The 144,179-nt window shown below is 40.0% G+C and overlaps 5 protein-coding genes across 12 annotated transcripts; 3 read left to right on the top strand and 2 right to left on the bottom strand.

Annotated features, from left to right (window-relative positions):
• The first annotated feature begins 13,317 nt into the window (after window positions 1–13,317).
• znf451 (zinc finger protein 451) lies at window positions 13,318–40,763 on the top strand. 3 transcript variants are annotated; one of them, XM_077223967.1, is made up of 14 exons: window positions 13,324–13,447; window positions 13,704–13,791; window positions 13,906–13,989; window positions 24,617–24,730; window positions 27,251–27,362; window positions 27,463–27,610; window positions 27,904–28,030; window positions 33,002–33,161; window positions 33,374–33,521; window positions 35,308–36,758; window positions 39,897–39,986; window positions 40,114–40,191; window positions 40,327–40,358; window positions 40,604–40,763. In XM_077223967.1, exons 2-13 carry the CDS (start codon window positions 13,738–13,740, stop codon window positions 40,338–40,340), a joined length of 2,580 nt encoding a protein of 859 aa, XP_077080082.1. In that variant the 5' UTR covers window positions 13,324–13,447; window positions 13,704–13,737; the 3' UTR covers window positions 40,341–40,358; window positions 40,604–40,763. The 3 variants fall into 3 exon arrangements, with proteins under 3 accessions (XP_077080065.1, XP_077080075.1, XP_077080082.1); XM_077223950.1 differs by lacking the exon at window positions 40,327–40,358 and having other exon boundaries at window positions 13,318–13,447; XM_077223960.1 differs by lacking the exon at window positions 40,327–40,358 and having other exon boundaries at window positions 13,318–13,419.
• Window positions 40,764–41,367: 604 nt separating this feature from the next.
• On the top strand, window positions 41,368–45,680 carry bag2 (BCL2 associated athanogene 2). The gene is made up of 3 exons (XM_077223978.1): window positions 41,368–41,614; window positions 43,505–43,614; window positions 43,686–45,680. The coding sequence occupies exons 1-3, from the start codon at window positions 41,499–41,501 to the stop codon at window positions 44,078–44,080; spliced, it is 621 nt and encodes a 206-aa protein (XP_077080093.1). The 5' UTR covers window positions 41,368–41,498; the 3' UTR covers window positions 44,081–45,680.
• A 1,750-nt stretch (window positions 45,681–47,430) lies between these two features.
• On the bottom strand, window positions 47,431–74,616 carry rab23 (RAB23, member RAS oncogene family). The gene is made up of 7 exons (XM_077223989.1): window positions 74,168–74,616; window positions 64,579–64,798; window positions 55,309–55,394; window positions 55,070–55,226; window positions 54,536–54,618; window positions 54,369–54,461; window positions 47,431–53,893 (listed from the first exon to the last, which is right to left on the bottom strand). Exons 2-7 carry the CDS (start codon window positions 64,731–64,733, stop codon window positions 53,754–53,756), a joined length of 714 nt encoding a protein of 237 aa, XP_077080104.1. The 5' UTR covers window positions 64,734–64,798; window positions 74,168–74,616; the 3' UTR covers window positions 47,431–53,753.
• Window positions 74,617–77,294: 2,678 nt separating this feature from the next.
• ifngr1l (interferon gamma receptor 1-like) lies at window positions 77,295–90,958 on the bottom strand. Its single transcript, XM_077224100.1, has 7 exons — window positions 90,561–90,958; window positions 83,870–83,987; window positions 83,449–83,630; window positions 82,088–82,221; window positions 81,829–82,000; window positions 80,437–80,558; window positions 77,295–79,194 (listed from the first exon to the last, which is right to left on the bottom strand). The coding sequence occupies exons 1-7, from the start codon at window positions 90,628–90,630 to the stop codon at window positions 78,871–78,873; spliced, it is 1,122 nt and encodes a 373-aa protein (XP_077080215.1). The 5' UTR covers window positions 90,631–90,958; the 3' UTR covers window positions 77,295–78,870.
• Window positions 90,959–117,391: 26,433 nt separating this feature from the next.
• On the top strand, window positions 117,392–124,038 carry LOC143732695 (uncharacterized). 6 transcript variants are annotated; one of them, XM_077224012.1, is made up of 6 exons: window positions 117,392–117,706; window positions 117,863–117,931; window positions 118,062–118,391; window positions 119,461–119,628; window positions 119,920–120,103; window positions 121,578–124,038. In XM_077224012.1, exons 5-6 carry the CDS (start codon window positions 120,056–120,058, stop codon window positions 122,193–122,195), a joined length of 666 nt encoding a protein of 221 aa, XP_077080127.1. In that variant the 5' UTR covers window positions 117,392–117,706; window positions 117,863–117,931; window positions 118,062–118,391; window positions 119,461–119,628; window positions 119,920–120,055; the 3' UTR covers window positions 122,196–124,038. The 6 variants fall into 6 exon arrangements, 4 of the variants coding, with proteins under 4 accessions (XP_077080127.1, XP_077080118.1, XP_077080135.1 ...); XM_077224003.1 differs by lacking the exon at window positions 117,863–117,931 and having other exon boundaries at window positions 118,133–118,391; XM_077224020.1 differs by lacking the exons at window positions 117,863–117,931; window positions 119,920–120,103 and having other exon boundaries at window positions 118,133–118,391.
• Window positions 124,039–144,179: the final 20,141 nt, after the last annotated feature.

The following is a 144,179-nucleotide window of genomic DNA, read 5'->3' on the forward strand; positions in this document are numbered from 1 at the left end:
GATCTGATAGGATTCAGAAACATGGCTTTTCCTATCACTGCTACGCTGATGACACACAACTCTACCTCTCATTCATGACGATCTGACGGTTGCTGCTCGCATCGCAACCAGCCTGACAGACATTTCTGGCTGGATGAAGGATCACCACTTTCAACTAAACCTTTCAAGGACAGCTTGTGGTCCCGGCCAACCCAACACTTGATCACAACTTCTCCATTCAGCTAGGCTCGTCATCAGGGCCGGAGTGGGGCCACTTTTCAGCCCGGGAGTTTCAGGCCCAAGACCGGCCCACTTTTTCCATCGAGGAAATTGGATAAATGAAGCAACTGTTCAGCTCTTATTATTGTGTAGTTTTTATTAATACCATGGTTCAACAATAATGTAAAGGTTAAATAATAACTCACTTAAGCTGAGAAGTTAACAAAAAATATCATGGTTATTATCATTTTTCTGCATGGGTTTCAAATTGTGGTAATTTACTCCTTTACTACACCCACTTCTGAAGAAACAATACATTTTGGTTTATAATGTACCGTCATATACTGCTCTTTCTTAAAATTACAGAGGGATTAATGGATATCTACTTTTGTTATCCTGTAAATCAGAATATACTGTCAATAGCCCTAAAAAAATGATTTTCACCATGTTTTATGGAATAAAATGTTATATAAATCAGGCTACGAATAATATATTTACAAATCCCTCAGTAACTGTCTTCATAATATAACTAAGTACAAGACTGGAAAGTGTGGTGTATATAGGTGCCACTGAAGTGGAGATTTCAGACTTTCAGAGTATGAAAGAAAGGTCATTTTGAGAAAATGGGCTTTAAAGATTTAGCATCAGCCAATAAGATTGCGCATTCAGAGTTAAATCCCCCCTTTTACTTTCACGATTGGTTGCTGATGAAAAGGAAATGACCATATTTGGATCCGACAGCATTGTAAAGGAGAGAGAGAGCTTTCTAACTGCGTGTGTCATGACAGGGGCAGACAGCCATCGCGGAGCAGCGGGAGGATTTAGATCGCCAACTTTTGATGAATTTATGTTTTGACGCAAACAGACAAAGTGTTGTAAGATAAAGACCTAAATGTGTATTTCAGACTTTTTTTCACCACAAGTCTGAAAGAACAGACTTCTTTCCTGACCCGTACAGTTACGGTAGGGCCGGCCCAGCTATCGGTAGCCTATACTACCTGAGAAAACGTTTTGAAAAAGACGGGCTATGGACCCAACCAAATCTATTTGGAAGAGGAGGGGAGAACGTCTCTGGTTACTTGCGTAACCTATGTTCTCTGAATAGGGAACGAGACGCTGCGGAAAGCGCAGTGGGATATCCTCTGGATGTGCCGATTGCCTGAAGCCCTATAGAATCACGCCAATTCATTGGCTGACGCGCCATCCTCTCCTCAGATTTCTCTGCCGAAAAGAAGAACTGTCGGCAGCGCGAGGAGCTTGGCAGCGAACGCAGCGTCTGGTTCCCTATTCAGAGATCATAGGTTACACAAGTAACCAGAGACGTTCTCTTTCATAGGTTAACTCAACGCTGCGGAAAGCGCAGTGAGAACGAAATACCAAACTCGCCAAGCTTAAGCGCTGCCATAACTGGTAACAGACCAAATAATAATAACCATGACCGGTTCAAGCAGATAGAACCTGGGAACCTGGAGTCATGTCAAGATCTAAATTATAGAACCTCACAAAGGTGTGCGGAGAGGACCAACCTGCCGCCACACAAATGTCTTCCAAGAGGGCCCCTCTAAAAAGAGCTTGAGAGGAAGCCACACTTCTGGTGGAATGTGCTCTGATGCTAAGAGGTGAAGGCAAACCACGCACCTCGTAAGCCAGCGAAATAGCATCCGTTACCCAGTGGGAAATCCTCTGCTTTGATGCCGCAAGCCCGCGGCGGCCAGCACCAAAACACACCAAGAGCTGGTTAGATTTCCTCCAACCGCCTGAGCGATCTACATTCAACTTCAAAGAACGGACCGGGCAGAGCAGGTTAAGTTTCCTTTCTTCCTCAGAGGCAAAAGGAGGAGGGTGGAAAGCGTTAAGGTTAACAACCTGAGAGCGGAACGCCGTGGAAAGAACCTAGGGTACATACCCCGACCTTGGCCTCAAGGTAACCCTAACCAGGCCAGGAGCGAAGTCCAAGCATGACTCACTAATAGAGAGAGCCTGCAAATCCCCCATCCGCTTTAGTGAAGATAAAGCCAACAAAAAAGCAACCTTAAGAGTCAGAATCCGCTCAGGGGCTGACTCCAAGGGCTCGAAGGGAGCCTCTGTCAAACCCTCCAGGACGACTGACAGGTCCCACGAGGGAACACCAGGGGGGCGAGCCGGTTTCAGGCGCCTCACCCCACGCATGAAGGCCGAAACTAACCTCAGTTTCCCCAAGGGAATCTCATCTGATTCTCTATTAGCGGCAATAGCTGCGACATATACTCTGAGAGTGGTAGCAGCCGCTCCGGAAGCAAACTTTTCCTCCAGGAATTCCAGCACTGAGCCTACTGGGCAGCCAACTGGGTCCCTATCATGTGCTAAGCACCATGCCTCGAATACCCTCCACTTGGAGAAATACAGCATCCTCGTAGAAGGGGCTCTAGCACTCGCAATGGTCTCCTGAACGTCGGTTGGGAGATCAAAGCTTAAAGTTAACGGCCTCTGATAGGCCAGACGTACAGCTTCCAAATGTCGGGGCGAGAATGCCATATCCTGCCCTGAAGCTGGGAAAGCAGGTCCTCCCTGACCGGGATCTCCCAGGGGGAGGATACCAACAGAGGGATCAGCTCTGAAAACCATGGCTGGGACGGCCAGAATGGGGCTACCAGAAGGAGGCGGACTCCGCTCTCTCTCACTCTGGACAGAACCGCGTGGATCAGCTTGATGGGCGGGAAGGCATAGAGTTTCTGCATCGGCCAAGGGTGGGCGAATGCATCTATCCCCAACGGAGCTGGAGGGCTCAGGGAGAACCAAAGCGGGCATTGGGACGACTCCTGAGATGCAAAGAGGTCCACTTCCGCTTTTCCGAACCTCTCCCAGATCAGGGCCACCGTCTGGTGGTTCAACATCCATTCCCCAGACCTGAGCTTCTGCCTCGACAGGAAATCTGCTGCGAGGTTCAGAATCCCTGGGACATGAACTGCTCTCAGAGAGAGGAACTTGTCCTGGGACCACAGAAGAATGTGACGCGCATGCCTGTCTAGGGTGCACGAACGTGAACCCCCCTGTCTGTTTACATGGGACACTACTGCCATATTGTCCGTTCTGACAATGACATGGTGCCCTTCGAGGAAAGGGAGAAAGTGGCAAAGAGCCAGGAAGACAGCCCTCAGCTCCAAGCTGTTTATGTGCCACAAGAGGGTCTCGCCAGTCCAAACCCCACACGCTGGCCTGCCCTCGAAAACCGCTCCCCAGCCGGTCAGAGAGGCATCCGTCGTAACCATTTGACGACGGAATACCGCACCCATACCGACTCCTTTCTGAAGGAAGAGGGGGTCGCGCCAGATTGACAGGGCGTGAAAGCAACTGCGCGACACCTTCAATAGGCCAAGGGCTGGCCCCGTGGGCCGAGCCCCTGAGAGCTTCATCCACCACAGAAAAGGTCTCATGTGGAGTAGCCCTAGAGGTAGCACAGGGGAGGCCACGGCCATAAGGCCCAGAAGTCTGCGGCAGGTGCTCACGGAAACATGCTGGCCTAGCGCAAAGCGGGACAGACATGTCTCCAGACTGGAAATCCGTGCAGGAGCCCATGTGTACCCCCAAGAAAACCGTGCTCTGAACTGGAGTAAGAACGCTCTTCTCCGCATTCAACCTCAAACCGAGAGACTGAATATGACGGAGGACAATGTCCCTGTGTCACCAACTCTCTGGAGTGGGCTAAAAGGAGCCAATCGTCCAGGTAGTTGAGTATATGGATGCCCTGGAGCCGCAACGGGGCCAGAGCAGCATCCATACACTTTGTGAACGTCCTTGGCGCTAGAGCGAGGCCAAAGGGGAGGACCCTGTACTGGTACGCTTTCTCTCCAAAGGCAAACCTGAGAAACTTCCTGTGTCGCCGTAAGACCTGGATGTGGAAATAAGCATCCTTGAGGTCTACTGTCACGAACCAGTGCCCCAGCCGGATATGAGATATGATGGCCTTCAGCGTCAACATTTTGAATTTCCGGGACCAGGAAGTAATGGCTGTAGAAGCCCTGCTCAACTTCACCTGAAGGAATCTCTTCTATCGCCCCCTTCAGCAGAAGGGATGAAATCTCCTGCTGTAGTACAGAAGCCTGAGCGGCGCTGTCGACTACAGTAGGAAAGACCCCGTTGAAGCAGGGGGGGTTGCGACAAAACTGAAGCGTGTAGCCGAGCCGAACTGTGCGAAGGATCCAAGGCGATACCCCTGGTAAACGCTCCCATTCTTGAACGAAATGTGATAGAGGGAGAGGAGTGTTGCAGTGCAGGGGACATACCTGAGATAGGGTGTCGCGCTGTCCATGGGGAGGCGTGGTTGACCGTGGAGGAGAGCGCTTGGCATCCTGACACGTACTGGGGGGTACCACCACCTGGATAGAAGTAACTGGGTCCGCCTGCTTCAGAGGAAAACGAACTGTGCCTCCGAGGAAGCGATTGGCGGGTATAACGTGCGCCGGGAGCGAGGGGAGAAAGCAAGACGCGTCTCCTTCCTCCTGCTCCGGACTGGGTGAAGAGAGTGAAACAGGACCTGCACTTCGAAACACACTGGGTGGCGAAGGTGACAGGGTTGGAGGAGGAGAGCCGGTTGGAGGAGGGCAGAAACGCTTGCGCGGTCTGTCCCAACCTCGTAGATCTGGTGCGGCTCTCCTCCTTCTGACCTGCGGGTCAGGAACGGCTCGAGGAGGCTGGAGCGGCCGATTTGTTGGACCGCTTCAGCTGAAGGCGCTTGTGAGGGCGCTGGCGGGGAAACGGATGACCTCGGGCTCCCCAGACCGTAGTTGGTGGGGGATGAGCCGGGTCATTCCTTCTAGTAGGGAATTCAACCCTATGAGCAGAGCGTTCTCGGGTCTGAGAAGGGGGAGGGTTGGAGTCTCTTGGCTCTCTAGATCTCCTGGGCATAAACTGCCTGAGCGCGGCCGACTGAGACTTAGCGGCACGGAACTTCTCAACCACCGTGTTGACCGCTTCCCCGAAAAGACCTGAGTGGGAGATAGGGGCGTCCAGAAGAAAACTCTTATCCTTTTCTCGGATCTCCGTGAGATTCAACCAGAGGTGGCGCTCTGCGGCAACCGAGCCCGCCATAGAGCGACCTACAGCCCGAGCAGTGTGTTTGGTGGCTCTTAGGGCCAGATCTGTGGCTTTGCGAAGCTCTTTGACAGCTTCGGGCGTCAGTCCCTCTCCTTCGTCCATGTCCTTAAGGACGTCCGCTTGGTAGGCTTGAAGGATGGCCATGGTATGCAGGGCAATGCCTGCTTGACCAGCCGCCATGTAAGACTTCCCAATAAGGGAGGAAGTAGTCCTACAAGCCTTGGAAGGAAGGAGGGGACGCGACTTCCAGGACGGTGCAGACGACGGGGCGAGGTGGTTAGCCAGCGTGTCCTCGACCGCTGGAATAACGGAATAACCCTGCTCCACAAAACCCACAAGGTTGGTGAAGTCAGCGGCTGCCGCATTAGTTAGGCGTGCGGAGAAAGGCTGCTTCCAGGATCTGGAGATCTCGTGATGCAGATCGCTGGAAAAGGGCAGCTTTCTTCGCTCTGGCCTAGAATTAGGGCCACTAAGGAATCTCTCGTCGAGTTTGGACGATTGAGACTCGCGGGGCTCAACAGGCCAGTCTATAGAGAGCTTCTCTGTAGCGCGCGAAAGCACGTCAATAAGCTCAGTGTAGGCCGGAGTAGGCCGCGCGTCCTGGCCGCTAGGCGGGATAACGTCATCAGTCAAAGCAGGCCCGAAATCCTCGGAGTCGGAAGCTGCAGTGTAAATCACGTCATCCAGACCGAAAGAAACCGATTCGCGGGCTCCCGGGCTGGGGCATAAATAATCATGCGCGAATTCAACCGCACCACGTGCGTGCTCGGGGGAGGGAGGGAGAGAAAGGGCGAGGCCCGTCTGCTCGTACTCAATATCCTCAAGCTCAACATCCGAGCCCCAGGCCTTGGATCCACAAGAGGCCTCAGCGGTCTCGGGAGCGCGACGGGGGGAAACGAATGACTCCTTCTCAAAAAACGCGAGTCTAGAGCGGAGGGTTTTGAGAAGGAGATTGTCACAAAATTTACATTTTGACAATCCTAATACAGCCTCACGCGCATGCGAAAAACCCATACATTTAACACACTTACTGTGAGGGTCGTCGTTCGAAATGAAACGAACGCATGGCGGAGAACAGCGTCGATAATCCATCACACTTCACTGTAAGGAGAACAGAGTTCCACTTATGCCAGTCGCTGAAGTGTTGAGACGAAAGCTGTAGTTGAATTAGAAAAATTCGGGCTCAGAAAAACCGAACGAAGGGAAAGATGTGACCGCTTCGTGAAGGCAGAGAAATCTGAGGAGAGGATGGCGCGCGCGCGTTCGTCATGCTACGACGTAAGAGCGTCGGGGCGGAGCCAGCTTGCGCGAGCGCCATCAGCCAATGAATTGGCGTGATTCTATAGGGCTTCAGGCAATCGGCACATCCAGAGGATATCCCACTGCGCTTTCCGCAGCGTTGAGTGAACCTATGAAAGAGAACTCCCTTACATGGTACAACCCATGCAGAGGCTGCGAGCTGCGGTGTTAGAATGCGTTCGTGTAGCCTTTAAGAGAAGATAGACAACGTGAAAAATGTAAAAAAATTAAAATAAAAATAAAAATTCCTCGACCGGCCCAAAAGTGAAGCGGGAATTCTCCCGATTCTCCCGATTACCCACTCCGGGCCTGCTCGTCATCCATAACTCCATCAAGGTCAGCCAGGAACCAGGGTTGTAATTGATGATCAATTGAACTTCACAGAGCACATTGCTAGAACCCGGTCCTGCAGATTTGCCTTGTACAACATAAGGAGGATCAGGACCGTCCTTACAGGGCATGCTACACAACTCCTTGTCCAAAAGCTTGTTTTATCCAAACTGGACTATTGTAATGCTCTCCTGGCTGGTCTTCCAGCTTGCACTGTCAAACCTCTGCAACTGATCCAGATGCTGCAGCCAGAGTGGTCTGAAACGAGCCGAAGAGACACACGTCACTCCTCTCCTCACAAAATTGCACTGGTTGTCAGTTGCCACTCGCATCAAATTTAAGTCACTGACGTTTGCCTACAGAACAACAACTGGCTCTGCTCCCCTATACTCAAAACCGGCACAACGTCATAGAATGTCTCTGAACAGATTCACGCCCACATTTAGTGGAAAATAAACTAGACTTCCCATAGACTTTTCCCATAAAACAGCGTCCGTACACAGCCGGCAGTCGTGAATAACTTAATAAATCACTAAGATTAAACATGTCAAGTAATTATATGTCCACACTGCCTGTCATAGAGCGTGAAAGATCAACAAACTTAATTTGGTAAATTTAAAAACATGTCCCTTCATTCTCCCAGTGTCAAATTGGTGTAACAACCCAACCCAGTGGCCAGAGGTGTCTTACCCGGACATTTACTCGTAGTCGTACCTCATCGAGGAAGCCTGGTGAATGATTTTACTTCGTTTTTGAAAGTAAATATCTTTAAATATATATATATTATGTCATATAATATACATTATAATATATCTTATAATATATATAACCCCACTGGGTTGGGTTGTTACACCAATTTAACGCTGGGAGAATGAAGGGACATGTTTTTAAATTGACCAAATTAAGTTTGTTGATGTATCTTTCACGCTCTATGGCAGGCAGTGTGGACATAGCTATAATTACTTGACATGTTCAATCTTAGTGATTTATTAAGTTATTAACGCCTGTCGGCTGTGTACGGACGCTGTTTTGTGATGCTATTTTGTATTGAAGTCTATGGGAAGTTTAGTTTGTTTTCCCCTAAAAAGGGGAACATGCCTCTGTAAGCAATTGCATAGACCTTAAAACCAATCAGATCGATCGTCATCTTGTAAAGCCCGCCTCAACGTTTGTGATTGGTGCCTCGATTTGGAAAGATTGGAAATGAGCTTGAATGGGCTCTTCGCCAGACTAACTTGCAGAGCAAATCTAAATTTGCCGGAAGTTCGTCAGGCTTTTCCCTGGCTACCGGTTTGTTCCCTGCAGGAGGAATGATCGGCCCAACTCAATAAATGTATACATGTGGTAATGTTATAGGAATGTTATATTTATGTATGTTATATTTGTGCATTTTAACTGTACATATGTTTCAGTACTTTTATGGGCCCCAGGAAGACTAGCAACCACATTGTGGAAGCTAATGGGGATCCAAATAAATAAATAAATAAATAAATAATAATACTAACACTTTCTCTTCTATTCTATTTACATTTTAAAAAATGCGTTAGATTAAACTGAGAAGGATCATAGCACTTGCATATTGTTGTCCTACTGTTAGTTTCACTGCTTCTATTGTTCTCATAAATCACTTTGAATAAAAGCATCTGCTAAATGAATAAATGTAAATGTAATTGTATATGTCTATATGCCTATACTTGCCTGTGTGATGTCACAGATCCTGAAATATCCAAACGAGATGTTTTTGGTGCTTGATTAAATAAATGCTTTGTTTATAATGAGGAGGATGTTTTAAGCTCTGAAACTTGTACGATGTTTTAATGGCACAAAGACCTCTAATATGTCAAAAGATCAAGCAAATTTGATTTGCCATGTCATGACCCCTTTAAGAAAATAAATAAGGTACATTTTGAGTTCATGTTTATTAAGCATATCCCTGCTCACTTTTGGAGAGGGTACAATCAAACAGTCAAAACAATTTTTTTAATGAAAAGTAACTACTAGACCTATTAGAAAATATACTTTTTAACGTATTACTAATGCTAATACCCAGCTAACAGGGAACGTTCCCATAACTTTCACTAACATTATGTAAAAGATATGTAAATGTTAGTAAAAAAAAACATTCAGAAATAACGTTTTTCATAACCTAATGGGAATGTTAGCAAAACATATTTTCGTTGGCTGGTAATGATGTCTGAGGTTATGTTGGGTAATGTCACTCTTTATTTTAGTGTTCTATATTTACAGGTCAGTGTATAATACAGTCACATGCTGTGAGTTAATGTCTTATAAGTCAGCATATACCTACTGGTTTGCGTGTGGGCGTGAGTTGCACGGAGTGGTAAAACTCAGGCTGGACTCTCTTCCTCACCCTCCTCTTCCTCACGCACGCGCTCGAGTCAGGCTCGCTCTCGACCAGAGGCTTCTCATCAGACACACGCGCGCGCGCGCTTCTCCTCGCATGACGTGGACTGTGACGACATGCCTGTCAAACAATGACCATAATATCACTGCATATCAACTCTGAGTATTGCTAATTCTAAAAATTATTGCATTTTATTTCCATATCCTAAAATGTTAACATTTCTCTCTAATTTAAAAAAAATATATATTTACTTCTTGGTAACATGACATGTTTAGGCCTATATATAAAAAGTAGCATATAATTATTTATCGGTCACACATGCGCAATGCGCATTTCACGCAGTTGCTCAGGATACAATTTCTCCATCAAGATGAAAGTGACTAGATATCTATCAAACAAAAGGGAACATTTCATGACAATCTCATTATTTTTTGAACGATTTGCTCTACTTTTCTGCTTTCTATGACCTTGACAGATGGAGTGAGAAAGAGATTTACCTCAGAGCGAAAATGATGCGGCCGGAAACCAGCTTCTAGAACAAATGGGAATGATTGAAACAAACCCCACATGCATTCAGTCTCATTGTGTCTTAGAGATGCTCTTCAAATAACTTTGTCTGGTCTTGAAATAAAGCACACTTTATTAAGTACACAACAACAACAACAACAAAAGATGAAAAATAAAGGCTCGCGCGCACTCGCATGCCAAACTCGCGCGCATCGACGACAGTCTCTTTTTAAACCCATACAAAGCGAAGAATGAATGTAAATGTCTAATAAATACTGAGGTTGTGAGTGCAGCATGCATGTTATCGCAATGACATGCTATAGAAACACGTATATTAGGGTGGACATATAATGCGACGCGACTACTCACCACGACTCCTTGAACGCCTCGTTAGCACAGATTTTATGGGAATTTTCTCATTACGGAGCTTCCGATGCCAGCAACAGAGAAACAGAATCGTGGCGACAGTTCCTAGCAAAAGCAATAACAGCAATAATACACATTGAATACTTAAGGGTCTCAATAAGACCAAAAAAGCCGCAGCAATCATTGCGATGTAGGACAGCCACTCCTACACGTATAGCTTCCTCTCCTCATGTAGCTAAATACTATGATAGGCTATTTCATGCTGTGATGCCTCACTTGTAGGTCCCCGACATATAATCTATCTCATGGTGTCTGTACTTCAGTAATGGACCACAACAAGCCATGACTCAGCAGGAACCGCTGTTTTTACAGCTCATGCAGGGCATCATCAGCATCAGCATCTGAGCTCAGCAAAGCTCAATACAGCGCCTCTGCGACGTGTACTTCACCAGCATCTGCATGCACCTTCAAATGCCCACGTGATGTGTCTTCTATAAACTCTTAAAAATAAAGGGTCTGTATTGGCACGAGGTTCCATATAGAATCTTTAACACCCATGGAACCGTTCCACAAAAAAAAAATGTTCGAAATTTGGGATTTTTAAATCGGCTAGTGGATTTTTAGTTAAGGATTTTTTTGTGACTTTTTAAAATGTTCTTCAAACTAAGAAAAATTGGCCTTTTAAAGGTGTCATGTATTTTTTTTTAAAAAATTATTTCAATATGTTCCTTAAGGTATGCACTTATATAATGTAAATACAGTTTTTCCACACCACACACATATATATATATATGTGCAGAAAATTCTGACCCTTTGTCTGAAATGATCCGTTTTAATGCGCGGCTCCTTTAAGCAGGGCCGGATTATCCATAGATGGGATTGGGCGAGTGAGGCATTCAGGGCCGGATTATCCAATAGGCAATATGACGCTCGTATGATATTAGTGGAGTAATGTAGGGAATAGTGTATTTCAAATCTGAACACCAGTGGGCTATACAGTGTGATGATGTATAACTATTGGTCGATGTCTTTCTCTGGAGGCGGACATATGCAAATGTATTTGCCTGTGTGATGTCACAAACATCCAAATGACTCGTTTTTGGGGCTTGATTAAATAAATGCTTTGTTTATAATGAGGAGGATGTTTTAAGCTCTGAAACTTGCAGGATGTTTTAATGGCACAAAGACCTCTAATATGTCAAAAAATCAAGCAAATTTGATTTGCCATGTCATGACCCCTTTAAGAACTGTTGACTGAAAGGTTATTTGAGGACCCAAAATGTTTTTTCTATTGCATCACTGTAAAAAATAAAATAAAAATAAAACTTTATTTGACAAACATGATCCATTTGAATAAAATTAGCTTTGGTGTTTATGCATGTATATTTTGTATTTATTTATTTATGATTATTATTTATGTATTTTTCCTTATTTTCTTGATGTTTGGGTTTGTTGATGTTTGCAATGTGTAAAATTTAAAAATTCAATAAAGATACAGTATGTTCTACAAAAATTGGCTTTGTGGTGAATTCTTTCATTCAGCTTCATGTGGTCTTCATTAACACGTTCATTACTAGGACATCTTGAACTATTTTTATTTTTAGGGAATTACTCTACAGCAGACAGGTGATTTATCAAAGCCATCAGGATCAGATTTAATGGCAGTGCACATTAAAGGAATATGCCTATAGGTGCCAGTGATTTGCACTCAGTGATTTGTGGGTCTTAAGCAATTCCAGGGGCCCGGCACCAACTATACACCCCTTTACCTCTGTAACATAATAATCAGCAATATTATTGATTTGGCTGCACAGACACTTTTGGATGAGAACTGAGCTGAACGATGACATCACTGTTTTCTGCAGAGCTGCTTTATAATTTCATTTCATATTTAATGATCTTTACACACTTATTGAACTGAACTGAATCAGCTGAACAATGAAAATTTTGTCATTTTAGAGCCATTTAACAGCATAGCTGAACTATGTTTGCATCATTGAATCATAATTTTCCTGCTATAAAGCTCCTTTGAAACAATCTGTATTGGATTAATGGGCTATATGAATAAAAGAGACTTGATATACGTATTTGCTGTCTATTTCTAAAAACACTCAACCTTTTTTTCTACATTTGTAAATAAACTGCCAAATCTTTATCTAATTTAATCTTTAAATGTTTTTTTTTTTTCTCAGTATGGAATACAATAATGAATAATAATTAATTACTGTTGGAAACATTAATGTAAGAAATACGGTGAAGATGTTTCAAACATTACAGCAGCATTTTGTAACGGTATAGTTTTATAACATTTTAATGTCATGCTCCTTTATAAATGGATTCATAGGCCTACTTGTTAAAAAAATCATGTCCAACTCCAAAATATTTTACTGTAAAAATAAGCTATATTTTTGCCCTTGAGTAATATAATATTCATTTTCACTGTCCGGGGTAAATACCTATTAATTAAAAAATTAAAAATGATTTGTGTTGTCTTTTAAAATATATATTTTCTTTGTGAACCATAAATGACCGTACAGTTAACTTTTTCTTTTTTCTATTAAAATCACTAACAGTTTTATAACATTACATTACAGTAGGCCTATATATCAATAATAGGCTTAGCAGTTTTCCATTTATTGTTTTTAATAAAAATAATTAAAGTCCCCATGTAGTCAAAGATTTTATCCCTAAAAACGCATCTTTGATCACCAAAATTACATATTTAAACGCTGTTTCCTTGAAAAAAAATTCTTCATACCTTAAAATAGCTTGACTGTAACTCGACATCCTTGCCTCATTTAGTACTGAATATGTAAATGAGCCCCGCCTCCACTCACTCACAGCAGCTCAGAGATCCACTCGATGACGATCACACGTTGATCTGATTGGTTACAATGTAGTTTGAACACCAGCGATTTGAGACTGTCTTTGGTTCACTGCAGTTTTAAGGAGAAAATGATCCACAATGCTGTCGACCTATGAATTTACACATGGTTTGTCTTAAAGCATATTAAAACACCACATAGACACAAACACCATTTAAACCATGATTTTTGCCACAGGGAAACTTGGAAAAAATGGCACAATAGTTTCAATGTTACATTTTTATTATATTTTTATTATTATTAAAATATAAACAATAACACGCGTTCACATGGACGTTGGATGACTTTTATTTTGACGTCGTTTCTTCCTGTGACGTCATGACGCTCATTTCCTATCTGCTCTTCTCAGTTTAAGTAATGTTTTGCTAACTTTGAGAAGAGCCAGCATTAGAAACGGTAATTTGGTCTTTACAGTGAATTGTTTGTAAGTATTATCGCTGCAGAACTTATTGTTTAGTGAGACTTTCTCCCATTCTCCTGTCGACGAGTAACGTTAACGTTAACGTCAGTTAGTTGAGATTCATGCAAGCTGTTTGCAGGATTGAGAACTCGTTTTCCAATACTATATACTTTCAAGGACGTAGATGAATTCAGTGCTAGATACAATATTAAGACGTACGCAGTAATGTTTGCATGCAGCACTGAAAAGGCATGTTGTATTGCTGTGTTTTGATTCGCAGTGATTGATGTAATGCTCCAGCGAGCACAGATGTGATGTCTGCCTCTACAGTCATTGAAGATGTGGAGGATGATGTGGAGTTTGTGTCTGTAAGTGTCACTGCCTTGATTTCTAATTTGAGTTATTAGGACAGTTGTGTGGATCTGGGTCTTCTCACTTGAGTGTGTATAGTACAGCACACTGATTTCAGCATGGTGTTTCAGGAGGGCCCTCTCAGACCAGTGCTGGAGTGCATAGACCTGCTGAGTGAAGGAGAGGATGAAGGAGGCATTTCAGCCGCAGACACCGTGAGTTTCTTCACACGCCGACTAGAATATAAGAGTTAAAGGTGTTGAAAGGTTGTTCATCATTTGAGCACCGCCATGTTGTTCCACAACACAAAAAACACATTCAGCAGAATGTCCAGGCTGCTCTTTTCCATCATGTTTCGTACAGCCGGTCTTCTGAAGCCATACGATATCTTTGTGTGAGGAACAGGCTGAGATTTAAGTCATTATTTTCTGTTTTGTATTGTAGATTTGTGGTGCTTTTGTAACTTAAAGACCCACTGAAGTCCCTTGGAATGCGCAGCATTATTCAATGCGCTGACGTAATTTCCACTGAAACAGGAAGATAGGGCGGGGCATATCGAACAGCTCCTCCCCTTTTTTTAAACGGCTAATAGCGTTTAGTTTATATCACAGCTCAGAGCCGTTGAGTTCTTTAAAGCCGCAGTTTCCTCCTAATCTCCTCCATATCTCTTTATAATACTGTGCAGAACTCAAACGGGTCTGATACGTTTTCTGTTCTGTGTCGACTCGATCACATGATCCGCTCTGTTTCTCTGGACCGGAGCTGCAGCAGTTCATGTGACACTAACGTGAAACCAGACTTAATTCGTGCCAATGGAAAGCATATTTACACAGTCTGAATCGTTCCCTATTTCCTATATAGTGCACTATGTGATATTCACCAAGTAGAAAATAGTAAATATGTGAACAAGTGACTGATTTCAGCCGCAGCTTCAGCGTCTGTTTATAATATAGGGGGCGGAGCTTCTGATTCTATAGAGCATTTGATTGGACAGGAAATCTAATGAATGGCTGAAGTGTAGAGTGATGTCATCGAAATCATTGATCCATATTGGCAGCAGACGAGAGAGACTGTAAGGTTTGAGCGCTTATATCTTCAAAATTGCAAATTTTGTCATTGTTTTGGGGCACACTAGCTTATAGATAACAGTAAGACTAAAGCCCGGGACACACATAACCGACGCCAAAGAACTAGCGCTGATGAAAGTCGACTGTGTTGTCGCCTCGTGCTGCACTTGAACACAGCGAGAGAACTACAGCCGACTGTCAGCTAGCATGCGCGTTCTGCGTCTGCGTGTGAATGAGACAACTGTCTATTTCTGCAGATATATTCGTCATGCAAAAAGGGAACCCTGACACTGCAGATAAACACACCATAAAAAAAGCAATGCGTGCTTACCGTATTGAATATCAATCCTGCTAAACCTTAATTGCACTCCGCTCATGTTAATATTGAAATATTTCCTAAGGAACACTTAGGTAAGATGACGTAACATAAGAACAGCCTTCTATCTGTACCGTTTTGACTTCTTTGCTCGCTGTTTTGCTATTATCCTCATGCACTGACTCGTTCACTAAGCTGAACAGCCAATCAGAGTTCTCTCTTTCAACCCTGACGGCGTCAGACTAGAGCCAACGGTGAGGAACACACCGGGAAAACTACGTCGGCCGACGCTCAAAAACAGTCCGACGTGCCCAGCGGCCGATCGTCGGCTTGGTGTGTCCCGGGCTTAATATATCGTCGCTGTCCGATGAAAACCGCGTATATCCATTTTGCCGATTTTGAGATTTTTCGACGGATAGATTGTCCAGGTTCATTTACGTATACAGTAAGCTCAACGTTATCTAAATGACCAATGAAAAGTTGTGAAATCATGTCATCTGATTTTTACGTATATCCATTTGGTGTCAAAGCTGTCAATCACGCCGCGTATCTCCCACCCTGTGGAGGCATCTCGCCGGACTCGTGAAGTTTCATCTTAAGCGTCTCTGGAAGCTCCGCATTGGATAGCCGAATAACACTGTGAGGTAAAGTATCAGCAAACGTTTGTTTTTGAAAACTGTTCACAAGTTTATTAGATCTTCACAAAATTACGGTAGGACTGTGCAAACAAAGTATCAGTCTAGCATTGCCATGTCAGTGTATTGATTCATTGTCCCTTCATAGTTTGCAAGAGACAACTGAGCGTATTTAATAAACTGAGCGTATTTAATAAACTGAGCGTATTTAATAAACTGAGCGTATTTAATAAACTGAGCGTATTTAATAAACTGAGCGTATTTAATTAACTGAGACGTAGGCTATTAGGGGTGTCGAAATTAATCGTTTCTACGATGTATCGCGATGCAGACGAGGACGATTCGGTATCGGTTCAGTAATAGACCATAACTGGTTATACTGACGCTTTTCTTGCGTCATTTGTCGCGTGTGTGCTTTTTCGCGGTAGCATACAATGGCAGAGGAGGCGAAACGCGAGTGCGAGTAATTAAAAATGCTCCGAATAATTTAAAAGCCTACATCTATTCTGGGCACATTTCGGCTCTAATGAACAACGTGGTAGGCACGACCTGGAGAAGACACGCGCTGTGCGCGGTTATGTCTCGCACACATAGAGCGGATTTCAGTATCCGAACCCGATGGTCAAATTACAATTATTCTGTGTTGTTACGCGTGATTATAAATGGATGATCGTTACCTTCAACAGCGGGCTCGGCGGCGGTTGATGCGCGCATCTCTATGGTAACATTATACACTGATGAATGAGCGCTGCTTTTAAATGAACATTTCTTTACAACAAAATTGATTTGACACAATTTCATTTACTAAATGGCATAAACAGGCTTTACTCCCTTGAAACTTAAACTGGAATGTCACTGTTTCTGTCAGTGCGACTTCCCGAACAGGCGAACACGTGCGCGCACGCACACTTCACTTTTGGAGTAAAAATTTAAATTGCAGTTGCAGTGCACCGCGATGCATCGCGATATCGAATTGAACTGAATCGATGACATGATAATCGTAATCGAACCGAACCGTGAGACCAGTGTAGGTTCACACCCCTATAGGCTATTTAATAAACTGAGTAGTGTTGTCAAAAATATCGATATTTCGATAAATATCGATACTGAAATATCTGAACGGTACCAATACTAATTTCCCGAAGTATCGATACACCAATACTAGCCGAGCAGTCACTTTCACTTCTCTCCAAAGGCGCGTTGACAAACCCCACACGTGACGCACTCGTCTCATTCGCTCTGGTTAAATAGCAAAAGTGAATGGAAAGATGGCGAGTGCGGCGTCCCCGCGACCGGCTTTGGTTGATTGATAAAGAACACCGCGAGCGGGCATGTCGGAGTCGGAGAATGGCGTGGACAGGACACGCGCTACACACCGCGAGCGGGCATGTCGGAGAATAGCGCGGACACGCGCTTCACACTGCGAGCGGGCTGCGGGCACCCAAAAGATTGTTTGACTATCAATAACCCTCTCATCACTCATTTTGTAAAATTATTTTATAGATGAAAACAGACTTAAGGAATTGGCTCCAGGGGTACCATTTAGCAGCATATGCTCAGCATCAGGGGTGTTTGTTTTTTGGACAGACCTGCACCACTGCTAAAAACATCCTAAAACACTGTAACTCTTCTCATTTTAACTTTTCTGAAACATTAACCAAGATGGCCTAGTATTGTTGTTGATACGAGTCTGTGTTTCGTTTTTTCACTGTAATTCTTAAAGTTAACATAATCTGACTGAGGAATCGTAGACAAGTAAATATTGTAACTGTGGTCAGATGTAAATTAACTTGTGTCTGTTTAACTTTATTCAAAAATTATTATTTAATTCTGCAATTTGCCTTCATTAGCGATTATCATCAATTTGATTACACATATACTAATTAAACTAAACTGAGCTAGACAATGGCATCTCTGAATTCAATAATGAAATGCCTTTAACTGAAAATTGAACGTTTAACCTTATTATTATACATTACTGACACTCTATCCTCCAATTTGATACAGTTAAGTGCTTCGACACAATCTGTATTATTAAAAGCAATATATAAATAAAGGTAACTTGACTAGATGCTGATCCAGTGAGCATTGTTTCCGCGTGTGATGCACACACGTTTGCGTTTAAATCTGTTCATTAAATTAAGTTAATGTATTAACCAGCATTTATGACCGATGACCAATGCATTTGTTACAGTATATTTTAATCTTTGATAACAGTAGGTAATAAAAACACAACGGATCATGTTAGCTCTGGTCCAATGAAAAAATATTAACAGATAGAACTCAGGACATTTTTGTTCATTGTCATGTTCTAGACTTGTAATATTTAGCTTTAAATAAAAAAAGACCCCCTTAATATTGTGGCAGTTTTTTTCTCTGTGGTATCGTAAATGGTATCGAATATCGATATTTTTCAAGGTATCGTATCGAAGTTAGAAATTCTAGTATCGTGACAACACTAAAACTGAGCATAGCCTATTCATCTGTCAATATGAAACGCGACTTGGTCATTCTAATTAATGATCGGAAGAACGCTTATCGACCACCCTTACTGTAAAATATGCACGTATGTTTCAATTTAAACTCGATTTTGGTCAAATGTGGATTATATCATTACACTGGCAAGAATATGGTTACATTTAAAGATGCCGTACCAAGTATGCAACGCTACGTTCAACTGCTTTTGAAATTACGGTGTTTTTTTTCACTTCCTGAAAAGTAACCGTTTTGGACATACGTGAGTTTCATCGGGCAGCGACGATATTCATACTAAAAGCCAAAAAAGTCACTTTTGATTTCATGGGGACTTTAAAGGTCCCATATTGTACAACTTTCTGAAGTTTTATTTTAGGTTTTGATGTCATTAAAAATATATATTTGCGGTATAAGTACCAAAAACCATCTCAATATATGTTTACAGCTCCTTTCTCTGGAGCTCTGCCAAGAACAGGTCGATTTTGGCCTGTCTACTTAATATTCATGAGCCTCTCTTCTGATTGGCCTGTTGTTTTCTGAGTGACCCACCATTGGTGGGGGTGGAGACTGAAGGCGGAGACTGAGTAGGTCTGACATCACATTTATACCGAACTCACAACGGCTCGTGAAAAGGCACAGCTACTTTATGCAGGCTTTGTTCATTTGTCTGTGGATCGACTGTTTTGAAACTTATATGGTAGTTTAATAGCCCCTAAACCTCTGTTATCATTAAAAAACCCAGGAAATTTCAGTTTTGACAATATGGGACCTTTAAAGCTGGCATGAAACGCCAGTTGCGATAATCTTTTTCTTCTGTATATTCTCTATATTGTGACGTACAGTAAATCTGCGTGAAATGGCTTTTGGAACAAGGTAGGGCGGGCTTGGTTGTATCTGTGGGGAATTGATCGGATGGTTGTGGTTTGCTATTGGTGGATCTCATGTGAGTGACAGGTTGCCCCGCCCTCAACATATATTATATGTGTTGCTTTGCAGGCAGGTAGATTTCCAGGAACAAGATTGAGCACCTGTGCCTATATACAGGGCTGGGTAGGTTACTTTTTTTGGTAGTTAAATTGTAGTTGTAGTTACTGATACTGAGTGACATCTGAATCAATCTGAGTTAACTTTATTGGCCAAGTATGCAAAACACTCAAGGAATTTGTCACTGGTATAAGGCGTCCCACACGTATATGCAATGTATGCAATGTATTATAATAGTTGCAACGACCAAATACAGTGCTTAGCAGACAACAACACGGCAACAAAAAGTATTAAACATAATAACAGTGCACTTAATTGTGGTACTACACAAGAGAGAGAAAATAGAAATAACATGAGTGTAGAAATTAAAGCTGCCGGAAAAAAGCTATTCTAAAATCTGGCAGTTTTTTGTTACGCCTTGCAGATGGTAGAAGTCTGAAAAGTCTTATGTATGTATGTAAGATGTAAATTTTATGTTATCAGACTACTTTTAGATTACTTTTGACTGAACTCATTTATCACATTGATTTGAATAGGATGATCTTGTACCATATTGATAAAAATATACAAAGAGAAAGAAAATATATTCAGATTTTTGTTATTAAAAAAATTTAGTGCATTAAAAATTACGTTACGTAAGGGTTTTGTGAGTTTAATGAAAAGCTTTTAATTAAAATCATGACATTTTTAAATGAAAATAAGTAATTTTAAAATTAAAAAATAAATAAAACGCTTACTAAAAAGATTTTTTTTTTAAATTGTTATACTTTTAAATGTTTTTTCCTTGAAAAAAAATTCCTCATGCCCTAAAATAGCTTTAATGTAACTCGACACCCTTGCCTCATTTACCTATAACAATGCCTCAAATGAGCCCCGCCTCCACTCACTCACTCAGCTCAGAGATCCACTCGTTGACGATCACACGTTGATCTGATTGGTTACAAGGTAGTTTGTGATGTCAGAAACACCAGCGATTTCAAAGCGTGTTTTTGAGACTGTCTTTGGTTCACTGCAGTTTTAAGGAGAAAATACTCAGCAATGCTGTCGACTTATGAATTTACACATGGTTTGTCTTAAAGCATATTAAAAACACCACATAGACATATAAACAACATTAAAAGCTTGATTTTCACCACAGGGGGACTTTAAAATTTTGGGGTGTGCTAAATAAATATATCGGGTCAACAGTGGCGGCTGCTGGTCTTTCAAAGAGGGGAAGCTGTATGAATGAATGAACAAACGATCTAAAAAAAAAGATATTAAACTCGACGGAGGAAATGTGGGAATTAGGTTAAACTGAAACAAGGAATGTGGTGTATAATTGTGTGAAATGTATGATGAAAATTGGCTAGCAATTTCGCCAAGCAAATACCAAGAAATAGGTTGCAGCAGTTTGTCTTTCGACTACACTTGCAAAATCTGCGATGGGACTGATCTCGAACAGCTTCATCAGCGACTTTTTAATAGTACAAAATCACTGTCAATCAAAAGGAGATGCAGTCTTTGGACGGACCCGCCAATCATCACGCAGAAGCCCGGAGTCCAGCCCCGCCCACTCCTCCACCACCCCAGACCCGCCAAACATCACGCAGAAGCCCGGAGTCCAGCGCCGTCCACTCCCCCACCACCCCAGACCCGCCAATCATCACGCAGAAGCCCGGAGTCCAGCCCCGCCCACTCCTCCATCACCCCAGACCCGCCAATCATCACGCAGAAGCCCGGAGTCCAGCCCCGCCCACTCCTCCACCACCCCAGACCCGCCAATCATCACGCCGAAGCCCAGAGTCCAGCCCCGCCCACTCCTCCACCACCCCAGACCCGCCAATCATCACGCAGAAGCCCGGAGTCCAGCCCCGCCCACTCTTCCACCACTCCAGACCCGCCAATCATCACGCAGAAGCCCGGAGTCCAGCCCCGCCCACTCCTCCACCTCCCCACACCCGCCAATCATCACGCAGAAGCCCGGAGTCCAGCCCCGCCCACTCCTCCACCACCCCAGACCCGCCAATCATCACGCAGAAGTCCGGAGTCCAGCCCCGCCCACTCTTCCACCACCCCAGACCCGCCAATCATCACGCAGAAGCCCGGAGTCCAGCCCCACCCACTCCTCCACCACCCCAGACCCGCCAATCATCACGCAGAAGCCCGGAGTCAGCCCCACCCACTCCTCCATCACCCCAGAGACTGAGCGTCCGTGGGCGGGGCATAATCGCAATGACTTCCGGCGGCAAGAGCGACAGTGACCGTTGCCGACAGAATGTGGGCGTGTCAAGTGACACGAGATACGCGACAAAAGTTCAGAAATTTCAACTATATGCAAATGAGAAGCGATTTTCGCGAGTGACAACCAATAGGAAATAAGACCTTCAGTGGAGCTTACGTCACCGTCTCGAGTGCAGGCAAGAAGAGTTCGAGGACGATTTCACTGTTTTATATGATTTGACTGTAACCACATACATTGATATAATAAAATGATGCATGGAAAAGAAACTGTCGACAGTCTCAGTGAGTTTAATTCATACATTTATAGTTCGAGTGGTGTAATTTTATGATACAAGTTTAGCACTGCTGCAGTTCATTTTACAGTTTCGCCTGCATTATGTTGACTATTAGGGACAATAAAATTGATTTGTCAAATTCGAATAACGTTTTATTAATTTATGACAGTATGAGTGAGTTTAATTTGTTGATTGATCGATCGTTAATCTAGTAAATGATTTAATCCACTTAACACTGCTGTGGTAATATAAAAACACTCTCTGAACAGCATACTGTTACTTTTAACTAGTCAAATTAAAATTGTATAGTTGTATATATCACTTGTGATGGTATTTTGTATAGATTTGGCCAGAAGTGCAGTCTACTACTAACATTAGAGCGACAGCACTACGAACCCCCACAAGCGACTCGCAGTACAGAGCCTTGCGACATAGTCAAGTCAAGTCATCCTCATTTATATAGCGCTTTTAACAATGTAGATTGTTTCAGCAGCTTTACAGAGATAAACATATACTTTAAGGTAACAGAGATTGGTTTGGTTTTATAGTGGTTCTTGAAAAATGTTTTTTCCAGCTAAAGTTAGTTTTGATTGATTCACTTCCGTCTAAATGATCATTTGTTATTAAATTAGGGGCCGCTAAGACGACACCGTTCTCTCTAAACAGACTTTAATCGTGAACCTGTGATAGACGCTGATGGCGTTCACATACGCATTAACAATTGATTCTATAGTTATGTGCGTTTGAATATATGTGCGCAGGTTTGTAATTCCTTATAAACCATGCCTAAACAAACTACTTGTCTTGTCTATAAATTTTGATGCAGAATTTTATTTTATCTTATCACTTTGGGTAGGTACGCGAACCGAAAAATTCCACAACGCTTTATCTGTAGAGTGGTATAGGGATCCTCCATAGGGAGAGGCTAGTTGGCACTTCAGCACTGCATTGTCATCAGGTCCAGGCGAAAGTCCTTCGTCAGATCTGGAAACGGCCTGGATCCGGCAGGCTGCGGGAAAACATCGGGATAAACAAAGACACCAAAATTAGCGTAGATGCCATTCTTCTTATGATGTAACGAGTACATCAGGATTTAAGGGAAGTGTTCCCAGTTCCGGCTGACCTAATCTAAGCAGCCTAATATTGAATTATAGAAGTCTATAGAGTGTTATGTGAATGCTAGGTCAAAGAGATGTGTTTTTAGTCTAGCTTTGAACTGACAGACTGTGTCTGCTTCCCGGACAATGTTAGGAAGATTGTTCCAAAGTTTTGGTGCTAAATAGGAAAAGGATCTACCGCCAGCAGTCGATTTATATATTCTAGGTATTATCAACTGGCCGGAGTTTTGAGATCGCAATAGACGTGAAGGACTATAATGCGTTAAGAGCTCGCTCAAGTACTGGGGAGCTAAACCATTTAGTGCTTTGTAAGTAATCAGCAATATTTTAAAATTTATACGATGTTTAATAGGGAGCCAATGCAGTGTTGACATACAGTGACAAAGTCTTTGGCGGTGTGAACGGGGTTTAAAGAAATCCCCACTGCAGGTCAAAGATCTTCAGCTGACATAAAAAAGTTGGGGAATCTCTGCATTGCATGTAAATATGAAATAACGTGAATTTGTGCATTTTAATGTATCTGAAAGACAAAAGCCTTCCAAAGAATGTAATAAATGACTGTTTAAATGGCTGTTTTTTATATTGTAAAATGTAATTTATTCCTGTGATCAAAGCTGAATTTTCAGCTTCATTACTGCAGTCTTCAGGGGCGGGACGGTGGCTCGGGGGTTCGGTTCGAGCCTCTCTGTGTGGAGTTTGCATGTTCTCCCGTGTCAGCGTGGGTTTCCTCCAGGTGCTCCGGCTTCTCCCACACTAAAGACACCAAAGACATGCAGGTTAGGTGGATTGGACATGCCAAATTGGCCATAGGAGTGTGTGTGAGTGTGCGTCAGGAAGGGCATCCGGCGTCAAACATGTGCTGAATCCATTTTGTGTGTGTGTGTGTGTGTGTGTGTGTGTGTGTGTGGATAATTATGATGAAGCAAACCCTGCAAATATAAACTAAGTCTAGGAAAATATAGATTACTCCAGTCTTCAGTGTCACGTGATCCTTCTATTTCTATTATGAAGAATTTTGAAAAATTCTATTATCTATCATTCTAATATGCTAATTTCATATTATTATCAGTGAAAACAGTGAACATTTTGATACTTTGATGAATGGGAAGTTCCTCCGAAGAACAGTATTTATTTGAAATGGAATTTATTTAAATAATGTTCTTTACTGTGTAATGCATCCTCATCCAATGTACAGTCAAACCAACATTTATTCAGACACCTTCAACATTTCTCACATTATCACAGTTTATTCGCTATAGTTTAGAAAATGGTAATAAAATATTGACAAGAACTCAGTTGATATTTCACTGGTTTTGTCCGTCCTTCTGTTAGACTGTCTCACACGTGAATTACGTTGAATATCTGTCAGCTGTTAAATTTAACTACACAATTAGATAATACCAATTTAGCTCAACCAGTTACCAAGCAATGCTTCATGTACTTCAGTCTGTGGTGTAAAAGATTGCATTAGCAATTAAAGAAAAAACACTTCAGCAAAACATGATCAGCTCAAAGTGTCTGAATAATTTTTGGCCCCATATTTTTATTAATGTTACTGGTAGTCACTGTATGAAGAACTTTTGGTTATAATATGTCACAGTTTACTGTATTTTGCTCTCCTCACTTACATAAATGAACTATAGTGTCCTGCACACACTAGTAAAAGAATATCAAAAATGATATCTGGTGTCTTAATAACTTTAGTTTTGACTGTATTTCTTTTAAAGAAGTGTTTTGTGTGTTGCTCAGATTGAGGATCATGTGGACCGTCAGCGAGCTCACGCTGTGTCCACGCTGGACCGACTGGCTCGACAGGTCGCTGTGGAGAAGCAGGAGAGGGCTGACAAGTGCAAAGCGTTCAAGGTTTGCCTCTTCTCTTCCCTAATGGAGTTGAAATAAAAAAAATGCAGTTGTTGTATATACAGGTCCTTCTCAAAAAATTAGCATATTGTGATAAAGTTCATTATTTTCCATAATGTAATGTTAAAAAATTAAACTTTTCATATTTTAGATTCATTGCACACCAACTGAAATATTTCAGTTATTGTTTTAATACTGATGATTTAGGCATACAGCTCATGAAAACCCAAAATTCCTATCTAAAAAAATTAGCATATTTCATCCGACCAATAGAATAAGTGTTTTTAATACAAAAAAGTCAACCTTCAAATAATTATGTTCGGTTATGCACTCAATACTTGGTCGGGAATCCTTTTGCAGAAATGACTGCTTCAATGCGGCGTGGCATGGAGGCAATCAGCCTGTGGCACTGCTGAGGTGTTATGGAGGCCCAGGATGCTTCAATAGCGGCCTTAAGCTCATCCAGAGTGTTGGGTCTCGCGTCTCTCAACTTTCTCTTCACAATATCCCACAGATTCTCTATGGGGTTCAGGTCAGGAGAGTTGGCAGGCCAATTGAGCACAGTAATACCATGGTCAGTAAACCATTTACCAGTGGTTTTGGCACTGTGAGCAGGTGCCAGGTCGTGCTGAAAAATGAAATCTTCATCTCCATAAAGCTTTTCAGCAGATGGAAGCATGAAGTGCTCCAAAATCTCCTGATAGCCAGCTGCATTGGCCCTGCCCTTGATAAAACACAGTGGACCAACACCAGCAGCTGACATGGCACCCCAGACCATCACTGATGGACCCCAGTCTTCCTCCAGACTCTGGCACCTTGATTTCCGAATGACATGCAAAATTTGCTTTCATCTGAAAAAAGTACTTTGGACCACTGAGCAACAGTCCAGTGCTGCTTCTCTGTAGCCCAGGTCAGGCGCTTCTGCCGCTGTTTCTGGTTCAAAAGTGGCTTGACCTGGGGAATGCGGCACCTGTAGCCCATTTCCTGCACACGCCTGTGCACGGTGGCTCTGGATGTTTCTACTCCAGACTCAGTCCACTGTTTCCGCAGGTCCCCCAAGGTCTGGAATCGGTCCTTCTCCACAATCTTCCTCAGGGTCCGGTCACCTCTTCTCGTTGTGCAGAGTTTTTTGCCACACTTTTTCCTTCCCACAGACTTCCCACTGAGGTGCCTTGATACAGCACTCTGGGAACAGCCTATTTGTTCAGAAATTTCTTTCTGTTTTACCCTCTTGCTTGAGGGTGTCAATGATGGCCTTCTGGACAGCAGTCAGGTCGGCAGTCTTACCCATGATTGCGGTTTTGAGTAATGAAACAGGCTGGGAGTTTTTAAAAGCCTCAGGAATCTTTTGCAGGTGTTTAGAGTTAATTAGTTGATTCAGATGATTAGGTTAATAGCTCGTTTAGAGACCCTTTTCATGATATCCTAATTTTTTGAGATAGGAATTTTGGGTTTTCATGAGCTGTTTGCCAAAATCATTAGTATTAAAACAATAAAAGACCTGAAATATTTCAGTTGGTGTGCAATGAATCTAAAATATGAAAGTTTAATTTTTTATCATTACATTATGGAAAATAATGAACTTTATCACAATATGCTAATTTTTTGAGAAGGACCTGTACTATCACTTGACATTGAGTGAGCATATGCTTCTGTAGAAGCCACAACTTTCTACTTTCTCAAAGTACTTATTTGCATATTAATATATAAATTAATCTTTTATAATAATCTGTAGGTATATTGTTTGTATTTATCAACAGGTAAAAGTTTTAATTTATTAAACGTGTTAAATTATAAAACACGAAGTGCTTTAGAAAATAATGCAGTGAAATTAAAACATTTTAATATGCAATTTTTATATATATATATGCATGCATGCATATACACGTGTGTATATATATGCATGCCTAAATAATATAATTTTATATTTTACCATCATATTTTTTCTGATTATTTAATTTGCAATGCTTCATTGGAGCATTTATCACATCTGAATTTTTTTGTTGTTGCTTTAAATCAGTTTATAATGTTGTGATTCATCTCAGAGCAGGTTGGTTGGGTTTGTTACTTAAACAAGTTTTGAACAATTATATTTAATGCTTTGAAGACAATGAATTGTGAAAACATCTGAGATAAATGTGTAACCATATGCGATTTAAATGTTTAACGGTGTTCATTTTTGAAACTTTTTAATGCACTTATTCAGTAATGCCATTAAAACCTTTAAATTCTGTTCTGAGTGATTTATACATTTATAAATTAAAACCAGGTCGAAAAGGGTGAACTGTTTAACAAAACCAAGTTGCATCACTTATATCATTTTCAAATACTTCTTTGCCTCAAATTGAAGTTTCCAATATAAAGTAAAATTATACATGTAATTGTTTTATGGCTTGTAATTCTTTTTTCTTTTTCTTTTTTTTGTAATGCCAATGGAGATTGGGATTAAATTGGGAAAAGTGCCTCTGAAACCCAGACCACGAATGAGATTCTCACAACAGTGTTTTGTGATCTGTACTGTAGGAGAAGATTATTTCACAGCAAGCACATGGACGACACGAGCTGGCGGTCAGCCGGAGCAATAATGACAGAGATAATGCCAAGCGTTGTGTGGACATTTGGCTGAAAATGCCAGGTCTGTAATGTTGTGAAACTCCAGCTAATATGAGTGTGTGTGTGTGTGTGTGTGTGTGTGAGAGTTTGGTTCTTGTGCTCATGTTGTCTGGGTTGCTCAGGATTACAGCCAGGAAGCATTAACTCCTGCCCACTGTGGAGACGCAGATCGGCTCCTGGTCCAGCGAGGGTTTCTCCACAAACCTGCCCGGTCATCAACTGCGGCAGAGTCTACGACAACGTGCCTTTGCTTGAGGGACATCTGAAACGGTTGCAAAATTGCTCAGATTTCTTATATTTACAGTTGAATTTAAAAAAAATGCACATTCACAACTTTCCTGTAGCTCAAACAGTAGAGCGTTGGCACTTGCAACGCTTGGGTCATGGGTTCGATTCCCAGGGAAAGCAAGAACTGATAAGAATTTAAATAAGAATGTAAATTAAAGCAAGTACCGATAAGAATCAAAATGTGTACCTTGAAATGCAATGTAAGTAGCTTTGGATAAAAGTGTCTTCCAAATGCATCAATGTAAATGTAATTTTTTTTTCACTTTTGTTGTTAGCTTTGATCATTCACCCTGTGACCCCACGGTCACCCTGAAAGGCAGCCCGTCTTCTGTCTACGCGTGTGTGGCCTGTGGACGCCACTTCAGCTCTAAAGAGTCATGGACAGAACACCTGGAGTCAAAGGTTTTCATTTTTATTAATATTTTCAGCTTTCATGATTTTATTGATGTTAAAATACATTTTTTTCAAAGTTAACATGTTAATGCATCAACTTAAACTAAATATTAGGGGTGCTCCGATCAGGATTTTTGGGGCCAATCACCGATTACTGGAAGCTGTATCTACCGATACCGATCACAGGGTCTATTTGGAGCCTTCTATTTACCATCTAGCATTATTTATTAAACTACATTTAACAACAATGTACATCAAGTATTACAATTAAGAGAACACAACGTGTCATGAATTGACACCTGTGTATTTATTTGTCCAGCATATTAACTTAGCAGCCCGTGCTTGGTTATTGGGAACAGCGTAGGAGTTGACAAATACAACTTTCCTGTAGAATATAAAATAAAAGATAAAAGACAGAACATCTGAGTCTTTAAATTTAGCTTTAGACTACTTTAAACTAAAAACTGCAACAAAAAAAGCTATAGCCAAAATAATGTTTTGAGTCGGCCAGCCATCAGTTTTTCTAATACACTTAAAGGACCACAGTTAGTAAAGTGCACAGCAACAAAAAATACAATTAACTAACAACTTCCATATCTGTCTCTATCTATAACTTTGCTTTTTTAAATATATTTTTTGAGGATGCTCAGTCAGATTTTGTGGCCAATTAGAGAGGGAGAGTGAGGTAGAGAAAGAGAGAGGGGGGATTAGATTAATTTCTCTCCCAAAGCTTAGGCCTACTTCTTAAGCATCCATTTTTTTGGTAAATTTTGGTAAAGAACCTTTGCAAAATGATTTTAAACAGATTAAGAAAGCCAGCACTACTGGTCACATCTATGGTTAGATTGATTTGTTTAGATCCAGTGAAGTCGTGTCCCACCACTTTTTCTCAGGATGGATATTGTCCCCCACCACTTTTTGAAACATTGAGGCACGGATGTACCTAATACAAATAAATAAAACTTCTCCAGTTAACTAGCAGAGCATTCATTTAGTTTGCTATTAAATAAGAGATCTAGCGCTAAAATGTGTTGTTTTTGAAATCCAGCTGAGCGCTTGTTGCCGCGGCGATCGGTGTCATGGATACAGTGTCTCTTGTGGCTCACGCGGTCTTCACTCGGGCACGCGCTTCAATCTATCGCCGTTGCAGAGACTGAAATCACAAAATAAAATGCACACAAATGTGTCCCGTCTTGATATACTGTAAACACTGATGAACATATTCAGTTTTGATGGGAGAAAAAAAACTATACGAGTGCGGATTAGAACCCGTAACCTCTGACACGCTTGGCAAAAGATCTAACGTTACCACTAGACCATTCAAGAACTTGCGGATCGATGGATTTATTTACGGCTTGAACAGAGAGGCTGCACAGTTTGACAAGCGGCCAAGCATGGTACCCACATTACACATTGCTAATGAATTGTCTTTTTCACACAGCTTGTAGAATTGCCAAACCAGTGAAGCCATTTTTACCAGGGCGTAAAAAATTGTCTCGCAAGTTTTGAGCCATCTGATCTGGCTTTTCTGGATCGGCCTTTATAGACCGATGACTTCAGTGTTTGCGCAGCGACACGGATCGAATCGCGGAATCCAGCAACAAATGTAACTTATACTGTAAAGCGGAACGTCACGCAATTTGGCCATTTTTGAATGAATAAATCAAAAGTAATGATACAATGAATCAAATCTCGATATGTACTAAGTGTCTACGAATAATAAAGCTCAAAAAGACTGTTATTGAAATAAACTCTGAATGTGCTGCGTGTTTCTGTGAATGAGCGCTCAATGTGTGCTCTACTACACACTGACGCGCGCGTGACACTCGTGGTGTTTTCAGCGTCTATGAGGAGGACATGCACACATTTGAACTTCATTACAGAGCTTTTATGAGAGTCACTTCACAAGAATTTTACCATTTCATTTGATAAAACTATCGTCATTCATTCGTATCATATACACACTCACAAACTTTAAAGTCTTCATGACAACCTGTCAAAATCAAAGTTTTGTATAACTTGAAGAAAATATAACAGAAATATATTACTACTGCACAGTAGAGTATACTTCAAGTAGGCATAATAATAATAATAATAATAATAATAATAATAATAATAATAGTTTATGAAAACACACAGAAGCTCAAATGTCTTTAATTTACAACCCACCAAAATAAAAGTTTGTAGAGATAAATAAAGTAACTCGAGGGAATTATGAAAGAAATTGCATAGTAAGATGTACTTTTTAAAATAATAATAATCAAATGTATTAAAACTGAATTTTAAAGGAATATCACACAAGTTTTTAAAAAGTAATTTTTTATTTGTGCTTATAATGTTTGTCTTTTATTTGTCAGCTGATAAAACCTGTGCTTCAGGGGGGGTGAGGGGGATGGAGGGGGGCGATGGGGTACGGGGGGCTTGGGCTGGTATATCACAGTATACTCACTACAAAAAACTAGACTACACCACTGGGTACGCCTATAATAAGTGTTTATATACGGACTATTTTATCCCGGGGTCGTCTCGGCTGCGGAGTAGCCCAGTGCCTGCGTGACTCGCCATAGATATTAACGGAGAGAAGTTCCGTCTACAATGTTCTTCCGCAAGACACGTGCCGTTCATTTATTGACGAACGTAGACGTCACGCGCATTGCACACTGATGGTGAAACGCGCCAATTACGAATTCACGAATTAAGGCATATAAAAATGATAAAAATGGTCTCACGAAACACAGAGCCCCTTCCTCCAACGTCTTTTCAGCGGTTATATTTTCCTCTGTCGAGCGATTACTCTCATGATCGCTCGACAGAGGAAAAGGAAATTATTATAAAATGCAGAAGGTAAGGAGTGTGAGATTTCTGCTTTTTGTTACAACTATAAACTTTGACAATGAAAAATCTGTATCAGTTTATTATAATACTCTAATCTTTTAAAATGTAATGCATACATTTGAATGTTTAATGATTTTTAAAAGATAGAAAGATGATAATAGACAGATAGACAGATAGATAGATAGATAGATAGATAGATAGATAGATAGATAGATAGATAGATAGATAGATAGATAGAATATGATTCAAATGTAAACAGATAGATTGTATATAATTCAAATGTAAAATGCTTAAAATTACAGATTAAAATTACTGTCCAAAATCCATGAAAATCCTGAAATTTGGCAATGATAATTAATATATTACAGGTATTTCTGCTGCAACCCAGAAAGCTTTTGCTAGCCTTGGTCCATTACAACCACTATTCATCAGCATGCATTGTTAATCCCATGGCATGTAGCAAAAAAAAAAAAAAAAAAAAGGTGCAACCAAATCATATGCTGTTGCGACCAAATGAGAAAGTTGGTAGCACCAGTGCAACCAGTGGAAAAGTTAGTCTGGAGCCCTGCTTTATTCTACACTGCTCTTTCCTTCCTTGTAAAAACGGTCGGATGGTTTCCGGGTTCTGTGAAGCCAGTCCCTCAAAAATATGCAATGGGCTCAGATTGGTTAGCTGGCCCAGTGTGTTGTGATTCGCTAACCGCCTAGTGCACATTTTCAGGAAACGTCACGCCCCTTACCTTTACTGGTAGCCTAGTTTGTGCTTTGGTGTATTATAAACAATGGCGTCCATACCAATAAAACCATACCAATTTGACCCCGAATCAGACCCAGAGAATGTTAATGAAGATGATCGAGCAGAACCTGTTCAAGAACGACGGTTAAACGACGTTTCAGAAAGGTTTGTTTTTTGTTGTCTCATTACCCTTTAGATACGTTGTTATTTAATTGTACTAATTATTATAGTATTACAAAAAAATAAGCTTCATAAACAAGAATTTCATATAAGCGTTCTAACAAATTATACTACAGTCCTCAAAGGGATTTTTTGGAGTAAAGACTGCGGATCTATAGTGATCTTTTCTGTATGCCACCGTTACTTTTGTATTTTTAGATCGATTGCAGCCAAATATCTGTCACCAGAACTATAAACCCAAAACGAACACTTAACATTGACTTTAACGTTACTACAGTAAGTTAGCCAAATCAAACACAGAACCATGTTTAGCATGCCTGTAGATAAGCAAGCGATAAACAATACATAAAAGCTCTAATCAAATAATAATTTACACTAATTCCAAGTTCGTTGTTGAGATTAAAAAAAAGTTTGTAACGTTAGGTGTTTGTCGAATAACGTTAAGTGTGAATGAGCATTTAACAAACTGGTTTGCAGAGCCAAACAGCGTTGTCATTTGTTTACTTCCTTGCTACAACGTACAATTAACAATACGAACTATTGCAGGAAAACACATCGACGAAAAATAAATCATACTTGCAGGTTGTGGCCCGTAAACAACAGCTTCTGTTCTTAAAACTGCTCCATTTTTCAGGACAAGCCGATGTGCGAATCCTACATTGAACTCGCCAAGATTGTGGAAGCTTTCCTCCGTAAAATGTGCAGCACAGAGAGCGAGATCTTGGTAATAATTAAACATTGATCCCTAACTCCCTCGTCCCTAGGAAGGCTGAACAAAGTGGACCTGCAACCGGAATGAAAATAACAGCAGCATTTCGCAGGCATCGTGACAACATCTCCAAAACAGCAATATAAAATGGCCTCGCCCCGCTTAAGTATTCTCGGAGGAGGGGTTTATGTAAATATTGGGGTTTACTGACGTCAGCAACTCTGGAGGAATGTCTTGTAGTCCAAAACCGGCTGTTTGCTGTAGTCCTTAGAAATTGAATTTTTTAAAAGCAAATATCTCCCTTTGCTTTGAACTTTGAGCGCTGTAACTTTGCAGATGTTGTTTATGCTCAAACAGCAACATTACACACTAGCTAAAGTTAGATTTAAAAGATCTAGGACAAATGTGTTGTGCAGTATTACCTGTTTAATATTTTTACTTAATTGTTCTTTATAATGGAAATGATAAGAAGAAGTGGCATAAAGTTTGCTTTGTCTCTTGTGCTTGATGTCATCTGTAGGTGTCCTCCTCTGACGCTAATGGCCACAGCCGTTCCCAGACCTATCAGCTGATCGTGTGCTTTGCATGTCCCGCCTGTTACCTCCTCTTCAACATCAGGGACGAATGCCTTCAGCACATGTCTGCAAAAAACCACTTCACTCAGTCCATCTCTCTCTGTGGTATGTGCTCTTCAACAGTCAAAACTACACATGCATCATGATGTTTCCAGGACTGGACAAGATAGCTAAAAAAAATACATCTTGACATTTTTCTCCTGTATCTTTGATCAATTCCTGTTTGTTCAGAAATATCGGCATTCAGGTTTCTGATCAAGTTTTATCATATTTTGAACATTTTATTTAACCTTGCATTTCATGTTTTTGTCCTCCAGAGGCAAAACCATCAGCCGCGCCCGTGCCAGTTCCACGGTACGCCAAGAACCGGTTAATCGCTCTATGTAAGGATATCAGCTTCAACGTCAAGTGCACAGTCTGCTCGAAGGTGCTCGCCTCGCATATGGAGGCCAGAGCACACTTCAAGTGAGTTTATATTGGTGCTTTCTTGGATTTAAAAGTGCTCCAATTTAACAACTACAGAATTAAAATTTCCTGATAATTTACTCATCCCCACGTCATCCAATATGTTCATGTCTTTCTTCAGTCGAAAAGAAATTAAGGTTTTTGAGTAAAACATTCCAGTATTTTTCTCCATATAGTGACTTCAATGGGGTCAAAAAGTTTGAAGGTCCAAATGTGAGTTTCAGTGCAGCTTCAAAGTCTAGACACGATCCCAGCCGAGGAATAAGAGTCTGATCTAGACAAACCATCGGACATTTTATAAAAAAAATTAACATTTATATAGTTTTTAACCACAAATGCTCATCTTGCACTAGCTGTGATGAGACACACATTACGTAATCACGTTGAAAGGTCACGCGTGACGTAGGAGGAAGTACTGACCCACTGTTTACAAAGCGAACGTGCAAAGACGAAGTCAAACGCCATTTACAAAAAAGATCAAAAAATAAAAGGTAAAACTGATGTCGGATGATTTTGAAGTTGGAGCAGAAAATGAGATGAATGAGTTTTTCCACTACTCTACATTTCTGAAACACATGTTTCCGGAACACATGTGACCTTTCAACACGATTGCATAATGTGTGAAGTCGTGGACATGCAAGACGAGCATTTGTGGTTAAAAACTATATAAATGTTTTTTTTTTTTTTTTTTTTTTTTTTTTAGAGAATAACTGATGGTTTGTCTAGATAAGACTCTTACTGTACGTTCACACCGCTGCCGACTTGAGCTTCCAAAGCTACCGGAAGTCATTCATTTTCAATGGAAGCTGGCTTCTCTCAGCTGCAAGGAGCGTCAAATCCATCGGTGTCGCGTTTTGAGCGTCAATCAGAAAGTTGAAAGCAGCTCAAGTAGAAGTACCTTTATGGTAATGACTTTGACGCGGTTCAGCGGCAAGCAGCGGCAAAACGCCAGCAACCAATCGGAAAATTACGTTCTTCGCGCTGGCTGATTCCGGAGAAACACATGATGTAAACTTTCGTTCCTACCAAAACATTAGTTCCGAGAAAACGGTGGAGAAGCTAATAATCGCCATTGCTGGGTTTCCTATCATTTATATGACGTTGTTTGCTTATAGGGACCAGTTACAAAAGAACGAGGCATGGGATAAAATAGTTGGGATAGTTTACATTTTTGTTCTTAAAGTTAAACTTATTTTAACCTGAATGACGCGTTTTTTAAACCGCTGTGACATGCGCGAGACGCGGCAAAAGACACAAAGCTCGAGCACACAGTCTACCGCGTGTTTACATAGTTAAATAGAAAAGCAGTGAAGTGGAATGCAAATACACCAATCTCATGTGACATTTCATGTTGTGACACTTCTCTTCTCCCTGCTACGTCAGAGCGACCAAAGCGTCAACAAGCTTTCCCGTACTTTTTGACAAGCGTCCTTGACAGGGCGGCCAGAGCTTCGCTCAAGTCGGCGGCGGTGTGAACGTAGTTATTCCTCGGCTGGGATTGTTTCCAGACTTTGAAGCTGCACTGAAACTCACATTTGGACCTTCAACCCGTTTGACCCCATTGAAGTCACTATATGGAGAAAATCCTGGAATGTTTTCCTCAAAAAACATAATTTCTTTTCGACTGAAGAAATAAAGAAAGACAAAAACATCTTGACGGGGATGACGTGGGGTTGAGTAAATTATCATGAAATTAATTCTGAAGTGAACAAATCCTTTAAGTGCATCGTTGAGATTCAGGTTTTGTTGTGCACTAACAACTCTATGCTTCTTGTTTGTTTCCCAGTGTGCAATGCAGACATGGCTGCGCTATTGCCACTGCTGATCAAAGCGTGGCTGACATCATGAGGAAGATGGCGGTGATGGGTCAATGCTCCTCATGCCTCAAACCTTTTCTTAGCGAAGCTCAGATGGAGGAGCACAAAGAGCTCATGAAACACGAGGTGGAGCGAGTCGGCAACATGACCAGAGCCCTCCTTTACTACAGCAACTACTGTGAAATCAGAAACGCTCAGAAGGGAGCCACAGAAAACGATACAAATGGGCCTTTAGCCAAGCGAAAAAGACCGGCTAGCTTAGATTCCCACGCCAAACCAGGAAAACGGTTTCAGCTCGCCTGGTTCTGTGAATGCGGTCTACGCTTCACAGAGGAGGAAACTGCAAGAAAACACATCCAAGCGGCAAATCAGATCTTCCATAAATGCGCTGTCTGTGGAAAGCTAATGGGAGAATCGTCTATAGCGCGCTTGCATATGAGCCGGTTCCACGGTGGCGCTCATTTATCCAACTTTCTTTTCCACTGCAGAAAGTGCAAAGTGGAAATGCCAAGGATGGAAGACATCATGGCCCATATTGGTGTGAGCCATAGAGGACACAACTATTACCAAGAAAGAGAGGACGCTTTAGACGACCGTGTCTCGTCTAGTATGTCCCCTAAACCGTCAACAAGTGCGGAAACCAAAATCCTCGGGCCAGCAAGTTCCTCTCGCGCGTCACCTCCGAAAGTCGAGTCTTGGCTCTGTCGGATGTGTGAGGATCTCTTCGACTCCGAGGCGTCGGTGCGAACACACTGCGGGGATTTGAGCAGCCACAGTTTCCAAAGGTTTGCTTGTGGCCACTGTCCACAGAAGTTTTTTAAAGAGTCAACTTTGCGACGCCATTGCGCCAACGAACACGGTGGCGCGATCGTCCTCCGCTACTTCTGTGGACTTTGCGAAAGCATGTTGTATGACACCGAGAACGAGTTTCAGGAGCACTACGACAGTCTGCATAGCCACGATTACTACCGCTTGGAAACTGCGGGGGATAATTCCCAGGCGAGCGCTGTTGAGAGTCCCATAGCGGGTGCGAGTCCTTCCCAACTTTGTCCTTGCATGGGCTCTGAGAAAAGCAAAGAGGAAAGGAAGGAAATTTTCACAAAGTGCATGAAACAGTTGGCCGTCGAAAATAAATGCAGATACTGCTGCCGCCAGTGCGACAAAAACACGACAGCCTACGCGGAGATGAAGACACACATCCTCCTACAACACAAGACCCAGGGCAGTGAGAAGCAGTTCGATGTTCTGTGCAACATTTGCTCACAGAGCCACAAAGATGTGCCCAATTTCCATTCACACTACCATAAGCATCACTGCCAGTCAGATCCTTGCGCTTGTTCCCGACCCAATGCCACAGATGATAAACCAGCCTTTACCGGCAGTGTTATAAACGCTGAGGAGATCTTCCCTCAGAGTAATGGTGAGGTTTATGGAGTATCAAGTTACTGGCTTGGTTTTTCCACCTTAAATGGTTAGTTCACTAATTTCCTGATAATTTACTCATCCCCCAAGTCATGCAAGATCTTCATGTCTTTCTTTCTTCAGTCAAAAAATAAGTTAAGGTTTTTGAGGAAAACATTCCAGGATTTTTCTTCTTCAATGGGGTCCAACGGGTTGAAGGTCCAAATGTGAGTTTCAGTGCAGCTCGACACGATCCCAGCCGAGGAATAAGAGTCTTATCTAGACAAACCAGCTGAGATTTTATAAAAAAAAATTTATACTTTTTAACCACTAATGCTTATCTTGAACATCCACTACTTGACGCTTTATGTAATCAAGTTGAAAGGTCAAACGTGACGTAGGCGGAAGTAATGACCCAGTGTTTACAAAGCGAACGTGCAAAGACCCAAGTCAAACGGCATTTACAAATTTGTTTTGAATTAAGCGTAAACAACGATGTCTGACGATTTTGAAATTGGAGGAGAAAATGAGACTTTTCCGGCTACGTCAGTTTACCTTTCCAACCTGATTATGCAATGCGTTCAAGACGAGCATTTGTGGTTAAAAAGTATATACAGGTCCTTCTCCAAAAATTAGCATATCGTGATAAAGTTCATTATTTTCCATAATGTAATGATAAAAATTAAACTTTCATATATTTTAGATTCATTGCACACCAACTGAAATAATTCAGGTCTTTTGTTGTTTTAATACTGATGATTTAGGCATACAGCTCATGAAAACCCAAAATTCCTATCTCAAAAAATCAGCATATTTCATCCGACCAATAAAGAAGTGTTTTTTTAATACACAAAAAGTCAACCTTCAAATAATTATGTTCAGTTATGCACTCAATACTTGGTCTGGAATCCTTTTGCAGAAATGACTGCTTTAATGCGGCGTGGCATGGAGGCGATCAGCCTGTGGCACTGCTGAGGTGTTATGGAGGCCCAGGGTGCTTCGATAGCGGCCTTAAGCTCATCCAGAGTGTCGGGTCTTGCGTCTCTCAACTTTCTCTTCACAATATCCCACAGATTCTCTATGGGGTTCAGGTCAGGAGAGTTGGCAGGCCAGTTGAGCACAGTAATACCATGGTCAGTAAACCATTTACCAGTGGTTTTGGCACTGTGAGCAGGTGCCAGGTCGTGCTGAAAAATGAAATCTTCATCTCCATAAAGCTTTTCAGCAGATGGAAGCATGAAGTGCTCCAAAATCTCCTGATAGCTAGCTGCATTTACCCTGCCCTTGATAAAGCACAGTGGACCAACACCAGCAGCTGACATGGCACCCCAGACCATCACTGATGGACCCCAGTCTTCCTCCAGACTCTGGCACCTTGATTTCCGAATGACATGCAAAATTTTCTTTCATCTGAAAAAAGTACTTTGGACCACTGAGCAACAGTCCAGTGCTGCTTCTCTGTAGCCCAGGTCAGGCGCTTCTGCCGCTGTTTCTGGTTCAAAAGTGGCTTGACCTGGGGAATGCGGCACCTGTAGCCCATTTCCTGCACACGCCTGTGCACGGTGGCTCTGGATGTTTCTACTCCAGACTCAGTCCACTGCTTCCGCAGGTCCCCCAAGGTCTGGAATCGGTCCTTCTCCACAATCTTCCTCAGGGTCCGGTCACCTCTTCTCATTGTGCAGAGTTTTTTGCCACACTTTTTCCTTCCCACAGACTTCCCACTGAGGTGCCTTGATACAGCACTCTGGGAACAGCCTATTTGTTCAGAAATTTCTTTCTGTTTTACCCTCTTGCTTGAGGGTGTCAATGATGGCCTTCTGGACAGCAGTCAGGTCGGCAGTCTTACCCATGATTGCGGTTTTGAGTAATGAAACAGGCTGGGAGTTTTTAAAAGCCTCAGGAATCTTTTGCAGGTGTTTAGAGTTAATTAGTTGATTCAGATGATTAGGTTAATAGCTCGTTTAGAGACCCTTTTCATGATATGCTAATTTTTTGAGATAGGAATTTTGGGTTTTCATGAGCTGTATGCCAAAATCATCAGTATTAAAACAATAAAAGACCTGAAATATTTCAGTTGGTGTGCAATGAATCTAAAATATATGAAAGTTTAATTTTTATCATTACATTATGGAAAATAATCAACTTTATCACAATATGCAAATTTTTTGGGAAGAATAAAAAAAAAAAAATTATATATAAAATGGCAGATGGTTTGTCTAGATCAGACTCTTATTCCTCGGCTGGGATCGTGTCGAGACTTTAAAGCTGCACTGAAACTCACATTTGGACCTTAAACCCGATGAACCCCATTGAAGTCACTATATGGAGAAAATCCTGGAATGTTTTCCTCAAAAACCTCAATTTCTTTTCGACTGAAGAAAGAAAGACATGAACATATTGGATGACGTGGGGGAGAGTAAATTATCAGGAAATTTTTATTCTGAAGTGTACTAAGCCAATAGAGCGCTGTCGTGATGACGTTTTTTAGGCCATCCCGTCGGTTTGCATCACCCGATTCCCTCAACAAAAACCCAATTGGATTTTCCATTGGCTTTTGGTTTATTGCAGAAAATACAACAAATGTTTATGATCCTTGCATGTTTTGTCTTCGCGATAATCTTCACAAACACAACTTTTGAATGTAGAAGAAAAAACTCAACGTAGACTGTAAACGAACAACACTGCTATCACATGACTTCAAAATCACCATTACTAAGCTCTTTCAGTGTTAACAAAAAAAAAAAAAAATAAAGAAATAAATTATTTCCAGAAAGTTTAGTTGGATTGGTGTGCAAAAGTGTGGTTGTGAACACATTGAGCCACTTGTTAGCAACCCTTTTCAAGACAAGTAAAAGCTTTTTAAAAAATCACAAGGTGGCATTACTGATGCATTTTATAATATGATAATATCTTGAGCTTGTGTTCACCACTGACCTTATTTCTGGCAAAACCCCCAAAAATCTATTGACTTAAGGATGATGAACCGGAAGTTTCTGGGTTTGGCCTACAAAAATACATCCTCCCTACAGCACAGCATTGAATTATAGATCAGTTATACCAGTCTGGACAAATTTGACTGTTTTTCATGATTTGAAAAAGAACGTGCAATGTGTAATCACAGTAAGAAAATGTGTTTGTTTTTGTTGTTGTTTTTCAGTGGAGTTTCAAGATTTGAAGAATGCCGTTACCTCAAGTGCTCTTGATGTTAAAAAAGAAGTGAGCGTTTCGCAAGATTTTGAAGATGACAGTAGGTCTTCACCTTTCTCTTCTCTGGTTTTTCGGTACTTCCATAATATTTCATTGTAGATTTGCAATGTTCATTTGATCTTAGTAGTGTTACATGGAAAACATGACCAATTTTTATTTCTCCTTAGATACATTTGATCATGACATGAAACTGGCTTTGGCCTTGAGTGCGGATGAGGCCATGAAATCAAAAGAGTTGGATATTGGTGGGTCATCATGATGAACATGAGTCTTTCTGTTACTAAAGATGTGTCGTTTCTGAACCGTGTGGAGGCGGTACTGTATTTCTGTAGAGTTGAGAGTTCACCGTTCATGCATTAATCAGATGTTTATTTTGCCAGCTTTGCATGCATGAAGAGTATTATCATTGTGGGTATGTTTCATTTTTATGGAACTCCGTCTCAGTGTGATATTTATTGTAATAGATGGGAGCACATATATGGTGCTGGGTTAGGGTGTAACCACACAGATGTTGAATTTTGTCACTGCATCTGTCATCATCATGTTAGTATGAGTAATCACTGGCTGGATGAATTATAAATCTGCATACAATTTGATCCGTAACAATATACAAAAACAATATAACTGATTTTTTCCCTCCATTTTCTAATTTTTCAGAAATGGAAGAAGCATTGAAAAGAAGCTTGCAGGAGTTTTGATAAGGAAGAGAAACGGATCTGTTTTCCCACGTCGTCCATGCACTGTAGCCAATAAACATGTATTTCTTTTCTTTCTGTTTTTTCTTTTAAGTTTAAATAAAGGAAAGTAATTAAATGGCGTTTGCCTGTTCCAGTCAGAGCAATATCTCATTGTGTCCTGGTTATTGTCTTTTCTCTGATGTCATCTTGACCCTTAAATGGATCCCACCCTCCTCTGAAATCCCAGAGGAGAACTCCTACACTCGTGTCTGAAGGAGTGAATTACCAGGGCAGTTCCAGCCCATGTTTGGAGATGTTACTCAAGAGTGCTGGAAACCGCTAGAAGGTGGTCGATAGCGCTGAGTCGTCGATTCAGTTCAGAGAATCGATTCCTTTGGGCGATTCATTCCAATAAACGGTTTCGAATTTAATTAAGCAAATTCTGCGTGGGTCATTATTTCATTTGAGTTGATGTTTTAATATTTAGTTGATTTTGTATTTTACTACTGTTTAAGTGTTATTTAATGATTTCTTATGTTAATTTTAATTTATAGAAATTAAGGAGCGCCACTTTGTCATCTGCAAAAGCATTACATTTCGGCGCTGTTACTCTCTGGATACTAGAGGTTGGATACACACATGTTTTGTGCCAGATTAATGTTTTACCTGCTCGAAAAAAACTTATATGTCTCTTTACAGTTGCAGTGATTTGCAAACTCTATAAGAATCGATTCTACTGAATCCGTCTAAGTGAACGATTCACTCGCTGACCGGACATCGCTATATTGCTCGGGTCGGGTGTGTTTCTCTGGTATATATATATCCTATAGGTCACTGCACCCGTTAAACATTCATTAACGCGACGAGCAGCAGATATGGCACAAGCTAAGATTAACGCTAAAATGAACGAAAAAGGCAAGTTCACCCGAACCATGTCAATGGCGGACCGGTCCGGACGCTTACTGGAAAATCTGGATCAGATTGAAATGAGGTGAGATTAGTGGATATTGACTCTTGGGATCGTTTCGGACGAGATCAAAAATTATCCATGAGGATTTGCTCAAATAACAGTGTTGTTTATTGCTGCAACTGAATAGTAACAGTTTTAAAACATTGCAAATACAACTTTTTATCGTAGCTACAAACATTTCTGTTTTCAACACGTAAGTTAATGCTACATGTGGAATTGTATGAAAAACATAGGTTTTGTGGAATGCAAAACAATATCGAGTCCGTCTGTAAACTTTAAGATCCCCACTTTAAATTAAATGTCTTTACTATATGTGCGACCATTTAAATAGGCTACATTTGACACAATGCACTCATGTTTTCACATTGTAACGTTACTTAGCTATATTAAAATACCTGCATGTCAATGTCACCTCTAAAGTGTGGCCAATATGAGATTTTCTGTGAGGACTGTTGTCACAAGGGCAGATCTATACGAAATAAAGTCAAAATTCAACAAACAATTTTTTTTTCTAGCAGTGATGTTGAGTTTAAAAACCTTAATAAAGAATGTTTATGAATTCTGTCCTCCAAACTTTAATACCATACAATTCTGGAATTTAAGTGAAGGTGGTTTTGAACTGACCTGATTTCAGGACTTTGCTGCCTCTTGGACATCATACAGTTTAGAAAATCAAACTCCATTTTTAAAAGATATTTTTGTGTAATCATGATATGGTGATGTAAAACATGAAAACAATAATTTTTATTACTCAAGTGAATAAATCTAACCATTTATTAAACAAAATCAATGAAATGGTAGATTAAAAATGTCCACTCTGTTAGAGACAAATAAACAATGATTCTATTATGAAAACTGCGTACATTCTCATAAAAAACTCAGATAATAAATTATCAGAATATATACATTTTATTTTCACTGTCACTGAATTATTTTTATGAAATTATTGTTAAAAAAACTGCTTAACAGGGTGGATAAACTGATAGGTTGGACAACATAGTAACAGGGTGGACAAGCGGTAAATTAAAACAATTCTCACATACACCCAGTTACAATATACTTTTCTTTGAATTTGATTTCGATAGGAAACAATTTGTTAAACATTTCCAAATAACTTGAAATACAACACTTCTTCAACTTTAAACATAAACTGATTTAACAAGGTGGACATTCTGATCTAAAATCAGCCACTGTCTGAGCAAAACAAGCTAACAGAAGATTTATCAAATAAACAATATCATGGTTTTTATCAAATATCAACAATATGTATTGGTTTAATGTTTCCTTAACAGTGGAAGTGATGAGGTTAACCACAATGAAATTTGACATAAAATTGATCAAAATAGTTAAGATAATCGAGGATCTCTCACACTTGCCCAAGTTGTTGACGACCGCTTTATGATATGATGTCATTTAGCTTTTCCAACTTTATAAGAGAGTGGACAATAACTCGTGGGACACGCTTAAAACCTTTATTATAATTGTTAAAATAAATGTAATAACTGAAAAAACTCTATACATTAGAGAGAATCATGACCGATTACCCAACAATGTGAAACAATGTTTGGGGACAAATCACGTAAGTGTTGTATTTATCATGAAAATGGGATACTACATAGGAAAAATGGTGGTTCAAAATGCTGTAAAACGTCTCAATTATTTAATTTTAATTAAATAAAGTTACAATCATTTTTCTTTAATCAACTTCAATATGCTTAGAGGTCAAATGGTGTTATTTATGACAAAGACAGCTTTAAAATGGCAATGGTTCAACATTTAAAGGCAGTGAGATCTTGATTTACTGGGGGACATAAAGGCACCGAATCCCACGAATGATGTTTTTCACTTTATCTGCTGGGTCGCTTTGTGTTTGGTAATGGAGAGAGTTGTATGTGGTGTAATGTGTCTCAGGGTGGAGGCTTTTCGCGAGGAAGCCACTGCTATGGAGCAGGAGAGAGAGAGCTTGATCGAGATGATCCAGTCCATACAGAACAGCCAGGAAATGAGGAACATTTGTGACGGTAAAGTGCTAAAGTGCTTTAGTGGCTTCTAATGGATGACGTATGAAAGCTGATTTGAACGTGTGTTTCAGGGGAACGGGAAGAGCTCTCTCTGACCGCCAGCAGACTCATGGGCAGGGCTTTAACAGTGCACGTGTCTGTGGACACCATCCGAAGCGGCCAGCAGGAAGAGGCCTTGAAGAACGCCGTAGCCATGATTGATGAGATCGCTGGTAAACTGCTGGAGGACATGCAGGCGTCTCGAAGAAGACTTCAGGCTCTCCACGCCGCGTGTGTGACCGACGCTCCTGCCGTGCCTGTGGACCAGAAGTTTCAGAGCGTCGTGATCAGCTGCGCTCTGGAGGACCAGAAGAAGATCAAGAGGCGTCTCGAGACCCTCATCAGGAACGTGGACAATGCCGAGAAAACCATTAAAGTTATGGATAACCAGACAGTTGATCATTCTAGTCTTGCCAACGGCAAATAAAGTGCATTAGTGCCTGCCCACTGTTTCAATGGCCTTGTTCCGGAACTATTCTTCCCATTCATTTTCCCCATAGGTAAAAAAATTTAAATAAATTTGTGTTCAGGTGCGTTCCAATAATGGATGCGTCCCAATAATGGATACGTTCCAATAATGGATGCGTCCCAATAATGGATACGTTCCAATAATGGATGCGTTCCACACCGTGCGTCCCAATAATGGATGCGTCCCAATAATGGATGCGTTCCACACCGTGCATCCCAATAATGGATGCGTCCCAATAATGGATGCGTTCCACACCGTGCGTCCCAATAATGGATGCGTCCAAATAATGGATGCGTTCCACACTGTGCGTCCCAATAATGGATGCGTCCAAATAATGGATGCGTTCCACACTGTGCGTCCCAATAATGGATGCGTTCCACACCGTGCATCCCAATAATGGATGCGTCCCAATAATGGATGCGTTCCACACCGTGCGTCCCAATAATGGATGCGTCACAATAATGGATGCATTCCAACTATTTTTCCCATTGTGTTTAAAAAGTAAGCATTCAGGTGCGTTCCAATAATGGATACGTTCCAATAATGGATGTGTTCCAATAATGAATGCGTTCAAATAACGGAAATGTTCCAATAATCTTCAGGTGCGTTCCAGTAATGACGCATTAAGTTGATGGCCAAACGAATCTTTATAAAAATTCACATTGTTGTTGCAGATATGATATAACACGTATAACATTACATAAACATTTTTTTATCATGTTAAATGTTGATTATTAGTCACTCAAACCCCTTTAATTAAACCTCTCTATTTAACCATTGGTCAATCACATCCGCCAATAGTGCACGTTGTCGTAGTATAGTAGTATTCATAGTATTGCTGCTTTGTAGTATAAATAGTGTGTTCACACTGAAAATTCAGAAATACCACGATGATGCACATAATAACTGAAATAACAAAGTGTGGAACGCTGGACACTCTTTGATCGCTGCGACTGATTAGTGGAATCTTCTGCACAGCATCATGGGTAATGTCGTTTTTTAACCACAAGTTAAGCTGTTAAAAACACGTTGTTTAAAAAATAAGTTAAAATAATAAAGACCGATTGCTTTAACGAAAGCACATACCATCGATTAACACAATCATAACTGTTTATAAGTGATCGTTAAAAATCAGTTATGGAGAAAATAAATGGAGATTTTACTTCCGGAACCCGAGATTGAGCAATCACGAGCATAGGAACATGTGCCTTTAACACACACACACACACACACACACACACACACACACACACACACACACACACACACACACACACACACACACACACACACACACACACACACACACACACACACACACACACACACACACACACACACACACACAGAGAGAGAGAGAGAGAGAGAGATATGTAAAGGTGTCATTACATTATTTACCACTGTTGGTCACATGCATATTTATTTTTTATTTACTTTTATTCATTTAAATTCATAAACCCTTTGTTATACAATTTGTAATACTAAATTATATGTTTGATATTGACCCCTGACCGTTTTTTCCTTATGTTTTTAACCAATAAGATTCAATGTGAATTCAGTCAGTGTTCAGAAGTGATTCTGTTCCAGCATTCCATCTAAAGCCTCGTGTGAATATTAGCTATTTCTCTGGTGTGTGTGTGTGTGTGTGTGTGTGTGTGTGTGTGTGTGTGTGTGTGTGTGTGTGTGTGTGTGTGTGTGTGTGTGTGTGTGTGTGTGTGTGTGTGTGTGTGTGTGTGTGTGTGTGTGTGTGTGTGTGTGTGTGTGTGTGTGTGTGTGCAGCTGCACGTGGTGTTCCTGCTAGTTCTCTACATTCTAATTAGAACGTTGGGCTCGCTGGAATCTCGCAGTTGAGCGTCAGGTTTGATCGTTCCAGCGCAGAATGAAACTACAGCCAGAGTCAAACTGCCTGAGTGAGATGATTCTTGATTTTGGATTTGTAATCGCTTTTTAAGGGCTATCAGGACCCGTTTAGCCTACACGACAGCATTTCCAACTAAAAATAGGAAACTTTCTATGTGTTTTGGACGTTCGTTTACACAACAACGGTGTTTTGTGTGGCATGAAAACGCAAACTTTTGAAAACGGGTTACAAAGTGCAAGGTTTTGAAAAGATACTGTTATCACATGCATATTACGTGTTGCGTCGCCATCTGTCCTGACAGACAGAATACAGAGATTTTAGTGGATTTCGTGGATCTGTGAACTGGATTGTTTAGACATCATTGTCTTCTGTACATGTACAAAGCAAAGGAAATGTTTCCGTTTTTAGTGATCGTTGTCATGTAAACAACCTTTAAAAATGAAAAATAATCTTTTAACAGATTTAACCATGATTCAAACACCTTGTGACCAATACATTGCAATGACATTTTCAGGTTTTTTTTAAACAATTGTATAGAGATTAGAGTCACAAACAACAGTTTCTGTCTGATTACAGTAAATATTTCGAAGCAACTCATAACTACAGTATTTCCATGATTTTTGTAAGCCTGCATAGAAATCACAATTCTAAAATTCTCATGAGGTTTATAACTTTAGCTTTATATTAAGCCAATTAACAATTTATTAAAACAATATTACTTAATTTTTTTATTAATGCCTTGCAATACAGTTAAAGTTTAAGACAACACAAGGTGGCTGCAACAGCTTTATGATAAGATACCCATGCATGTTCAATAAAACTTTAATTTTAATAAATAAAATATTTTAATAAATAAAATAAAAACATGGTTTATTAGTCTGAATAGGTGGTTTACAGTTGCCAATCAGTGTAGCAAATCAAGCAAACAGAATTTAGAGTCAGAAATATCCAAAGTTACACTAATGTTTACAAGTTTGGGGATTTTTTGTTTTGTTTTTGATGCTCACCAATGCTGCATTTATGTGATCAAAAACAATAATAATGTGAAATATTATTAAGACTTTAATTGTTTTCTACATGAATATATAAACTAATTTATTCATCATCTTCAGTGTCACGTGATCCTTCAGAGATCAGTATAATATGATGATTTGCTGCTCAGGACAAAAATATTATTATCAATATTAAAACTTGTGATGCTTTTTGTGGGAACCATTATTTTTTTTCCAGGATTCTTTGATGAACAGAAAGTTCAAAAGAACTGCATTTGATTAAAATAGAAACTTTTATAACATTACATACATCTTTACTGACACTTTTGATCAATTTAATGCATCCTTGATGAATAAAAGTATTCTTTTGTGGTGGACATTTGAATATTTATTTTATATAGTTAAATATTCACAACATTGTTTTGTAATCATGCAGAAAAAATGGTACAATTAAGTCAAAGGACTACAATAGATTCTTTATTTAGTCCATTTTTAACATCCACCCAACAACCCAAAAACAGAAGGGAGCGAAGGATCACGTGCGGATGAAGCCGTCAGGAATGATCCCAGCTGAGCTTTAAACCATACTGTGAAAACTATCACTGCAAATGACACTAAAACTATGCAGGTAGTGATGGGTGCTGGCATATTCTTAACATCTACTGGAAAGCCATGAATACATCAGTATAAAGAAGACTACAACAGAAAAGAAAACATTATTTTCAAAGCAGTTTTCATATTAGAAAAAAATTATAGTTGTATCCTCACTGAACATTTAAAGATAACCTATTAATAACATGATCAGGAATTACATCTGAGAAATAAAGTGCCTTTAGTCCACTGTAGTGTCGTCATGAACATCAGTAATGATCAGGTATAGCGCTGTAAACATGAACAAGTACCATGTTTCCACATTCAAACATAAATGCAAGACATGCGTTTCATGAATAAATACATTCAATCAAATGTTAAGCCACATGGAACAAGGGAGCAGAGGAGGAAAACTGACCCATGTGCTTTCAATCCATCACAGATTATAATGTAGAGAGATCATCCTGGGATTCACTTATTTAAACTGAAAACTCAGAGCGGGAATGTTGGCTTGATTGATGGACCCAAATGAAGTAAAACATTCGGCGCATAAGTTTCATTAACATCAATTCAACACTTGCACAGAAACGTTTCTTCTCCAATGATTTGCTGTGCGTTTGCATGGCTTTAGTGGTTAAGGCTTTGGGAGGCTCGTTTTAGTCACGGATCCTCCAGAAATCTCAATTATAGTTTCACTTACATGACACATAAACTTCTGGAACGGTTTCCTGTACGTATATAAAGCCTAAATACTGTATCAGTGCAATTTAGCCCAGATTAAACACGAGGAATCGGTGCTAATCTGGATAACCGATTCTAGAAACTTTAAAGTGAGTTTTTTACGTTTATTGTAATTTCATGGATCTGGGAGGATGTTGACAGAAACTCACTTATAATATGTGCATTTACTTTAATAACGAAGAATATGGATTCCAGTAATTGATGAGATAACAGACGTCATGTAGATGCGGTTTCATGAATAAGTGATATAATGATTGAGCTGTGAGAAGGGCTGGGCGATATAATGAATGTTCACACGTTACGACTGAATTAATGGCATTTAAACTTCAGCTGCAAGAACACCATTAGTGTGTGTGGTTGAACGACTGCAGATTTTTTTAAGTCGACAATTATGTGATTAAAGTCGTCGTTGACTAGTCGCTGATGACGTCATTAATGAAGAAATCAGCCTGAACCTGGACTGAGACTCGAACAGCACTGAACACAACGCTATCGCTCCTACATTACAGCTGATTTGATCAGTTCTTTTGTCTCAAAAGATTGAGCCACTGTAGTCACTTGAACGATGTCTTTAATAACTTTTCGGGGCCGGCAAGTGTCAATCCCTTAGAAGCCTATAGAGGAGTGATCCAGCTCTCAGATTTAATCAAAAATATCTTAATTTGTGTTCGGAAGATGAACGAAGGTCTTACAGGGTTGAAAAACATGAGGGAGAGTAAATACTGACAGAACTTTCATTTTTGGGTGAACTATCCCTTTAATCATCCAGATGATATAATCTTGTGGAGTGTGAGTGAGTGGATGTAAAATAGTCAACATTAGTGAGTGAGTGGATGTAAAATAGTCCACATTAGTGAGTGAGTGGATGTAAAATAGTCAACATTAGTGAGTGAGTGGATGTAAAATAGTCCACATTAGTGAGTGAGTGGATGTAAAGTAGTCCAAATTAGTGAGTGAGTGGATGTAAAGTAGTCCACATTAGTGAGTGAGTGAGTGGATGTAAAGTAGTCCACATTAGTGAGTGAGTGAGTGGATGTAAAGTAGTCCACATTAGTGAGTGAGTGGATGTAAAGTAGTCCACATTAGTGAGTGAGTGGATGTAAAGTAGTCCACATTAGTGAGTGAGTGAGTGGATGTAAAGTAGTCCACATTAGTGAGTGAGTGAGTGGATGTAAAGTAGTCCACATTAGTGAGTGAGTGGATGTAAAGTAGTCAACATTAGTGAGTGAGTGGATGTAAAATAGTCAACATTAGTGAGTGAGTGGATGTAAAGTAGTCCACATTAGTGAGTGAGTGGATGTAAAATAGTCAACATTAGTGAGTGAGTGAGTGGATGTAAAGTAGTCCACATTAGTGAGTGAGTGGATGTAAAGTAGTCCACATTAGTGAGTGAGTGGATGATGTAAAATAGTCAACATTAGTGAGTGAGTGGATGTAAAATAGTCAACATTAGTGAGTGAGTGGATGTAAAATAGTCAACATTAGTGAGTGAGTGGATGTAAAATAGTCAACATTAGTGAGTGATTGGATGTAAAATAGTCCACATTAGTGAGTGAGTGGATGTAAAGTAGTCAACATTAGTGAGTGAGTGGATGTAAAGTAGTCCACATTAGTGAGTGAGTGAGTGGATGTAAAGTAGTCCACATTAGTGAGTGAGTGAGTGAGTGGATGTAAAGTAGTCCACATTAGTGAGTGAGTGAGTGGATGTAAAGTAGTCCACATTAGTGAGTGAGTGAGTGGATGTAAAGTAGTCAACATTTGTGAGTGAGTGGATGTAAAATAGTCAACATTAGTGAGTGAGTGGATGTAAAATAGTCAACATTTGTGAGTGAGTGAGTGGATGTAAAGTAGTCCACATTAGTGAATGAGTGAGTGGATGTAAAGTAGTCCACATTAGTGAGTGAGTGAGTGGATGTAAAGTAGTCAACATTTGTGAGTGAGTGGATGTAAAATAGTCAACATTAGTGAGTGGATGTAAAGTAGTCCACATTAGTGAGTGAGTGGATGTAAAATAGTCAACATTAGTGAGTGAGTGGATGTAAAGTAGTCCACATTAGTGAGTGAGTGGATGTAAAGTAGTCAACATTAGTGAGTGATTGGATGTAAAATAGTCAACATTAGTGAGTGAGTGGATGTAAAGTAGTCCAAATTAGTGAGTGAGTGGATGTAAAGTAGTCCAAATTAGTGAGTGAGTGGATGTAAAGTAGTCAACATTAGTGAGTGAGTGAGTGAGTGGATGTAAAGTAGTCCACATTAGTGAGTGAGTGGATGTAAAGTAGTCCACATTAGTGAGTGAGTGGATGTAAAATAGTCAACATTAGTGAGTGAGTGGATGTAAAAATAGTCAACATTAGTGAGTGAGTGGATGTAAAGTAGTCCAAATTAGTGAGTGAGTGGATGTAAAGTAGTCCAAATTAGTGAGTGAGTGGATGTAAAGTAGTCAACATTAGTGAGTGAGTGAGTGAGTGGATGTAAAGTAGTCCACATGAGTGAGTGAGTGGATGTAAAGTAGTCCACATTAGTGAGTGAGTGGATGTAAAATAGTCAACATTAGTGAGTGAGTGGATGTAAAAATAGTCAACATTAGTGAGTGAGTGGATGTAAAGTAGTCCAAATTAGTGAGTGAGTGGATGTAAAGTAGTCAACATTAGTGAGTGAGTGAGTGAGTGGATGTAAAGTAGTCCACATTAGTGAGTGAGTGAGTGGATGTAAAGTAGTCAACATCAGTGAGTGAGTGAGTGAGTGGATGTAAAGTAGTCCACATTAGTGAGTGAGTGGATGTAAAGTAGTCCAAATTAGTGAGTGAGTGGATGTAAAGTAGTCAACATTAGTGAGTGAGTGAGTGAGTGGATGTAAAGTAGTCCACATTAGTGAGTGAGTGAGTGGATGTAAAGAAGTCAACATCAGTGAGTGAGTGAGTGAGTGGATGTAAAGTAGTCCACATTAGTGAGTGAGTGGATGTAAAGTAGTCCACATTAGTGAGTGAGTGGATGTAAAGTAGTCCACATTAGTGAGTGAGTGGATGTAAAGTAGTCCACATTAGTGAGTGAGTGGATGTAAAATAGTCAACATTTGTGAGTGAGTGGATGTAAAATAGTCAACATTTGTGAGTGAGTGGATGTAAAATAGTCAACATTAGTGAGTGAGTGGATGTAAAGTAGTCAACATTAGTGAGTGAGTGAGTGGATGTAAAATAGTCCACATTAGTGAGTGAGTGGATGTAAAGTAGTCCACATTAGTGAGTGAGTGAGCGGATGTAAAGTAGTCCACATTAGTGAGTGAGTGGATGTAAAGTAGTCAACATTAGTGAGTGAGTGGATGTAAAATAGTCAACATTTGTGAGTGAGTGAGTGGATGTAAAGTAGTCCACATTAGTGAGTGAGTGGATGTAAAATAGTCAACATTTGTGAGTGAGTGAGTGGATGTAAAGTAGTCAACATTAGTGAGTGAGTGAGTGGATGTAAAGTAGTCAACATTAGTGAGTGAGTGAGTGGATGTAAAATAGTCCACATTAGTGAGTGAGTGGATGTAAAATAGTCAACATTAGTGAGTGAGTGAGTGGATGTAAAGTAGTCCACATTAGTGAGTGAGTGAGTGGATGTAAAGTAGTCAACATTAGTGAGTGAGTGGATGTAAAATAGTCAACATTAGTGAGTGAGTGGATGTAAAGTAGTCCACATTAGTGAGTGAGTGGATGTAAAGTAGTCCACATTAGTGAGTGAGTGAGTGGATGTAAAGTAGTCCACATTAGTGAGTGAGTGGATGTAAAATAGTCAACATTAGTGAGTGAGTGAGTGGATGTAAAGTAGTCCACATTAGTGAGTGAGTGGATGACAAACTTATGGAGGAAGAGGTCACTGACCTCAAGGTAAATCTTTATATACTTCACGTTATTTTAATGAGATATATAAACCGTAAAATTGAAAACAAAAGCAATACTTTAATGTAATTATGGGCATTTTTGTAATTTTTTTCTCAAGTACTGGATATCTCGGTAAAACGATTAATGGATTAATTGGGCTGGGTTGTTCTGCTCGTCATGACGATAAAAGCATTTTAATTAAAACATACCGTAGATGAAAATTTGATAAGAAAATAAATTCTTGTTATTATTAATTATGCATCAATGTTTTTGAAAAAGAAACTCTATAAGAATATGATTATTTCCATTAACTCAATAGGTTAGAACTCAATAACTCATATTTAAGAATTCAAATCTTTTAGTAAAAAAATAGTACAACAATATATGTAAACAAATATTGATGTTTAGTTTTTGTTACATTGGCGCATATGAATGAAAATGATTAAAAATAATTTATAATATAATTGCAATTTTGTTCATTTAATTAAAAAAATGATTTTTACTGCATTTTAGTGTGAACATTTGGATGCATAAATGACTACAATGGCTTTTTGAAAAGAAAAACAGTTTTATGCCACTTCAAAGTAGATGCATATATATTAAGATGAATGTGAAATATCTCCATAGAGGCTTAATAATATCAATATATATTTTTAGTAGCTATATCGCCCAGCCCTAGCAGTGTATGATGATGTCGTATGCTTTAATATCTGAAGCGTTGCCAGCTGTCAGCAAATGAATAATAATAAAAAAGTTAAACTTCCTTATTCCAAAACAATATGTTTACATAATTCCATCTCTTGCATTTGGTATTGAGTTAGAATATGACAGAGTCTCAGAAGAGAATACTGATGCATATCAATGATGTTGATTTCATATGAAATAATATCTAAAAATCGGACTCGTTCAACCATTTACGAACGCTATTTACATTTCGTACAAGTAGAAACATTTTGGCACTGTGTTAAATGTCATGGATTTAAGTAAGTCATTACTTTACTACATTTCTCATACAAAAATACCTATAAGAACATATGGGTTGAACTTCTTGACACTGTTCATATAAGAAACAAATGAACATTACTTTTAAGGGAAGATTGCAAATGATGCATCTCCAACAATACGAACATATTGCACAAACGATGAACAGTCCAAATGCACAAATGGTGTGTTTCTTGTGTAATTAATCTCATTAGAGTATTACCCTGCTGTGTACCACATCAAATAATGCACATCTGTGAGAAAATAGATTCGCTTTTCATTTCAATTTTGAGCCACAATCATTGTTAAAATGAGAGGACGGGGCAGTGTCCAAAAGATTTTAAGACGCGTACAAAAATAGTTTAACACACCTCCAATTTACTGTCACTCACTTCTAGGACACGGTCAAGCCACTTCTGCGCCAGTAGAGCATATCGTGTCACATTTCCTCTGTGATTCTGATCGATGCTGCTATTGGCGCAGAAATTCAGCATGTAATGTAAAAACGAGTGTGTGAAGCAGTTGCAGCCAGCAGAACACTCACACACACTCATGCACAGGAGTCCGTGACGTACGATACACAGAATATGATCACAGGCCGCTCTACAGGAGTCTGCAGCCGCCGAACGGGTTTTTCGTTTTCTTCGTCCTCTGCTTGTTTGGTCGCAGGTTGATGACATCACGCCCGTTCTGATCGCTGGTGTTCGGGTTCGGATGAGTGCCGCCGGAAGTGTTAAAAACACCTGGGAAAAAAAAAAAGAGCAGGAAACTATATACAAATGCACGATCATGCTACACCTGAAGTTTCATAGACACTGGCACTGGTGTTTAAATATGCACAAAATAAAACCTATTAATTAAAGTAGGTGTCAAGGTGTGCTCGGTTAGCTTTGACCCAAGTCAAAATATAAATAAATAATTATATATATATATATATATATATATATCTTCTATTCACCAAGGATGTATTTATTTGATGAAAAATTCAAAATTCATTCAAACAGTATTATTGTGGAATATTATTACAATTGAAAATAAGTGTTTTATATGTGAATATATAGTAAAGTGTAATTTATTTCTGTGATCAAAGCTTAATTTTCAGCATCATTACTCCAGTCTTCAGTGTCACATGATCCTTCAGAAATCATTCTAAAATGATGAGATGATGTTCAAGAAACATTTATGATTATTATCAATGTTCATCAAGTTCAGTCTCACCTATTTTATTGCTGGATGTGTGAACAACCTCGCTGTCCTCCGCTGACTGTTGCTTGAGTCGATGCAGATATTTGTCAGCTAGATACTTAAAAACTACAACAAATAATTTGTGTTATTTTATAATAAAGCATAATCAGATTTGTGAGAGGAAAAGCTTCATCACTCACCTTCATTGACGTTGAGATCTTCCTTCACTGATGTGCGATAGAATCTCAGTTTCAGCCTCTTAGCCAGACCTTCAGCCTCTTCACTGAAACAACACACACACACACACACACACACACACACACACACACACACACACACACACACACACACACACACACACACACACACACACACACACACAGTTAGTGATGTCACTAACCAGGAGGAATGTTGTGTAGTCCCTACCAGCCATTTGTTGTAGTCCTTAAAAATAAATTTCTGTAAAAGAAAATATCTCCCTTTGATTTGAAATTTGAGTGTCGTAACTTTGCAGATGTTTTTTATGCTCAAACAGCAACATTACACACTAACTAAAGTTAGAAAAGTGAAATCATAATCAACCACCCCTTTAACTGGCTACTCTCTGCTGTCTCAGACGGCGACATCATCTCCTGTCGACCACCGTAACTTCTGTTGGGTGCAATTCGCAACCTCACCACTAGATGATGCTAAAATGACACAGTGCACCTTTAAAGAGCATCACTGACTCTTACTTCTTGATCACCGTGTCGTCCAGCAGATCGATCTTGTTCTGCACCAGGACCGTGGGAATGTCGCCCACCTCCATCTCCACCTTCTCCCTCCAGCTGCCGATGGCCTCGAACGAGTCTCTGTCGGTGGTGGAGAACACCAGCACACACGCCTGAGCTCCTGCGGGACCGATCACACGTCACACACACACACAAACACACACACACAACAGAGACAGCCCAGTATGGGAACACACTCTCACCTCTGTAATAGGCCTTGGTGATGGCGTCAAACTCCTCCTGTCCTGCCGTGTCCCACAACATCAATCTCACGTCCTCGTCGTTCACTCTGGAACACATGCAAACAACCTCAAAATTCATATATTCACAGGTCTAATAGCTACACTCTAAAAAACAGGGTTTAAAATGGGTTTTCACAGCAAAGCCTTAGAAAAACTACTTTGGGTTCCCAAAAGAACCTTTCAGTGAACAGTTATTAGGAAAAGAACCATTTTTTTCTAATATAAAGAGGTGTAACAATATATCGCAATACAAAAATGCAATATATGTATCGCAGATAGTAATTTTATGTATCGTGTACAATTCACACACAATAAAAATTACTATAGTGTGTGAAAAATAATTAAAGGGCCCCTATTATGGATTTTTGAAAATGACCTTTCATGTAACGTGTAACATAGCTCTAAAAGAATGAAAACATCCTGCAAAGTTTTAAATCTGAAAGTGCACCATATATAAAGTTATTGTCCTTCAAAAGTAAGAGTCGACTCTGAGTCAATGAAATGAATCGTTTTTCAAACGAGTCATAAGCCGCTTCGTTGTGATGTCAAGACATACATTAGCATGTTACCCGCCCACTTATTAGCCAGTTTTTTTCACTGCCCAAGGACGAGCATGTGAAGAATCAGTGGTTAAAGTTAATCTTTACCACGATACCACAGCAATATAATCCTAAACTTTTGCTGTGTTCCCTTTATTTTACTGACGACTTCTTCTCAAATCTCGGAGTTCGATGCAGGATTCGCAAACCGCTTGCTCTTGAAAGACGGTGTTCAAAATACTTAGTTTTGAGTTTTATATTGTGCATGTCTCCTGCTAACTGGTTAACTCACATTATTACTGTCTTAAGGCCGTTGCACACTGATTCCGAAATCTTCGTATGCGTTTTTTTCGTTTTCGTGATTCGGTGGCTCTGAATTGTCAAAACATCATTCAAACTGCTTGCTACGGATGCGAAAAACACAGAAAATCGAACCCAATCCGAATTTTTTTATGACGGATGAGAGTTTCGGAGGCAGTGTGTAAGCGTGATTGACATAACGTGAGGATAGAATTTTTTTTTTAACGTGCGAAAATTTCGGATGCGAATTTCGGACTCAGTGTGTAATGGCCTTTACTGAAATACTTCTGCTAATCAGTTATGGGCCACTATTACCTAAAACTGTGTCTATTAATGCAGATTGTGTTGTTCGCACTACTTTGAGGAAAGATTAAGCATGGAGCAAGATTTGTTTTACCAACGTTTATGTTACATCAGTCATTAACGCTAGAGCTCGGCTAATGTATTCAGGCCCGGACTGGCCATCGGGAGCACCGGGAGAATACCCGGTGGCCTGGCGACTAATTTGGCCTGCTGCCAGCCAGCGTTTCTTTATTTATTTTTTATTTATTATTTTATATTACTACCTTTACCAGTGATCATTTTCGAATTCGTCATTCAATACAATTATTATTAATAATAATAATAATAATAAATAAAATCACGAATCTGTTAAGTCTTGACTGGCAAGGCTAACTTACAATTCGACTTTACGCCTCAGCCAAACGGTTAAACAAAAAATGCGAGCAGCGCCCGATGATGGAGAGAAAACGGGTGGAGCAGAGAGGGAAAGGGGAAAGAAAGAGAAAGCACTCCAAAAATAAGCAGCAAAATGTTGCAAAATTACTGCCTGTTCAGGCCTTCAAGGTCAGTTTCATCTGTAAATACTGTCCTTTTTTCTTTGTTAACTCGTCTACATTCGTGGAGAAATCAAAACAAATGAGTGAAACAGCACACAGAAAACTCACAGAAGAAATGTACTGAGGTAAAAATTCGAATTGTTTTTTTATTTTATATATAACATATGATTTAGTTTAACATAACACAACTAAGGGAGCTGTTTTGCTGAATATTATCACGATTGAAAATGTTACATTGAATTTATTGTTCAATAAACAAGTAGCGTAGTTAATATTTAATATTAAGTTACTTACATTTTAGACACAAACAATATTAACTGTTTTTGTTCTATTTCACCGACGAAAATAGTTCCAAAGGAAAGCAACAGCAGCGCGGTATTTTGTTACTGAATGATTCAGCGTTTTGAACAAATCTTTTGTTGATTGACTCAATGACTCACTAATCAAGACGGTCACTTGCCGCCACCTATTGGCGGTTTAGATTAATGTTTAAATATTGCATTTTTTTATGTGTATATTCAAACATTTACTTAAAACATCAATCTCATAACAGCATTTATTGCAGTTGTAATTTTGCAGTGCAAATTATTTAATTTGATGGGTAACAGCCCTATAGTGTCTTATTATTATAACTGAATTTATTGATCAAATGTAAGAATTTACATGAAAGATGATGCAAACATTTAATAAGGTGATAAAAAATATTTGTATTAATAATTTTATTAAATTTATTGAATACATTTATTTAATTAAAAAGTCTTACACAACCTGCTGACCTTCTAAGCAAACATTTTTGTTTAACCTCTCTTCTGCAGTTTATATACATTTTTGAGTGAGAAGTAGAGAGGAAACAGCTGGACTTCTAGAGTAAATGCTTGCATAACGTTATGTGCAAACCCATTTGATATTAGGACTGCTTTACTTCTAGGTTGGTTGTTTATGTTTTTATGTTATGGTCATACTGTGAAATAAATGTAAAAACAGGGTTGTCCGTGTTTCTAAATTTTATTTGGGTGGATGGCCATGATGGGTGTAGGATTTCCCGGCCTGAAATTGTGTCCCAGTCCGGCCCTGCATACATGCACTGTTATTTATACAGTTTACACGTGTTCACCGCAATATATTCGAAAAATACTCAGTAAATAAATGAGTACAAGTAAAATAATCGGTTTGTTGATGGACATGCACTTGTTAATGCTGATGGTGAGGAATTACAGTTGCAACATCTCATAATGTTCCTCAAACTGAGTAGTGTGTCACTGAGAAACGTCCTGCTCGAGTCGTCCTTGCGATGGAGGTTCGGGTTGAATAACTAACGTTAGTTCTTCCAGTGTTTCATCATCGGACTCGCGCTCGCATTGATATGGTAAAATAGACGTCGTTGTTCGTTACTATGTTTAGTTTACGGTGTAGGAAGCCTCAGGACACGCAGAGCTGTTATGGCAATGGCCGTTTTTGTTTTCGACACGTGCTGTATGCGGTAAACCAATCACAAAAGACTGAGCTGTCTGGCCAATCAGAGCAGAGTACCTCGCGGAAAGGAGGGATTTAGAGGAATTGATTATTCTGACGAGTCGTTTGCGAATCATTAAAAATGTGGTGATGTGCAAATTATGAGGAAATGAAACAGTTTTTTGACCTTTTTGATGCATGTAAACCTGTTGTAGGAGACTCCAAAACAACATTAGGAAACCTTAAAACAGCATAATACCGGCACTTTAAAGTTTTTAGAGTTTTACTGTCAGTTCTACATTAAACTACTATATATAATGTTGAATATGATGTATAATAATGCAATGGGGGAATATTTGTGGGTCCTGATAATGCCAAATGTCTTGTTACCAGTAAAAAGTGACCAACATTATTTTAATTATATCTAGTCAGTGAAAGAGTGAGAGCATATTCGTCTAAAATAATTCTGTGTTTTCAGCTTCAGAATCATGAATATGTTTATTCTGGTGTCTCTATTGTCCTGTTCATTGGGTTTCCAGCACCAAGTCCAAGCCTATTCATTTACACACACGATTTAAAAGCAAATTTAGCATTTTTATCAACAGTACTTTTCTGTTAACCTGTTACCATATATCTTGGAGATCGCAATAATATTGTATTGTGAGTTCAATATCGTGATATGAATCTAATCATGACATGAGGGTATCGTTACACCCCTAAATATAAAGAACCTTTTTTTCCAGTATAAAGAACCTTTGTGGAATGGATTAAAATATTCTTCATTGTCAATAAAATAGTGAATAGACTGTTGGAAAAAGTATTTAAAACGCAACAGTTACATCAAATAATTGGGTCATTCACTACTTAGACTAGTCAAGACTGGTCATAACTTTAAGTCAGTTACATAAAAAGATAGATTGGTCTAATTTTAATCCAAGAAGTAAGACTGTAAGCCCTAATTAACTGCTTGTTGGTCAGACTAATTCTTAAGACTAATCTTAAAGGGATTGTTCGACCAAAAGAAAAAATGTATATATATATATATCCCATAGTTTACTCACTCTGAAACCCATCCTAGCTGTATATGAGTTTCTTCTTTCAGCCAAACACAATCAGAGTTATATTAAAAAATATACTGTCTTTATAATGGGAGTGAATGGTACATTACATTTTGAAGCCCCAAAAAATCGCATATATAAATTATGTAATTAAACAAGTAATCCATTATTATTATTATTATTATTATTAAAGGCCTACTGGAGCGAAACGATGCATTTTGTGAGAAAAATATCCAGATGTATAACTTTATAATAAACCATAATCACTGGCTTCGGGGTAATGGCATAAAAATTGATAATTTTCTTACAAAAATTTGTATTAACCCCTGCAGTCGTATGGATTACTTTTATGATGGATGGATGCACTTTTTTTGAGCATCTAAGGTACCACTCAGTCCCATTATAAAACTTGGATGAGGCTGCATATTTTTTAATATAACTCCGATTGTGTTTGGCTAAAAGAAGAAAGTCATTTACAGCTAGGATGGCTTAAGGGTGAGTAAATTATGGGATAATTTTGGTTGAATTAACCCTTTAGGTTAGCGGCTATGTTCATGCAACTGGTCCCCGCTTTCGCTCTCAGTTTGAGTAAGCTTTGAAACCGATGAAGCCACTGACAGCTCATTTGTTCCTCGTTTCGTTTTATGTGTACAACCAGTAAACCGCACAGATTTTCTCTGGCGTTCCCTGCTGATGTCACATCTCACGTTATAATAGCTGGAAGGAGACTGAGATCCAGGAACTACACGTTTGTGTCGTCTACTTTCCCAAGGGGTTGCCTGAGCATCACCGCATGTTATCTGTCATTTCCCATATTTAAATGGAAACAGGAAACGTGCTTGTTCAGTTAAAGTGTTAAATCATCTCTCTCATGTTTACTGGCATTTACTTGTGTTTATGTGACCACTTTAGGCTGTTTGAGTGGCATGTACAGTACGCATGAGTGGAATACTGAACATACTGTAGTACAGCCTATATGCAAAAAGCAGCATACGAAACATAGATGGGCGGTACTGCCAAAATATATCTCAGTATGAAAATTCAATATCACAACAACAGAGTATGTCAAATGGGGTTAAAAAAATGTAAAGGCTGCTTGACCATTTTTGATTTTCTTCATTTCTTTTGAGTGATTATAATGGAAGCATGTTTTTTTTTTAAAGTCGGAATTACAAGACATCAACTTGCAATTGTGATATATGAAGTCAGAAGGATTACGAGATATAGTCTAAACTCAGAACTGTGAGAAAAAAGTCAGAATTGCGAGATATAAACTCAACGGTAACACTTTACAATAAGGTTCATTAGTTAACATTAGTTAATGCACTGACTAACATGAACTAACAATGAGCAATACATTTGTTACTGCGTTTATTAATATTTGTTAAATGTTAGTTAATAAAAACGCAGTTTGTTTGTTCATGTTAGTTCACAGTGCATTAACTAATGTTAACAAATACAACCTTTGATTTTAATAATGAATTAGTAAATGTTGAAATGAACATTAACTAAGATTAATAAATGCTGTTCATTCTTAGTTCATGTTAACTAAAGTAGTTAACTAATGAAACCTTATTGTAAAGTGTTACTAACTCAAGCAAGCAAAAAGTCAGAATTACGAGATATAAACTCACAGTCACACTTTAGATTAGATTAGTGTCCAATTCTCACTATTAACTAACTATTAACTACGACTTTTGCCTCAATAAACTCCTAATTAAAGCTTATTAATAGTTAGTGAGGTTGTAAAGTTTATATATTGGGTGGATTAAGGTATGTAGAATATCATGCAGAATAAGGCATTAATATGTGCTTTATAAGTACTAATAAAAAGCCAATATCCTAGTAATATGCAAGCTAATAAACAACTAGTTAATAGTGAGAATTGGAGCCTAAACTAAAGTGTTACCAAACTCAAACTGTGAGAAAAAAAAAGTCAGAATTGCAGAACTGCATGAACGCTCACAGCCAGAGGAGAGTTTGCAAATCATGGCGAGAGACGGCGTAAAATTACCGAACACAATGATTGGACGAACATTTCTTGGTCCTGAAACAGGGCTGCATGATGTATCGTATAGAGTCGCACAGACAGCACACAAACACCCAATTCAGTTCTCTTTCGCCTGGACTTGTGCTTGAATGGACACATACATGCAAAATTATGCTAACTCAGTGTAAACAGTGGCTTACGTGAACAAACAATTGAGAAAGAAAATGGATGCGTATCATTATATTGGATCTGTGCATTCGCTCTTAAAGTGACAGCGGCGTAATATTCCTGCTGCCTCTGTTTCATTAATGTTATCAAACAACAAAATACAAAGAGTAAATCCCTTTTGTAGCTGTAACAAAGATGAATTATATTTCAATTATACAGTGAAGATTATGCAGTGTTATTTAACAGTTGATTACTCAATTTATGCACTAGGGATGCTAACCGATGACCGTTTGACCGATGGTTGACCGTATCAACGTTAACCGATCAAAGTTGTCGGTAGCTGTTGTTTTCTTAAATGAGGCGCGGCAATGTTTCAAATGAGCTTCTAACGCTAGACTAACGCCCTTTATTTTCAACCTTGTACCCAAACCATTTCGAAACTACGGAGCCATTTGTCCTCCGATTACATACAAGCTCCTCGCGCCGCGTTTGCGGGACTCATGTTTCGCGCTGTAGGGGATTTAAAAAAAGTGACGTGAGTGGAAGGGCGGCGCTGGAGCAGTGTGTGTGTGTGTGTGTGTGTGTGTGTGTGTGTGTGTGTGTGTGTGTGTGTGTGTGTGTGTGTGTGTGTGGGAGGCAGAGCGGCAGAGAGATGCGACAGAGTTGCGAAATTGCAGGCGCAGCTTGAAATGGCTGTTATTTCAAATAGCGTGTCATATTTTAAACTAATCGGTTAACCGGTTTCAACCGGTTAATGAGACTAGGTGGTCGGTCAAAATTTTTTTTAGTTTTCGCCATCCCTATTATGCGCCCGAATACTGTTTATTTAATTTGTATCGTTGTTCTATTGTATTTATCTAGGCTTGTAATTTGTTTTGTTTATTATTTTCTATGCAGATTCTCTCCCCTACAAAATCACTGAATGATTCATTCTTTCCAAATAGAGCTATTCAAGTAAACTGGAGATTTTTTTTTTCATATCGCAATAAAGATTGCAGAAAAACTAAATATCGCAATGTCAGTTTTTACCAACATCGTGCAGCCCTATCCTGAGACTTTCACAGAAGATATATGGTACATTTTTCAATATTAAGACCACTCATATTATTGACTCCTCAGGATGTGAAGAGAGTTCCAACCAGTATAACAAAAAGTGTTTACAAAAAACAATTGCTACTCTGCCCTGGCTTTAAGCGAGAAAGTGTAAAAAAAAGTGCAGTTTTACAATGCGCTGTAAAACTGATTTTCAGATTGCACTGGTTGCAGAGCTACGGCTAGAAGAATTCAGGGGCTATTTTATTATGTGCTTTAAAAACTACAATGGTCCAATTGAGATGGATTAACTCAAACTGGTTTATATAACATACCTATTAATGGATAATCTGGAAAATTAGAAAAAATTAACATACTTATTCAGAATGTGATGGCTGCAATGAAATTATCAGATTATTCATAACAAAGGAAATGATGCGTCTTACATCAGTGCAAAATCAGCTTCATAGTATCAGTTTGGAGTTAAAAACAAAACTCAAAATGTCACAATAACAACAGCCCAGCCATTTAAAACAGACTAAAACTGTGCTTCGCCTGTTACTTAGCAGTTTTTCCTCACCTTCACTTGTTTGTCCCGCTCTGTATTTATACATTGTTTCTTGTAAATAATTCTTGAAAATGTCAATAATGTAAAAAAGCAGTTCTGTCCACTGAATATATCTACTGTATAATATACCAGTCTATAATATACGTTTTATTCAGCAGCAAGATGTTTTTTAAATCACATTTGATATGACATCTGGTTAATTTTGTAAATCTGTAAAAGGAAGGTCAGGGTGAATGCTTTGCATTGTGGGATACGTCTATGATGTGATATACACAGCTTCTATACCACACATTCTGGCAAATGCAGTAGATCATATGGGTTTCCCATGCAGAAAGTGTGCATTCTGTGCTCTGGTTTACATACAGCAAAATACGATGCATTAGTAATGATGATAGTATGCTATCCCACATATCGTCTTGGTTCTTCCTGGTGCAAAGAGATAAAAATGGCATTTAAAAAAAAAAAGAGCATCGAAGAAATACAGCCAGCCTTAAAGGGCAAAATGGCCTTCACCACTGGCAAAATGAGCTTTCAGTAAAACCTGGCCGTCTCTACAGAAGAATGGCGAGAAAATTAAATCGTTGCTACCTGACTAAAGAAAACAAGAGAAAAAGGCTGTTGTCCCTTGTGTTCCCTTTTGCCAAATAGGTAAGAAAACGGCCACACCCATTATGCACTGGGCAAGTTTACCATCCCAGGCCACTCCCACCAGTCTGCTATAGATCCGCTTCCCAGTCAAACACCGCCTTGCTTTAGTAGAAAATACTTCTTAGGAAACTTTTTCATAATGGTGTCGACTAGTATTTTTCCCAGGTGCAAGAATTCAAAGAGTTAATGTTTAGCGGGAGTGAGTTACTTTCAGTTTCAGGGAAGGATCACTAATTCACATTTTGAAATTATGGTAATTATCACATGGTGAGAATGCAGCAATAGTGATAAACCTACTACCCTTATAATAACTGTTCTGTTAATAACCCTCTGTCGATCCGACTGTCTGTGGGCGGGGATACGAACATGAGGAAGTATAATCGGTAGTTTTCATGAAAGTCCCGTCAAATCCCTTATGCTGACAAATAAACATGAATTTCTCAGTCCATGGAGAACGAGTAATCATTGTTTATTTACATATACTACCTACACTGTAACAATACAAAGTGGATTGAAAATCGGCTCTAATGCGGTACATCTGCAAATGACAGAGCAATTGTGTTCAAACACAGAACCCAAAAGCTGTGCATGAGAACTCATAAAAGCATTTCAAAGCGTAAAACTAAAGCATGCATACATTATCTGTCTCTCCAGAAAGTCGACCCCAATGGTCTTCTTGTAGTCCTTGGTGAAGATGCCCTTGCAGTATCGCTGAATCATACTGGACTTGCCGACCGCTCCGTTGCCCACCACCACCACCTTGATGGCCACTTCCATGTCCTCTTCCAGCATGGCTGGATCTGTGTGGGATTCACTTCACTTTAGAGCTTCTGCTGTGGGATCTGCTCAACTCTAGCCTGTTTTAGGAGAGATCAGTCATAATCACACACGTCATGACGCATTAGGTGTTACTTAAAGGGTCATGAAGAAACCCCAAAACACATTTTTTAAGATGTGAACCGATGTTTGCACATCACTGAAAACACTAAAAGCACTCATAAATGTTACCAATAAGTGGAAATTGGTTATTTTATAGCCTACACAATTTTATAACAACATGCGTGCGCAAGAGAGCGTTTTTTTGTGCGGAACGCCACAATGAGTTCGCAACGCGGATCATATCGTTCATATACGGACCGGAGCAAGTACGTCAAAGTTTTTTATGGACATATTTCATATACTCTCTAGTGCTCTAAGCATGAACCAGCACCGTGTGTGCGCACATGTCTTCTTCAAATGAAATATGTGCAAATAAGGACACTGATATTGCCATACGTCTGATCGTGAACTCGATGACACGATTAATTATTCTGATACACAGAAGACAATGACGTATATCGACAATTCAAAGAACAATGGATAAAAAGTACCTATGTCTTTATTTTTTCTGTGTTAAACTGACGCGTCATTTGTTCAGAGACTGTAAATGTAGTGCTCGTAAATGTCATGAAAATATTATTATTAGACCTTTTAAATTTTCTTCCGTATTTCTCCCTCGTTTCGGAAGTTTATTTTATAAGGTTGGATTTTTAACCCTCAACTCTTATTTTTCTCTCCGAGGTCATATTTTAATATTCATGTCTGTATGATGGGTGTGTTGCAGGTCTGTGTTTTATTGGTTGTCTCCCCTCTTCTCACCATCTACACTCTCACTTTTCCACAGGTTTACACGCCCATTTTTTGAGACTTTTTCCAGGTGTGAACGACCAGGCTAAAACAGGGGGGTTTCATGACGTTTTAAACATACTTTTGCAAAACAACAATAAAGAGTATTTTGGGTCAGGCATGGCACACTTTCCATTGAATAAGACAGCTGTCGCTCTGGGGAGTTTCCCACAGCATGATGTTTTGATTTATTTATTTTGAACCATTTTTTTTTTTTTACTGTGATTTATAAGCACAAAGAAGAATTTGTCCCAAAATTTTCCTTACTGTAATGCATCTGGACATTTAATTTTGAGTTTGTTAGTGATTTTTAGTATTCTCAGTGGTGATTGCGATTAATATAACGCAAAGACATCTGACTGAAAACAGCTTAAAATTGAAGAGAAGTGCAACAAAAACTACCATAATGTAGAAATGGTTGATTTTAATAATATATTAAATAATAATAATAATATATTGTTAACACTTTACAATTAGGTTCATTAGTTAACATTAGTTAACTAGATTAATTAGCATGAACTAATAATGAACTGCACTTCCCTTTCAGTTCGGTCACTTTCGGCGTAGTCGGACGTACCGTACTGATTGTAATCACGCTTAGGGAGCCTGTCATCTTCGAGTATTGATAATACGAGCCAATGCACATTGGCTTGCTAGATTTGCAACTCACACTCTGCCCCGCGGCGAGGGTATAAATACGGAAGCGGATGTGTTGGTGTTTCAACTAGGGGTGCGCCGATCCGATACTCAGTATCGGTATTGCTCCGATACTACCACTATTTGCCGGATCGGGTATCACCAGACGAGACCATCCAAATCCGATCCGATATTGTATAGCCTACGTATGTTATTGTTATACAACACAAAAGGCACAAAAACATTATAAAGCACTATAATATTTTCGTGTACTGTAATCCAAGATTTCTGAAGCCATTACATATAGTTTAATGTGAGGTACAGATTTAAATCGTTAAATTAACCTTCACCTAAGTGCTTCCCTCCGCTGCGGCTGTCAGTCATTCTCAGCACTCAAACAGCGCGTCGCGCTCGGGTAAAACAGTCAACACGATGAAACACTCTCCAAGATGAGTCAATGTTCCTATTATTATACTGTAGATATGTAGATAAAGGTCTATGGTTTGCATAAAAGGACTTTAACGTGCTGGAGTTTCACATGTTACTTTCACCCGGGTGTTTGTTAGATCACAACACAACTCCTCAGTGATCACAACACTGGAGTAGAGAGCGATATAATTGCTCTTCAAATGCACATTAACTGAAATTTAAAACTGTTAAAAGGCTCAAACTAATGAATAAATAAAGAAACATATGTAGATCTTACTTTTGTGCTTTGAACTTTTCAATGCGACGCGCTGCGCGCCGTGACTCCATGTTGCTTCGAGCGCATCGTTCTGCGCACGGGATTCGCATAAGGTTTCGTGCCGCTCTGAATATTAGCCTTTCATATTACAATACTTTTGCGCAATGGCAGTTTATTGATAGCCTTAGTTGTTCTGTCCAATCTATGTATCATATGTTGCTGCTTCATTAAAAAGTTGCGCTTAAAATTTTCAAATAAATGTATTTTAATTATATAGTATATATTTTGTCTGTATTGTTTTACAAAGTAAGGAAAATAATGTTTAAGTCAAGCTTTGATGCCTTTAACAAAAGAATAATCCCAGTCTCTTCCCCACAGTGAGGCATACAGATACAGTTTATTAGGTAATTTGGCACTGTTTTTTTAATTATTATTTTAGTATCGGATCGGATCGGTATCGGCCAATACTGAGTCCCAGGTATCGGAATCGGTATCAGAGGCAAAAAAAGCGGATCGTGCCACCCCTAGTTTCAACGAGCGAGTGTGTCGGTGCTTCTTCTGGAAGTCTCTTCCGGTGCTGGTGTTTCTACAGCACGAGTTCAGCGTTGATCTCGAGCTTCTCCCGTCTGCCGGGGGCCCTTTACAAGCTTCCGTTCAAGATGCTAACGCAGAAACGAATTTTCGAGTGCATCCGTCCCTAAGATTGGTTTGCAACATTCGACCTGAAGGACCCCTACTTTTATGTCTCCATTCTCCCGCGACACAGGCAATTCCTGCGCTTTGCGTTCGAGGGTCGAGCATATCAGTACAAAGTCCTACCCTGTGGGCTGGCCCTGTCGTCCCGCGTCTTTACGAAGGTCGCGATTCCTCCCCTGAGAGAGCGTGGTGTTTGTGTCCTCAACTATCTCGACGACTGGCTGATACTAGTTAAGTCTCGGGAGCAGTTGTGCGAGCACAGGGATTTGCTGCTCCAGCATATCAGTCAGTTGGGTCTTCAGGTACACTGGGAAAAGAGCAAACTAGCCCCCATGCAGAGGAACTCTTATCACAGTATGGAGCTGGACTCGGTCCACCAGACGGCACACCTCACAGAGAAACGTGGCCGGTCGATGCTGAACGGCTTGAATACCATCAAGAGCAGAACAGTGGTCTCACTGAAACGTTTTCAGAGGCTCCTGGGGCATATGGCATACGCAGCCGCAGTAACGCCGCTGGGTTTGCTTCATATGAGACCGCTTCAGCACTGGCTTCAAGGCCGAGTCCCGAGATGGGCTTGGCAGAGAGGCACGCTCTGTGTGACAATCACCCCGGCCTGCCGCCAAACCCTCTGCTCGTGGTCAGCTCGTTTCTCCGGGCCGAAGTGCTCCTAGGAAAAGTGTCCAGGTATGCTGTGGTCTCCACAAATGCCCCTAACACCGGCTGGGACGCCACGAACAACGGGCATGCAGTAGCGGGGATCTGGACGGGTCCCCAACTGCATTGGCACATCAAATGCCTAAAGTTGCTAACAGTTCACCTTGCTCTGAGATGCCTCAAAACGCCGCTGCTTGGGCAAGCATGTGCTGGCCCATACGGACAACACTGCGACCGTTGCGTACATCAACCATCAATGTGGTCTACGCTCTCCTTGCATGTCACAACCCGCCCGCCACCTCCTCCTATGGAGTCTGAAGTTGTTTCGTGCCACTTATATCCGGGCCTGCTCAATCGTACCGCCGACGAGCTCTCACGACAGCCTGTGGCCCAGGGAGAGTGGCGACTCCATCCCCAAGCAGTCCAGCTGATTTGGGACCACTTCGAGGCCACACAGATAGATCTGTTTGCCTCTCTGGACTCGCCCCATTGCCAGTAGGCATGTGCCGGTATCAAATTTTCATGCTGCGATTAATTGATTGAGCTTTTATCACGGTATACGGTATTATCACGATATTTTAATTGCACAAGAGAAACAGACGGATTGGGGGTATCTAAAAAAAAACTTGCATCACAATGTGTAATTGTGATTGTCAAAACATTAATTTTATTTTTTAGTGACAACATGTTATAATGTTTACATGGTTACTGAGGCTACTGTTTGTATTATTGCTTAACACAATTTTCATGATTTCAATTAAATTCTTGGATTTAATTTCAATCTTGATTCAATATTGACTCATTTGGATAAATATTAGGTAGGCTACAGTAGATACCCTGCATTTAAATGTTTCTCAAGAAAAAATATATCTCACATAATGCTGTAAACATACAGAGAGAAATTAAATATAATGCATACAATATAAATATAATAATAATAATATAAATATAAAAATGTAATATGCCGTAATTTTCATTATAATAACAATTATATAATGACAAGTAAACATATATTAAAATAATATAGTGCACATATTTAGCAAAATACTCCTCTCTATAGCTATTTTCTTATAGTCAACTAACATTAAATGGCTTTCCTGAGGTAAATGTAACGTTCTGTGACATAATTGTTCTCCTGCAGTGTTATTGACCTCTTTCCGTGGTTGAAAAACACTGATTGATCGAAAGTACGTACCTTTCGGTGGGTTGTACTGTATCTTTAATAAAAAGTAACAGATGATCGGTTTACTTGATCTGAGGCGCGCAATCTGTCACGTCATTTACAAGCACCAAAACAGTATTTATTGTCTGAATTTCGTTAGAAAACCTGAGAGCTGATATTTTTTTCATATCAAAAGTAACCTGCTCTGTCTAGTCTGTCGGTGTCAGTGTCCTCTTTGCTCCGCGATTTTTCTCTGCGTGAGAAAATGGATGTGTGGCGCGAGACCGTGTGAAAGTGTCAATTGCGTGAGTCTCAAGCTGCTGAATGCGTGAGAGTTGGCAGCCATGCGGGGGATAAATAGTCGGCAGCGTTCCTCCTTCCGCCGTGCTTCTTCTCCATGTGAGGATTGTTTACATTAGACTAGAGTGCGCACTGCATGCACACAGTGCTTATACATGTGATGTGGGGATTGTTTACATCAAAGTGCACATGTGTTTTGCGCAGCATATACGCATTGTTTTTTAAGCGGTTGATGGAAAATAAGCTGATGCGCGTTCTAAAAATCTAAATTCGGATCTATTATTTTCACGGTATTTCGAAGTCCCCGCGATAACAATATCGTGCATATTCATTACCGCGATTTATCGCATTACCGAATACCGGCACATGTCTAATTGCCAGTTGTTTTACTCCCTGACAGAGGGGACCCTCGGCATGGATGCACTGGCACACAGCTGGCCCGGGGCCTCCGCAAGTATGTGTTTCCCCCAGTGAGCCTTCTTGCACAAACACTGTGCAAAGTCAGGGAGGAAGAGGATCAGGTCTTGCTAGTTGCCCCTTATTAACCCAACCGGATCTGGTTCCCTGAACTGATGCTCCTCCCGACAGCCCCTCTCTGACCCATTCATCTCAGGGAACACCTCCTCTCTCAGAGACGGGGCACCGTATAGCACCCGCGTCCAGACCTCTGGAAACTCCATGTCTGGTCCCACACACTTCGGCAGTCGGACATGGCGTAGTGTCTGATGACAGGCCTATACTTGTATGCATTGGTGGAACCTGAGCTAGTCTGGGTCTAGAGGTTGACCGATTCATCGGTTTTGCCGATATATCGGTACCGATAGTTGATTGGTGGAACTATCGTTATCGGCAAAAAATCCATACCGATACTTTTTCCAGGTTGAGTCCGTTGCTGGAGCGGCTGACTACGTCGAACGTTTGTCCCGTCGCCACTATAGCTGGACAACCGTTGACTCCGGCCTCCGCTCGGCTCCTCAGCGAAAAACAAATGGTGCGTGCATCCGCTTCCGTATTTATACCCGCGCCGCGGAGCACGAGTTGCAAATCTCACACACCAATGTGCAATGGCTCGTTTTATCAATACTCGAAGATGACAGGCTCCCTAAGCGTGATCCCAATCAGTACAGTACCTCCGACTACATCTCCGTTCCCTGCTTCAGGGAATGAGGGTTACGTAACCGAGACGCTATACAGCATTAATTAATAATCTTATGTTGTTGATTTCAACATTTACTAATACTTTATTCAAATCTTGTTAACATTAGTTAATGCACTGTGAACTAACTTGAACAAACAATGAATAGCTGTATTTTTATCAACTAACATTACCAAAGATTAACAAATACAGTAACAAATGTATTGCTCATGGTTAGTTCATGTTAGTTAATACATTAACTAATTTCAACTAATGAACCTTATTGTAAAGTGTTACCAATATATTTTTGTTTTAAGGGCATAAGAATTTGTGGGAATATGTACTTAATTGTCATGAGAAAATTTCTAAAAATAGGAAACATTTCATAAGCAAAGAGGAATTTTAACTAGGCTATTTCTTTTGATTTTGGGGTAAAATACGACTAGACATGATTTTGACAGGTTTCATAAGATTCGCTAAGGCCGAGCTTTCACCCCCAAAATAACTTGTTTGCAAATCAACACTGCATTGATTCAACAACTATAATCATCAAAACTGTCTATTTTCCTGGCCTTGAATCTACAGAAGGGTAGAAATTATTGTTGTCACGATACTGTAATTTTCTCATTTTGAGACGATACCTAAAATGATATAGATATTCTATATACCATTTTTGATACCACGTGGAAAAACTGCCATAGATATTTTTTTTTATATTATCTTATAATTTTTTGCCCATCTATTGAAAGTGTAATGAATTTTTTTTTAAGCTTCAAAAAGTAACACACTGTACACAGTAATCCATGTGAATCAAGCTGTTTAATCAGTCTTCTGAAGAGACAAGATCATATTTTCATATTTGAAATCACCAATGAAATCTGACAACGGTCTCATAAATTTTGTTTCTAATCTCCCAAATTGTGACCAAAATTCCAAAAATTAATCAATTATGAAAACATTTCTATAAGCAGCTCTACAGAAGACAATAGCATCATCATTCAGCTCAAATAATTTCAGTGCTGAATGATTCAGTTCAATAACTGTGGTGATGTTGTAAAGTTCATTAAGTTTTAAATTAATTCGATTCAGCTATAAAGCAGCTCTACAGAAGACAATAGTGAAATCAAATTCCCTCATTTAATTAAATTAAATTAAATGAGGGAATTGAACTGAGACAAGATGATTGACAGGGCAGTTTAAACAGTGACAGGATGCATTTAACTAAGTGACATTTAAGTAGTTTGTCCCGAAGCTTGTCTTTTCTTCTGCTACACACTCAAAATTATATACTTTTCTTCACACAATCAGTACTTTAGGTCAGTAGGTGACTTGGGACACACACAATAGTTTTGTCTACACCAGGAGCCTTGAGTCTTGAATGCTGTATAGATAGCAGCGAGACACTACCGCTTCATATTAGGTTACATTAGCAAGCCTCCCACGTTTCTCCTGAGTAACTAAATACATCAGCTAACCTGACACAACAATAACCATATCCATGAGTCTCACAGCAGACCTCATATCTCCACGGGATATTCTTCCATAAAACACACTCCCAAAAGTATGCTGCCCTGCCCATATGGTTAAGATAAAAATCTATATCTGTAGATTAATGTTCTTTTTGATATATACTGTTGTAGACATTTAGTTGGATTTCTAATACTTTACAATACATTGGTAACACTTTACAATAAGGTTTGTTAGTTACTAACTACATTAACATGACCTAATAATGAACTGTGCACATGCAGCATTTATTAATCTTTGTTAATTTCAACATTTACTAATACTTTATTCAAATCTTGTTAACATTAGTTAATAATGCACTGTGAACTAACATGAACAAACAATGAGCAGCTTGATTTTTTATTAACTAACATTAACAAAGATTAATAAATACTGTAACAAATGTATTGCTCATTGTTAGTTCATGTTATTTAGGCTACTAACTAATAAACCGTATTGTAAGGTTTTACCAATATACATTTACAGATCAATATAAACTAAACAACTATTTTATAAATGTGTTTTAAATGCATTTGACAGACAAGATTAGATTTCTTCCTTTCGTTTGGTTCGGCTTTTAGAACAAAAGATGAATCAGTGTTGTTTCTTGACAGGTGTTTCTGAAAGAGTGTGTTACACTGAGATCCACGTAACCAGGGAAGTGTGTGTGTGTTACATGATGTATGAATGTATATGGCAGGTGGACACGCTGAACCCTAAAATATAAATTTATGACACTATTAAGAGAGCCATGCCTGTTTAAAGCAGCTGTTAGTGGTCAAATTACAAACATCGATCACAAAACGTCTTACACAGGATTACATGTGTTGCAGTTAGACCATTTAAGAGATCTATACAGTACTTTGCTTATTACGCAAACAAAAAGTGTCAAAAACATTGGAGGAAACGGCTCATATCACAGTACCATGTATCCATTTGTATCCATCACCATGTTTTTAGCATATATTCATTTAACGTGGTATAAGATACTACTCCAAATCACAAAAATTGCAAGGAACCCCCATATCTTTAGTAGTTAAAAACAAATCCTTGCGAGATATTGAGTAATATTAATCAACAACAAACTAACTAACTGTACATAGGTTTAGGTTTAGCTGGTTGTAATTTTGCATAGTGTAGGCTACTGTTACTACTATAGTAAGTACATGTAACAAGGACACTGTGAGATAAAGTGTTACCAACAGTACTGTGGTGGAACGTTCTCAGAGGTTTAGCTCAAAGGTTTGGCTCAAAGTTAGAAAGCGTTTTTAAGTTACATTCTTCAGTTACAAGTTACGTTATTTGGTCTTAAATTATCTTCCCAAAACGTTAGCATGATATTTATAAGTAATTCGCAAAACGGTTTTCGTCTGAAATGTTTTAGTTGATCAAATGTTTTTTTTTTTTTCAAATGTGTTTTCAGAACGTTCAGAGAACGTTTAGGAGTAACTTAACGTCCCCATAATGTTTGCAGGATCCAGGATGATCAAATGGAATGTTTTATATTAACGTTCGCATAATAAAAAAACCCCGTTAAAAACAGGTAACGTTAGTTTCGAACGTTCAGAGAACTTTCAGGAAAAAACGTTTGAATAACTTAAAGGGAACGTTAGGAACGTTCTTAGAACATAGGATGTGTTAGCTGGGATGGCGAAGTGATGTGTCTGATGGCATGATACTCCGTTATAAAGACGTACTGAACGATTATTAATAAGTATTTGGATCGTACATAAAATAATTTCATGGTACATTTTGTTAGTGAGAAAGGGAACGCGGTGTCTTACCTGCATTCGTGTTACCAGGTTACATTACATGATTTCGTCTCTGAAGATCCGACACGAGTATAATAATAAACGCGATCTGTCCAGGAAGATCCACGCACGCACACAGCTCTAGTGATTTATGAACACACACATCTGCTGAATGTAAATATTACACAGCTGCATGAAGAGAGCTTTTAATCCGCACAGTTTATCAAAGGAGTGGCCTCCTCCTTCTCCTTCTTTACTGCTCTCTCTCTCTCTCTCTCTCTCTCTCTCTCTCTCTCTCTCTCTCTCTCTCTCTCTCTCTCTATTCAGCCTGGATGATCCAATATCAAACAAGCTCCGAGGAAGCAAATGTCAACAGATACAGATGGGAACAGATGTAGCGGAGAGTCTTAACGTGTTTTGCGGTCATTCACGACTATCGTTGCTGTGTGTTTCGCATCTGTGTTGACCGCAGCAACAGTAACGCGTGAAGCGCGAGACCACTCTGCGATATCGGTCTGTCGCCCACCAAAAACACCCTTTTCAAAATAAAAGCCATTTCATTTATTTAATTGTATTTAGTCACCAAAATTGACAATTCATGATTTGTTTAAATGGAATATTGCAGTATTTGATATAAATTATTTACACGTGCACAAATTTTTTAATTTGTCTTCATAATCCCTACTCAAAATAACTTCTCCTCTTGTTGCTGCAAGATCTCTTCTCTTCTCTGATGACATGTTTACTGGTGCAAGGGTGGGACACTTTCGACCAATAGCAAACCACAACATCTAATCAATTCCCCATGAACAAAATCCTGTCCTACATTTCTTCTTGTTCGAGAAGCCGTTTCTCACGGATATACGTCACAGTATAGAAAAAAAGAATATTGCAACTTCTGTTTCATGCAGACTTTACAAAACTGGCTGAAGAACTGTTGCCAAAAGAAAACATGACAGATTTCAAACTGCATACTTTGGGTGTTTTTGCATTGGGTGTACCATTTTAAGAAGAAACTGTAGTAAATTTAAGTATACTAATATAATGTTTTGCTTTACTTTGTTAATGTACAGAATGCTGCAGTATATAAGCACTTTAAATAGTGTAATATTTTATTCAAAGTACAAAATTTAGCTTGTTCACAATACTGTTATTATCAGTGTTGGGGAAAGTTACTTTTAAAGTAATGTATAATGCGTTACTCCCTAAAAAAGTAACTAATTACGTTACTTTTTATGGAAAGTAATGACTTACGTTACTTTTGTATTACTTTTTCTCACCTGAGCTGGGCTTGATTGTGTTTTAATAAGAAACGAAAAAAGTGAAAGAAGTAAAAGACTTTTACCAAAAGTGAAATGAATAAGCCTCAGGCTGAATAAAAATGCTAATTCACAGCTGTACAGTAGATGGATGAGCAGAGCTGCATTCTGGCTCGGAGAAGAACAGGACACTTTTGCATCAGCATATGTGATGTTTCTCTGAAGTCATTTTTTTATTAGTATGGTTGAAGTGGATCATCGAAGGTCAGTAGCGAAGACATTGGTTAATAAAGTGAGATTAAATACAGTATATTTGTGTTATTTAACATTTAATTATTGCAGGTTGTGTAATATTCTGAGTTTGCATTTCACTGTTTTTATTAAATTTGAGGAATACTGAATCTGGTTTTTTTTTTTTTTTTTTGCAGGTGAGATGAATAAATGTATGCACACAATTATTCTAGAACTACAATACCTATCATATTCACACACAACACCTCTACTTACGATATCTCTCAACATCTGTCAGTCAATACATGGGAAAACAAAGTAACTAGCGTTACTTATTTGAAATAGTAACTCAAATATGTTATTGTAAACTTAAATGAAATGCATTACTAGATACTTGAAAAAAGTAGTCTGATTATGTAACTTTACTCAGGTTACTTGTAATGTTTTACCCACAATACTATTTATGAGTATTTATACATTTTTGGTTTACATTAAGACATAGTTAAATATTTTTATAATAGTTTCAAAGAAAAACCTTATCAGCAAAATGATAAAATTGTATTGAGGAAGATATTATAGTCTCACATAAACGACTCAATTTCAGTACAGAGCATTGAGGAACAATAATTTATTCATTTGTCTAAAATCATATACCGCTGTTGTCTGATATTTGACTGTTTTATTTGATATAGGGTATTTTGATTTTGATAGAGGACATTGAAGATCTCTAACTGTGTCGGAATAAACCCTGAACATCCAAAACTCAACCCCTTTATCCTGTTACAGTTTAACACCCGTAATGTAAATGAAGTTGCTCCTGCTTTAACAGCTGCGGTCTGTATGTTAATGAAGTTGTCCGAGATGTTCCTCAAGGTCCCTCTCCTGCCCCCATTCTTCAATTTATGCCCATTTGCTCAGGATGTGATCAGCCTGTTGACTTTTGTTGTGGAGAAAAATCATCTTCATGCAAATAAAGCTCAAGCTCAACTTTATTGAACAAAGCAACAAAGCCGAGATGCCTGCAGAACACCCGAATCTTCATTTGGCCAAGATGTAATTATTAAACATTTTTCTTATGTTATTTTGCAATAATCAAGTGACATAACGTCTGGTAAGATTCCCAGCATTAAGTTCTACATCTTTTGCTTTTCTCTCTAACTTGGCGTTCTGCCAATTGATGGTCAACTCTCTCTCACAGGCTGAACGTAACATTCTCCAAGGACTATCAACTCTCAGAGGCAAGAAACGTCCACATGACACCTCTTAACAATGCTCTTATTCTTACAGTCACTTGTCATTTACTTAAAAATCCCTGTCAATGCAAACACTGCTCAGTGGCTGCACAAACTTCTCATCTTGACCTTTGTAGTCACAGTCACATAGGCCATAAGGCCTCAAAAACACATCTGGCTTTTATAATACTCAAACAATTGTTTTCTATAGAATAGATCAAATATTTCAACACTTTCTCTATAATAAATTAGCCATCTTTGGGGTGTGAGCAGGAACAAACACCGATCTTGAGGTGGAATCTGGGTCAGGGCGGACTATAATTTCTTACAGTATATTATGTAGTATACTGTATATTAAATGCATATATGAGCTAAAGGCCCAATTCTCCTCCAAAATGTACAGTAGGCGTAAGAGTTTCAACAGCTGAAGCAAAGAAGTAGTCAGTCACTTGGTTTATTACTGTAATTAAAATGTCTTGCAACTTGCAAACAAATATTATATACAGACATCAGTTAAAACATATGCATGAAATTGACACACACAAAATCATCAAACTATACAAGTATGGCACTAGCAACAGCAAGGCCATAAGTGCAATTTCCTGGAAATACCAATACTGATCAACTGTATGCCTTGAATTCATTGTATGTGACATCAGATAAAAGGTTCTGCAAATGCATAAATGTGAATGATAATATTTTGAATGGTTAGTAAGGAACGGGATTGTCATTTTTGGGGCTAACTAGCCAACTTTTTATTGCCATCTTCTCTGGACAAAGTAGAGCCACGAATGTTCTTGATGCATCTTAATTGAGTGCAGAATTTGCTTTACTTTTCAAAGAGAATAAAGCTTTAAAATTACAAGACAATTTGGGGAAAATCATGAAAAGTGCATAGTGTCCAAAAAAAACACAAAAAAAACATACCACATGTTTTTTTTCCCTTAATTACATTTTGCCACTTTTTCTAAATACCAAAAAGTGACATCACAACTACATCATGAAATGTTTGCTGGAGGCATTCAGAGTAATGCTTTAGATTTCATTTATACAACCTGCATAATGTCTTTTCAGCCGGAGAAAAGTACAACTACAGAGAAGCTTTTGGCAGATATTAAATGGAGCCTGTTATAGTTATTATTAGACACATGAATATGGTGTTATGGCAGCAAAGAATTTACATAGGTAAAAGATTAAGCATCAGCATAAAAATGTACATATATCGACACAAACAAGTGAGATATTCAGCTTGGCAAAGTTATAGTCCTGGAAAAGCCTCTGAGAAACAAGTTCTGCAACGTGAAAACTACAGCGGGACTGGATCCAGAACTTCAAGTGCCTTGGATGTAAATATATGCTATGATCTATACATGCGTTTCATGACAAAATCAAGAATAATAGAGTAAAGTTATGGCTCATAAGCACACACACACAAAAGAGAGGCTTTGTCAGATCATCTGACGAACAGGAGTGTGTAAGATGCGTTCTGATGTTGTCGAATAGGAATACAACTTTTGGTTGAATGATGAAGCATCATATTTGCAATCTGGTATTTGTTCTGGTAATTTTCTGACAGGACATAGTCCATTTACACAAATTATTGCATTTTGACGTCACTACTGGGGAATAACTGGATATTTTAAACTCCTGTGAGTGTGGTGTACCTGCATTGCCAGGTTATTGGTTTGAATGCAACCACAGGTTTTTTCAATAAGCTAATTTTTAGGAGTTGTGTGTGCATGTAAAAGTTCCCACTGGCAATGCACCCGTTACACCCCATCTAAACTATGATCACCACAACAAAAGATCTGCACTGACGTCACACTGGCTGCCTTACACACAGCTTTGATGGTTTTAATGGGAGCGATGTAGTTTCATCACACTGCATCTCCTTACAGTAAGCACAACCTGATCCTGCTGGATGGGTGTGTGAAATTGCTATTGGACCATATGATGATTTCATTAAATGACTTGGCGTGAATAGACCATCTTTCTGTGTAATTCTTACACACGTTCAGGCCTGAAGAATCGGTGGCCGTGGGCCGTATCCCTGAGCAAAGTCCTCAGGACTCATTTCATGCAGACATTTGGGACTGTTATAGTCAGACGACTGGCCGAAGTCGGTGAATTCTTCATCGTCCTCTTCAGGAACCTCAGGTTCATCCTCTTCTGTGTTGCCAAGGTCAGTGGTTGTTTCGCACTTCTTCTCTTCTACAGAGATGGGGGAAGATCCATAGCTGGCTTCAGTCAGTAGTGGTCTGTGTCCCGTTGGAGAAAAGGTAGAGCAGTTGGATGGGGAATGGTGTACTGTAGTAGTTTGGCTGGAAATAAAGCTCCGCTGCGTATGGAAAAGAGCAAATGGTTAATATTGGCGCTGCTGATAGTACTGACATCACGGAGTCAGCGGGAAGTCACTAGACACGTCACAAATACAAAACACTGCTGCATAAAAGCCCTAAAGGAACATTTCATGTGAACATTTTAAACTCATAATTTACTGATCTTCATACCGTTCCACACATGCACTGTTAAAAAAAAAAAAAAAAGTAATTGTTACAGTAAAAAAATACAGTAATCTGTTAAATTCTGTTTTTATATGGGGAAAATACCTTACATTTCATTTAATGTTACAGTAAAATACTTTTAAATGTACAGTTTTTCATTTTGATAATAGTTCATTTCTTAGTTTTTTGGGATCAGTTATGCATATTAGGGTTTTAAATTAAATCTTATGCTGTTAAATGAATGTTTATTGCATTATGTTACTGTCGTGTGTGTTACCATGATGGTGTTTAGTGACACTGTGCACCTTCTATATATTAGTATTTACCTCAGCTTGTGGAAAAGCTACTTGAGATGTCTTTCTCTTTACTATCATTGTTATGAATACATGATATTATGATGTGAACAACTAGTGGTTAATGTAATGACGTATTTAAATATGCAACAGAGATTTTTCTCTCTTCTGTAAGTGCGGTGGGAAAGAGCTAACCCTAACCCATATAATAAACCAAAATAAATCCAAAATGCTTTATACTGAGATAAGAGCAAAATAACACGACCTCCATCTACACACTTTTAATAGCTCCATAAACTTGTTAGCTTTAGCCAAGCTCAAAAATAATGCTTATAATAAGTGGACATGGCAACACTGCGCTCTGTGAAGAAGCCTTGCATACAACACAATGCCTCTGTAGACAGTGGTTTAGTGTTGCTGTAATGTTACTTCAAAAATAGTGGATAGCAAACAAGCCAGAATGTTGTTTTGCTTAACAAAATGTGAATCATTGCAATTTCAGGACAAGCCATGTTCCGCACAGACACGAGATTATACTTTAGGGGATTCATCGCCATTTTTAAATGCAGTTGAACTCCTGAAACTTTATAGTGTTTATGTGGCTTACTAAAATTATATTCTTTAACAACAACAACAACAAAAGTGTCCCAGAGAGGACAAAAACGCATACAGGTTTGGACCACCATGAGGGTTAAATACACCATTTTAGGTGAAATATGCATAAACCATAATGTCAGATGTAAAAAACAGAAATAGAAAGTGAAATGACTCAAAGACACCAACCAAAGCTTCAGGAAGTTTGGGGATTTTGGACCACTTCTTGGTGAGGACCCACACAACGCCTGCGATAATGGAGAGCAACACGAACCCTCCTCCCACCAAAAGCATGATTAATCCTGTGTGGTCTACAGAAAAGAGCATTTCAATGAAGCCATATACTCATAAAATACTGACATTCTCATAAGCTTAATGTGAAGTTCCACTATCAGCATCAGACAAAACTGGAAAAAACAACACAAGTTCTCAAATAAGTTGAAGCGCTCCTCCACCCTGCCATTGCTCGGGCAGATAACGCAAAAAAAAAAATGTTTAGCAGCATTTATCTTGCTTTGGCCAACACCTTGGATTTATTCCCCCGAGTTTGTTGCAATGCATTATGGGATTTTCCACCAGTAATACACAAGGTGCTAAAATTTGGCCAAACCAATGTATTTTAGGAGGAAGCATACTTAATACTAAATTTAATAATGATATATTTTTTTTTTTTTACAAATATTACAATATTTTACATATAATAAAGATTTGGTGCCGTTAGTGGCACAAAAATGAAATTATTGACCTTTAAAATATGTTACAACAAAAAAAACATGTACAACAAAAAAACATTATAAAACATATAATACCCTTGTATTGTAAAAAGTGCTATATAAATAAAGGTGACTTGACTATTCCCTAGTGCAATATTAGTGGTGACTGAAACCATAGTGGAGATTATGCAGTGCACTCACTCAATCCCAGAATGCACCTCATGCATTTCACAAACCGTTTGTGATTAAAGTGTTTCACAGTCGTCTCTATTGCATGAATTTGACATCAGTGTCCATATTCTAGGATCAGCCACCATATCGGTATCAGCCGATATATGCTCATTTTTAATGTTATCGTTATCGGCGCATTAGGAAAATTTGGCTGATATATTAAAGCCGATAAATGGATAATTTCCTTCAGCTGAGACACTTCAGATGCGAACTGTTCAACGTGATGGTTTTGAGTTGCTTGAAATATGATTGGAATCACTTCAAAAAAGAAAATAAAGTAAAGTCCAACCTGTGCAGCGCAAATCTGTCATATCGGCTACATAAAATTATAATTGTGTGCTTGGGATGGTGAGACTTTTGTTTTTGTAATCAGGCTCTCAAAAAATATATAAAATTTAGATTTAGATTTATCGGCCAATATATCGGTTATCAGCTTTCAAAATATAAAGAATTATCGTTATTGGGCGAAATGTTCATACCGGTGCATCCCTTTACACTAACTTTCACTCACTCTTTCTCATGTAGTGACTTATATGACATGGAAGAGTCAGTGAGGAGATAAAGTGATTTCAAACACAGCTCATGTGTGTGCTTTATCTTGTGCAAACAAGAAATCTCAATATCTGTAGCATTTTACCAGTGTGTGGCGTCAGCCGAGGGACACAGACGTTTCTGGAGGTGTGTGTAGGAATAGCAGCGATCTTCCCTTCAAGCTTCAGCTCGACACACTGTCCGGCCAGACTTAGGTTAAAGGGGATTTTGGCAATGCACAGCTCCTCATCATCAAAACACGAGTCTGAAAACGTTTCCTGAAGACGGAGAATAGAATAGTGATTTCAGAAAAGAAAGTCTTTGCGATTACACCTCTTTCAATGTTTTTTGACTGCATTTCCGACCTGATCATATGTGATAGTGTACTTGAATTCCTCGTTCTGAATAGCCTGCTCATATAATAAGGAAGGGTGCCAAAAAGACACATCAATCACATCTTTGTGGACAGACGTATTTACAGCTGGGAAGTCCAAAGAGCCTGGGGAAAAAGCACAATATTGTTTATAACAGTCAAAATATCGAGGAAAAAAACGATTCAATTCAAATCTTGAATCTAGCAAGAGACTAAGGAAGATTGATAGCAACACTAAAATGGCATCTAAATATTCACATTTCCAGAAGGGAAAGATCTGTGCCTCGCAAGGCAGCAAAAAGATAGAGTTAAAGTTATAGGGAAGTTTATATTTTAGGCTTTGGTTGTGTGTAAAAGAAATATGATATATGGTTAAACTAATGCGGTACTAAAAGAACTAATCAAGTCAGTATTAATGACGTCATCACTAGGGGTCTAACGAATATCGCGATATCAAAATGCGAAAATATGAATTGTGATGTGAACTATATGAACTGTGATATAGAGTTTGCTTATTATGATGAACAGATTTACTGATCAAAACACATACTGTCATACGGACGTTCAAGTGTATGTGTGCGCGCAAGAACGACATGGGAGTAAATGCAGACAGACTTTAAATTTTTTGGATGAACTAACTTTTAAGTCTGGGATTAATCGTTTTGCGATTAGACCTGTGATTGACTGCCTTGATCATTGAAGAGCGGCACTCAAAGTCAAAGCACAGACATCGTTTAAATCACCATATCACGTTTGTAGTTTTAGTATTATGAAAATTCAGGGTTTCGTCTTGTCATTTAAGTGCATTAATAGAGTAAGAGATGGGACATCCTGGTTTTAGTGACTGATTTTACCAGTAAAACGGGCCTACGTTATTTATATGTAGTCAGGGACAGAGTCAAGCATGTGTTTCTAACATAAGTCTGTATTTTCAACTTCAGAATCATGAATATCATGTGAATTAGGGACCATGACCAGGTCCAAGCCTATTCAAGTCCATTCCTTAAAAATCCAAATCTAGCATTTAAATCAGCAGTACATTGGTGTTAACATTTTAAAGTATCGCAATAGTATGGTCGTTACACCCTTCATCATCACTGTCAGTTAAACATTTCATCAATCAAGATTTTCAGAGATATTTAAGCTTAAAGTTGACTAAAACTATAGCACACTTAAAAATAATCAAAAGACCAATAAAAGAATTGAATGTCCGTTTTGTGATGAATAAATTGCGGATGTTTTATACTTATACAAGTAGGCTATAGTAAACCATCAAGTATTTCATCATTAGTGCCTTGCAAACCATAATTTCACTGTAAAAAAACATAATTAAGTTATACTCAGATAACTTACATTTATATTTATGCGTTTTCTCATCATAGAAGTCTTTGCTGTATGTGAATTTAATGGAGGCCCTTTCAGAGTTCTCTTGTCCAACATGTGCCGTCACATCCACAACATAATTATCAGACGCTTTGTTGCTGTAGTTGCTGATATCAAGGTGCATCTGGGAAGTGCCGAGGGTTTGGGAATTACTGCAGAGAAATGAGAAAATGAGTGTCTTGTGCTTAGGAAATGTCACATGATTTTGTGAAATTGTTTTCGTCTGCTGCGCTTGACACACACACACACACACACACACACACAAACACACACACAAACACACACACAAACACACACACACACACACACACACACACACACACACACACACACACACACACACACACACACACACACACACACACACACACACACACACACACACACGTACCTTTCATAAGGTTCGACCAGTACACTGAACCTCAGCTGTTCAGCTGGATTACTGTAGTTCCAGTAAAGCACATTCACAAAGTTGTGACAAACAACACTGACGTTTGTTGCAGAAGGAACTGGAGAAAAACAAACGCCGGTTAGATTCAGATTTAGACACCATTGCAAACTCATGATCACAATAATTTCTTCCAGTATTGCATAACAGGTGTTGAAATGTTGAGCCATTTTTCAGACAGACGTCATCTCCTTGATAAAAGGTTTTAAAGTTTGATTCACATGATATGATGCTTAAGTGTTTGAAATGAGTTTAGCAGACAAATATAAGTTAGGGCTATATTCAAATATCTTTTCAAACATATATTTCAATAATTAAAGATGCACTGATTGCAATTTTTTACTCGATTCTGAATTTTTTTTTAAGTGTGACCAGAAAATACCGATTTTCTTTCAAATGACAGTAGAAAAATCGACTTTTCTTTAATGCAAAATAAAGTAAAAGGCAAAGTAATAAAATGAGAACAAATAAGCAAATAAACAAATCTCACCCAACGGCAACCAAGCTTTCGGGTGACGTATAAATCTCAATTTCATCAAATTGCCCCATATAACTGGTAGCAGGAATATTAGACCGCTGTCACTTTAAGAGTTTATGCACGGATAATAAAAACCTGCCGGGTCACAAGGAAAGGTATCCAGTATCCAGCATGCACATGGAAACAGGAATCTTTCAATCAATACCCTCTAAAACCAGCAAACCAGACCAGTCTAAACTTGAGTAGGACACCAGCTAAGATCAGTAAACCAGTTTAGACTGGAATAAGCTATTTTTATATTTCATCAGGATATATAACTCCAATCCTTCCATTTGTGTTGTTAGATCGGTTATTGGCATTGTATAAACTGAGACAAGTACATGTTTGTTTTTTTTGCATGCTATTTCAGTTAATCGGGTCATGATGATCTGAGGAAGTGGCTGAGAGTCACAGGAAATACTTCTCTTGCACAATATTAAGATGTAAAACACACTCGAGAGTAGAAACATTAGAAACACTCCTGGTAGATTAGGTGCTAGGACGCAATCATTTTAACTACGTTTTCACATAGTAAACTGAGTGACAACATTGGTTATGACGATTACTCTGAATTGAAGGAAATTTAAGCCATTAGAGTAGATAAAAATGCTCAGAAAAATTAGTAGATTAAAAAAACCACAAAGCCACATCTGGGAGATCATTGATGTTAGACTATGAAATGTTACACCACTCAATAGTGCAAACAACAATGTCTTCTTTACTTTTTTTCTTTATAAACAGTGGAATGAGCTGGTTTTATTGTAATTTTAACTTTTAAACCATACGAACATAACATAACAGCAAGTAATGTTAACATAATCTGGACATATTTCGACTGTGAGACAGTTGAGCAAAGCTCATAATGCGGTTTCTGAAGAGCAATTTTGAGGAAAAAGTTGCCAAATTATCAATGAAAATCAACCTAATAAAAAAAAATCAGACTTGTAAACGTGTTTGAGAAAACTTTGTTAAAGAGAAGTGAAATTTAGAAGGCAGAAAGCAGTTTTTGCACTTAAGAGGAAGTTTAGTGCTGTTAACCGTGCTTACTAACAGTTTTGTTTTGATGTGAGAGTATTTCAATGGGAAATATATAGGCTACATATATATATATATAGCCTTGCAACAGAACCGAGATCACATGCCAGCTTTGTACTTTTTATTTTGTTCCTCAACATTATTCTTTTGGCCAAAATGAAAGGGTTTTCTTTGTGCCAGCCGTGGGTGCAGGGATTGTAAATCAGCAGTAGGCGTGTAAAAGCCTGTTTTGCGTTTTGCGTGTTTGTTCGCTGATTATTTCGTCTTACGATTTTCCAGAGAAGCAGCGTCGCAGTCGAACAATGCTAAAGGCCACACTGATTTGCGCTGTAACCACGTGTGATGAGTGACATTTTCACACCCGCTCACATGAGACCTAGCTGTGGTTTTACTGTGACACAAGTGTGAAAATAAAACCAAAGTCTGTGCCAGGTTATATAGCACCCATACTGTACATTCAACAGCAAACTCCGGCCAAGACATCAGCTGACTGACTGGCACATTGGTGCGAACAAGAATTGAGAAAGAAATACAAGACATAGAAACGAAGGAATGAAAAGAACAACAGGAAGGAAGTGAAAGAGCGAAAGAGAGAAATGAGAGAAAGATTCTCACGCAAACACAAGCAATCATACAAACAAAAGTTTGAGTCCTAAAGCCAAACTACAGTCATCTGAGACGCACTGCAAACCAACACTATTGAGTTCAATAGAAATATAATACCTGATAATAACTAGTGCTAAGTGAAACGTAAGGGGAAATCTGTCCGCAAGACATGAGATGCTCATAAAGGCCAGAGAAATGCAAGTACCTGCATGTCAAACTTTAAAAACTTTAAACTAACAGTTAGATTATACATATATAGATTATTCTATCTTCAGATAAACATAATTAGCTATAGGCTAGGTACATTCAAATATATATATGATATAAATAAAGTAAAAGGCAAAGTAATAAAATGAGAAGAACAAATAAGCAAATAAACAAATCTCAAACAACGGCACAAATAAATGCAAAACGACAAAGAGAGATATGAAATAAACACGGCTTTAAGTTTTTCAGGTATACAAGTATACAGTATATTCAACTAAGAAATACTACAGAAATTAAAGTTATCAAATGTGACCCTGGATCATAAAACCAGTCGTAAGTCGCACGGGTGTATTTGTGGCAATAGTCAACAATACATTGTAGCCTATAGCTATGGCCTATAGGTCTGTTAAGCACAAGTTTAGGTGATGACCACAGCTATATTTATTAATATATAAGTTATATATAAAATATTAAAACTACAGCTTTGTTACCATAACTTGCATATGTTATTTATGTTTAATATTTAATCTATTGTATATAGTAACAACTAGATAATCAATAATAACTGACTCCACCACTGAACAAATAAAACTCAACCTTGCAGAAGCTCATGAATCATAAACATAAAGCATTTACACATTTACAAGTCGTCCTACATAAAGAGAGGCGACAGACTAACTGCCAAGAGCCTCATTTCCGGAAGCATTTTGGACACAGGGATTAAAAAAAAACTTCCTTGAATTCAATTAAAGGTGGGGTAAGGGATATTTCAAACACACTGTTGGACAATGTTGATAACTGAAATCAACTCAAACAAACACACCACTCTCTTCCAAAACTCATCCTCCAATCTAGCGATGCACGATATATGTTCATTTATAATGTTATCGGCCTGATAGAGACGATCATTTATATTAAAGCCGATAAATAATGTATTATTTCCTTCAGCTGAGACACAGCAGATGCGCTCTGTTCACCATGATGGCTTTGAAACGCTTGAAATATAATTGGAATCAAAAAGGAAATTCTTTCATATCGGCTCTACATAAAATTATCATTAAAACATTTTAATTGTATGCTTGGAACTTTTATTTTGTAATCAGGCTCTCAAAAATTATATAAAAAATTTGGATTTCGATTTTTCGGACAATATATTGGTTATCGGTTTTCAAATATAACTAATTATCGGTTATCGTTATCGGCCAAAATGTTCATATCGGTGCGTCCCTACTCCATTCCTAAACGCCCTGCTCGAGTCGTGGATGAGAGTGGATGTCTGTTTATCATAGAAGCGCAACAGAATAATGCTTCACGGAAAATAAAGCGCAGATGATGAACCAATGACAAGGAAGCACAAAAAAAAAATATTACAGTACACAATAGTAATTACAAGCAAGAGTTTGGTTGTTAGGGGTCATTCTATAACGCTTAACGTGGCTTAATGTACTACGACAGTGTTATTAAAAGACCAAACTCCGTAAACATCATACTAGTAAAGCATGCTATTGTATAGAAAAATTGAAGAGCCCAGAAAATGAACTCAAAGCGTTTAATTAGGTTAAGCATTGTCCTCCCTTAAAAAAAACATAAGAACATAAAGCTCTTGCCACGTTTGTTGTTGTTTGTTTGTGTGTCTGTCGGTCTGCTAACTTCCAAACAGCGTTTTTCAAATATCGCTTGCCCACCTTTAAGTTGGGCAAATTATGTAAAAATAATAATAATAATATAATAATTACATTATAATCAGGGTTTGAAATTAACTTTTTCACTCACCAGCCAATTTGGCAACTAATTTTTTAGGTTACCGGCCATTCAGAACTTCTACTAGCCAAAAAAAAGAAAAAAAAAGAAAAGAAAAGTAAAAAAGAAAGCTTTATATATCATTTGCATTCCATACATTCACTTTTTATTCACAAAATCCTATCATCCCGCATCTCCTCTCTTCCTCTTTCATCCTCATCACCAAATGTGTTGTATGTGGACAGATCAATGCAGTACAGAGAAGATCAAAAAAATCTAGGATATTTGAAAATAACAATGTCTTTTGTATGCTTATTAATCTTCGCTATTGCTTCAATACAAAAGAACAAGCGCGCCGTTATTTGTTGTGTAGTGACGTGTGTGTTCAAGTAGTAGGCTAAGCTAGAAATTGAGCAGATTCTGTGCAATGCGCTGTATTTAATATCATGATGACTCACGAGTATTTGCGCTATATCTGCACAGATTTGGCTACACGAACTTTCCCAGCAAAGTGAGTAAACATAAAGAGTAACCCACCAAATTGGCCAGTGTTTGACAGTGTTACCCGCCACAGTTAATTATTACCCGCATTTGGGGGGTTGGCGAGTGTTCAATTTCAAAGCCTGATTATAATAATACGTTACAATATATAACAACACAGCACTGCAGATTTTTATGTCTGTCCTCCATTACGTCAATCCTGCTGGACGGCCTGCACTGTCCTCGCTTGCATGCCAACAACTTCTCGGACTAATGGATCGCTTACAATTAATGTTGCTCTCAGGAATTTAGTTGTAGAATTTAATTTAATTTTTAGAAAATGTCTTAAAGATGATTAAGGTTGAGAATGCATGTAAAACTGACTTTTTAAAGACGTTTATTAGATTTTATTATTATTGATCTGCCCGCATTGACACCATTATATGAGAACTGAACTGACAAAACAAACTTTGCTGCAATATTTTCCTGTGATCACTGTCCTGATGCTTTGAAATAATCTGTATTGTAAATAAAGGTGGCTTGACATGACTAGACTTGTTTACATTCTTTTCAGACGAACTGCTCTTTATATAAGACACGTGCTCTCTGGGAATTGTGTTTTTTTTTCAACAGAAGCACTTATCTTATTACACAGCTCTCTGGAGTTCTTGATTCAGACGGGTCCGTCCTGGCATTCAGCTGTCAGATACTCCCTAATATTTACTGTAATCCATGGGAATGCTGTATCTCCGGGTATCTGTACTGGTGCTATATGATGTCTAACTGATTGCAGACTTGCTCTCGTTTCGTACAAAAGCAACTGATGCCATCCTGCGCCTCATCAATAATCACAGTGAATGAACATCAGGACTACCGTATTATTACGCTAATGCATTGCAGTGTTTGTCTTGTTGCTAGGTTGATTTGTACGTTGTAATGGACTATTTTTCTTAGTGGAAGCTTTAGGGTAATATACAGGAAAAATAATAAAATTGTGTTTTGGCTGGTTTACCAGAAAGCTATAGGCCAGGCATATTCAATTCCAACAAGACCGCAACACACCATGATAACTGTAGCACCATTTTACTGTAGTTAAAGTGAGCAGGATACATGTCGAAATAACGGAGTGGTTTACACCACAAGCGTTTAAGGTCATTTATGATAATGATCTTTTGTCTATATATCCACTCTAATATTTGTATCTAGAGGCAAAAATGTCAAAGGAAGAGCTGCAGATGACACAGTTATTATAAATATACACATACATACCCACATACACATTGAATACCCCTGCTATATGCCCTATTACAAAAGAGTTGTAGGCAGCGGCCTCAATATATTAATATTTATAACCTATTAATATAAGAAAACGCCTCCCAAATGATCAGTGTAATGTGGCGATGTAAACTTTTGTTAAGCATAAAGTTCCGTTAGAACAGTAGCAAACAGCAATACAGTCTTTGTTCTTGGTGAGCATGAGGAACATTTTCATTATTGGCTAACTTACATTACAAATAAAGTCCCTCGACCACACTCCCTTATGCCATAACCTACTGAATAACAAAAAATATGAAGGAGAACATTAAGTCTACATAAAAACACTCGCTTTTATAGCACACGTCTATAATTATTTTTTTAAACAACAAAATATGAACTATTCTGAATCTTAAGATATTTTATAGTTTAATTGACGCTAATTGGCTATTTTTTAAAGTAAAGATTGAGCTCAAAAACAGCCCAGACGAGAATGCATTTTCAGGCAGGGAAACCACAAATATAACAATTAACGTTTTATTTCCCAGATTTGGGAAATTATATAATATGGGAACCACAGGTCTGTTACCAGAAATGATCCACGCATTTGAACAATAATACACAGCTCAAACACACTCAAGCGGCGATTATTTAAAAAATACTGTATAGATTATTTACTGAATATTTCTGTACGCGAATAGGCTAACGTTACTTCACATTAATGTACGCACGCGCTCATAAACAGAGATAGATAGACATCGTTAGCACAAGCAGCTTTAGCAATATGATACTCACCAAAACCAAAGGCACATTGACACAATAAGGCGTAAAACACCCCAAACTGGAATACAGGGTGCTTTAACATTGTCGCAAACCGGTTTTCCACAAACTCTCAGGCCGACTTCAGATGTGCTTCCGAAACCCGAAGAACATTCGTATGGTAGCGTACAGATCTTGCGCTGTCTCGACTGGACTCACTCTGGGTTGCCAAATATTCATCTACCCTGACACAGTAAAGAGGTGACGTGTTTCCCGTTAATCCATTATACACTGTATGCGTTATTTTCATTATTTGATCGGTAAATATGTTTTCTAATATTTGAATAGGCTACTGCTGACATGATATGTATTTTTAAAGCTTTTCGTGTTAAGTGTGTTCTGGCAACCCGGTGGAATAAAATACGGTGCTTTCCACCTTATCAGGCCCCAAGCTACAAAAAACAAAACAAAAAACTCATGAAAGTAGAGCTTACCTGAATGTATGGTACCAGCTTACAGTTTCGATGTTACTCATATAGATATGCATATAGATAGGCATAGGCTATTATGTACTGAGACCAGGGTTAACTGTCAGAATGTTTTGTGTCTCTGTTATTTTTGAAAGTCAAGTTGACTACAAAATATCATCTCCACTGAAAAATAAAAAGGTTTCAACAGTTTATTTAACAGTTTATGTAATGAATAGTGTGGCATCATGTTATCACATAGCCATATGGATTTTATTAAAAATGATGTGGGAACAGCAATTTACAATGTTTCCAGTTTTCTTGTCGTGAATATGTTAAAAGGTTACAATAATGTTAGTAGGCTACAACATTTTCCTAACCTTGTTTTTACTCACAAAATGTTGTTTTCAGAACGTTTACATTTTGTGTAGGCTATTTGTATTGTTGTTGTTTTTTGTCTGACCCATGTTATTTTGTATTCTAATAAATACGCTTATTATTACAGCAAAAGTATAGGCTACAAGTTAAAGTTCACAATAAGCGAAGTAGCCTACAAGCAATAAAGAAATCATGTTTCAGGTTGTTCAAGTTCAGTGGCATGCACAGTCCTCCTCAGGGGCAGGTGTGGGGAAAAAGAAGAGTTCCTTGTTTTTCTTTTCTTTTTATCGATTCTTTCCATTGCCTTTTTATGAAAAGACGTTGATCCCATTAGAATACATAACACATCAAACAAAAATAGGGAAATTATGATAATATTACTAAATATTATTTACTTTACCAAACAAAACAGTCTAATCAAGAAGTCAAGTATGAGGAATTCATGTTTAAATTTGTTGTACATTTTATGTATGTATTATATGCATGAACGTGTTAGCTATCATGAAATCAGTAACACTTTACAATAAGGTTTCATTAGTTAAATTTGTTAACATAAACTAAAAATGAACTGCACTTCTACAGCATTTATTCATCTTAGTTAATATTAATTTTAGCATTTACTAAAACATTAGTAAAAACAAAAGTTGTATTTGTTAACATTAGTCAATGCACCACTGACTGTGACAAAACATGAACAAACAACTAACAGTTAAGTAAGATTAACAAATACAGTAACACATTTGTTGCTCATAGGCTATAGTTCATGTCATAAATGAACCTTATTGTAAACTGTTACTATCAAATCAAAGATATAAATTCCTGACAATTTAGAGCTGAATCACTCCTCCATAGGCTTCTGAGGAATTGAAACTTGTTCCCCGAAAAGTTATTAAAGACATCGTTAAAATAGTCCAAGTGACTACAGTGGCTCAATCTTAAGTTTATCAAGAGACGAGAATACTTTTTGTGCGCAAAAACAAACAAAAATAACGACTTTATTTCAACTATTCATTTAAATTTCCGTACAACACAGAAGCGCTGCGCTGTTACATTAGTGAACTGACTCGAGGCCCACAGAGAAGGAAATGAATAAAATAAAGTCGTTATTTTTGTGTGTTTTCTTGCGCACAAAAAGTATTCTCGTCGTTTGATAAACTTAAGATTGAGCCACAGATTGAGTATAATTAAGTATTGGTCAGCAATTATTATTATTATTTTGTTTAAGTTTTGGGGTGGGCTAGCAATGCAAATATAGAGGTAATATTAATTTTTAAGGAGTGATACTTTCAATTTTTCAAGTACAAAATCAACAGTTTTCTCCAAAGGTGAGATCTTCGAGTAGCTGCCCATCTCCTTTGTGCAGACACTACAAACGCTGTGGAAAACCATTCTAGGTAGGGCTGTCGAGTTACCAATGTTATGAGGTGTTAGTGCAGCTGTCGCTCATAATTTTTTATTGCAGAACTAATAGTTACATACAAGATCAGGGAAAGATACTGTCATGATTCCTGCCTTGTGTTTCCCTTGTCTTGTGTGGACTTTTATTATTTCCTGTTTTGTGCCATGTTTTTGTAGTCATTTGTAGTTTTTCCTGTTGATTAGTTCATGATTGTTCCCAGGTGTATCTTATTTCCTAATTACTTAGTTAAGCTTGTTTGTCCCTGTGTATTTTTAGCCCTTGTGTTTCACTTGTTACTTTGTCAGTTGTTGTAAGTGTAATGGTTGCCTCTGATTCCCCTGGTTCTCTTACAAGAGTATCTCTCATACTGCGTAATATCTTACGCTACGGGGAAAACCTCTTTTCCAAGAGATATTGAAGCCAAAAATTATCCTTAATTTTGAATTAATGTAAAACGCTGTGCGGCAGCGTGCAGACATAGGCAAGACGGCTACCGCGCCCATTGGCTGCCCTGCGGCAACAGCAGCAGCCTATCGAGGGAGGCCCTGTGCGACGTGATACCCAATGGGGGTGCTTCGCGCCCATTTCGTCACGTCCCGCCAGAATAGGCGTGGCCTTGGCCTATAAATACCCTCGACAGGCTGATACAAACTGATTTTCATCTCTTCACCGAAGCACTACTGCATCGCTGGATCCGGAATGAGAAGCCGCGCCGTTGACAGAAAGCCTTCTGCGGGACGAGCCTTCGAGCCTGAAGCCGCTGGCCTTCAACTCGCCGCCTTCAGCCGCCGTACCTGCTACACTTTCCGGCATCTATATACTTTATTGCTAGAGTGTGTGTTCGCCGCTGTGACTCACACTCTCACTGTTTAGCTCTCTCTCCTAAAAGAGCTGCGTCTTTTTAAAGATTTTAAAGATGCAAAGGTCCTCTGCCGCGAGCCTTCTCCTGCCTGCCAAAGCTCGCCGGTTCGCCCGCCAGCTTCAACCGCCGCTTCCGCCATTGAGATCGATGAAAAAGCCGAGGCCTGTTCTATCCTGGCATCAGACAGTGAGGATTGGGCGAGCTCCGTGGACCTCCCCCAGCTGCCCGCGTGCCTGCTGGAAAAGCGGGCTGGCATTGAATCAGAGCTGATGCGTCTGCTCTCTCAAGCCGTCGATAACCTTGGCCTCGACTGGGACGCGCCCGCGCAGCCAGCGCGCAACCGTCTGGACGGATACTTCAACAAAAAGGACCACGCGTCGTCACACTCTAGACCCGCGCGAGGTCTTGGAACGCTCCCTTCTCGGCCAGGATACGTACCTCTGTCTCTGCTGGATTCTCCACTGTGGATGGTGCGAAAGATAGAGGGTACCATTTCTCTTCTTCCAGTGGAAGCAGTGGTAGCATCACATCTCTGCCCGCCCTCCGCTGGACGGCGAGCGCAAACAGTGCTGCCATCCAAAGCCTGCCGAGTGACGTCAGCCATGCACGGTCGCGCTTACACCGCCGCCGGACAAGCTGTGTCAGCGCTGCACACAAAGGCCATATTGCAAATCTTCCAGGCCGACCTTCTCCGTAAAATGGACAAGGAAGGCGTGGAATCGATCAGCATCGCGGATTTAAGAAGCGCTACGGACCTGGCTCCACACGCTGCGAAATCTTTTGCACAGGCGATGGGGCGGAACATGGCCTCTCTCACCGTGGCTGAGAGACACCTTTGGTTGACGGTGTCTGAGATGACGGATTCAGAGCGCGCTGTGTTTCTCTACGCGCCCATTTCGTCAGCGGGCCTCTTCGGATCTGCCGTCAAAGATTTCGCGAACAGATACCAAGAGGTTCAAAAGACATCACAGGCGATGAAGCACTTCCTCCCAAGCGCTCTAGTTCCGCAGCAGGTCGCTCGAAACAGCCGTCTGCCCGGAGCTCCCAGCCGCAGCCTACACCACCCGCCGCTGCCGCTTCTCAGCACCGTCAGGCCCGAGAACATAGACCGTGCTCTCGCTCTGCCGCACGCCGCCCCCCTCAGCGCGGGCCCCAGCCGAGGATTGAGATCAAGCCCGAGGTCCCAAAGCCTTCCTAGCCATCCTAGGAAAGCGACGGTGTTCAGATCCCGCTGCAGCCGGATTTTCACCGAAACGATTCGCTCGTACAGTTCCATGCAATGTGACTGTTCCAGTGTATTTAGCAGTCAACAAGCCGGTTCGTTTGCCCGCCTGCCTGCACACAAAAGCCGTTTTTACGGCTACCCAGATAAATCCAATAAAGAGTGTATTTTCTGGTGTTCCGGCCACGGCCGATGGTGTTATGAGTGTAAGAATGCCCACGTCTCAGTGCCCATTCCCACACACAAACACTGCCCGCCTCAGTTCAGGGCTAGCACAAATAAAATCGACTCATGTCGATTGTGCGAAAAATGTAGTGAATGTGCCCACGTCACAGTGCCCACAAACACTACACGATGCGTGTCCCACGGTTTCTGTAAAAACGAAACCAGCACACATTCAGTCAGCACAAGCCGACGGTGTTCTCAGTGCAGTGAGTGTGCCCGCTGTCCCGCGCCCACATTCCCTCACAAACACGCTCAACCCTACGGGGTTTGTCCCACTTGCTCTCTCTCCACAATCTGTTATAGAGAAACCGAGCACGACCAGGCTGCCCGCCGTATTCGGCGCGCCCCCCCCCGCCTCGCACGCTGTAAGCACAGTGTTTATGTCTCAGCACACGGAAGCTTTGCGGCCACCGCTATGCCGCGCCCAGAGCCCAGATTTCATTCTACCTCTAGCTATTCATGCAGATGCGTGAGCAAAGCTTCCCGGGGTATCAGAATGGGTGTTGAACACAATAAAAAGAGGCTATTCGCTACAGTTCGCTCGACGTCCCTGCCATTACACGGCGCGTGTCGAAACCACGGTAAACAACGAAGTATCTCATTTACTTCGAGCCGAAATTGCGAAACTACTGAGCAAAGGTAGAGCTAAATAGAACCTTTATCTCAGGCTCAGAGCGAAGGGGGGCTATACAGCAGATATTTTCTGGTACCGAAGAAAGACGGGGGTCTCAGACCCATTCTAGATCTGCGACAGCTGAACAGAGTGCTTGTGAAGCGCCAGTTCAGGATGCTGACAGCCAGGAAAGTCCTCGCGCAAGTTCGCCAGGGAGACTGGTTTATGTCAATGGATCTGAAAGACGCCTATTTCCAAATTCAAATAGCGTCACATCACAGGCGATTTTTGAGATTCGCCTTCGAGGGCCAGGCATATCAATACACAGTCCTACCGTTCGGTCTGTCCCTAGCACCCCGTATATTTACGAAACTGCAGGGCATGCGAGTTCTGAACTATTTGGACGATTGGCTGATTCTAGCTCGATCGCATTCAGAGCTCATAGAACACAGAACCACATTACTCGAGCATCTCGAGAATCTGGGTCTCACAGTCAATTGGGCGAAGAGTTTGCTGTTTCCCAGCCAGAAAATGTATTTTCTTGGAACAGTGCTGGACTCGCTGTCTATGACAGCACGTCTGTCGCCGGAGCGCGGACTGGACATTCAGGGCGCCGCGAATTCCTTCCGCCGCGGCTCTATAGTCCCGCTCAAAAGGTTTCAGAAAATGCTGGGCCTGATGGCATCAGCATCTTCAGTACTTCAGCTGGGCCTGCTTCGCATGCTCCCACTGCAGTTGTGGCTGAAAGCGCGAGTCCCGCCCCAGGCATGGACCTCTGGTCTGTTTCGCCTCAAGGTCGACATGGAATGCGTTTCAGCTCTGGAACCTTGGAAAATGGCCGACTGGTATCAGTCAGGCGTGAGTCTGGGGACTCCCTCGAGTGTGAAGGTGGTGTCCACGGACGCCTCCACCTCTGGATGGGGAGCGCTGCTCGAGGGCAGACCGTTCTTTGGCCAGTGATCAGAACGGGAAAGGCTTCTACACATAAACTGTCTGGAGATGATGGCAGTTGACAACGCGCTATGGCGCTTTTGTCCACAGATAAAAGGCCACCAGGTTTTGGTCCGGTCGGACAATATGTCAGTGGTGGCATACATAAATCACCAGGGCGTCATCAGGTCCCGAAACTTTTACAGGCTGACGGAACGCTTCCTGGTCTGGGCTCTGCGCAACCTGCTTTCACTGAAGGCAGCGCATGTGCTTGGTCACCTGAATCTGAGACCAGACAGACTGTCCAGAAACAATGTCCCAGCAGGAGAATGGTCGCTGCACCCGCAGACGATCCAACTGCTGTGGGAGACATTCGGCAGAGCGCAGGTGGACCTGTTCGCGTCCCAAGAAAACGCTCACTGTCCGGACTTTTTCTCCAAGAGCAGGGATGTGCTGGCCTACGTATGGCCCCGCTGCCCCCTCTATGCTTTTCCCCCGTCTCGCTCCTGCCTCAAGTGCTGGAGCAGATCAGGGAAAACAGATGCCCAGTGCTGCTCGTGGATCCGCTGTGGACGAACCAGACTTGGTTCCCAGTCCTGATGCGGCTAACCAGCACTGCCCCGTGGCCTATACCGGTGAGGAGAGACCTCCTCTTTCAGGCAAAGGGCTCGATTTGGCATCCTCGCCCGAATCTGTGGTCCCTACATGCATAGACCATCAACGGGTACCCGCTAATCTCCCTGAGGGAGTGTTAAACACGATCACGCAGGCTAGAGCCCCGTCTACTAGACGGCTCTATTCCTCGAAATGGTCAGTGTTCTCTGCCTGGTGTCAAGCTCAGGGCTTTTCACCCGTAGACTGCGGGGTTACGGAAGTCCTCTCCTTCCTGGGTGTGCTCTTTGATACCAATCTTTCATTTGAAAGTCACGTGTCTAGTGTCTGTAAAACCGCATTTTTCCATCTTAAAAATATATCTAAATTACGTCATATGCTCTCATTGACAAATGCGGAACAACTAGTTCATGCGTTCATGACATCAAGGCTAGATTATTGTAATGCTCTACTGGGTGGTTGCCCTGCACGCTTAATAAACAAACTAAAGCTAGTTCAAAACGCAGCCGCTAGAGTTCTTACCAGAACCAGGAAGTACGACCATATTAGCCCGGTTCTGTCAACACTGCATTGGCTCCCTATTAAACATCGTATAAATTTTTAAATATTGCTGATTACTTACAAAGCCCTAAATGGTTTAGCTCCCCAGTACTTGAGCGAGCTCTTAACGCATTATAGTCCTTCACGTCTATTGCGATCTCAAAACTCCGGCCAGTTGATAATACCTAGAATATATAAATCGACTACTGGCGGTAGATCCTTTTCCTATTTAGCACCAAAACTTTGGAACAATCTTCCTAACATTGTCCGGGAAGCAGACACAGTCTGTCAGTTCAAAGCTAGACTAAAAACACATCTCTTTGACCTAGCATTCACATAACACTCTATAGACTTCTATAATTCAATATTAGGCTGCTTAGATTAGGTCAGCCGGAACTGGGAACACTTCCCTCAAATCCTGATGTACTCGTTACATCATAAGAAGAATGGCATCTACGCTAATTTTAGTGTCTTTGTTTATCCCGAGGTTTTCCCGCAGCCTGCTGGATCCAGGCCGTTTCCAGATCTGACGAAGGACTTTCGCCTGGACCTGATGACAATGCAGTGCTGAAGTGCCAACTAGCCTTTCCCTAAGGAGGATCCCTATACCACTCTACAGATAAAGCGTTGTGGAATTTTTCGGTTCGCGTACCTACCCAAAGTGATAAGATAAAATAAAAATTCTGCATCAAAATTTATAGACAAGTAGTTTGTTTAGGCATGGTTTGTAAGGAATTACAAACCTGCGCACATATATTCAAACGCACATAAATATAGAATCAATTCTTAATGCGCATGTGAACGCCATCAGCGTCTATCACAGGTTCACGTTTAAAGTCTGTTTTAGAGAGAACGGTGTCGTCTTAGCGGCCCCTAATTTAATAACAAATGATCATTTAGACGGAAGTGAATCAATCAAAACTAACTTTAGCTGGAAAAAACGTTTTTCAAGAGCCACTATAAAACCAAACCAATCTCTGTTACCTTAAATTATATGTTTATCTCTGTAAAGCTGCTTTGAAACAATCTACATTGTTAGAAGCGCTATATAAATGAGGATGACTTGACTTGACTTGACTTGACTTCCTTCAGGAGCTGCTGGATAAGGGTAGAACCCCATCCACGCTCAAAATATACTTGGCGGCCATAGCGGCGTTTGCAAAACCGACATCTGGCCAGTCACTGGGGAAAAACGACCTGGTCGTGCGATTCTTTAGGGGAGCTCGGAGGCTGAATCCTCCCAGACCCCCCCTCAGTCCCTGTGTGGGACCTTTCTATGGTTTTGGAAGCCATGAAAGGTGCTCCATTCCAGCCAATCCATTTGTCAGACATGAAACATCTGTCTTTCAAAACGGTGTTTCTTATGGCTCTCGCTTCAGTGAAGCGCATAGGGGACTTACAAGCGCTCTCAGTAAGTGCGTCATGTATGGAACTTGGGCCTAAGGACTCAAAAGTCATACTCAAACCAAGGCACGGGTACGTGCCCAAATCCCTCAACACACCGTTCAGGGCCCAGGTTATTTCCCTGTGCGCCCTCCCGGTTCATGATGAGGAGGAGGATGCGAGTCTCCTTTGCCCTGTCAGGGCACTGAGAGCTTATGTATGCCGCTCGTCTGTCTTCAGACAGACCGAGCAGCTCTTTGTTTTGTTCGGCGGATGCTCCAAGGGACTGGCAAGAACAGAACAGAGCCTATCCGATTGGATAGTCGATGCCATAGCGCTGGCTTACACTTCTAAGGGCCTGCAGTGTCGTTTGGGTGTCAGAGCGCACTCCACGAGAGGAGTGGCCTCATCGTGGGCGTGGTCTAGCGGGATTTCCTTGCAGGATATCTGTATGGCGGCAGGCTGGGCCTCGCCATCTACATTTATAAGGTTTTATAACCTAGAGGTTCCCGCCTTACAGGCCAAGCTGCTGTCGGCCTAGAATTCAGTACTATCTGCCCGGCTGCGCCGGTGCAGAATGTTGAGTTTTGGTTGTGCATCGCTCACTGATCGATTGAACAGCTCCATGGTGTTGAATAACCCGTACTTATACCCAGTTCAGGCTGAACACGTTCACCCTGTCTGTGTGAAACACTGTTAACATAACTAGCTCCTGTGGGATGCTATTTCATGGGGAATGATGCTTGTAGCCTCTCTTCTCCGACTCTCTGTGAGTCTACGGTGATTATGCACTATATGAGCCCCAGGCTACTGCCCTTGGGACTTTGGTGTCGGATCCCAGTACGCACGGCGTGTTGCATTGTGTTCCCCATAGCGTAAGATATTACACAGTACGAGAGATACTCTCGTAAGAGAACATACTCGGTTACTCACGTAACCTTGGTTCTCTTTAGAGAGGGAACGAGTACTGCGTATCTTTCCGTGCATACAACAGCGCTGGTTCGCTTCAGCGATGAAAACCAGTTTGTATCAGCGTATTTATAGGCCAAGGCCACGCCTATTCTTGCGGGACGTGATGAAATGGGCGCGAAGCGCCCCCATTGGGTATCACGTCGCGCAGGGCCTCCCTCGATAGGCTGCTGCTGTTGCCGCAGGGCAGCCAATAGGCGCGCTAGACGTCATTCTGCACGCTGCCGCACAGCGTTTTACATTAATTCAAAATTAAGGATAATTTTTGGCTTCAAAATCTCGTGTAAAAGAGGTTTTCCCCGTAGCGTAAGATATTACGCACTACTCGTTCCCTCTCTAGAGAGAACCGAGGTTACGTGAGTAACCGAGTACGTTTTGTTTATTTGTTCTTCGAGTTCTGTTCTCTGTTTTATGTGTTACTTTATTAAATAACCCTGCGTTTAGATCCTCGTCTTCGCTTGCTTTCCTCAGCTCATTACAGATACCATAGTTGTACCTTTAAGAACGAACAATCATAATGACAAGAACAGAAAATATGATATTTTGTACACAGGAAAAAAGAACAATGAACATTTTTTTTGGTTATTTATAAGCCTGAGCCACCAGCGTAGCCAGAAAAGAGTCTCTGGGTGTGCATAAGAAAAACGTCTTGGGTTACGTATGTAACCCTTGTTCCCTGAGAAAGGGAATGAGACACTGCATCCGTTACGACACTAGGGGCACGGCCTTCAGCGTAGCGTGTCTGAATTTATGAATTAAACCGAATCCAATCCTATTGGCGTTGCGTGATGACGTAGCGTGTGACGGCATAAGCGGATGTACACAAAAGCACGCCGGCACACAGAAATGTCAGCTTTTGCTATGAAGCAAGTGCTCCAGGCGGGGTGAGATGTGGCGAAAGGACGAAGTTCGAGTTCCCTCGAAAGGGAACGTCTCGGGTTACGTATGTAACCTTTGTTCCCTGAGAAAAGGAACGAGGCACTAGGGGAACGAGATACCCACTATACCACAACGAACCCCGCTCATCCTAGTGTGAAGCTGTCTTCAGGCACAACCTAGGACGAAAGCACTCGTGCACCGGGTGTAGAGGGAAGGTCCAGAATGTAAAACCTCATGAATGTGTGCGGAGTGGCCCAGCCAGCCGCCTCACATATGTCATGTATAGAAACCCCTGAAAGGAGGGCTCTAGAGGACGCTATGCCTCTGGTGGAGTGAGCCCTCACGGCCATAGGTGAAGGCAAATTGCGCACCTGATAAGCCAGGGAGATAGTCTGAACGATCCAGTTGCTAATAGTCTGCTTAGAGGCGGGAAGCCCCTTCTTGGGCGACCCGAAACACACCCGCAACTGGTCCGACTTCCAACATGAGAAGGACCTCTGGATATAACACTGCAGTGCTCTGACAGGGCAGAGCAGATGAAGTCTCTCCTCATCCGCCGTCACATGAGGTGGAGGATGAAATGCCTGCAGAACCAAAGGCCGTGCCACATTAGATGGCACCTTGGGCAAATAGCCGGGCCTGGGGCGTAAGATGGCCTTAATGCTGCCTGGAGCAAACTCCAAGCACCCATTGGAAATAGAGAGAGCCTGGAGATCTCCTACCCTCCTCAGAGAAGTAATGGCCAACAAAAAGACCACCTTAAACGAAAGGTTCTTGGCCTCAGCCGACTCCAATGGTTCGAAGGGGGGCTCGGCCAGCCCTTCGAGAACCACTGCCAGGTCCCAAGAGGGAACACTGGTGCGAGTCGCAGGTCCTCCAGGCTCCGCGGAGGAAATGTACGACCAGGTGATGCCTCCCCAGAGGACCATCACTCAGAGGAGCGTGGATTGCCGCAATGGCAGCCACATAAACCTTGAGTGTGGACAGGGTAAGCCCGGCAGAAAAGAGGTCTTGGAGAAACTCCAGCACTGAAGCCACTGGGCAGTGAACTGGGTCCAAATCACGCTCTCTGCACCAAATGGAAAACACATTCCACTTAAGGCCGTATAACTTCCTCGTGGAGGGAGCTCTAGAAGTGAGTATAGTTTCAACCACTTCTGCTGACTGGCCGGCTTCTAGGTACTGTGCCCCCTCAGGGGCCAGACCCACAGTTTCCAAAGCTCGGGCCGACGGTGGAGAACTGAGGCCCCTGCCTGAGACAACAGGTCCCTCCTCAGAGGGATCTGCCATGGCGGGCCTGCCAGAAGCAGGATGATGTCAGAAAAACCATACTCAGGCCAAAACGGGGCTACTAATAGTAGGCTGTCCCCGTCCCGCGCGACCTCAGACACCCCTGGCGGTTTAAATAGGACACCACTGACGTATTGTCGGAACGTGGCGACCCTGCAGGTCTGGCAGAAAACTCCTCAGAGCTCGGAACACCATCAACATTTCTAGGCAATTTATGTGCCAAGAGAAATGATGGTCCTGCCAGTGACCTCTTGAAAAGTGGCCTTCCATGACCGCGCCCCAGCGCGTGAGGGAGGCATTTGTCGAAACGGATACTCTGCGACATAATGCTCCCAACTTGGGACCCTGGGACAGGAACCAAGGTTTCTTCCACATTGAAAGGGAACGAAGGCACCTGCGCGTAACCCTTATCAAGCGGAACGGATTTCCCCTCGGGGAAACCCCTTGGCTTTCAACCACCACTGCAGGGCTCTCATGTGTAGCAGGCCAGAAGGTATGACGCTGGACGCTGATGCCATGAGACCCAGCACACTCTGGAAGTGTTTTACTGTGATGGTGTGGCCTAGCTTCACCCTGGTTAGTGCGGATAATATGGACTCGATGCGTGCAGGAGACAAGTGTGCCTGCATCGTTGTTGAGTCCCATACCACCCCCAAGAACGTAGTTCGTTGGGGGGGTGTCAACACGCTCTTCTTTGTGTTGAGCCTCAACCCCAAGCGCTGAATGTGGCCAAGGACGACATCTCGATGCCGAACTGCCAACTCTCAAGACTGGGCCAGTATGAGCCAGTCGTCGATATAATTCAGCACGCGGATGCCCTGGAGCCTCAGTGAGGCCAGAGCTGCATCCAAACACTTGGTGAACGTGCGAGGGGAGAGTGCTAGGCAAAATGGAAGAACCCGATATTGGTATGCTTCGCCCCCGAAAGCAAACCTCAGGTACCTCCTGTGAGATGGAAGGATGGAGACGTGAAAGTATGCGTCCTTTAGATCTATCGTGACAAACCAATCCTCGGATTGGATTTGACTCACGATGATGGGGATAGTGAGCATCTTGAACCTAAACCTCCTCAGAGACCGGTTCAAGAGCCTTAGATCTAGAATTGGACGCAACCCTCCATCCTTCTTGGGAACTATGAAGTACCGGCTGTAGAACCCGGATTCCCTGACTGGTGGGGGAACACGCAATGGCCCCTTTTTCCAGCAGTGAGTGAACTTCCTGTTCCAACACCAGACCCTGCTCTGGGTGCACTGAGATCCAGACCACCCCGTTGAATTTTGGTGGGCGGACCTGGAACTGCAGTCTGTACCCAATTTCTACAGTGCGCTGGACCCAATGTTTGTGAGGTTTTGCCATGCCTCTGCGAAATTCAACAATGGAACCAGCCCCTTGGGGGGCGCAAGTCCTTGACGGCACCCTGAAGCGGAAGACCGGCAGGGGAAAACCGACAACGACACACAGTGTGCGAACCCGAACACTGACTGACTGCAGGCCTGCAGGACTGCAGGGCAGACAGACCAGTGTGTGCTCGCTGGGAGCTAGCTTGTCCCGAAGTGTCAAAGACGGCGGGATACTGAGGGCCCGGCGAGAGAGGGGACCACAATCGCTCTCTCTCGGGGGGGGGGGGGGGGGGGGCGGCTCTCTGAGGTCTCATATAAGTTAGGACCTCTTTCCCTTAGCCTTCCTGGACTGAAGGACGGTCCTCAGATCCGTCTTCTCAGGAGGCTGCGGGTACGAGCGACGTCTAGAGTCCCAAGCTCTTTGAGGGGAAGCTCTAGAGGCGACACTAGCCTTTTGTGCCTGATGGTAAGAGGAATTGGAAGCTGGCTGCGACTGTTCTCTAGCGGCCGCCCTCCTGGACCTTGAACGGCGAGGGAGATACCGTTTAAAAGCCTCGCCCTGTTTTTTAGCGTCTTGGAACCTGTCAACTACAGCATTGACAGCCTCACCAAATAGACCTGAAGGCGAAACAGGTGCATCAAGGAGGAAGGCCCTGTCCTTCTCCTTAATGCCAGACAGGTTGAGCCACAGAGGTCTTTCCGTGGTTACCAGGGCTGACATGGAGCGACCGATTGCACGGGCCATCTCCTTGGTAGCCCGGAGCGACAAGTCTGTGGCTGTGTGAAGCTCGGCGATATCATCAGGTGAGGGACCCTCGCCTTGGTCCATGTCCCTCAATAGGTCAGCTTGGTAGGCCTGCAAAAGGGCCATAGTGTGCAGGCTCGCACCAGCTCGACCCACCGCCCTGCCATATACGCCCTGCCCACCAAAGCAGATGTGGTGCGGCAAGGCTTAGAAGGCTGCGCCGGTGACTTCAGGGATGACGCAAGGTCGGGTGAAAGGTAGCTAGCCAACGCTTCCTCAACCCGAGGCATCATCCCATATCCCTTATCCCTAACCCCCACGACATCACTTTAGTTCAAAATCGGGGGGTTAGACAGGCGCACTGAAAAAGGCCATTTCTAGGATTTACACAACTCATTGTGTAAATCCGGGAAGAAAGGGAGAGACCGGCGCGAAGGTTGTGTGCGGTGCTGCAGGAAGCGCTCATCAAGTTTACTTTTAGCACGCGCTTCCTGCCGCTTTTGTGGCCAAGAAATATCGAGCTTGGCCACAGCCCGCGTCAAAACCTCCACTACCTCATTATGACTGGGTGCAGGCTGAACAGTTTGGTGTGCTTGATTGAGATCCTCTTCTCCAACACTAAGCACATCTAATTCCTCGGAATTAGACAGCTGTAAAATAGGATCGTCATCCCGAGCGGGAGAAGCGGGCTCCCGAGCGGGGAACAGGAGAATCTGAGACATCAGAAGAGGAGTGGGAAAAAGCCTCGGCAGTCTCACTCCCAACTAAATCTCTCTGCGATCCCCACGATCTAAGCCGTCGCATTGCCTCGGCAGATGCGGGACCTGAACCACGGGGGAACGCATTTGGCCATCTTCACTGAAAACAGCCAAACAAGAACGCAGCACTCTTACTGAGAGAGATTCAACACAGAGCGCTTGCTGAATAGCAAAAAGCTGACATTTCTGTGTGCCAGCGTGCTTTTGTGTACATCCGCTTATGCCGTCACACGCTACGTCATCACGCAATGCTAATAGGATTGGATTCGGTTTCATTCATAAATTCAGACGCGCTATGCTGAAGGGCGTTCCCCTAGTGTCGTAAGCGACGCAGTTCGAGATCCCTCGAAAGGGAACTGGGTGTGCCACATTCAGATTAATGTGCACTAAACCCAGACTCTGCGTAACACTAAATTTACAGAATAGACTGGGCTGATGTGTAAAACTATACTCAGGCTCGCCACAAAAACATTATACTATATAAATTATAACTCAGGGCTCGACATTTAGCCTTTTGCTTGTCCTTCAAACAAGTAAATCGGTCATACACTTGTCTAAGTAAAAAAATTGCTTGTCCAGAAAGAAATGCAATAAAGCAATATTCTCATCAGTTTTCAGTAAATTTTTACATATTTAAATCTGTATATTTATGATATTTTAACCTTTTTAATAATAATTAATTTAATTAAATTAGAATAACAAGACACTAGTATATGGCTGCTACCAATCAAATTCAATAATTGACAGTGAAAAATTACAACGGCAATAAATAATGTTATGAGATTTTTTTGAATATACAAAAATGAAATATTGGAAAGAATGATACTTTTAAAAACGAAACTAAACCACCAAAATCAGTCATTGAGCCACTTATTCAAACGATTCGTATAAACGGCTGAATTGTTCAGGAATGAGGAAGTTGATTAATGGGTCATTGAATCTTTGACTCAACCGATTCATTCAAAACGCTGAATCATTCCGGTGAGATGCGCTGTGGTTGTGTTGTGATCTTTGTTTGGAACTATTTTCGCTGCTCAAATACAACCGAAACAGTCAATATTGTGTCTAAAATGTAAGTGACTTAATATTAATTACTTGTTTATTAAAATGTCATATGAAATCAGTGACACATTTTCAATCGTGATATGGTATTCAGCACTTGTCACTCGTGTGATGTTGCTTAACTGTATCATATCATATGTTAGGCTATAAATATAAAAACTGCAAATTGATTTTTACCGCTGTATGTTCCTTTAAGTTTCTTTGTGTGAACTGCACAAGTTTCCATTTGTTTCCATTTCTCCTCATGAGGCGCGAGTCTCAACAGCACAACTTGTTACCGTCAGAGAGTCAGCAGCTGTTTGCGGATTGGTTGGCAGTCCGAATGTCGCAGATATTTTTTTATCGATAATAGTTTAAAAAATTAAATAAAATTTTAAATTAACAAATTGTAAGTAAACAACAATAGGCCAAGTTTAGAAAAATATTTTTTATCAAGACTTAAAAAATAATTCTGCATCTATTTGTAGGTGTGCCAGCTGCCTGTCACGGGATGCACACGAGAGAAGGTAAGATCCAAGTGCAGTTTTATTATAGGGTAATCCGTATTTGTAGTCAGCCAGGCAAGGGTCAAAATCCATACAAACAGTCCAATAAACAAGAAACCAAACAAAGTGGAACAGGGAAGTGCAACACGACAGAAAACAAGGAATCCACAATGAACACAGAAACAGACAGGGTATTTATACACACAGAACTAACATGATGATGAGAAACAGCTGAGTACAATGATCAGATGATGAGTGCAGACAAAGGATTATGGGAATTGCAGTTCATGATGAGTTGGTGACGATATGGAGAAGAGACCTCTAGTGGACACCCAGGGAAACACACACCGACACTGTGACACTGCCACTGTGGGGGCACCGGCACACCCTGGCACACCCGTGGCTACGCCTATTGCCTGAGGGATGAAACGAGAGTTAAATTCAACAAGAAAAAGGAAAACTTAAAGGAGAAGATTTTTGGATATAAAATAAAGAAATTAACGACATATTCAAGAGATGACGATTTTGGGGTTTCTTGATAAAAAATTATACCGTTATAAGGATAAAAATGTGGGTCACATTAGTAGGGTTCAAAATATAACAACTTAAATCAACCCTAAATGTATTCACAAAATACATGGGCAGCTGTTTCGCATTCATACTTAACGAGATCTGACAACGTCGGCAGTATTAACGGCAAAATAGGCTACAGAATATTTTGTTCTGTATTGACAGGAGCAATCGATATAATTAATTTTTAAATTACATTTAAAACTGCATTTATGTCAAAACCAATAGAGACTTTCAAACATCAAAATGTCATTTATTAATATGTATTCGTGTCAAAATGACATATTCAATTCAAATTCAATTCAAATTTATTTGTATAGCGCTTTTCACAATACACATTGTCTCAAAGCAGCTTTACAGAAAGTGCATATAAACATCTTTTCCTGTTCTACTTTGCCTGGAAATGCTTCCAACACACTTGCGTGTCGTGTGAAAAACAGGCTTCGGTTCTATTTCTAGCATGCACGCGTTTTCGGTGCGCCTGAGACGAGTCACACTATGGAAGGCCAAGAGGGCCAAAAACGTGAATTTTAACACGTATTTCACGCGTGAAATACGTGTTAAAATTCACGTTTTTGGCCCTCTTGGCCTTCCATAAACGGCTGTAGCGCTGCAGAGGACACTTCACCTCTGCCAAATGCTTCCGCCAAATAAATGTTTTATATAATATGTTTGTGTATTATTATTGTTAGTGGCAATAGTGTATAAGTGTATTGTTATTTATTATAATATTTTTAATAATAATACACAACCCTACTTTTTTTCCAAAGGACATCCTGGGATTATTAATGACCACAGAGAGTCATGACCTCAGTTTAACGTATCATCTGAGGACCGTGCTCTTTGACAGTATAGTGTCCCCGTCACTTTATTGGGGCGTTAGGACCCACACAGACCCCAGGGTGAGCGCCCCCTGCTGGCCTCACTAACATCTCTTCCAGCGGCAAACTAGTTTTTCCCAAGTTCTCCCATCCAGGTATTGACCAGGCTCAGCCCTGCTTAGCTTCAGTGGGTGACCAGTCTTGGACTACAGGGTGATATGGCTGCTGGATAATTAAAACAGAGCAAATGCGGTCACTTTAGGACAAAGCATGAATCCAAAGATACACAGCCGCTTTCTCAACTGTTTATGTTCACTTGAGACATAACCGATGATTTTCGATGATACTCACCAAGGTATCATTTATTTTTACATTATTGTTGTATGTAACAGCCTGCGAGCACTGAAGTGAGATGTGTTGTTGTGCTTAAATGGTCTGAAATGGCTGGATGTTCAAACTGGCAAACCTTTAAACACATAAAATTGACAAACTTTCCTGAGTGATCTGGCTTTGGGGCTTGAGTGTGTGTGTGTGTGTGTGTGTGTGTGTGTGTGTGTGTGTGTGTGTGTGTGTGTGTGTGTGTGTGTGTGTGTGTGTGTGTGTGTGTGTGTGTGTGTGTGTGTGTGTGTGTGTGTGTGTGTGCAGGTTACAATGCAGCAGATTCAGAACGCAGATTAATTAAACTGTTCAATAAACTGTTTATAACATGCATTCACCTCATCAATATTGAGTATCCAGATGGTATAAATGAACATAACTTGTGGAGTGCTCTCAGATTATGCTTTTATTTCTCATTTTATTTCTCATTTTCAACGGATGGAAACTGAAAGTAAACGAGAGGATTTCTTATCCTGGACCTTAGTGAACAGCATTTCTCCTCTAGAAGGAGCATTTTTGCTTAGCCAATGTAAGTCTGTCCATAGACATTTTTTGATTTATGTTTAATATTAATATGAAGACTGTAAGAATCAGTTTTTTGCAGTTTGAAACTCCAAGCCCATGATCTGTGTGAGTTTGGTGTGTGTGTAGAATTAATGCTCTAGGAGGAGTAGCAGTCTGAAAATTTAGTCTCCAAATTTAGTCTGAAAATGTAGTCTCAGAATAATAATAATTAAAAATAACATTTCAATTTGTTGACTTTCTCAAGCTTTCTCAAGCCAACATAAATAATTATGTAACAAGAACATTCTATAAATGTTATTTAAAGAATGTTTTATCTTAACCTTTACAAAACATTGGTTAAAGCTGTGGGAACGTGTCCTGTTACAGCTGGGTTGTCAGATTTAGTATAGCCTATACTGCTGTTTATTGACACTGTTTTGAGAAGTGAAACACATGTGACACTCTGCCCAAATATAAATGTGACAACTTGCCCCAACCAACACTCTTAAAATCTACATTCTTTATATAATCTAATATAAACTTGTCTTAATGCCAGTGTTGTTTTATTGAGCTCAATTAGAAAATATTTTGTTTAGATGGAATTTTAGTTTTAGCTTAGTTCTGGATGACAGAATTTAATTTAAGATACTAAAATAGCCTAGCCTGGCAAGCCAGACCTACATCAAGATGTTAGGTCTGGGAAATCACAATTGTCATACCTCAATCCGAGGGGCGGGATAAACGCTTGTCTTTCAGATTCCCTCTGCACGCAATAGGACAGCGCTACAACCAACCAGAGCAACGGACGGCTGTGGCTGAGTGAGTCCCATGCGTTTTTCCACCAGTGGAGGTAGTTGATATATTAAACTTTTTCCGTATCCGGTCGTCAAACCTCTGAACACATCTTCCTTTTTTTTAGAATGACTTAAGTGACGTTCTCTTAACTCCAAATCATCCAGAGTCTCGGCCAAAGCCAATTCGAAAGACCGCTGTTCGCCAGCAACATCATCTTTGTTTTCAAGTAGCAGGGAAATCACCTATGGAAATCACGCGGGGATACCGCCACAACTCTGCAGTCATTTTGTTAAGCCCGCCCACCAACTCTACACACGATTTGATTGGCCTGACCAGAGTTTGGTTTTTCCAGCTCGAATGCCAACGGAGAGTTGCTAGACCACACTTTGCTGCAAAATAGTTTTTGCTGCTGCTAGGGTGCGTCTAGATTTCTAGGCTAAAAATAGCCCTTATTAAATAAACAACACATATTCAGTTTCAGGCAGGTGATATTGCTGGCAGGAAAATATAACTGTCATGCAAGATCTGTGTTTCAAGGTCCTGTAAGTTTGATGATCCTAAAGCCCAATTTATACTTCTGCGTCGAACTCACGCCGTAGCTACGCCGTAGGCTGTGCGTAGCGCGCGTACCTTTCGGCGTACCCTGACGTGCACCTCTCCAAAAATGTAACAACGCGTCAATTCTACGCGGACGCAAGCGCTGTGATTGGCCTGCTAGAACCCCTCCCTCGGATTTCACATATTCCCTCTGTATGTGTATTTGCGTGTCAACGCGGACAACGACGCAGAAGTATAAATGAAAACCAACGCGTAGTCTATAGCGTAGAGGCTCCGGCGTAGGTCCGACGCAGAAGTATAAATTGGCCTTTAGTTATTGAAGGAAGAAATTTGCACACGTGTACAATGGTGATATTGGATGTCAGTAATTCTTAGAAATTCACGATAAGTTACAGGGTTTACAATTATTCTTTCATTATAGTGCTGTCTTTCGAAGCTTTCTCACTTACGTTGATTCAGCTATGATCAGAGACTATTAAAGACATGCCACTTCCTCAATCCTCAATACAACTATTTAGGGAAAACCCGTAACACCAAAGATGGCGGTTGTAAGCCGGAAAACATTTAAGCCTATCGTCTGGTTCCACTGACGCATGCGCACAGTTAAGGTTTGCAACTGCAGAAAATACGTTACTGTTTGAAAAGGCGGCAGATTTGATACGCAGTGTATGTGTGCGTTGTGTAAATATCAGACATCCCAAGTCTCCTGCATATTGATAGCGGCTCACTGATGCCCGCAAATTAGTTCAATTCTCCCGGAATCTAGTGTGAGCAAGCAAGAGCGCGCACATACTGTGCTTCAAACCGTGTAGCGCGCGCACGTCAGAGAGGGAAAGAACCCTTGCGCATGCGTAGTAAAAGTATAGCCTGTGGGGGAAAAGGCGTTTAAAACCTTATTTTGGGGCAAAGCCATCAAACTTTTTCAGCGATTTTTATCATATTTTACTGCTGTTCTATACATGCAGTTTTTATGTCCCGGTGCAGTGAAAGTTCAGTTCTGACTCTCTGCCCATTCATTTAAATAGGGAGCCTGGTCTTGTTAGTCCGAAATAGCTGCCCGGAGGCGTTGCCAAGATGGCGGCCGAGTGGCATGAATTGCCTAAAAGGACTTTGGCTATGATTCATTTGGTCATTTATTGTAAGAGTCATTTTGTCTTTATTTAAACCTTGTTATTTAAGTGTGTGTCCATTAGGGGTCTCTCTTTGGGTAATTGGTTACGGAATATAGGTAGGAACCTTCCTTCAGGTGACAGGTGTTGCTGGAGGGAAGGTGCACACAGTTTTTTGACCATTCAACAATAAGTAGCGCTACTAAACATACCTCTTCACGTTGGGCGCCATATGAGGAAAGCTCCTCTGTGGATTATATGTGCTTTTGGGTCAGGGACCATCTACCAGCGTGAGGAAAGACATTGGAGCTGCTCTACAAACGTCAACCGAGGTGCACAAATGGCTCTTACATTTATGTTTATAAACATTACAGGAGAAGCCATGGAATCAGTTTGGAAGATATATATTAAAAAAGAGCTACCAGCATCGGTGAGAAAATGCAGCATGACGTCGTCTTTGCATTTCCACCACCTTTGTAAAAAAATTATATGATCAATATGACAACATGTTTTTCCATTACTTAGACACATCAAAATAATTTAACCAATTTTAACTTTAATTTTTTTATGTTTTGACTTGTAAAGCAAATTTGATTATTCTGAACTCAAGTTTTTAAGTTGAATTAGGTGTTTTTTTACAGTGTTCCCTTGAAGTGTACAAGCTGATTTCCTCTCCATTTTCAGAAACATTCAGTTCTAGCATTTGTCACATCCGTGCCACCGAAACCACAGAATTGTGCACTTCAGCACTTTTATTACTGTTTTTCCACACGTGTCAAACCACACTGAATAGGAACTTGAAGACAGAAACATTAACTTTTCAAATAACATTGCCTTTTTCTTTCTCATGATGCAAACAAAGACAAAGATGATCAAATTTTAGTAATATTCATATATCAGCAAAACATGATAACAGGTCTTACTACAATCATAATTTACTGTAAATGATTAGAAAAATATTTGGTAACACTATTTCGATGGTCCACTTTAGACATTCTGTTGACTATGAGTAACTTTGCAACTTCATGTGAACTAACTCTCATTAGAGTATTATAGAGTATAGGCTGTCTGCTTAATATCTGATAATCTTTATTTTGATGCTCCTCAACAGATATTCTACTGACTATAAGTAACTTTGCAAGAGCATGTCAACTTATTCTACTAACTCTAATAAATTAAACAATGAGTTGCCATGGCAACAAATGAGAACATACTAGGAATCATGGTTAACTCGTCACCGTTTTCAACTTAAACAGTAAAACTTTTTATGCGTTTTGGCAGTTCGTTTACACAACAACGTCGGTTTGGATGGCTGAAAACGCAAACTTTTGAAAACAGGTTTCAAATGCAAGCTTTTGAAAACCGACTCCATGTAAACAACAAAAACCCGAATCTCTGGAGACGATAATGATCCGTGTGAATGGGGTTCATTTTGACAATGGTCTCGTCTGTACGTGCGAAACTCAAAGGAAAAACTTCTCGGTTTTAAGTATAACGCTGTCGAGTAAACAAAACCTTTTGGGTAAGAGAAGAGAAGGAGGAGGAGGAAGAGGAGGAGGTGAAGGAGCAGGAGGAGAAGGGGAAGGAAGAGGAGAAAGAGGAGGAGAAAGGAAGAAGTAAAGGAGGAGGAGGAGGTGGTGAAGTATGAAGTGGATGAGGAAGAAGAGGAGGTGAAGCAAGAGTATGATGATGAGGAGGAGAAGGGGAAGAAGGGAGGAGGAGGTAAAGGATGAATAGGAGGGGGAGGAGGAGGTGAAGGATGAAGAGGAGAAGGTGAAGGAAGAGGAAAAGGAGAAAGAGGAGGAGAAAGGAGGAAGTGAAGGACGAGGTGGTGACGTATGAAGAGGATGAGGAGGAAGAGGAGGTAAAGGAAGAGGATGATGATGAGGAGAAGGGGAAGAAGGGAGGAGGAGGTGTAGGATGAAGAGGAGGAGTAGGAGGGGGAGGAAAAGGAGTAGGACTGGTAGGAGGAGGTGAAGGGTGAAGAAGAAGAGAAGGAGGGAGGAGGAGGTGAAGAATGAAGAGGAAGAGGGAGGAGGAGGTGAAGGATGAAGAGGAGGATGAAGATGAGGAGGAGGAGGTGAAAGATGAAGAGCGAGAGAAGGAGGAGGAGGAAGAGGAGGAGGCGGTGAAAAATGAAGAGGTAGAGGAGGAAGAGGACGATGATGTAGAGGGAGTAGGATGAGGAAGAGGATGAGGAGGAAGAGGAGGAGGAGGGAGGAGGAGGTAAAGGATGAAGAGGAGGAGGAGGTGAAGGATGAGTAGGAGGCAGAGGAAGAGAATGAGGAGAGAGGATGAGGAGGAGGAGGAGGGAGGAGGTGAAGGATGAGGAGGAAGAAGAGGAGGTGAAGGATGATGAGGAAGAAGAGGAGGAGGTGAAGGATGATGAGGAAGAAGAGGAGGTGAAGGATGAAGAGGAGGAGGAGGGAGGAGGAGGTGAAGGATTAGGAGGAAGAGGAGGAGGAGGTGAAGGATTAAGGACAATTTATACTTTATATACATATTTTATATACAATTTAATCGGGTGTGTGCAGTAGGTAAGGCGTAGCATACGCACAGACGTGTACCATAAGTCGTAACCTTCGACGTACCCTAAAGTGCACATTCCAAAAAATGTAAGTAGACGTTGCGACGACAGGAGGAGGGAAGTGAAGGAGAAGGAAGAAGAGGAGGTGAAGGAGGAGGGAGGAAGAGGAGGAAGTGAACAATGATGAAGAGTAGGAGGTGAAGGAGGAGGGAGGAGGAGGAAGAGGAGGAAGTTAACGATGATGAAGAGGAGGAGGAGGGATGAGGAGGTGAAGGAAGAGGAGGAGGGGGGAAGAGGAGGTGAAGGAGGAGGAAGAGGAGGAGGGGGGAAGAGGAGGTGAAGGAGGAGGAAGAGGAAGAGGGATGAGGAGGTGAAGGAGGAGGAAGAGGAGGAGGGGGGAAGAGGAGGTGAAGGAGGAGGGAGGAGGAGGAGGAAGTGAACGATGACGAAGAGGAGGAGGTGAAGGAGGAGGGAGGAATAGGAGGAGGTGAAGGAGGAGGAAGAGGACGAGGGAGGAGGAGGAAAAGGTGGAGGTGAATGAGGGTGGAGGAGGAGGGAGGTGAAGGAGAATGAAGACGAGTAGGGAGGAGGAGGTGAAGGTGGAGGGAGGAGGAGGAGGAGGGAGGAATAGGAGGAGGTGAAGGAGGAGGAAGAGGACGAGGGAGGAGGAGGAAAAGGTGGAGGTGAATGAGGGTGGAGGAGGAGGGAGGTGAAGGAGAATGAAGACGAGGAGGGAGGAGGAGGTGAAGGAGGAGGGAGGAGGAGGAGGAGGTGAAGGAGGAGGAGGAAGAGGAGGAGGGAGGAGGAGGGAGGAGGAGGAAAAGGTGGAGGTGAATGAGGGTGGAGGAGGAGAGAGGTGAAGGAGAACGAAGAGGAGGAGGGAGGAGGAAGTGAAGGAGGAGGAAGAGGAGGAGGAGGAAGAGGGAGGAGGAGGTGAAAACGGAGGGAGGGGAAGGAGAACGAAGAGGAGGAGGAGGTGAAGGAGGAGGAAGAGGAGGAAGAGGGAGGAGGAGGAGGTGAAGGAGGAGGGAGGAGGAAGAGGATGAGGAGGAGGAGGAAGAGGGAGGAGGAGGATGTGAAGGAGGAGGGAGGAGGAAGAGGATGAGGAGGAGGAGGAAGAGGGAGGAGGAGGATGTGAAGGAGGAGGGAGGAGGAAGAGGACGAGGTGAAGGATGAAGAGAAAGAAGGGAATGGAGACAAGCAGTTTCGGATGAAATTGGGTCTTCTCTAGTTGACCATGTTCATGTCTATGGTGTGATTATGAGTGAGGCTGGGCAACGAGTTCAGCCAAACATGAGTCGATTCACCGTTGCCTCGATCATAAGAGAAGCTTCAGGAAACGGGTGTAGGTGTTCTTCATACTCTCACTACTGTAACCTTTGAGTGCTGAACTCTGTTACAACACATACATGTTGCACTACACTAGTGGAATAAAAAGAAAATGCATCAAATTTACTCACATACAGATACTTTCTGAATGCTTACATTTTGTAAAAAAGATGTTAGAGTTACAGTAATCAGTACTTTTATTTTTGTAGGACACAGAGACAATGGAATAGAAGAAGGGGGAGAACCACAAGCAACATAACTTACATATTACTGTTTTTCGTAGTATTGTTTTATCTCACCAGTGTGTAAGCCTTTGTTGTAGTGTGTGTGTGTGTGTTTTTGAGGGCTTGTGTGTCTTGTCTGAGGGCAAAGTTTGGTTTTTCAGCAAGATTGAAGTCATTTTGACCTGAAAATAGGAAGTTTGGGGAAATTGGTGAGAATTTAGAGTTTCAAGAAATGTGTTTGAGCAATCAAGAATAACTGTAATCCATGCATTATTTACTGTAAATGCTTAGAACAAATATTTGGTAACTTTATTTCGATGGTCCACTTTAGACTTTCTGTTGACTACAAGTAACTTTGCAACATGCCAACTAACTCTCATTAGAGTATTATAGAGTATAGACTGTCTGCTTCAATATCTGTTAACTCTTTATTTTGATGTTCCACAACAGATATTGTAAGTAACTTTTCAAGTGCATGTCAACTTATTCTACTAACCCAAACTCTAATACATAACACTATGTCTACTAGTCTACAACAGTCTAATAATCGAATGAAAGTTACTTGACATAGGTGCAACGTTATAAAGTGGACTATCGAAATACAGTGTAACCAAATATTTACAGTGAGTTTTAATGTTAGTATTTACAGACTCGTGCGGGCACTTAGAAAGAACAAACTACATACAAACACCATCATTTTCTCACCCCTAATGTTACTATAAACTTTCCTAAAATGCAACGAGATCCATGTTTGAATATACAATTCATAAATGTTTTAAAAGGTTTTATATTTCTACCTGTTGCATATTTGCTGAAAACTCTATTGGCAGATTTGACTGTGATGTGTTTAATGAACATGCATATTTGGCTACAACGGTAGAAACGGTCAATAGCTTTGACTTTACATAATAAACCTACTGACTTGTTGCTTCTGTTGAATAATTAACACACATATTTGCATCCCGTTTGATTTGTAACAGATTAAAAAAAGAGGAGGATTCATTTCGCCTCCTCTGGTCATGTAATGTATTACGCCTCAAAAAAGGGAAAGTTTGTGTGATTCATTTCATGATACTGTACGAGTAGATAGCTTGTTTATGAGTATAGTTCTGTCAAAACGCAACATGCATATGACCAAGATTTAAGTTGAAATTTACATAAAGGCAGAGTTGTAAAGTCAAGTAAAAAAGTAAAAGTCCTGCCATATGTTTATTCCACCCATGAACTCATCCAGCTGATTTTATTATCTCCTGGCTGAAGAACTGTGCTAATCAGCAAATCCAGGTGATTGGAACAAAATACTGAGGAGGACTTTTACTTTCTGAACCTGGACTTTACACATCTGCATAAAGGTATAAAACTTATATTTTAGGTCCTGTGACGGTTGAATATGCACTAATATGCAAATTAGGCCCATCTCCACTCACTCACACCAGCTCAGAATAGCTGATACACTCACTTAACTTTACTGTAGTAAACGCTGCACAGTTCATCCATACATGTTTGAAGCAGAAACTGATTCAGAAGAAGAGTGAATTAGCCTATACAGGCTCGTCTACAAGTCCATGTATCAGAATGCTTTTTTGTATCGCTCTCTGCAACGGCAGATACATAACGGTAATCAATATGATTAGCCTTCGGCTTGAATACATTATCAAACAGCTAATAATGTGTTGCTAATGTTACACAAACCATGTTCCAGTTCGCATCTCAGAGTAAGACAGCTGACTTTAAAAATCTGCGTCATTAAAAACACTTTGAACATAAAAAGTCAGTGGAGAGAGTTCACCCTAACATGGTAATATACATCATATACATAATTCATCCGCTATATACAGTATGTACACAACAATAATGGAATCCTCTTGATGTTAAACTTTAAACCTTTTATTTTTTTACATTGTTCTTTAATATAGGATCATTCAGAGCTCAGATTTCAATCTCCGTGCCCAGCTTTACGCTCAGGCTTTTATATGGTCATGGTCGAGTCATGCGCTTGCCTCATATTTTTTATTGACTGCCTCACGTTGTTCCAGTTAACATTTTCCTTCTTGGCTTAGTGGCTAATGCATAGCAAGATGCTGAGGACACAGTCTTGTGGCTTTGGCAACCTCTGTGCATTCGGCAAGCCCAACCCCACAGTCCATGAATGATCTCTGAGATCCTCAGACGAGTGGACCGTGAGATGGACATGACAAACACTAGCAGGTATTTCCTTTTCACTCTCTTTCTTTAAATGTGACTTACTGTAAACCGTTCAGGACTCAAAGTTAGAAAAGCCATATGTGGACCGTGTTTATCTAAAGACAATCTTTAACAACACACACAGGGTATTGTCGTTTGACAAGACAGATGTTTTCTTAGATTAACTAGAGGAAACAGTGAATCATCACATGCAAAGCTGCCAGGAATTCTTTCATTTTGCAGAAAGAAGTAGGAGAAAGACTCAACTGAGAAGCTTTATGAATGGGTGCATTCTGTAGACCCTTTATTCCCAGCTATGAAAAGCTATGAGTGATGTTGGTTGAGAATGAATAGTTTCATGTTTGCTCTGTGTGAGAAGGTGAGATGGAAAGTAAATCCTGAACCAGCTCTGACTCGCTGATGAAGTGTGACACACCCTGTGTTATTCAGGAGAGAAAATGGAGGACAGCTGCATGTGTTCTGGACCAGGCAGGATAAATAGTGTTTGCTAACGCCACGTCACCTCCGGCCAGTTCTGTTGCATAATAAGAAACTCAAGCACAGTTTGAATCCCTGGAGGACGAAGTCCGCCAACCCAAGCAACACGACTGAGGAGTTTTTGTGAGAGTCAAGCTCATAGAATCGAGGTTTGAACTTGCCAAAGAAAGCCGATAAAAAAGTGAAGCTACACTGTGTTTTGATGATATGCGTAAGTACTTGAATGTAAAACTGTAAGAGACAGACAGTGTTTTAAACATGCTGATGATGCAACTGTCATGGGAACTGTTTAAAATGTGCAAAATGTGCATTGTCTATTTTTTAAATATTTATTGTAAAAAATTTCATAGCAATTTCTGCTCTATTTCCAGAAACTGTCCTGGAAATACAGTTAATGTCAATAGAAGAAAAGGTTCTAAATCCAATTTTAAAGCGTTCTGTCTTCATACAGTATTTTTAGGTATTTTTAGTACTTTTAGGCGTTCCCATCATGGATCTAGTTTTAATTAATACATTTTGTTTCAATTCATCTTTTAATAAAATGTTATTAATTAAACAGCTTGTAAACATACTTACTAATCCAGACATATGACTAGAGAAAAAATAAATAAAAATAACCGATAAATGTGAAAGTATTATGCAATCATTTAAGACATTTCCCCGTATAGAACCTTTTTAGCGTAAAGAGTTCTTTAAAATGGAGTCAAGATCCCTAGAGTTCTATATAGAACCCCATTGAACCTTCTGTCTTAGAGTGCAGAAATAGTGTAGAATGAAATGCTTTCTTCATTTTCAGAATTTTTTCACGTTTATTTCCATGGTTAAAGATATGGTAGGCATTATTTTCCCCATGAACTCTTTTTGTTATTCTGGTTCTTCACATCCTGATAGAAGTGGTCTAAATATTAAAACATGGACATGTATATTTTGTGGAGGTCTCAGGAGCAAAAAACATTCATCCAATCATTGCATTCATTGCATCACTGCATTAATCAGGTGGTACGAGTAAGAGCTCTGTCAGCTGTAAGTTCATTATTATTGTAATGTTATGTGATTTGAGTCTAAATGTGCAGTCATGTGTTTTGGAGGAGGCGTGGCTTTGAAGGGAGGGCGGGATCTAATGCTTTCAAAACTAGCTTGCTATTGCTAGCACCTCCGAAATTGCCTACTCTACCTTTAAATGGACAAACTTGTCATTGTGGACCACTTTATGTTGTCAGTGGCAGATGTGACCTGATAGACTGTGTTCATCATGTTTCCCTGGATGTTGTTCTTTCCAGCTGAGACGACAGCTCGTGAACACCATGGCACTGCTGAAAGTGGGCAGCACATCAGACTGTCAGAGGAATGAGCCTGTTTTATTGTCCTCTCTACATCTTGCATTGGCTGACTAACCAATCAGAGCGCCACTCTTGTTCACGCATCACTGAAACAAAGGTCTTTCACTGGTAAGGGGATTTGTCTCATTCCTGTGTAGACTGAGTTTGTAAGGCACAATCGGAGCGATTCCAAAAGGAAGAACTATTTTGTTGCCTTCTGAGAATCCTTCTTGAATACAAATTCAAAGTATCCTTTTAGAGAAATAAATAGCAACAAGCTCAGTGATAATCATCCAAGATGGTGTAAGGACAGAGAACTATCAATAGAAATGAATCATTACTAAACTAAATAGTTCTATTTCAACATGGATAAATGTTCCCCAGTATTTTGATTTTTTCTATGTGTTTTTATGCTTAAAGGTCTTGGAATGATGCGTTGACGTGTTTTCCATTGAAACAGAAGCTAAGGCGGGACATCTTGAATTGCTCCTCCTCCTTTTCAAATAGCCAATAGTGTTTAGTTTCCATCAGACTGCGAGTCACACTTGACAGCACCATGGAAGCGAATCCGAGCACTGATGATACGTTGAATTCAATAGTAGAGGTGTGGATAAATTCTAGTCATTTCATTCTCAATTAAAGGTGGTCTAAGCGATGTCACGCGGTTTTTAGGCCAAAGCATTTTTGGCCCATACAGCGAACATCTCCCCACTATCCGCTAGCTGCCTGTCCCCTGAACACACTGTAAAAAACGCGGTCTCTGTAGAAACCAGAGGCTCCACAAACGGCAACAAAAACAAACTGGGCTAACCCGCACCACGAAACATAACAAACTGTTCCAGCCAATAACCGACAAGACTGATTTGGGGTTGGGGTTTGGGGTTAGTGTGTGGATGAGGAGGAGGGAGGGTCTAGCTAGCCTCTGTTTTGTTTGACAATACTTCGAACGTCAACAAGAAGTGACGTCTCCTAAATGCGAATTTTGTCATTGTTTTGGAACACACCATCTTATTAGCCTAACATATTCATACTAAAAGCTAAAAAACTTACATTTTGATTTCAGGGGGCCTTTAAGTATCACATGGTTAGCTAACACTGGATTCTATTGAAATCAAATCTCCTGTGCGTGCTTGTGAGAAGAGCTGCAAATCGTAACTTGTCAGGACGCAGCTTTAGCCGTCAGCAGACACAAGGCAGCGCACTGGGTTTTGGATCAGAGCCATGATAGTTGCTCTCTGGCTAAACAATATCTCATTCAGAGATATCCTTCTACGACCGAAGATCCTTCCTTCCAACAGCAGCTAGACTTTTTAATATCAGTATATCTCAGCATTGACACTCCCATGGTATTTTTTAGGAGAGTGTATTTACCCATATACTTATATTTAGGCTATGTATTTATTAATCGTTTTTCTTTTATATTTAAAGGTGGGGTATGTGATTTGGAAAACGACCAGCAGATTTTGAAGATACACAATTCAAATGGTCCTACCTTCTTTCCTCCAACGCTGGCTCTGACTCCACCCATTCGAAGAACATGGACGCGCAATCATGCACGAGCGAAAACTCAGATGCGCGAGAGATTGTAATGACGATTTACTACTAATCATGGAACCGGCTTAACTGACGAGATGCGCATGCGTCACGAGCTTTGAGTATGCGCACGAAGGGGGTCACGCGCGCCGGGGGGAGGGGGTGCGGTACAACCGTTTGATTGACGAACTTACTGTCCAATGATTCCAGGTGGTCTTGGAAATGATTGGCTGGAGTTTTTCGAGTCCTGCCCGTTCCACGGATGATTAAATTGCAAATTTTCATTTCAGTGCTTCTAACTCAGTGGCTGTAAGTGGGTTAGGAATAGGATTTCAAGTTATTTTGAAAAAATGGACAAAAAAGAGAATCACATACCCCACCTTTAATGAATAATCTGTTACAATGTTTTTTGGTCTGCCTACATAATTTATCAGTTTTTTTGATGTTTTATATAATGTTTTTGTCTTGTTCACGCCGTTGTAACGTCTACATTTCCCCGTGGGGATAAATAAAGCTTGATCTATTCTTCCGTCTCGCACATGCAGGCCTCAAAGAAGATGATCCTGTGCAGTCAGATGAGTTTTGCAGCGTTGTTCTGCATACTGTGGCTCGCCTCTCCTGCCTACGTGACCGAGCGCAACGTGTACATGTGCACGTGTGCGCAGGATCTGGGCTTCTGTGAGAAGATGAACTCCAGCGAGTGCAACAACTGTAAGGATCAGTCATCAGTGTTGCAAAGGGCCGAGAATCCCAGTCCGGTCCAGAAGAAGCATCTGACGGTGTGGTACACCTCGCCTCTGAATGTGGCCCTCCTGCTCAACAACTCTGAGGTCCGGCACCTGTCGCTGGTCCAGTGCAAACCTGCCGACGACCAGCCCATCCCGGTTGAGTACTTCACAGTGCAGCGTTTGGAGACTCTTAAGGTCACATACCCGTTCATAGGGAGTCACAACGTCTTCATAGGGAAAGACAGGGACGCTCCGTATCAAGAGGAGGCGAGAATCGCTGTCATTCACACCTCTGTGTTGACCGGGAAATCACAGCTGAAGTCGTACACAGTCCAGACCGAAGTGGATCGCAGAGGCATGATGTCCTTCCCCGACATTTTTATGTCTCGCGTCGCACTTCCGGAGATGAGGATATTCGTCACTTTTCTGTACTGAGAGAGGCATTTTTCTGAGAGAGGAATTTAAAGTCCCCCTGTGGTGAAAATCAAGCTTTTAAATATTGTTTATATGTCTATGTGGTGTTTTCTAATGTGCTTTAAGACAAACTATTTGAAAAGTCATAAGTTAACATTGCTGAGTATTGTCCTCCTTAAAAGTCTCCTTAAAAAACACGGTTTGAAATCGCTGGTGTTACAAACTATCTTGTAACCAATCAGATCAACGTGTGATCGTCACTGAGTGAGTGAGTGGAGGCGGGGCTCATTTGTTAGGGTGTCGAGTTACATTCCAGGAAAAAACATTTAAATATGTCATTTTGATTCTCAAAGATGAGTTTTAAGGGATAAAATGATTGACTACAGGGGGACTTTCAATGCTTCAATATTCTGTAGATGTAACTCAGTTGTTTCTGTCAATATAACACAAATAGCTGTTGTGCATAATTAGTAATGTATATACAGTTGTGGCCAAAAGTGATGTCTGGAGGGGATATTTATTTTTAATGAAGTTTGAATAAACCATCAAAAATGTCCACATTAATATGAGGGAAGAAAAAAAAAACCTTAATTTGGTTACGGTATTTATCACACACAATTATTTGGCAGAAAAAAGGGAAACTACAGATACAGGTTTTATTTTAATATGGAAAAATGCATAGAAAAACAAAAAAGCCCACAGAAAAAAGCAAACATTGAATGCAATATAATCATTTTTGTTGGTTCTCTCTTGTTTTTGACAGCCTGGCCAGAAATTATATTCATAAAATATGGCATGTTTTATTGTGATGTCATCACAAATAAAACAATCAACTCCAAGCACAACTACGCAATATGCTTACAAAATCTTTAACAGATTTTGAATAATATTTTAATAAAGGCACTGTCGGTTTTCCTAGGCCAGAAATCACTTTTGGCCAATATTGTACATAATACAATTACATTGTATGAATAATTATTACATACATTTCAAACACCCAAATTCTTTCTTTCAGAATCAATCATTATACAAACTTTATTATGATTAAAAACAGAAACATAGTCAGAACAAAATAATTTTCTGAGGATTGTAATTTGGGCTTTGCACATTTTGTGTGCTTTGCGCATGCATTGCTGTTTTATTGAGGATTTAATTCTCTTTAGATTATTTTACAATAATTATGAAATAGAACAATATTGTAATTTTATAAAAATGTATTTATATAATAAAAAATACCAAAGATTTGTGTGCTGCCGTTGTTCAAGACTCAAAACTAGAGTCCTAGACGGTATTGTTTGTAATGTCTGTCAATGCAACCCAGGCTCATTGGAGAAACATGTCTCTGGCAAAATTTCTACAAAAGGATTACGTTGCTTAGACATGGTGTAAGTTACACGCCATCACCTTTTTTGTCTTCGGGAGCTGTTCGTTTGTAGCATGTGGCTTAAGTTTGAAGCGACCAATGATAGTAAACTCGCATATGGGTTGCTTGATGTAATGGCCTGCGCCACGGTCAGGTTGACTTTTACTCAGGTGTATGAGAAACGGCCGATCGGACGAGCGATTTTTGGTGGTCTCCTGAGGATGAGAGGTCCTGGAAGAACCCGTGTGCTCTACACACATTTTCCCTTTCCAGGAAATTGTGGAAACTGTGGATCCTAATTATTGTGATCCAACATTTGCCTCGCATTTCAGGATGAAAAGACACATTTAAGTGAAGGATAATCGACTTCTTACCTTCGAGACTGTGTTAATATTTAGTAGCCTATATTACCTTATTATTTTTATTGTGAGTATTAGGCTTATCATTATTGCTGATCACTGTTGATATGCTATATTTTTACTATAAAACTCTTACGACAAATATGTCTTATAATATCTTCAATTGTTGCATATACCGAGCAGCAGCAGACACATTTGGGAATGATTATAGCCTACTTGGACCCATTGTGCGAGCTGTCTCTTTAAAGGGTTAGTTCACCCAAAAATGAAAATGATGTCATTAATGACTCACCCTCATGTCGCTCCAAGCCTGTAAGACCTCCGTTCATCTTCAGAACACAGTTTAAGATATTTTAGATTTAGTCCGAGAGCTTTCTGTCCCTCCATTGAAAATGTATGAACGGTATACTGTCCTTGTCCAGAAAGGAAATAAAGACATCAAAGTAGTCCATGTGACATCAGTGGGTTAGTTAGAATGTTTTGAAGCATCGGAAATACATTTTGGTCCAAAAATAACAAAAACTACGACTTTATTCAGCATTGTATTGTCTTCCGGTTCTGTTGTGGATCCGCGTTCAAGAGTCCGCAGTGACGCTGCTGACGTAAGACGCTGCTGACGTGTATCTGGTGCGTCCGTGTATTCGGGTTCAAATAAATATGGCTGGGCAAAAAAATGCAAGTCTTCCTCTGTGTGGAAATCCTTAGACATGTTTGTGAAGATTGTTTTGTCTCCAGCGTGCGTCTCCCTCAGACTGTAAACGAAGCTCGGGCGCACCAGACCCACGTCAGCTCGTCTTACGTCAGCAGCGTCACTGAACGCGGATCCACAACAGAACCGGAAGACAATACAATGCTGAATAAAGTCGTAGTTTTTGTTATTTTTGGACAAAAATGTATTTTCGATGCTTCAAAACATTCTAACTAACCCACTGATGTCACATGGACTACTTTGATGATGTCTTTATTTCCTTTCTGGACAAGGACAGTATACCGTTCATACATTTTCAATGGAGGGACAGAAAGCTCTCGGACTGAATATAAAATATCTTAAACTGTGTTCTGAAGATGAATGGAGGTCTTACGGGCTTGGAGCGACATGAGGGTGAGTCATTAATGACATGATTTTCATTTTTGGGTGAACTAACCCTTTAACACCGCGTGGGTTATATACATGTTGCTGCTGATTGGGCTGACATTTTTGACACACCCACCAAACAAGAGAAAACATCTCAAACCCCGTTGCACAACGTTTCCATGAAAACCCAGAAACCGTAGCAAAACGTTGTGCAGCGGTTTGAGCTTGAACATGCTCCTGCTTAAACTTACTTAGAGAACGTTCGTCAACCAATCAGTGCATACCCGAGGAGGTAATAGAGTGCCGAAGTTACTCTTTGTAGGACAACTCGGACGTTAGCGGCGCATGGGTTCCCTCGATCGAAAATCTATGCATTTTCCCAGTAGACCTTTGGAAAATCGCAAAAAATAAGATCTGTGTTCAACAAAGAGTTGTGACCCTTACACGTTTTGTCTATCAAGATAATCTTTACAAGTTAATCCAAAATGTATACATTTTGAAGCCCATATAAAGTTTAAAAAACCCCAAGCAGACACAATAAAGTTTAAAAAACCACAAGCAGGTTATAACTGGTGTGTTTTATGTCATAGATCAAAACCAGAAAATATTTAGAGGCTTTTTTAACCCCAGACCTTATTTCAGGCGATTTAGCAAAAACCCATTAAAAAACCCATAGACTTTAGGGCGAGGGATCCGAAGTGCTAAAACTCACTTCCGTGTTTTGGCCTACAAAGTGACGTCATAACTTCGGCACTCTACGCGTCCCCAACGTGAGTCCCTGTAAGCATAATATGTGTGAATATGAGTAAAAGTTGTGTTCATTTCAGCTGAAACTGCAGTGATTTGTACATGTTAGATGTTTGCAAAAATGTGGGTGGCACGGTTTTAGACATTTGACGATGTTGTAATATTTCAGGCACCAGATAGGCTATACCCATTAAATGCTATTTCAGCCTTTAGAAACTCTGGGTCCAAGGAGACTTCCATAGGAAATTATACTTGCAGAACCGAGCAGGTCTCATGTAACTCAGTGCCTGTTCTGGAGACCTGGATGAAGTGGTGGTTAAAACAAACACATCTCAAAAGACAAAGGACATGGCAGATGTAGTATTTCAGGGAATCAAGTATTAATCTTTTGGAGAGTTTTGAAGTATTAATCTTTTCTTTACTGGTAAAGCATTTATAGGAAAAAGCTACCCAGTGCACCTCCAGCTAATGGAAATCCCAGTTCTTTCAGCCACAAGGTGTCAGCAATGCTCTGTGTGATGGGATGTGATTTCTCTTCAGTCTGAGAGCAGATGGTAGTTACTTCAGATGAGAGGTCAGTGAAAGTGTTGCACGTTTAGGTTAGAAACATGCTTAGGATATTAGGATACACTCTCCGAAAAGCTGTCATCGGGACAGTGCCCTTTCAAAAGGTACACAAAAAGAGTGCATGTAGTATCTTAAAGGAACATATGGTACCAAAAGTGTACATATTGATACCTTTTTAAAGGGTACAGACACAGTGACAGCTTTTGTGAACATTATTTCTGAGAGTGTAGGATATCTGATCATAATAACCTGGAGTGATATCATGTTTATCTATAGAGCAAACACATGTATTTATCTTATATGTTCAGGGTTCACACACACCTTTTCATGACTTTTGCAGTCCTTCAAAATTAAGGACTTTGTTTATAAGAGTAGTGAAATATTTCACTTTTTGACAGCATTATTTGAAAATTGAAGTAGAATAGATTTTTTTTCATGACGATTATGACTAAAGATTGTAAAGGTTTTTCCAGAATCACAGTTTTAAAATGTCCTGATATATCCAGGTTTTCCATCACCTTGAAGAGCCTGATTTTAGAGGATTTTCTTTTATCAAAAAACCATTACATTCTTCAAAAGATCCCACTAGACTCCCCATGAAAGGTAAGGATATTTAAAATGTCTTCAGTGTAGAAGTCACAGTATTTGAAACAAACTTGCAATCGGCGTTACAGATTTGATTGGTAAAATACTAAGACCAACAAACAGTTCCTGAATACGGCCTGATGCCGTCAGCGTAAAGTAAACAGCGACTTGTTTAATATGGAAGCTTATGGGTAGCAATTTTTTTTATTTGAAATGTAATATGAAAAATGGCAATGCAATATGTAAAATGGCAATGTGATACTATATTTAAATGTACATTTTCCATACCAAATGTGCAACGTTTGGAGCAAAATGCTAATTCAAATTCAATAATAAAATTTACATTTGCTATTTAACATATCATTTAAACATATTTTATAAGATGCAAAATGAAAATGTATTAAAGAAAAGATTAGATATTTAACATGTTCAAGGAAAAATTTTAGCAAAATGATCATTTAGCTAAATGTTATTTTTCTTCATCATTTTTTTCTTTCTCAAACGTTAAAATATATGTTTCAATTATTGTAAATTATTATATGTTTAAAATTCCATAGTATTACAGATCAGGGTCAAAAGGGCAGAGTGGGCATGATCGATTCGCTTTCACCACGGCAGATGTTGGCATTTACAATTAATAATCTACCCAGGGAATTGCATTTCCCGACTCAAAACGCACATCTTGCAATTAATAGAGACCAATTAGCGAATTCAGAAGTTGCAGTGAAGAATCAGACAATTGAAAGCTGCGTCTCCCCCTGAACACACGTCTCGTTTTGCATCTCAAAACCATCAGCGTATGGATATCAAACACTGCACCTGCTGAAACACGACGAGAAATGACAAATGAAGGCTGTGTTTTGAGCTGATTGCTGGGTGAACTCTCGCTGATATAGTTGACCTCACTAATGGGTGCGACCAGTTGAACAGGAGAGAAACCACAGATTGCTCCAGCGCTTCGAACCGAACCCGCACGCATGGCTTTTATTTATTCATTCTTTTATTTTTGTTGCACGAAAGCCTGGGAAGTCTATAAAAATGAGCCTTTGGTCTTCTCACCGGCAGTTTACCACTAAAACATTTTTATAATCAGCCTTTATTGTTCATTCGCTCCTTGTGGGAGATGCGCCCATGTTCATTTTTTAAAAGGGCAAATCAACCATAATTCAGTTTATAAACTGCGGCGGGGCTGGCGCATGCATGGATGAATATTCATGAGGTTTCCTGAAGCTGCCACTGCACGGTGATTCATTAGGCATATGTAAATATCACTCACTTTAATTGCACCTAAACTGACTCAACATAATGTTGTCATTAGCAAATTATTACTTATTTGTCTTGCTAATCGTACAGTATGGCACAAATGCAGCGTCTCTACATATATGATTACAATTATAAAGCTCTTCTTTCTCAGTGGCTGCCCGCATGATGTGTGCTGTCCTCACTCCTGAGATGGATTGTGGGTAAAGTCTGGGTTGCGGGCGGTAATGAGTTAGTGAGGTGTTAAGAGATGTGAAACAATTAAACAAACGGGCACTTTTGTGGGTTTAGGCTCACGGTGGGCACCAGACGTCCCGTCACCGCATGCAAGTGAAAAATCACGAGCATTATCATTATGATGGTCCTGTACACAATATAACCGTGGCACTTTTTCAAAGCAATCGTTGTCATAATAAGAAGTTGTTTGAGGTTGAGAAGGGAGAAAATACTCTGATGACTGACATAATGGTCCCATCAGCGATGAAAGATATACATATTTTAGCGGTTGTCTGTAAAGTTTAAAAACTGACATGGTGTTTTAGCAAATGCAACTCTAGTTTGAGCATAGATGTTGTCAGATATTTTCTAATTATAGGCTAACTGGATATTGATTTCTGTCTTGTGTTAATAAAAAAAGTAAGATACATTACATTATTGCACTTGAATGTAGTGAAGAGAAATTGCATTTTTAATAAAAAATAATATTAATTATCAGACTCATTTTGAACATATTATCAATAACAATTTATACAAGTCACAACCAGAATGGCAATTTCTTAAAGATGATCAATATTATTTTGTTCTCTGCTTTTATTGAAGGCACTACTTAAAACCCTCTGGGGTTCTTCGGACCAAATGGTCCCGAAGAATTTAAATAAAAAAATGTGTAAAATCATAGCTTCATCGGAATGGTCCGAAATTTGGTGACTTTGTTGGTACTTGGTATATGAACACCCCAAAAAATTGGGGACAGGATTTGAATAGTCTAAGTGGTTGTAAAAAAAATGGTCACACTCAGGGCCTTCGGGTCCAAATGGTCCCGCCATAGGAAATGAATGGGAAATTGGCAAAAATGTGACGATACAGAGTTTTTTTGTGCGTACAATCTACAAATCAGCCACGATCCAGAAAAAAAGCACACAACAGTGAAGGGGTGAATCTATAAAACATCAAGAGTGCAAAACAGACACATCCACACACACACACACACACACAAACACACTTTTATACATAAACAAACGAATAAATTCAGATTACATATGGGTTTTGCATTATTAAAATGCTCAGTTTGTCCACCAGATGGCATCCATCTAATTTCAAAAATTGCTTTTATGAGGTCTAGGCTTGACTCTAAAATGAAATACAGCTTTAAAAAAAAAAAAAAAAAAAAAATTTTATTTTCTCTTATATTCAATGGGGGGCAAATGGGTCATATTTATTGCATAAATATTAATTATAAATCTTAAATTATCTCAAAACACCAAAAAAGAAAAAAAAAACATTATAAAAAACAAGTAAAAAAAAAAAATGATTTTCTTTTAATAAATAGGAATCAAACCCTTCCGGACCATTTGGTCCCGAAGACCCTGAGTGTGACCCTGACATGAAGGACCCCAGAGGGTTTTTAAAAAGTTCCATTGGAAAATGTAAATAATGTGAAACGGCAGAATAATCAGGTATGGATAATCAGGTACATCTGTAGTATTTGCATTGGGAAAGACTAATTTCTTTATGGTTGTGATTTATGAAACACACCTCAGTCAGTCACCGTTCACTTTCACTGTAGTTAACACTGTCAGTCACTAACATTGTGCTCTCATTGTGTGTTTGAGAAGAAGAAAAACATGAGGATGAGTAAACGACAACAGAATATATTCAGTTTCAGATGAAAAGTCATTTTAATGGGGGCGGGGGGTAATTTTGTACTGTACTACAGTAATCTGTTATAGATTATACATTAACTTGGCATAGTCTACTGCAAAAATGGAATCATATTATAAATGTTGTTGTATTTGGATAAACACTGCCAAAGACAAATGAGCAGAAAGGCTCCTTTATAATCTGTAACTATAACCATATTATCCACTCAGTAAAGCACTTTGAAGTACAGTATATATAATTTCACACATATATACGTGTAGAAATGATTAACCAGTAGAGATTTTGGAGTATCGTCTCTATCGTGGTTACACTCACGTGATGTTGATGTGCTGCGGCGTCATGAAAGCTTATCGTTTGTGTGCGTTTTAACTATTGCGGGTTAAAAACAATTGATTTTAAACTGTTGAAACGCAGAAGCAGCAAAAGAGAGCACATGAATAATGAACTGAGTGGGTTAAATACACATACTCATACGTCAAATGCCCATCTTTGCAATTATCCTCGTAAACAGTAATTTATGTCTTAAGTGAAGGTAAACAGTAGGGAAAGGAAACGCATGTGTAACAGTATATTGGATCAGTGCATTCAGTCTTAAAGTGACAGCAGCCTAATAAACCTGCTGCCGTCTGAGTCATTAATGTTAATCAAACAACAAAACAGAGAAAATCTCTCAGTGCTCTTGACTGAATCACTTTTGTCTCACTTTAATAAGAATAGATATAGACTTAATTTATACATTGAAGATTATGCTGTGTTTTTTTTATATACATTTTATTACTTTATAGAATTTATGTGGTATTTCTAATTTCTGGTGCTTGAAGTTTTTCCAACCCGATCTCATAAGAGTGCATATCTATAGCATGTATTTTTACGCAATTTATACGCGAAAAAAGAGTTTTTAAATGCATATGATATACGCAGTTTTCGTGTGCATGTGATACACACTTTATGACCTGTAATACACACGCACTCCACAGCACTAATCCCACCCAACACAGCAAAATCCCCAGTGTTAAATGAACTCTCCTGGTGTACATATGGCAACACGGATTTGTCCACGGATCTATATGTACACCAGGAGAGTTCATTTAACACTGGGGACGTATCATATGCACGGAAAAACTCTTTTTTTTGCATATAAATTGCACGATAAATAAAATTCGTGCTGTAGATATGCATTTTCATGAGATCATGTTGAGTTTTTCTGTTGGGTCTATTTTCATTTGTTTCTTTGTCCTATTTTAGTTTGTTTTCCTATATGCTTGTAATGAGTTTAGGTGTTTTTATTTAATCACTGTTTACTTCAGTCTTCAGTAAGCTTGAGAGTTATTTAATTTTTTTACTTGGGCTATAATAGATTTTTGTAATATTGAAAATGGTTACAAGAATTATACAATTTCCAGTATCATTGTTTTTATATCACACAAATCTTATTTAGAGCAAAAATAACTACCGTAAAACTTCAAATAATAGCCCGGGCTTTTATTTTCCCAAATCGTCGAACTGCACCGGCTTGTTAAAGGCCTTTATAATTTAGTGTTGAGATGATGTTCATTGAGATGTTGTTCCTGGAGTCTCTAATCTCAAAAAATCTCCAAATGCTCCACGTGAAACTGCGGTCTTCCGACCTTTTACTATCGTGTCAATTGATTATGATTAATATGCGCGAGGGAGAGAGAGCAAGACAGCGCTCTCGTTTTTTTAAAGACTTGAGAGTGCGCGCGCGCGGCCAGGTCTCTCTCTCTCTCTCTCTCTCTCTCTCTCTCTCTCTCTCTCTCTCTCTCTGCTCCTTTGCGCCCTGTCAAGCGCAGCAATCATTCTAATACATCACGCACCGATCAAAAAAGGCTTTGGCGGCAAAAAGCGGACGATTTGACGGGTTTTAGAAGATTAAATAAACCTTAAATACTTATATAGCCTATATATATTGTTATTTTGAAATAAAATTACTCATATCAAGATATAAGAATTTGTTCATATCGCCCACCCCTACACACAAACATATTTAAATACTGAGGCAAAATTTTTCATCTCTATTGTTACCAAATTGTGATTGGCAGAATAATCCTGACATGTGTAGTCTTTGCGTTTGAATCTTTCGTAGTTCTTTCAGAATAACTGAACCGACAAAACTTGAAGGTAATTAAACGCTCTCATCTGTCACATCTCTCACTACAGGACTGTTTAGTAGTCAAAGCATGATCACAGGTTCATGTAACAAGCTGTCCATTGACCCCGCACACACACAAACTCATAATTGCTGCTGATTTGATTGATTCAGGGAGGACTGCTCTTGTTGAGAACGCTTTGGCTTATTCCTCAGCCGTTATTTTACTATACACCTCCATTTTCTGTGTGTGCGATTCATTTCGTTTTTACAACCTTACAATTAATCAGTTTTAAACTCTTTATGGGGCTGACAGAGCCTGACAAAGTAGGTTACCCTTGTCCCATTAATTAAAGTTAACATCAACAAACAATGAACAAGACATTTGTTACAGGATTTATTAACATTTGTTAACTTTAGTTCAAAGAAATAGCTTGTGTTTCTGTAAGAGATAGTCTGGGTTTATTTCTGTTTAGGGTTTGCAATGTGTGTTAGGGGCAGTTTATGACAGCGTTGGCCATTCATTTACACGACAACGGGCTGAAAACACAAACTTTTGAAAACAGGTTTCAAAGTGCAAGTTTTTTTAAAACGATACAGTTATTGTGTAAACTACAAACATTTGAATTTGTGAAAATGGTGACCTAACCCAAACTGTAAAACAGTGTTCTTCTGCAAAATCCTTGTAGTTTTATTTTTTACCGCTAGAGGGTCAAAAGTTACATAATGTACCTTTAATAAAATAATAAAATAATATTCTCAGCGCCACATCACTGAGAAAGCAAGACATACTTTTTGCTTTGACACATTTTGTAATGCAACAGCAAAGTAAATCAAAGTTTCATTTACAATAAGGTTCCTTTGTTAAATGAACTAAGAATGATCAATACTTCTACAGCATTTATTAATCTTAATGTTAATTTCAACATTTACTAATGTTATTAAAAATATTTTTTAACATTAGTTAATGCATCTTGAACAAACAATGAACAACTATATTTTATTTTAACTTGAATGAACACAGGTTTATACAGTGTAACAAATGTTACTAAATTCATGTTAGTAAATACATAATGTCAACAAACGAGACCTTATTTTAAAGTGTTACGAAACATTTGCCTTCACATGCACTGAAGAAAATTTGCTGTAGAATTCGTTTCATTCAAAAATTGCTAATTTTCACAGACATTTTATAAAGAAACGGCAAGCAACACATTGTATTAAATGTAAAAATACCTAAATAGAAAAATAGAAAAAGTCTTTTTTTACAGTGTATATTTTTCGTACTCAAACTCTTGTACATACAATTTATTTATTTTTTTACAACCTCACAATTAAGCTGTTTACCGTTCTTTATGGGGCCAGTTGTGCTCCGTACAAGCACAAAACAGGTCCTAAAAAAAGAAAAGAAAAGAAAAGAAAAGTGAAAGGCTGGCCTGAGTAAGACAGGGTGGAAAGCTAATAAAGTAATGTGATGGATGGCTCTTTCTCCCCGAAGGTTTCCACACCATGTAAATTGGCCCAGACAATGCATTATGGATAAGGCGTTTGAGATTATAGCTTGTTAATGTGTTTCCCCCTCCTCGGGTCTCTTGGCCCCTCTGCTTGTGTGCAGGCAGGGACATGGCCACCTCATTGTCGGGGCATGTGGGTCTTTAGGTGCAGATGGGGAGGTTCGGGGGGGTCCTGTGCTGCAATCTGCCAGGCACTACAGCAGCGTTGTGTGTGTGTGTGTGTCAGCAGGGGACGGGACAGCAGCCATGTATCCGCGTGTCCTCAGAGACTGCAGGCCATCTGTTTGGGACTGAGGTTTTCTTACAGCCCATGATGGGTGTGAAGTAGGACTGAGGATGTTCAGGCCTCCATAAAGAACGGATGGATGGTGTCCTAAAAATGACGGTGGGTCATGTGCATCGTTGACTTCCCAATAAGCTTTATACAGTAAAAGCAGCACTTTACCAATGTCACCATCATGTGAGCGATCTTACCGGTGTTGGGGAAAGTTACTTTTAAAGTGATTGTTCCCGTGTTCATCTGTGTTTAGTGTGTAATGTTGCTGTTTGAGCACGAAAAAGCTCCAGTTATTCTCTATATCAGTGTCAGTGTTTCTGAACTCCTGAAACGCCTCCATTGTAGTCTTGAGTTTCTCCCGGGAATGAACACGTCACAATATTCCTCATTATAATAATTCATACGCAGAATAAAGGGGCGTGGCCTGGTTGAGTTAGTTAGTAGTGTGTTAAACTGGCGGTTATGGTAAGGGGCGGGACATTTCCCAAACACACTCGAAGCGCTCGACCAATCACAACACACTGATCCAGTCGACCAATCAGAGCACAGTGTGCTTTTCAGAAGGAGGGGCTTCATAGAGACAGGAAGTAAACAGAGCGTTACTGACAGACTGGGAAGAGAGGAGCCGCAACAATGGAGAAAATTAGGAAAATAATCAACATTCAAGCAGGAAAACATGTTCTAGAGCCTGAAAACAACAAGACTGTAAAAGAGCATAATATAGGCTTTTTAAAAGTGAATGGGGGATAAATGTAACCAGAACACGTTTGCCTGAAATCCATGTACCTCTCCACAGATTTCCCGCAGACTGTGTCCCATTTGTCCCTGACAGACTGGGAAGAGAGGAGCCGCAACAATTGAGAATATGAGGAAAATAATGTGTTTTTTTTTGTTCTAGCAGAGGCCAAACACAAAATCAAGACTTTGTAAAAGGGCATAATAGATCCTCTTTAACAAATTATATTACCTACTGTACAACTCTTTTTATTAAATGCTGTTTTGTTATTTTGTCATTTTTTTCTGTTCACATAAGTGTCTAAGTGACTATGTTTTGGAGAAAAGATTAACTTAATTTCAAAAACGTTTAAGGAAATTCATTAAACTGAAGTAACATGCATTCCTTTTTTTTAAAGTAACTCAAATATTATGTTTAAATGTATAAAGTAATGTGTTTCATCACTCATCACATCAAGTACTCAAAGCTGATTTTGAGTCCTTCAGAAATTATATATCATTCTAATACCACTGTATCCATCAACACAAGCAATTAAAAGTTGTTTTTAAGCTTCTTGAAGTTTCTAATTTATCCATTGTCATAAACTGTTATTAAAACGACGACTGTTAGACCGTTCCAGCCTCGCCTGACACTTCCAGCTAATGTTCAGACGGTGTTGATTTGATGAAATTGGTGCGCCATATGCTAGCAAAGCCAGACACCTTCATTTGCCCAAACAACCTTCCTGCAGATCTTAACGCGACATCATTTGGGCTTGTTTATCTAATGCGTCTGTTAATGTAATTTATAGCATTTCCACGCCAGCGCATGCTAAGGAGAGAGGCAGAAGATATGCTAATGCCTTTGTCAGCCCAACTTTACTGCAGTAAAACAAAACATTTGCATTTGATAGAGCATGTAATAAAGTGGGCATTAGCATTTTAAATGCGTACAAATTGAAATATGGGGGGAAAAAGCTATTCGGACTGTTGGCAAATTAAATACACAGCTACATGGCATAATCATATTGCTTACAATAAACAGCTCAGAAAGTTTGGACTTCTTTATATTTATCAGTCTGTCCCAAGTGTGTCTGTCTCAGTCAGTACTGTTATATAATAGGAGCACAATGGGAACATGTCCTTATCTCTTATTGCCATGGCCAGTTTTCCCCTCTGAAGATTTATTATTATGTATCAATTAATTTTTTTTTATGTTTTGCTGCATGGCTACTGTACATTAAAAGAGTGAAATATTTGAGGTGACTTTGAATGATCAAGGACATGAAGCTGAAGCCAATCAACAGGACATGAATTTGCAAATGGTGAAAATATTTTATAATGACTTATTGAGTCATGAGGCACATACCCTCACAATGACAATATGCAATGATTTTAATGTGCTTTTATTTGGCCTCAATATGTCCTAAAGACTTGCAATAGTTTTGCAGTCCTTTATGAGAAACATGTCTTGTTTCCCCCGTCTTCTGTTTAAGGACTCTTATTTTGAAGTGTGTTTTGGTTCCTGCTTTGTTTCCATCGCTTCCCTGTTTGTTATAGTTACCCTTGTTTGTTTCCATAGTTACACTCACCCAATTACCCACACCTGTTCCTTGTTGTCTTGTGTATTTATTTTTCACCCCAGTGTGTCCTGCCCTTCGTCTGCGGTTGTTCTTGATGGATGTTATGTGTGTGTTTGTTTCAGGTCTGTTTATGCCCGTGTCTGGAGTATTCTGATTCTGACTGGATTTACTTTCGTTGTGTTTGTTTAAATAAATAAATATTTCTGCTGTCTCTCTCATTTCAGAAACAGCCTTTACCACAATCACGACAGCGCTTCTGATTTACACTGCAGTAGCAAAAACTCAATTCAATCAATTCCCATCAATCAATTCAAACTGGGAGTCAATGAATCGATTTTAGAATGAGTTTACGACATCATTCAAATATGATTTTAGTAAAATATACACTATTGTTTAAAAGTCTGGGGTCACAAAGATTATTTTTAAAGAAATTATTTTTTATTGTTGAAGGATGCATTAAATCGATCAAATGTGACAGTAAATGCATTTATAATCATTCAAAAGAATCCTAAAAAAACACATCATGGCTTCCACAAAAATATTAAGCAGCATAACTTCGATAAAAATCATAAATGTTTCTTGAGCAGTGAATCATCATATTATAGTGATATCTGAAGGATCATGTGACACTGAAGACTGGAGTAATGATGCTGAAAATTCAGCTCTGATCACAGGAATAAATGAGTGAATGGGTAAACTTTTTGTTAAATGTGTCATTTAGATACCTAGCCTAGATGTTTTTTTCTTTTCTTTATTACTTTTGTTAACTTTAAGGTCCAGCTATAATATTTCAGTTTGAATACAGTTGATATAATGTGTAATTTTCACGGTATATACCAATAAATATTCTGAGGTCATGCTCTCCTGACAAATTTCTTTTCAGCTAAAGTGGGCCAGCTGGTAAAGTGGGCCATCCCTGATTTATCAAAAATAGGCTGGATATTAATAAAAAACACATGATTTTTACATAATGATTAACATGCATAAAAGCAATTCATCAGTTCACTCAAAGCATGTGTAAAATTCAAAACAACTGATAGCAAATGTTGTGTTGACATTACATTTGATGAAATCTGAATATCAGAATACTCAGAAATCAGAATATGAAGAACGGATGTCTGATCATGAACTCTACAACATATCAAAATGGGACTATTACACATGCAACAACAAATAGGCTAACACAAATTCAATAAGTGGAACATTTAAAATAATAACTTAAAAAAATTAAATCTGTCTATGTTTTCTCTAAACACTTAAATTGTGTCCATATTTTAAAGCTTTATATTCTCTATTTACATTTTGCTCCTGTCATCCTTTCTTCACTCCACAGATTGAGCGTAATGCCTCATCTTATTTTCTGCTCTTTATTTCCTGAGTTGAATTTCTTAACGGCACACTCACTTCTCTTTTCTAAAAAGTAGATTATACATGTTAACTATAAAATAACCAATGAATGTCAATTAAATTAATGAATTTGAGTATAATGACTAAAGGTTAAAGTTCGCCCACTTTACCTGAATCCCACTGGTCCACTTTATCTAACACATTCAGCCAAAGTGGGCCAGCAATATTTAAACACTTTACAAGTGTTTTTTTTTTACATTTTACTCTTTGCATTTTATTTCCTGTTAACCTTAGTAACAAAAAACAAAAAAACAACAACAAAAAACAGTCACTTTCACAGTAGTATTTGTTTACATTTAGTGAGCAACCTTATAATTTAGAAAATCAAATCTTATGGCCACACCCACCAGTGTCATATTGCATCAGCCAAAATTATTTTATCATTTAAAGAAATAGTTTCTCTTTAATTAAAGACCATTGTCATGCTCTGAAAGTGTAAACCCATTGAGCAGTACAATCAAACTTAAACCTCCCACTTTACCTTTACATGTTAAATTGTAGAAATATTTCACAATATTACTGTTTACAACTAGATGCAGACTTAAATATATATATATATATATATATATACGTACTGTATGTGTGTGTGTGTGTGTGTATTACCAACCTCAAGCTCTAAATTTTGAACTTAAGTATATTTAGTATTTGAAAATAATAAAAAATAAAATAATATTTAAAATATAAAGTAATTTTTTGTGTTGTGTGGAGAACATGCATGATTTTTCTCTTTTTTTTACATTTATTTGAATACTTTCAAATAATTATTATTCCTCTTATTGAAAAAAAAATCACACTTTCAGGCCACTTTAGAGCAAATATATTATTATTGAGATACCAAATAGTTTTGTGAAAAGAAGTGACGTGTCCATGTGTTAACAGCACCATAACTAGCATCCATGAACTGAAGAAGCCTGAGTTTTGCCAGTCCTGTAGCCATGAGACGAACGGATGCTCTTTCACACAGATGGCGTATTAAACTGCCCTCCTCTTCTCCTGCTGTTGTTGGCCAAACTTGTGCTGAAGTCACTAACATATTCAGAGTCTGTAGAAAACAAGATCTGATGGAGACGAAATCCTCCATTTTATGCTTACTTGGCAACATGTGTTCTGTTTATCCTTGTTGATTCTGACGGTTGTATTGTTTGGTTTAATTACAGCTATTTTGGATCTGGCTGACAAGCTCAGCATTTGTAGATGTTGTTTTCATTTCAGTGTGTGTGTGTGTGTGTGTGTGAGGCATGCTGTCCGTGCTCGTCCTATTACTATGGAAATAAGGCTGGCGTGACAGGTGGCTTTACAACCAACACAATTAACTTCCTCCATTAGCTGATGGGCTGAGAAACACAGGGATCCGCCTCATGTGCACAGACCCCGGGGCCCGCGAGGCAATGACACCCTGTTTGCAGCTGCGTATGAGAGGGGTGGAGAGGATCACGTCCCCCTCAATACCTCCAAATTACCCTATACTTGCTGCTTCTCCTGAGAAAATACCTCCTTTTCCAACTCTAAATGGCTTTACTGTCATTTGCAGCACAAGGGTTTTGATGGCCCTTTCAGAACCTCTTTGCTTCTTTAAGAATTCAAAGTGTTGATGCTAATTATACACTTTAATTGCATGTATAATTGGTTGATTTTTGTCCAGTCTTTAACAAATATTTTGAGTAAGGAATAATTGACTCCAGGCCTTCTTCGTGGGGAGAAGCATGGAAATGGTTTATTTTTATACTAATGGTTGCTGCCTTTATTTACTTTGATAATTGCACATCTTAGAATCTTTACAGATTGTCTTCTCTCAAATCTCAAACATGCACACACTACAAGATTTAAAAATCGTGGCACGTCAAGATGTTATTACGATTATCATGCAGCTCATGTGATCTCATGAAACAAAAACTTTTCTCAGATTAATTGTCGGGAGGGGAAAATAGGGGATGAACCGGCCTAAAACTAGACATGCTTATTGATTTAACACTATGGACTGCAGTTCCTCTATGATATGCTTTTGATTATATAATAAAACAATGTCAAGTAGTTAAAGTTATTTTAATTTCAAATGAACAAATCAAATCTTTCCTAAACCCCCCCCCCCCCCCCCCCCAAACTTGAAATATCATTGAATCATTCACCCAAAAATTATATTATTGATATTTTGTCCTTTTCTTGCCACAAAATAGTGTATTTCTTCAATGAAACAGAAAATGACGTTTTGTCTAAACTTTTCCATACCACAAATGCGGATGGTGATTTATACAGCAAAGTTACAACAAAAAGAAGACAAAAATCACCATAAAAGAATTATGAAGTCTTTTGAAACCATTCAATAGGTTTCAACACGAACTGTACCTTATTCACTGAATATCTTCTCATTTGCATTTATTTGCTTAATTTGCTCTTGTTCATTAAAACTGTATGACATGTCACGTTTGGTTTGATGTTGCTGATGTCAAAAAACGTTAGTTAATAGGTTTTAAATCTGTGTATAATGACCACAATTTTTTCACATAAATCTATCATGAAGTCATGACTATTTTAAAGGACTTTTATGGTGCCTTTTTAGGAGCTAGGCAGTATAAAGGACCATACATTGCAGACTGTCTCAAAAATAAATAAATAATACAGTTTTTAATGGCATTATGATGAGTAAATGGTAACAACAATTTCAACTTTAATCTTTACTATTAGTATTTCATCTAACTGGATATGTGTGAAGCACAATGCGTCTTGTGTGGTTTATAAGTACATTGTCAGATTAGAGCAATCAAGCAGAAGGAATCCACTTTGTTTGCCGTTTGTGGGTAATTAGATAAGTGTTAGTTTAACTTCACGCTGGCCTTCACCTCCCTACTGCACTACCTGAAAAGCTAATGGCCCTTGACTAGTGAGTGCTAATGAGCCGTTCCACAGAGAGAGAGAGAGAGAGAGAGAGAGAGAGAGAGAGAGAGAGAGAGAGAGAGAGAGAGAGAGAGAGAGAGAGAGAGAGACAGAGACAGAGAGATAGAGACAGAGAGATGGTAGATAGATAGATAGATATAGAGGGAGAGAGAGAGAGAGAGAGAGAGAGAGAGAGAGAGAGAGAGAGAGAGAGAGAGAGAGAGAGAGAGAGAGAGAGAGAAAGAGAGAGAGAGAGAGACACACAGACAAACACCTGGAAATATATATATGACTGGAGCATTCATTACATCTAATGACTGCACTACGAGTAATCAATCTACGCATCTTTGTTCTTACCTAGATGGAGATGGAATAGAAAGCAATGGCATTTCGTTTGATCAATCAACACCCATACATAAAATTAGAGCTGTTCGATATAAAGCACCTAAAGACATTTTATTGCAATATTTTTCAGCCTTTTCTATGCATATATTTATGTGTTTGTCCTTAAAGACATTTTTGACTACTCTGCCTTTGAAAATCTTTAATGCCATGATACAACAAAGATCTAGTTAAAAAGCAAGGCATTTTTCACATTGATTTTCCCTTAATGAACACAACACAGATTTTGTTTTAACACAATGCATAAACATCAATAATTACCTAAATGTATTACTAAAACATTTTTATTAAAAGAAACATGCCACGTGGAGACGCCCACTTTTGACAATACAAAATTAATTGAATCAGAGTTTTAAACTGATTCACTGAGATAAATCTGAATAACTCTAACATTGTCTTTCTTAACGCTGTAATGAAAACAGAAGGTGATAATGACATGTTCTTTAGGGAACTTAAAGGTCAAATAAATATTCACAATTTATTTTTATTTTGCTTGTTTTTATTTAAGCAAAATCATCACAAATATATCATGAATATTTCATATATCTCCCAGCCTCACACAAAACACAGTACTACAATACAATAAGATTTAAGTGAAATCTACTTTTAGCGTATCTCCTTCGGCCTGATGACCACTTACATCAAAGAGTCCCATTGGACTATGAATGTCTCATGCATGAGTGTAATAAAAAGGGCTTTTCATTGGGATAGACATGAGAGGGTAAAAGGTGAAGCTTGGCCACCAACACTCAGAGTTTACTCAAGGCTGACCTTAAGGCCTTCTTCTTCAACGGGGGTGGGACCAGGGCTTGAAAAGGTTTACATCACTATAAAATCACACATCAGCATTTCTGTGGAGACTGTGGGAGACTGGGAAAAAGTTATGCGGAAACTATTAGTCTGATAGTGCAATCTGACAAAAATAAATTGCTGCTTTATTACAATAGTACTATACACCATTAGAGAAATTAACTAGCTATCACATCTGTTTCCTGAAACCATAGTACGATAGTCACACCTCCATCAGTTCAACATATAGGACTGTCATTAATGATGTCATGCGCAGGTGGTGGAGGAACTTCTGCTAATTAATCAAAGCAAGATTGCAATCAATGTCAGATTGTTCATTTTCACATGAAATGACAGAAAAGCTGTTGAATTGTTGCAGACTTTACTCCTGTATAGGCTATATGTGTGGTTCATTTAGGGTACGTTTACACAACAATGATATGCTTAAAACTGAGAAGTTTTTCCATTGAGTTTTCCACATACAGGCGACATCATTGTCAAAAGGATCCTCGTTCACACGGATCCACAGAAACTACTAAAAACGCTGCTTTCTTCTGCCAGGCCAGTAGATGGCGATGAAACACTATAGACTGAACACTTGATACGCATGTGCATGACGTCACCGTCTTCAGAGATTCATGTTTATTTTGTTTACACAGAGACCGTTTTCGAAAACTTGCACTTTCAAACCCGTTTTCAGGCACCCAAAATTGTGCTCAAGAGCATGATTAAATCTCATATAAGTCCACATGTCATAAAACTTTGCGAATCTGTAGCAGTCTGCGAATGTTCGTTGGAATTATATGGTTTCCGGAAAATTTAAAATCACTGAGCTATATTTATAATGATAGAACTTGCAACCATAGTTGTCTAACAATGCTTTTATGAGACAGTGGACCTCCAGGAGTAGGTTTGGACACCCCTGTTTTATGGTAAAAAGGTACAGATATTCTCCTTTGTGTGTTCTGTCTGAGTGACAAGACCTTTTTTTCTGTTCAGTCCACAAGACTGCTGATTCTCTTCATGATCCAATTGGGATAAGACCCTACATCTGTTGCTTAATTGAAATAAGAAAAGTAGCAGTCTCGTTTTGGCTCTGGGATCTTGTTGGGCATTGTTGATGGATGGGAGGGACGCTCTAATGGGAGACAATCCAGGGCCACATTTAGGCAAGCTCTCATAAAGTTGTGATCCTCCCACTGGTTTTACTGGGTTACCAGGGGGCTGGAGAGGGCCGTCCCGGCTGAATGACAGTTATCCAGAATAGGTCATAAAGCAGCAGAGGTTTGCAGCATTGGCGAGCCAGCAGGGAGAATGAGCACAATGAGACGAAGCCTGATGCAGCCTCTCAGGGTACAAGCCTGGGCTCTTTTCAGCTTTATTGTCTAGTGTGTGAGAGCCTGGTGCTGGTGGGCAGAAGGAGCAGCAATGCCTCATCAAGCTGCTGTGATTTCTCTTCTGAAGTGCCTGTGACAATGCCTGCTTAGGAGAGACTTAGAGGGAGACAATGCAAGACCACCAGGCATTTTACTGGGATAAGGTTCGGGACGGCCAAAAAGTGCCTCCTTTTCCAAGGCCGCATGGCCTCATTTTAGATGAAAATCCTTTCGATGAGATCAATGTGTTTTCTCGTTCTCTGCCCTCGCCAGCACATCTGTATTTTCTCCATCGTACCTCCCACCTTGCGGCCCAATGGCTAATGTGTAATTAATGAAACAACCGCCCTCATGTCGACTCGCACAATGGCTAGCGGGCGCTCCTCGGGACATGTTTTGGTGAATGAAAAGGCCAGCCCCTCTCTCCTTACATGTAACCCTCCCTGGGCACAAAGCACCCTCCCCTGTATCCAGCTTAGCCGCAAAGCTTACATATTAATCTCTTCTCGCGGTTCCCCGTCTTGACGAAACCCTCATGCAAGCCTTCATTTTCTGGTCATGTGCACCCATTAGAAGGGGGCGAACCAGACACAGAGTGACACACAAAGCAGAATGGAGGCTACCAGGCTGAAACTGAGCTTGAAAAGAGACAAACAATTGTTGGTCGCTGAAAGGGACAGTTAAAGTGAGACAGCGAGAGGCCGTTATCGCGATGGAGTCCCGCGCCGGACTTTACAACCAGCCGATCTTGCGGAGTCTGCCGGTTTCTGTCTCTGGTTGTGCGTTGGATGTAGTAATCTGAAAAGCTGGACTTGTTGGCCATCTGGCACATTTTAGCTTCTAGAATGATGTCCTGATATACAGTAGTCAACATTCGAAGTGGATCAGAACACTTCATCAAAGTTGTACGTGAATTTTGAACAATACCCGTTCTTGTCTTAGGACAACTTTGATGAACTTTTTTGATCCACTTCAAATGTTGACTACTGTATATACTTCAGGTAAAATCGAAGAATGAACTTGTGTGACTTCCTTTTGAACAAATTCTGGCCAAAACAAAAGTGTTTTGGGGTCTGTTTTGGTGGTTTGAAACTTTCCCGAAAAACTTTGTCTGGCTGTTAAACACCT

Source organism: Siphateles boraxobius, unplaced genomic scaffold (assembly GCF_051911475.1).
Source record: "Siphateles boraxobius isolate OS27281-9 unplaced genomic scaffold, OSU_SipBor_1 122, whole genome shotgun sequence".
In the NCBI taxonomy this organism is placed as follows: domain Eukaryota; kingdom Metazoa; phylum Chordata; class Actinopteri; order Cypriniformes; family Leuciscidae; genus Siphateles; species Siphateles boraxobius.

Excerpts from the sequence above, each read along its gene's own strand:
- ifngr1l (XM_077224100.1), bottom strand. The coding sequence starts at position 90,630 with ATGTTAAAGCACCCTGTATTCCAGTTTGGGGTGTTTTACGCCTTATTG. Across the intron at positions 80,559-81,828 it reads TCGGCTGACGCCACACACTG|ACCACACAGGATTAATCATG; the intron begins GTAAAATGCTAC and ends TCTTTTCTGTAG. Across the intron at positions 79,195-80,436 it reads CCAAACTTCCTGAAGCTTTG|CGGAGCTTTATTTCCAGCCA; the intron begins GTTGGTGTCTTT and ends TTCCATACGCAG.
- bag2 (XM_077223978.1), top strand. The coding sequence starts at position 41,499 with ATGGCACAAGCTAAGATTAACGCTAAAATGAACGAAAAAGGCAAGTTC. Across the intron at positions 41,615-43,504 it reads CTGGATCAGATTGAAATGAG|GGTGGAGGCTTTTCGCGAGG; the intron begins GTGAGATTAGTG and ends AATGTGTCTCAG. Across the intron at positions 43,615-43,685 it reads AATGAGGAACATTTGTGACG|GGGAACGGGAAGAGCTCTCT; the intron begins GTAAAGTGCTAA and ends CGTGTGTTTCAG.
- znf451 (XM_077223950.1), top strand. The coding sequence starts at position 13,738 with ATGTCTGCCTCTACAGTCATTGAAGATGTGGAGGATGATGTGGAGTTT. Across the intron at positions 24,731-27,250 it reads ACAAGTGCAAAGCGTTCAAG|GAGAAGATTATTTCACAGCA; the intron begins GTTTGCCTCTTC and ends TCTGTACTGTAG. Across the intron at positions 36,759-39,896 it reads GATCTTCCCTCAGAGTAATG|TGGAGTTTCAAGATTTGAAG; the intron begins GTGAGGTTTATG and ends GTTGTTTTTCAG.
- LOC143732695 (XM_077224012.1), top strand. The coding sequence starts at position 120,056 with ATGGAAGCGAATCCGAGCACTGATGATACGTTGAATTCAATAGTAGAG. Across the intron at positions 120,104-121,577 it reads CGTTGAATTCAATAGTAGAG|GCCTCAAAGAAGATGATCCT; the intron begins GTGTGGATAAAT and ends TCGCACATGCAG.
- rab23 (XM_077223989.1), bottom strand. The coding sequence starts at position 64,733 with ATGCTGGAAGAGGACATGGAAGTGGCCATCAAGGTGGTGGTGGTGGGC. Across the intron at positions 55,395-64,578 it reads TTTCTGGAGAGACAGATAAT|AGTGAACGACGAGGACGTGA; the intron begins GTATGCATGCTT and ends CATGTGTTCCAG. Across the intron at positions 55,227-55,308 it reads CACCAAGGCCTATTACAGAG|GAGCTCAGGCGTGTGTGCTG; the intron begins GTGAGAGTGTGT and ends TCGGTCCCGCAG.